At 42.9% G+C, this 144,179-nt stretch overlaps 1 long non-coding RNA gene across 1 annotated transcript; it reads right to left on the bottom strand.

Moving 5' to 3' along the window:
• Positions 1-29,461: 29,461 nt before the first annotated feature.
• LOC132251154 (uncharacterized) lies at positions 29,462-134,629 on the bottom strand. Its single transcript, XR_009463021.1, has 3 exons — positions 134,333-134,629; positions 67,382-67,437; positions 29,462-29,832 (listed from the first exon to the last, which is right to left on the bottom strand). It is a non-coding gene; the product is annotated as an uncharacterized LOC132251154 (long non-coding RNA).
• Between the last annotated feature and the right edge of the window lie 9,550 nt (positions 134,630-144,179).

Genomic DNA, 144,179 nt, shown 5'->3' with positions numbered 1-144,179 from the left:
GGCAAATGGGTGGCTGGGCAAGAGATCAGGAGGAAGAAAAGGGGGGCTGAGCTGGAGACCGTTGCAGAGCAGGGAGAAAGTTGACCTATTCTGCGGGAAGTGTGTGTGTGCATGTGTCTGTGTGTGTGTGTGTGTGTATCTGCATATGTCTGTATGCATGTATATATGTGTTTTTGCCTCTGTGCGTGCAGCAGCTCCAGATCCAGGCTGCTGTATTGGCATGTATGTGTGCTGTGCCTTTGTGCATCTGCTTGACTATCATGTCTGCAAGAGGCTGTACCTGGGCAGCCTCCATCAGACCTCAATTATAGACCCGCTCCCACTCCCCACCAGCTTTCTTCCCCTTTGGCCCCCTTCCCCACACCTCTCTCCTCATGCCCCCCACTCCATCCTTCTCACTCTCCTCCCTCTTCCCTCCATCATGGCCTCTCTCCTCCTATTGCTTCACCCTACCATTTCCCTGCTCCCCCATCCTCTTCCCCCCTCACTGCCTCCATTCACTGTCACTCCTTTCTCTCTTGCCCTTCCCTCCTTCCCCCTCTCCAGCTTGTCCTGCTCCTCCTCAGTGCACACCCACCCACACACATTTGGTGGCAATGGGGAGAGTGCTGAGCTGAGCTCTGGTCTCCAGTTCCCAGCAGCTGGGCCTGGGCAGAGCCCAGAACCACCCACCCAAATACAGGTCCCCAACAGCCAGGTGGATGGAAAGGGGGGGAGGACCCCCACTCCCCTCAGAGCAAGGGTCCAAACCACCCCACCCCCACCTGCCATAGTGGCCACTCCCTGATCCTGACTCCTCTGTGCTGCAAATGGGTGAAGACAAGTGAGCAGCACATGCACACAGTAGTGCTCTCCCCCTGCCCCATCTTGGCCAATCCCTGCCCCAGGCAGGAGGAGCTGTGCCCAGCCCAGCCTGCCCCCTGCATCCAGCCATCACTCAGGAGGATCCAGGGTGGACAGTGTGCATCAATCCAGGACATTTGTTTGAATTTTTACTAACTAGCCAGGATGCTGGGACAGCCTACAAAATCCAGGACTGTCCCAGCCAAACTATGACATATAGTCACACTATATGTAACAGAAAACCAAATTCAATTAAGTTGGTACAGGAAAGTCTATATTACAGGATTCCACCTAAATGAGCAGGGTTTATTCATACAATTTCCTTGATGAAGGAAGCCTTAGATTTGTGTCGGTAACCCCAATAGTTGACATAAGCTAGGGCAGGGGTGGACAAAGTCTGTCCCATGGGCCGTGCTGTAGCAAGCAGGGGGTGAGCAGGGTGACTGCCCCAAGGACCAAAGCAAAGGGGCGCCAACACGCTGCCCAACCAGGGTGGGGCATGGGATGGAGCCACAAGCAACTTGTTTGGTGGGGGGGGTACGGGGATGGAGGTAGGGTGGTTACCACCACTGTGTGCACTCGGGTAAGCATGGGGCAGGCATGTGCCCCTCGGATCTGTGCATGGTGCAAGGTGGAGCTGCTGCTGTGGGCTGTGCCCTGGGCACCAAACTTCGTTGCTACAGCATTGCCCATGGGCCAGATTGGGCCTATGATGGACTCCATTTATCAGCAACCTCTGCCCATGTCACTGCGGCCAGTTTCCATGGGGACCCCAGCAGCAGTGGCGCCATGACAACGCAGGCCCAAGGTTTCCATGGAGACTGGCTCTAGTAGTGCGGGGCTCCAAGCTCCAAGGCTGGGGCTGGGATCTTGCAGCAGTGACAGCATGGTCCAGAGGTAGGGTAGAGCTACAATCCACTGCCTGGACACCCTGGGCAGGGGCATGAAGGTAGCAGATTGCAGTGCTGCCTCAGCTCCAGACCACACTGTCACCATTGCAAGATCCCAGCCTCAGCTGTGGAGCAGCTCCCCACTCAGTCATGTGCCCTGCCAATGCTGCTGGGGCTGATTTCCATGGAAACACTGGCCCCGTGCTGTCGTGGCACCTCCACTGCTGGGGTCTCCATGGAAGCCAACCCCAATGATGCAGGCAGGGCCTGCTGGGAAATTGAGACTGGCCAGTAGCCAGATCTGCCATTTTGCCCAACCCTGCGCTAGAGAATATACCATACCAGCACTTCTGGTGGCCAATATGGTGTTAACCCTTGATAGGTGTCAACAATTTTTGATGTGTTTGCTCTGGTGGCCAGCTGCCCACCTAGCCCATAGAGATGAAGAAAAAATTGTTCTTACTTTTGGCTACTTCTGGATGTTATTGCAATCTGCAGCATAGGGGTGCAGCCAGGGACCTGGTGCACAGGAGCAGTGGCAACAACCACTTTTTATTGCCCCCCACTCATGTCAGCACCTGGGGGGTGGGGGGTGTGCAAAGAGCACCCATGGCCACTACCATCAGCACAGTACTGATGGCAATTAAAGTGACAAATTCCATAGAAGTAACTGTGACCTCAAGTTTGCCTCTAACTCAACCATTCCACCTTCCATACAGGATATCATGGTCACTGCTGTATAATTCATTGCCTATATTTTTATTTCTCCTTTTATTTTCACAAACCTAATGCTGGGGTTTGAACTTTCTGAGACATTCTGGCTGGCAGCCAAGTCCTCTAAATATGAAGTGGTCAGAAGTGAACATTTCAGGCTCAGTGACCTAAAAATATCTATAAAAATATCTTCAGAAATATTAATAACTAGACAGGAACAGTTGATCCTCATTGTCCCAGACTGTCATATCTGACACATCTTACAATACACTTCCTGCCTTGTAGCCCTTTCTCAGGAATTTCTGTCATGATAAAAACAACACCCATCTATTTCAGTGGTCTACACAAAACATGATTTACTACCAACGTTACTTCACATTGTAATATCTGTAGGGGAACCAGTTAACCTGATAACTGTTCATAATTGTCTATTTTAAACTTCTGAATGTTGTATTTTATCCCTTTTTTTTACAGTCAGGAAATAGTACCTAATGTGATATAACTCTTTCCATGCCTGTTCTATACATTTCATGCTGTTTGCCAGGCTTAGCTCAGGGTTAGGGGGAGGGGGTAGGTAAGGGACTTGGCTGTAAGCATTCAATGTAGAGAAGAAGCACTTTACAAATGAACCCACATGTAAAAGTAGAGGACCATGTGTTGGCTAGGTAATTAATTTGGAGATTTAACAGATCAAAGGTCAAGATCACAACAAAATTAACTGGTTTCTTTATATCAGGGCTTAATAGGCAGAAGGTGGGGGATATGTATTGTGAGCACTCTCTAGTTAAACTGTTGTGCTAGCACAAAACATTACTGCATTAGGCTGTAGCCTGTAATCAATCCCAGCTGGAAGCTCATATCAACATTACTGTTCTTCTTGCCAGTTCCCTGTTAATCCTTTAAAAGGGTAGGTAAAAACAGGACTGGTGTCTTATATTACATAGGTTGATTTATGCAACCCAGCTATTCAAACATTTTATTCTACATAGTTTACAGGCCAAATAATTTTATTTCTGAAATGTTTAATTGGTTAATTTAGACCATGCAAAATAAATGACAAATGGCTCCAGAGGAAATTTCATCCCATAGTCTCATTTTGGAGTATTTTTGCAGATTTGTAAAGTCAGGCCTCCGTCTGTTCACTGTGGCAATGCCTTTTTTGGACTGAAGAAGGAATTTATATAAGGATATAGAACAGAATTTTCAGAAATACAATTGTTGAGCCAATTATTATGTACAGTTTCCAAGAACCCTAATGTATTGGGTTCTGCAAGGATCTGTGCTGGATGTAGTATCAGACTTAACTGATTCAGCTCAAACCAGTTTATGCAATGTCTTTCCTAGACTCCTTCCTGGTTTAAGATAAACCAGAGTCCCCCAGCATCCAAGCATGCTCTCTGGGCTGGGCTGCCTGCTCTAGCAGAGCAGGGCTGGCCCTGTCCCTCTGCTCCCCAGCCAAGCATGGACAAGCAGGGACAGGCAGGGGCAGGGGTCTTGCCAAAGAGGAGTTTAATTCCCCCTCCCTGTCCCACCAGTAAGGACCTGAGCCAGGTCTGTGAGGCACTCCCCCCTCACTGCTGCAGCAGTAGGCCCGCATGGCCTTTGAGGCAGAAGGGGCAGGGAGGGAGGTTATTCCTCCCTCCACCCCCACTCCCCATGGGGGACTGCAGCCAGGTCTGCCTACCCCGATTGCCACTGACATTGCTCCCTGCTTGGAGCAAGCAGCGGAATAAGACCCCTCTGCTGGATGCTGAAGAGAGAGAGAATAACCCCTGTCCCTGCCCACCACCTAAGGAGTCCTGCTGGCTGGCATCTGGACATGCCCCCACCCTGCCACTGGAGCAGTGAAGGGGCAGGGACCTTGATGGGGGAAGCAACACCTTCCTGTGAACTCCTTCCTGGTGGTGGCGGAGGCCCACTGTGGGGTGGGCAGAGCTGTGGCAGACTGCGCTGCAGCACTGGGGCTCAGAGGGAGCCAGAGCCCTCCAAGCCACCACCGCCACCACAGTCCACAGCACCTTTCCCTGCCCCACAACTCAGTTCCCTACCAGAAAGAAGCTCACGCTGGGGGAAACCATGACAGGAACTGCTGCCCCCATCACAGTTGCTACCCTCTCACCACTGCAGTGGCTGGGTGGGGGCGGGGGCAGGGCCAGATGCTGAGCAACAGGGCCCCTTAGGCAGGGAGCAGGGAGGGGGGTTATTCCGCCCCCTGCCCCCCGGGGCACTGCAGTAGGGTCTGCCTTCCTTGGCCACCACTCACTCTGTGCCCTGGGCATGTGGCAGAATAAGTCCCCTCCTGCAGATGCTGGGGGGGGGAGGGGGCATTTGCCCCAGGCACACAGTGAGTGGTGGTGGTAGTGGTTGGGGTGGGCAGACCCTGCTGCAGTGCCCCAGGGGTACAAAGGGGAATAAGCCTCATCTCTGGCCCCCACCTAAGGGGCCCTGCCAGCTGGTGTCTGGCCCCATCCCCACCTGGTCACTGGAGCAGTGAGGGCAGGGTGACCATGATGGGACAGCATCCCCTCTCATGGTTTCCCTGAGTGTGAGGTCCTTCCCAGTGGGGGGGCCATACTGCGGAGTGAGGAAAACTGCTGTGGACCACAGTGGCAGCAGTAGTGGGTGGGGCTTCAAGGACTCTGGTCCCCTTCAAGCCCTGGTGCTGCTGCGCATAGTACACCACAGCTCTGCCTGCCCCACAGTGCACCCCCTGAGCTGGGAAGGGTCTCACACTCCTCAACACTATGACAGGGGCTGCTGCCCCCATCAAGGTCTCTGCTCCCTTGCTGCTGCAGCAGTTGGGCATGGGCACAGCCAGATGCTGGCTGGCAGGGCCCCTTAGGTGAGGGGCAGGGATAAGGCTTATTCCCCCTCCCTCCAGCATCTGGTGGAGCAGGCAGGAAGGGCAAGTGGCAGCAGTTGGGACAAACAGACCCAGCTGCAGTCCCCCAGGGGCATTGGGTGTAAAGGTGAGAATAACTCCCCTCCCCACCCCCTCTGCCTCAGGGACCATAGCAGCCCACCACTGCAGCAGCAAGGGGAGAGTGCCCAACGGACAAAGTTCAGTTCCCTGCCAGTGAGACAGGGAGGGGGGAATTAAACCTCTCTCTGCCCAGTTCAGCCCAGGCTGGCCATGCCCCGCCAGCACAGCTTCCTTGCAGCTGAGGGCACACTTTAGCGCCCCTTGGCTTCTGGATTGAGCAATGCAGGCATGTGCCTCCATTTCCTCAGTCCACAAGGAATGTCTGTACTCTTACAGATAGGTTCAACCTAGGCAGGTTAGACTAACCTACAAAGATTGAATCAATTCAAAGCTCTGGCTTTTTAAATGTCTGTCTCTAGCCACAGAGGTATATTTCATTTTCCACAAAGCAGGAAACACTATTGTAATGTTGTTAATAAAAGATTTAATGAGATCCTTGTCAGAAGGGAAAATCAGTTGAAAAACTAGCAGGCACCCTGTCTTTGTCTTCCTACAAAAGCATCTTCATATCTGCCACCCCCAAGTAGCATCCATCAAAATGGTGTGAAGCCTTGAAGTCTTCTTTATCTCCTCATTAAGTAGATAATCAAGTAGTAAAACTGATGAAAATCTCTTCTTCCATCTAGGGCCTACTAAGAAACTGTCCTTTTTTTTTTCCTAGATGAAGAGATTATCAAAGTGACCCGCACATTTGTTACTCTCAGGCTGAGTATCTGGAATTAAGCACACAGGTATACATTGTGGTTCCAGCTCATGCTGAATGCAGTTGCCCACCTCCTTAATGGGATGATGTGAGCACATTATCCTGTACTCCAGTTCCACTACTGCTTCCACATCTATGATTACTGACCATGGACCTCAAAGTTACCAGTGGCCAGAACCATCTATGAGAGTGTCTCTGTTCATGAGCCACTTGGACAGTTACGCTCTTTTGAAACAATGCAACTTTTGAAGTCTTGCACAAAGTATGTCATGTGAGAACTAGAAATAAAACATACTTAGTTGAGGGAATCAGCTTAAAAACTAAATTCAGCAGACATCAAAATGGTTCAGGAATAATATGGTTATTTAAACACACACACACACACACACACACGCACACACGTACACACACACACACACACACACACACACACACACACACACACACACACACACCTTTCCAGCACAGAGCTTCCTTAACTGGAGAGAAAAGCAAAGCAGAAAACTCTATGGGAACCTCATACATATTGAATTAATTAACGTGGGATGAAATGGGTGATGCAGAGAAAATAATTTGATAGAAAATACACAGATAGAAACATACTTTGTAGGAAAGCAGTTCTGGAGACATTAGTCAACTGTACCTAAACAGAACTCATTTAATGCATCAGTTGTTACTCAGTTTAATGCAAAATTTCTTTTATGCCTGCTACTTATTTCCAGTCAACAGGGACCTGTGCATGAAATAGTGATTTTTCTGAAAATTATTCCTGGCTGAGATATAAGATAAAAGCAGGTCAAAGTTTAATGTAAAGTTTTCAATCAATAAAGTTTATTTCTATCACATAGCCATGGGAGAAAATGAGTCCTTGATTCACAATAGATAGCCAGAGGTTTTTGAAAACCAGAGTACATGGGAAGATGCTTTGAATTTTGTTTATGATTAGAGTCTCTAGTGGATTCCCTAGCAGACAGTAATATAATGCCATTAGAGTTGAGTGTGATATATTATCTATCCTATTGATTTCTTAAAGCACTGAATTATATTAGATTATAATTCTACTTTTCTAAACTACATTTCTTAATAGATTAATGGAACGAAATATTTATTTCCCTTTTTTTTTTTGCTACAAGTGCTATTCTGATTTTTCATCTCCTGAACTTTTACATATCACTTTGAAATCCGAATCCCAAATTTACCTTTGATCTTAAGCTTGCAACTGGTATTTTCTTCTACCCTCAAAACAATACAGCTGAAAAAAAAAATTCTCTTTCACTTTTAGCACATCTCACTATGTGGTCTCTTTAACAGGATTTGAGTCATATTGTTTTTAGTCCCTTTTCCTTTTCTCTTCTTTCTACATTTATCTTAACAGAATCTTTAGTGAATATCAGTAACCTCCCACATGGCTATCAACCACCTCAAATGTGTCTATGTTCAGATTCAGAACATTTTTTGCATGCTAGCACTTACTTTTAAAAGTTCCCAACTGTAAACCAATCAACGTGAAGCTACAAGAAATAGAATACTGTTCCTAATAAGAAATAGGATACTATTTTTGAAACAAGAAAATGAAATGGAAACTATATCTACAATGATCGAAGCCCAAAGTATACTTCATAAATGGTAATCCATAGCGACTGTGATTTGTCTTTTATTTAGTGTTCATATGAGTACATGCTCATTAATATTAAAAAACGTTCTGCAATCTGCTCCTAACTATTCAGGAATGGTTTAAATCACTAGATTTCTTGGTAACTAATAGAATAAAAGACCTTTGCCAGGCCTCTAGACAGAACCCTAATGCCGTGCTTAAATGTTTAATATCTTCCATTTTTGTGTTTCTCTTTTGTAATCTACTTGTTATTAAAAGCTTATTTTGTTTAAGAAACTGATGAGATTAATTTATTTTGGGACAAGGTACTGTCTGAGGTTTTCTAAGATAATGTTACCATGGCCTCTGGCCTGAGGCAAGGAAAACTTAGGTGGGTCAGTCTGATTAGTGGTCATATATTTGAGGGGAGAGATGCAATTTTAGTTCAAAAGTTGTGTCGTTGAGATACCCAGAAGTACACTGAGGGCACAAAAAGTTGTAAATGACTGCTAAGGCCAAAGGTGATCATTCACCACTATAAATGTTGTTAATTTGTTATTAGAGATGTAGAAAAAGGAGAAAAACAGTCAGCTAAAGCATTTGAATTATTAAGCATGAATTTCATTTTCCTTTGTTACCTTACACTTTAGCTTTACCTTAATTTTTTTGTATAATGTACTCCCATCTAATAAGAGTATTTTAGATGGTACTAAAGATGTCAATGCCTGTTCTTTCTGAGAAAGAGAAACCGTTAGTTGAGAAAGGTTGGAGTTGTTGCTGTGATTTCCATCCAGTCCTTAAATACAAACCAACGTACACAAGAAAAAGGAAAACGGGAAAAGAAGAATTTGCAGCTTCTGATTGTACGGATGACTCCTACTTGTAGCCTCACTGCTACACTGTTACGAGGCCTTCCAAGACCTAGCAAACTTGTATCAGCACTGGGATATTTAGGGAATTGCTTTTACATGCCTTTCAAGTCACAGGTTCCTGGCTGCACTGCAAAAGAAACACTCTTGACTGGCTGAGCCAGATGTTTTATAAGCAGAAGCCAAAAGGAACAAAGAAAAAAAAAGAGAAAAAATAAGGTTGAAAAGGAAAAGGCAATAGAAGGACACTGTAAGAGCAGGAACAAATTCTCATCTTGGTGGTGTTCAGGAAATTACAGAAACTAACTGAGATGGCAGTGTAATTGGGAATCCTTTCTTTGGCCTGGTCTGGTCAAGTCATCTCTCAGGGTCAAGATAATGAAGGCCCAGTGATGTCACAGTAGGTCCCAGGAGATGGTGAGGATTGCAATCATTAAGTTGATCTGTCCTCCTAGCTTCAGTGTCAACTTCTAGACCCCTAAAAGGTTGGGACAGCCTATCTGCTCATTACTGTGCTCACAAATCAGGCGTAATTTCTGACAAACCAATTCTAGTCCCTCCATTTCTGGTCTACACTCCTCTTGTTCACTGGACATGATTCCAATACAGTCCTTGGGCTGGACCAGTAAGAATTGTATTTGGGCTAACCCAGGTTGTCTTTAACTTTTGCTGACTTTTATAAACAATTTGAGTTGCTGTGGCTGTGGTCACAATACTGAGGCTGTGGGGTTTCTTTGTTTGCTTTGCTCCGTTGTGAACAGCATAGAGTATACTTGACCCACACAAAAGGGCCTTAGAAGCACCAATCCCCACCCCCTGAAAATTAATCAGTACTGAAGTGTTTCCCTTCTCTTCATGAAACTAAGAGACACCTACAAATATGAACATAAACCACACCTGTATGAACAGATTCTGTTACTGGGAGGTTATATTAATAGAGTTTGGCAATAATGTAAGCACAGTGATCGATACTTCGATAACAATAAATTACGTTCAGAGAAAATGGCTATGAGCCTTGTGACACATCAGACAGGATAAAAATATTTTGTTCAGAGAATACAGATTGGATTAAAATGAGCAAGAAAGGGCACTGTTTTATCCTTAATCATGATTCACTGTCTAGGGCTAAATATTTAGAGTAGCATTCACACTTCACCACAGTAAACTTCTCATTGATGTCAATGAAAGGTTTGCCAAGAGACAAGCTGTAGATTTTGGCCAATACTTAGTAGCTAAAGAATTCATTATTAGCATTACTTATTATTTCAATGAAGAAATCTACCTTTTTAGAACACTTTGTTTCTCCTCTTCCTCATTCTTCTCTGATTGTTTCTCTCCCTCTTCCATACCTTTAGTTTTTTTCCTTAATTCTTCTTTAACTTATTTACTTCCCTGCATCAATTCCCCAAAACCCATTTTGCATATTTATTCCCAAACATTGTCTCATTCTTCCATGAAAATTAAAATAGTTAATATTTGTATTTAAAGTGGCTTTATGTTTCAGAATATGTTCTCATTCTACATGCCAGTGGCTATCTTCAAGTCATTCACCATTCCTGCAAATACATGTCATTATTGCCACTTTACCAATGTAGGAATGAGTAAGATAGTTTAAGGTCAATGTGATCTTAGCTCAGTGCCTAATACTAGGTATCTACAGTCATACTGTGATTTTTTGTAAATTCTTGGTTTCAATATGACTCATGCCTGCTTAGCATTTCTTATTCCACACCACTTACGTAGGTGTCTAAATGTGCATTAAAGAGAGTAACTCTAATTGCCCAAGTAAGAAAACTAGCTAGGCTACATTTGAGTTCTAGCCATTTCATTTCCTTACCTGCTTGTATTGAAACAGAATTTGAATTTTGGCAGGTGTGGGAGTGATTGGCTTTTGACCGTAGTGGTGGCCAGGATTGAGGTTCCATTGCTACTATTGTGTATATGCAACGCTGCTTTTAACTGAATAGAAAGCAGTGCATAGCTGTTGAGTCATAGGAGTTATAGCACTGATAGAATTTACTGTTTGGTAGGGGCCTGAGCATTTGAGACTGAGGAAACTGAAGATGACTAACTCCAAATTAGAGTTTCCCATTTGAAAATATTCCTTTCCCCTTTACTGCTTTCCAAACAACAAGGCGCCTGTTTTAAACAAACCTGCTATTTCCATAAATGTGGGACAGACTTAAGATTCAGGCTGCTACATCCATAGATTCTATTAATTTTATTGCCACCCATGTTGCTATAAAACTGTCATTGCTTATGGAATCCTGAACTGTTCAATCCAAGCTGGGCTGTATGAGGTTCTTACTATTGTCAGACCATGAGAACAATTAAGCTTTGTGGAGGCACAAAGGAAAAAAGAATGCCACTGCTGCTGCCACTTACAGGGAAGCAGGCTTGTCATTTACTGTAGAAAACCAATGATTAGACCACAATAGCAGCAGTAGCTTAGTGATTTGCTTTATTTTTTTAGCAAGCAGAACCCAGCACCTGGACAATGAATTTTCTACCTAATCATCATCACAGAAAGGATGTTCAGTTTGACAGGTCAAAGATACCTCTACAAGGAATTATGGGTTTTCATCTTAAGAATGTATAATGGGTGCTAATTTGCTAGTTAGGACATTAAGTAGCTGAGTTTCAAAGCGCAAAGCAAAGTCTTAAGAATTCATTTATTGCTTAGTAAATTAATCAGAAAACAGTTTTGCACAAAAAAAGACAATTCATGATCACTTTTAAGTCACACGTGATGTAATTGTATATTGTAGGTTTTTAAAGGCAACATTTTTGTTTCTTCCTTGTACTAACCAAAATGCTACATGCATTTTGTATAGTTTTGAATTTCTTAGCTAAATGTTTTCACTATGCAAAAGATATCCTGTCTCTTAGTGACTGAAAGAACAATTGCTTCTGCAGTATCTTTTCTAAAAATTATTTAAGTGAAAAATAATCATCTCCACATTTGACATTACGTGCATGCTCCTCTACCCCAGGATGATTACCATTTAATGATATAATTCCAAAATATCTCCTTCTAATCAGTTCTTTTGTTGCAATTAGACAAAAGGCTGCTTTTTCTAGATTTTTATATACTGATGACCTGATGGGAAAGTACTGTGGTTTTATGTAGAATATTTGCCACCAGTTGCAATATGATCTCTCCGATATACGAGTGCAGATAGTCAAGTACCTGCTGTTACAAATTATAGTTCCTGAGTTAAACTGGAAAAATCTGCTCTCATTGAGCTGGCAATTGGTAAAAGTGTGTGTTGTGCTGAATGCTATGCATCATATTTACAGCTAGTCAATTTATGATGAGGAAATAGCATTGCATTACAGACTTTGTGCCACAAGCAATATCACATCATCATGGCTTCACATTTTACAAAACATGCTAGGCCCTGTACATCATTTATGAAATACACCGAGATGTTTATTTTGTTTTGAATGTATAAGCATTTTATAATGTTTACCATCATAACCATCATGAGAACGTTAGACCTCACATCATCCCTGTGAGATAGGGAAATAGGTAATGACAGGGATTTATTCAATGCTGTATAGGTAGACTGCTGAAGAAACAGTGTGACTAGGGTGTGACCATACATCCTGGTTTAGTCAGGAGAGTCCCAGATTTTGGAGGCCGGTCCTGGCTGAGTGGTGAGAATTAAAAAAACGAGCATCTCGAAAACACAGCAGTCTAGAGCACGGCCGGGGTGGAGGCAGAACAGCAGGGCACACCGGGCAGGTGGGTGAGCAGGCACCACTGCTTTCTGCCTGCCCTGTGCACCATGCCACCCCACCCCCACTGACTTGGGAAAGGGGGAGGAGTGGGGAGCGTCTCAGATTTCTCATGCTCCCATATGGTCACTCAAGGTATGACTCCTAGCTGTATCCATTGTCAGCATTGGACTGCTGAGAATTGCAAAGGTGATGGTTGTGTCTTCTTAATATTAAGCGTAGTTATCTGCCAATTTAACTTCAGCATAGCAACATACCCTTCTGTCTCCAACATGCCCCATACATAGGTTGCTGCTGGACGGTAGATTAGGAGCCATTTAGGTTATCTGGGAAACTTTCCAAAGTGGAACCATTCCTAAACAAGAATCAGTGGTTGGGAGATTTGTTCTTTTCCTGCTTCTTTAGACCAGAGCCCTTGAAGAACATGGGCAGTAGAGCAGCTCTCAGGACTGAACTGTCACAGAATGGTCCCACCCCTCCCTGATCTGAACGTGTGTGTGTGCACATGTGTGTGTGTGAATGTGTGTATGTGTGTGTATCTTTGATACTGCATAAGCTTGGTTATCCACCTTCCAGATTCACTAGCAAAAACTCAATGTTAGAACCTCAACTCATACACAAGCAAGAATACACTTAAAATTAAACTTCTCCATCAACAGTCTTCTTTCCCACTCATCTGCATCCCTTTATATATTGAATTTAAAATTGTTCTTTATAGAGTGCTCCAGCATTTTACCTCTTTTAAAAAGCTTCATCATTTTATAGAGTCATCCTGAGAGTGAAAATGTTGTTTGTGTACAATCCTTGTAATGTACTTTCCTAAATACTATACCAGTTCCCTCAGGGCGCTATTCCCCAGCTCACTAGAACGCACTGCTCAGAAGTGTCTATGGGTACTCTACCCATACTTTCCTTTATTTGATTTTATTCAATTATTGCTTCTTTTTACATCCTAAAATATGTTTTTCCCTCCTTGGTATTCTTATCTTTTAGATAGATTAAACTGTTTGTCATGTCCTTCTATGTCATTGATTGGCCAGGTTATAAGTAAATTATTTTAGCTTTTCCTCTTTCCTTCAATTTCCCTCGTTTTAATATTGTTTTCTGAATTTGATCCACACTGATCTTTCTCTGTGGTAGAACAAAATATTCTGGCTTCTTTTCCACCAGAATATGGTATTTTTGCTCTATTTTCACCAAAGCCCATAGAAAGAGAGCCATTAATTCCACCTTGGCCAATGAATAAGGTGCCTTTGTATGATGCCTAAAAGATCATTAGTTAATAGTTAGAATAGGTTATAGGCAGACAGATCTCTATGAAAATGTTGTTGTATAGTCCCTTGCATACATCTCTGCTAGCATTATTGATTTCTCATTCTCCTCTTCCCTTGGAATATCTATGCATTACATTATTTTTTCACAAGTTGTATTTTCTTATATTTTTTCAATATCATCTCATTTTGTTGTTTCCCATCCATGTTCTATTTTATCTCCCTTTGTATCATTTCATTGTGTTCATTGATTCTGCATTACCTTTAAAATTGAATCATCTTCATCTTTAAAATTGACCTTCTTCTGTCTTCCTGATCCCAGAGTGGCATTTCCATCGTCCAATGAGAGGGTGATGCCATCACTGCGATTTCCGACCATCTCACTGCCAGCTTTGATATTAGTATGGGTAAGCAAGTAACTCTCACTTTTATGCAGCCAGGGAGCCCAGTTAGCCTTTACACAATAAGGCAAAATTCCTTTATATAACTGCTGTGTGTTGGAATATTTCTAAGTATTTCTAATGCTTTCCTGAAGTGAGATGAACTTGGAAAGGGCAAGGCCATTTTACCTGTTGATTCCTGCTTTCAACTTATGCCCAGTCTAACTGGGCATGTCTACATGAGACATTTACTTCAGTTGCCTAATTAGCTCTATAGTAAATGTCTCAGCATCTACAGGAAACTAACTCTGCCACAGGTAGTACATGTAAATACAAGTACTATGCTGCAGCAGAGTTCTTTGGTTGGCTGGCTGACCCCCCCAGACCCTTTACCTGCTAGGTAGCCCTGCACTGAAGTACTTCATGCCCCTGCCAGCCCCTCCTTGGCACATTGAGCCAGGTTGGAGCAGCCCTGGGCTGGCAGGCTGACCCCCCAGACCCTTTGCCAGCCAGGGATGCTCTGTCCTGGCTCAACATGCTCTGGTCCCAGGAGCGTGTTCAAGCATGGCATTCAAGAGTGATAAACTCTGGCACAAGATGCACTGGAGTTTATTGCTGCACATTAATAGCATGTGTAGATGTGCCCACGGAGACACAGGAGGAAAAGCCTGTCGGGGTTTCTCCAGCAACCATTATTTCATGGGTCTGTGAGTATATGGAAGAGATAGAAGGTGGAAGGCCATGTCCTCTCAAATGATTTAATATAAGTTCTATAAAAGTAAGAAGGTAATTATTGTAATTATCACTCATCTGATTTTACACTATATATTGTTTTTCTTGTGAGCTGCACTGAGCCATTTTTAGGGAAGGCAACATATGCATTCTTAAATAATAAAAGGCTTAGTCTGTTCATCTGTCTGTCCATAAAGCTCTTAGAGCACTCCGATTAGTTAGTGAAACAACCGATCAGCGTACGGAGTGCCATGGAGGGACAAGGGTGGGGATGGATGGTGTGAATGGAGGGGACAGAGTGGCAGGGCAAGGCCAGTGGCACTGGCCTCACTCCCTTTTCTCCCCCCCCTCCCCCCCAGCTCTGTCCTTGCTGTTATGGTGGTGCTCCGCTGCCTCCGAGGAGCAGGGCCGGGGGCGGGGGGGGGAGGGGGCAGTGGCACTGGAGGCAGAGGCAGTGCAGGGTGCTGGTGGAAGGGGATGGAGGGGATGCGAAGCTAGCTCCCCCCCACAGCTCCTGGGAGACAGTGGCAGCACAGGGTGGTTGGCGGCAGCACTTCATCCTGCCTCCCCCCGCCCGCTCTGTCATTCTTGACGTGCAATTCGTTAGTCATATAAATAAATAAATAAGGTAGTTAAGGATTATTGGGATACAAGGTAGGCTGCAAAGAGACGGGAGAGAAACCACAAAGAAAAGGGCTGAAAGCGAATATGGATGAAAATCAGTGAAGCCATAATATTTCTATTATAACTCCTGAAAAGATAGTCCTGCCACATGACTGAGGGACCAAACTTTCCCTTTCCATCTAATTTCCTATGAGATTCACCTTGTAGTGTCAATACTGGGAAAGTTGCTGTTGAATTCAAATGGTTCTTTGCTTCTGGCGGTACTGTACACTCAAGCTGGGATATACCCTGAAGTAAACTGCTTCTGCCCTGCACAGTTGCTTAGGTGGGCAAATGCCTCCTGCTACTATTAGTGGATTGGGAATCTCCTCACTGCTTAATGAGGCTCTGCCTTTACAGGTACAAAAGACCCATTTGTCTATTTTCTTACTAGGAATAAATGGGGGTTAGGCGGAACCTTCTAGGTTGCTCTTTTCATTATTACTGGGCTTTATGGATTCATAGTCTCACATTCAACACTGAAATGGTTTAGATCAATCTTTCATTATTTGTTAAGGATGCTTGTTTTAGGCTGTATGGACAGTACCTAGAAAATGTGGTCCCAATCCAAGACTGGGGCTTATCAGCACTTTTGCAATACAAGTAAACAATCATAAGGTATGATTGCCTATTTATACATATGATCTTCCCATCAAAACAACATAGAGCTGCTTTTTTGTATATTTATTTCAGTTCACTTTTACATAAGCAACTGTGAAATAAATAGATAACTGGAAAGCTGCATTTTCTCATTTATATTTTGGAAACATTTCTTTAAGCTTAGGACTTAGTGCTGGCTGGAATATTTTTTAATGCATGTTTTCAGAGAGAAAAAATTTACTCTGAATTTATAACTACTGAGATGAACATGTAGTCAATATTCTTTGGAAACTCCTCCTAAATATTGCCACAAGTCTTGTAGAATTACTGATGATCTGTTATTTGATGCACCACATACCACATTACCTATCTGCTGGGTGTAACACACTCAGGTTATGAGACCTTTTCCTTAATGGCTGAAGATCTAACTAACAATCTGTGACAGACTGAAATTGCATAATAAAATTGGATGGTATAACTAAATAATCATTACAAGCAGAATAAAAATGTTAAGGGAAGATCATGATATGATAGGGTATAACTAGCTTGGTTTCTGTGAAGTAAAACAGCATCTCAGTAACCTCTTAAATTTATTTTAATCTAATAGTCATGAGATAACAGAATTTACAAATGAAATAAGGACCTTGCAAGCTATAACGGTAGTATTTTACAGAGAGCGGGTCTACACGTCACCCTACGGTGACATAGCAATGTGCTGTGTCACTGTACGGTGCAGTACAGCATTAGAGCACAAAAATGTAATTCTGCCATGTCTAGGACACAGAGAGGTCCATCACAGAATGGTGTCAAGTTGTTAATGCAGGGCTTTTATCTCTTTTGGATAAGCATATTTCATTGTTCCCAGACCTTTCCAGAAGCCTTATTTTACAAGTTACAATTTATCCAGAATTCTACAGCTAGAATATTTACCAGCTCAGTTAAATGTAATAAATTTGAGACCAGAAGAGTTTTTCCATTTCTGTGACTCTAAGGTTCTTCTCACTGATAAGGCCTTTTGCCAAGCTACATTAATTCCTGGTTGTCTTCATTTATTTCTGCAAACACAAAGCAAAGTCTAAACTAGTGTGAGTGATTAGAAAAGCTGTATCTGGTGGCACCCAGGTCTGGAAAACTGTGGAGATTACATGTGATGGGTACCATCACAGTATTCCAAACTGGGCATTTGGATTTCAAGGAGAAGTGCCCAGGCAGGAGCGGTTCCATTCTGCAGATCAGTGAGTGGTTGTACAGATTATATCATCATCAGGGCTTTGGCTTTTTCAAGCACAGGTTGTTGTTCCAAGAAGAAGGATTGCTAGGAAGAGATGGGATCCATCTAACGAAGAAAGGGAAGAACAGGCAGGCTCGCTAACCTGGTGAGTAGGGGCTTAAACTAAGTTTGGCAGGGTAGGTAAGTTGGTAACCTGAAGGAAGCACAAGCAGGAAGGGGCAACAGGGAGGCCTTATCATTCTTTCTGAGAAAGTAGGACGATTGGCGTGTTACCTCGGGTGTCTGTACACAAATGCATGTTCCATGACTGTGCAAGGATTTCTAATTCTTCCTGTTCCATCTCCGCCTCCCTCTCATCCCAGCCTCTTGACAACTGCATCCAGGAGCTGCAACATGGAGCTACGCAGGTCAGCTTTTCACCAACTGGAAATGGAGGGGAGAGGGATGGGGAACAGAGGTCCCCTGCCACATGGACTCCCTTAGCTTGCTGGATTAAGCCAGCCGGGGGGGGGGGGGGAAAGGGGGTAGAAGGCCAGGGCCTATACACCAGAGGGGCTCCTTTCCCTCAAACCCTCTGCTCCCAGTTCCTGGCACAGTGAAAAGCCTCATGTGGCTCTGAGCTGCAGGCTTGGCTCAGCCCCCCAAGACTTCAGTCAGCAACCTGGGGGGTACCTGCACAGTAGGCAGGCCCCATTCCCCCACCCACTCCCCCAGCCATGAAGGGAGGAGACAGAGTCTTTTCTGTCTCATCTCTGCAACAGCCTGGGGGTGGAGCTGGGCCAGTGCTCACCCAGAGCAGATGAGCACAGGCCAAGGTTAGCAAGCCACCCTGAGAACAGCCCCTGGGATGCCAAGGGACTGTGACCTAACTTAAGTCATGATGGGATCTGGTACACACATTCGATAAAGTGCTTTAGCATATAGTCTGATACCTGACACCACATCCATCCAGGGTTATGTTATAACAGGATCCACCATTTTTAAAGCACTCTATGTGCAGTGATCTTCTGTTCAGTTACAGCTGTAGAGTGCTTTCTGTGTGCTTATCACTTCTCCTTTTTTTCCACTACACCTTCCCTCCATTCCATCTCACGAAACATAAGGTACCTTGTTACTAGTGGTTACTCAGCTGACAGTATTGTCTCTTTGTTTCCTTATTTCTCCATCTGCCTCTCTACATTTACTTGCCTCTTGTCTTTTAATCTCTTGTGAGCACTTTGAGGCATGGCAGTCTTTTTATTCATTGTTTATATATCACTTAACACAATAATATCCTGATCAAGGTGTAGGCCCCGAGGTGCCATTGGAATAAAAATAATAAATAATGCATAATAAATATACAATAGCAACATCTATGGCACGGGTTAAATCCTACCTCACTTAAATCAATGGGAGGTTTAACACTGACTTCAGCAGAGCCAGCATTTAACTTCAAATATTCCAAAAGCTATTTCAGGGAAGATCTGAGGAGTCAACTTGCCAAGCTCAACAAAATGAACCAAAACCTTAGCCTAAGTCCTGCAATCCAGCAGAAGGTCCAACATCAATATGACTTGTCCAACATATTAAATTCTAATGTAGGAAATATATATTTTTTTCATGTAACATAACATGAAATAAAAATTACATGCTGAATAAGTAGCTAGCTGTGATCTAGTTATATGTTTTAATCTGAAACAGAATTTTGGATCAGTTGTGTGGAAAGGGTGCATACCTTCAGTGACTAAGTCACCGCCTCAGTCATGGAAATTAGTGATCAAAACCAGCCCTTACAATGACTAGGGGTCATTATCGAAAAATACATCTGAGAACAAGGCCAGCTGACATAGAAGTATGATAAAACATTTGAGGCCAAGTTGTACTATGTTGTACTAATTTTTTATTACTCTTGAATCTAAGTTTTAGGCCAGTACTGTACTTTGCAAAAATGGATATACAACAATAAAAATGATGAAAGTAAATCATTAAATCATTAGCTAAGTGAACCAACATATACAGGTAATAAGTATAACTTAAACCACAAATAAATAAAAAAATAACTTGACCCAAATTTATAAAAAATTGAATATTTATTCAGCATAGCCCCAGAATCATATCTCAAAATGGCTATGTCAGGGAAAAAGAGTTCTCAATAAAATCCCAAAGGCATCAGGTTCGTCTGATGTTTATTAATTCACTCCAAATGCTCCCTCAAATATTAAAGGAGAAATATTACAAAAAATATGGCATGGGATTTTTTTAAAGCAGCAGTCTATGAAAACCAACCAAAGCATGAAAATACAGTGCTAACATCTCAAGAATAAAGAACCAGATGTGGAGAACTGAACTCTGAGGTTCCACACAGCACCATCTTGAATCACCCTCTAGAGCTAGTTCAGTGTAACATAAAAGATGGTGAAGTATGTGCAAAAGGTGGGAAATAACAACCATCTTGGCAGTTCTGTCCTTAAGCTCTTCTCCAATTCCAAATTCGCTGTACAGGGTATCAGGAAGTGCTGCCTGTAAAAGCACTATGACCACAGTATTGAAAAGCTGATGAATACTGGTAATAAAGGCAGTTATTAAAAAGCCTTAAAACTCATCAAATCCTATTGAAAAAAGGAAACACGGAAATGCATTCAACAACTGGCAATAGTAAAAGAACAACTTCAAATGAAAAGAAACAAGTCCACAAAAGCTGGTGGGAAGAAACTGGGACCACAACTCAGTAACATGCTGATCCAACTCAGAGACTATCAATTGGCACAGTTATATGGAATTTTAAATGTTGCCAATATCCAAACCAACCTGGTATTTAAACTATAAAGAGGCCCTGCTGACCTATTCCACAGTTTTCCTTATTTTTTAAATTATAGGTTGGTCTCCTATATGTGCTTTGGCCAAGCATGCAAGAAATGGATTTAATCCTTTTTATTTGGAATGATTATTTGCTTAAATTTAGACATGTCTTTCCAAAGCCAAAGAAAGGAAAAATAGTCAATACATATATACAGATGATAAGCCATATTTGCTAGTGTGTTCCAGCTGCTTTGAGCCATTCTGTCTAGGCAAAGTTTCTATAAACCTGGCTTGACCTACCGTCTGAGCCAGGTTTACAGCTGCTTTGCATTGCTGAAGTTTCCCAACATGCCAGATTTGACCAGTGAACCTGGTCCAACAACTGGAGATGAGGACAGCAATTTGGATCAAACAAAATCCTGATTAAAACTCTTTCCAAAGATCAGACTAAACTTGAGCTGAATTTATCTGCAGTGTGGGAAGTTGTAAAACTTGAGTTAAGCTCCTGGCAGGTTTAAATTAGGGCTGTGCAAAATGGCATCATTCCATTTCAACTTGCGTTTCGACGCTTCGACAGAACAGCATTTTGTTTCAAAGTTTGTTTTGATTTGAAACCACTGTTTCATTTTGTTTTGTCAAAAGTTTCGCTGTTTTGATGCTGTTTTGACGTTTTGCCCATAGGCTATAAAGGGGAAGCTCAAAACAGCCTATAACTTTGCCATTTCTGGCCTGATTTGGGTGAAACCTGCAGGAATGGAAGCCCCTTCTGAGGGCATGAAGACCTGCCAAGTTTCAAGGAGATCAGTGCAGGGGTTACAGGAAAACTACACCTCAAAGTCTTGAAAGCAAAACTCATGACATGGGTGACACTTTGGGGTGTAATTTTCCTGTAACCCCTGCACCTATCTCCTTGAAACCTTGAAAGGCACAGCAGGGTGAAAGCTGCAGGCCTGCTAGCCCCTGCTGGGGCCATGAAGCCTGCTAACTGTCAAGGAGATGGGTTCAAGGGGAGTCTGGGTTCTGGGGCCCTGCTTCCCTAGCTGCTGACAGGTAAAACCAGGACACAGCTCAGTAACTGACACCAAGGCAGAAAGCAGGGCAGTTCAAACAATGCTGCCTTTTATGCAGTTTTTCCATCCCTCTCCCAGAGAAACTGCAGGTGAAGTTTTGCACAGCCCTAGTTTAAATATTTTTCTGTCAATGGTTCCTCTTAGGCAATAATTAATCTACAATGCTAAAAGAATGAAGCATTAAAAGATTATTGTTGTCATACCCATTCACTTTACAATCAGAATGAAAAGTAGAAGTGCTTACACTCTGGAAATGATGACTATTTCACAATATAGCTTGATCTCTTAAGATTTACAGCCCAATTTCCAAACCAGATTTCACTAATTAGGACATCTCCAAAACTTAGATCCAGATTAAGTTCCATAATCTGTAATTTTGTCCCTGCATTTAGAAAAAGTTTTCTGAATCAAACCTCCAAAGTACCAACAACTGCTTAGCACCCCCCACCTCTCCAGAGGAAGAAGAATGGCTCCACTCTAGCTTGCAATGAAGATTGGGAATACTTGTGCAAATAGTATCAACAAGGACAAGTCCTGAACTCTCTCTCCCTCTTTAGCTGCATACCAGCTAATTTAGGCAGGGATTATTTTTTGAGAAAGACAAATGCATTCCTTCTTTGTGTTCCTCTTGTCTGCTACAGTTCTGCCCCATCCCTTATTAAGGAATATGACTATATGCTACAGTCTCATCATACAAACTTTACCTAAAGGATCAGGAGCAGGGGTTGTTAAAATTCAGAATTTCAGTTCATTGGAAAATTCTGAAAAAATCATTCTATTTCAGAACAAAGAGTTTCAAATTTAGAAATTCCCCATGAAAAGAAAAATCCCCCAAATACTTGTTTAGAAATAAACACTAAGTATTTGATTTTTGAAGTGAAATTGCATGGGAGGCCCAGCTCCCAACTATCAAGGCTTCTGGGTCAGTTGTGGTTCACAAGGTTTCACTCAGGTTGCCAGAGACCTTGAAGTCCTGAGAGCCACAACACAGTGCTGGGAGTCTCCATACTTGGGCTTCTTGTTCTGTAGCGGAGAACCTGGAAGTCCCAAATAGTTCTGGTTCCAAAAGAGGTTCCCTGAGCTTCAAGAAACCCAGGGAATCTAGACCTGAAAGCCTAGGATGAGGTTTCCAAAAGGTGTTATGCTTCCAGCTCTATGGCAGGGAGTTTACAAGCCCTGGGATCCCCAGTCCTCAGGCAGTCCACATCGTAGGTGTGTTTTGCAGCCAGAGCACCTCAAGTCCTTGAATCTGAAACAGTCCTCATGTCAGGGATGGCCCAACACTGTGAATCTAGAAGTCTATTAGGTGAGTAGGCAGGTTTCTAACAGACACCTGATCGTGTTTCACTGGAAGTGTCTGAAATGACTATGTGTCCATAAAATATCTGTTTCCACAAATCAGTGTCTTTTGATGGAAATCTGTTGCAGTGGAAAATTCCAGACCACTCAAATCCACCATGCAGGATTTGACCCATAGTTACTAAAATGCTTTAGGCTTTTGCTGAGTAAATCATTGTAGTATTTTTAATAAGAGCTTGTAAAGAAGGCTAAGAAAAATAACCATTTGGTTTCATTTCTTCCCCCATAGTTGAACATTCCTTTTAATATAACATGGCTCATCCATTCAAAGGCTTAATACAAGCACAAGAATTTATATGCAGTTGGAAATAGTGTTGAGTGCTTCTTAGAAATAACAAGACAGTTGGGGAATGGCAAAAATGTTTGCAAGGCAGATATTTTCTTTTAAGCTATCACATCATAAAATCCTCTCAGACTGTTATGGAAGATATAGGAACCAGTGTGCAAAATCCTTTGATAATTTTCACAGATCTTCTAAAAGGGAATGGGAAACCATTCAAAACTGTCTAGATTTGTTGTACAAGATTTTGGCAAGATTCTCTTTAATCTGTCTGTATTGCCAGGCCACATTATGCTTCAAATTTAGTCATTTTCTTTCCCCTTTCTTTTTAAGCAATTTTAGAAACCAGAATTGACCCTATGTTGGGTACATGCCAATTTGAAAGCATGGCTGTAAATCAGTTTCATGTATGAAGGAACTTGTAGAAATGAGAGAGAGGATACAATTCCTATCTTGTATAACTCCTTTGGATTTCTCAATTCCTCTTTGAATCTTTTCTCACTTTGTGTCCTTTAAGTTATTCATAAATATATTTATAGTTATATAGAAATGATATACACAATTCATTTGGTCCAATGTATTTCAGACTTTTTGGAGGCAGTATGTTGCTATACATGTAGTGGGCACAAAACTGTTAGTGGGTAGATAAGAAGCAATTATTAAATCAGCTTCAAAAGGACTGAATAAGAGACAGGATAGGCTTGGAGTTAAAGTATAAGACTGGGACAGAATAACTGGGTTGAATTCCATTTTGTGCTATACTCTATTTGTATTGGCTCTGGATATATTACTTACAGTTTCTGTTCCTCAATTAGACAAACACTTGTCTAGGGTGTTTTAAATGTAGTTAGATGTGTTAGTCTGAAGTCAGACAGAAGGCAGGACAAGGTTGGAGTTAAAGACAAACTAATTCAGAGAGGCATGTGCTTTCATGGTCTACAGCTTACTTTATCAGATGTTATGAATAGACTTGCAAAGAGCAGCAGTGCTAAACAAAAAAGAATAAAGTAATTTAAACACAAAGGATATGGAAAAGGGGATGGGGTAGGGGGGACTGCTAAGAGAGACAAAGGTGTGTTGCCACTCTACACTGCTTTCTAGGACATTTTAGAAAGGGATGATTCTGCTTCGAGCAGGGATTGAACTAGATGACCTTCTGAGGTCCCTTTCAGTCCTACTTTTCTATGATTCTAATCTCTCCCATCTAGTTTTCTTGCTTGGTAGTTAGGGGTACTTAGCTCCTGGGTGGGAAACCTAGATTCAAGTAATTCTAATTCAGTACAGGGATTGGAACGCATGGCCCTCATTTCTAAGTAAGCAGCCTAACCAAAGAGCTTTAATCCCCATTTTCCCTTGCCCTCCCCACCTTCTAATTTTCTCAACAACCAAAAAAAAAGAAAAGAAAAAGGAAAGGTTTTCACTTCTATGCAGAAGACTATCAAATGCTTAGTACAGCATATCAAATGCTGAAACCTCAAAATTGTCCATAAAATGAAGTCCTTGTTTTCTGACCACCTTTTCTGGTTTTCTCTTAAATTTAGACTGAATAGTTTATTATACTTGAAAAAAGTTTGACAGATGTAAATAAAATATAGCTTCCACTGTACTTCCTGCATTGCTTTCAAATGCCTGATCCAATAACATCTACTAGTGGTTCTTAGTTCTTTGCCTAAGAACTAATTTAGCGGTAGAGCTGTGTTAGGGTATCTTCTATAAGCCATAGCCACTAGAGAGTGGTGTAGTCATATACAATTTATTCTGTAGTATAGCTCATGTACAAATATTTAGCCACATTTACTTGATTAGGTTTGATATTCTACTAGGTAGAAGGCAGAGATCCACTACATATACACAGAAATATAAGAGAAAATACAAACCAAAATTCAGTTAATGCATACACACTGATGGAATCATTCATTTAACAGTAATCTAAGCCACAAAACAAACAAACAAACAAACAAAAAATCTAATAAAACTCCTCCTTATAAGCTTGTGTTGCTACAAAAACTACAGAAAAAATTAAAGGCATGCTTGATAATCCACCCATTCACATTTATGGGGCTGTATATATGCCAAAAAATCACACTCAAAACACACAGTTGGACAATGGTGTCTGTGTGTTCAGTTTGTCATTGCTAATGATCCTTCTTTCATGCACTCCTAAATCACATATTATTGACGTGTTGGCTCAGTATTTCTAAATTAGAATATCAGAAGGTACAATGTCAGTCCTCTTCTGCTCACGTATCTATTTTCCCTTCGATATATTCAAGTCTAAGAAAAGCCTAAGAAAAAGAATCCAATCCATTCACTTATCCCTTTCACCTTTGGACAAGATACATCAAGGAGTGACAGGTGTCGGGCACATAAGGAACAGAAATCAACTTTCAGAAGCAAGATTCAAATATGAACAGGAGGAATTCAATATTAAGACTGATTCTGGTCTAACTTTCTACAGTGATATAAGAGTCACTCCACTCAGGTCCATGGAGTTATAAGTGTATAACTGAGAAGCATATGAAGTCTTAAGTGAATTAATATAGTTTATGTTAATTGAAATTTCCCATTTGTTACTGTGTTGATATATACATTAGAAAGCTATAAATATAAGATGAAATAGAAACAATCAATTAGTGGAAGATGATTCTAAGTGAACATCCAGACAACCACGCATGTATGGTTTGTGGCAACACAAATGGTATGTAGTGAACGTGCAACTGTGTGCCACGCTGCAGATTTGCAGTACAGTACCAAAATTTGATACTGGGATGTTCCAATATAAAAAAAAAAAAATGCTGCAAAAAGTGGTGCGGTACATGCAGCAGCAGCATGCACCACCAGAAACGGAGCCTGGCCATTGAAAGCCACGCTCTGGCTGCTACCCAGGCTCCATGCAGCTGGATCAGTGCCACTTCTGCTCCTGGAGGCCAGGACCCTAGGTAAGGCTACTGGGGCCAGCGCAGATGCTGTCCCCAGTCTCCCCTACTCCACCCAGGACAATTTGACGCATGCCAGAGCACACATGCAGGGGCATGCCCTGGGGCACAAAGTAGCAGCACAAATGTGTGCCACTGCTTTTTGTGCCCCTGGAAAAAAACACCTCTGCAAGTAGGGACATGCCCTAAGACCACATATAAGTTTCCAAGTCAGTGTACAAATATAATATTAGATAAAACAATGCTATAATCAAAAGTCAGGCATTAAATAAGGGGACAAGGCCACTGTGGACTATGAAATTCAGATTTCAGACTTTAGTGCGCTAGCTGTCTCTTTTTTTCAGACTAACTTGTATTGCATTCAAAACCTTGTCTAACTTTATCCCAAATACACAGTTGCTACAATAAAATATATCACCCTAAGAAGTACTTGCCTTTTGCACATACAAAGCATAGTAGTAGTGGTGAAGGCATCTAACTGGACCTCCAGAGACATAACTTTGAGACCTGCTTCAGGCTTATGGCAAAAGCCACCTTTTACTCAATCTTCTGTAGAAGAACACCTGGTCATTTGCAGTGTGGAATCAAAGCCAGCCACGTGGGATGTTAGTCACATTTCTCCCTTGTGAAGCACCTTGACATTTCACAGATCTGTATCAATGCTCATTGTAATGTTGTAAGTCCCTTTCAATGTTGCTTTTTACTCTTCAGTCTTTTCTCATATATGTTTTTCTTTTTGACCAGTTTTAACAAAAAGTTGGAATGCAACACACACGAAGAAAGCTTGAAGGAACCAGGACATATTTCACTTGAGGAAAAGGATGTTTAGGTGGGCATGTCAGCATTTTTTCAAATATTAAAAAGATTGCCATAAAAATTAATAAAAATAATTTTCCCTTGTCACAGAGGGCAGATCACAAGGTAGCAGTTTTACACTACAGGTTTCCCTCACTTTATGCTGTACATGTGTTCCTGGAAAATGGCGAATAACTTGAATTTGCATAAAGAGAACCCACTTTACAATGTACCAAATAGGGATACCTTCCAAGACTTTGACTGTACTGACCCCCAGACCCATTTCTACCACTTTTACAAGACAATTTTGGTATTCGCCAACAGCAAACAGTACACTCAAGCACAGGGCACTATCATAACGGGGATGGCAACTACAGAAATACGTGTCACAGACAACGAACAAGGAGCACAGATCCACACAAGAGACTATATTTTGGTGTGTGTCACTCTGACAATGCACTGCACAAACCAGCTAACTGTGGGCTTCCACCACAATGTTGGCATAAGTGAATTTACCTTGCATATAATTAATTTTTGGTATAAAAAAGGTCATCTCATAAGAGCAAATTTGCATATACAGAACCCACATAAAATGAGGGAAACCTGTATAGAAAAGTGAATTTGAATCAAACCTCAAAAAAAAAAGTCTTCCTAACTGTAAGAGCAGTAGGACACTGGATTAAGCTGCACAGGAAAACTGTGGAATCTCTTTAATTGGTGGCTTTCGAGTAAAGGCTGGACAGACATCTATCTGGGATGGATTACTAACATTATAACCTATATCCATTCAGGGTGTTGTAGATGGCCTTTGAGCTTCCTTTCAATTCTGTCAGTCTCATAATTATATTTAAGTTTATCTTGATAATTTTAAAAAGTCTTCAGACAGTTTTCCCTCTAGGCACATTCTTTTTCATAGTCCAGCGGTTTCCAAATTCATTATTTTCTATAATCAATTGAGAGATGATGTGGGTTTTTTTTTTCAATTTTGTATTATTTATCTTGTTTGTTAAGTGACATTGAGCTTGACTAAATTTAATGTACTTTAAGCTAATGCACATTAAGCAATTTTTGGCAGGTATCTATATGTGCAGGGACTTGGCACTAAAATTAGTGCCAAGTCCCTGAAGCCTTGCCATGTGCCCCTACTGGCTGAGCAGATCCAGCACTAAAGTTAGTGCCAGGTTGCATCTACATGTGTGTTAATGCGCTTTAACTAATCGCACCTAAATTTGATACCTGAATTTGCAGGTATCAAATTTAGGCATGATTAGCCTAATTTTACAATTTTAATGCAAATTAAGGGCGTGCATATGTAGACGCACACCCATAATACTCATTAAATTAGGCTAATGTGTATTAATGCACTTTATGCAAATGCACCCTATATTAAATACTAGTTGATGAGGTCTTAAGTGGGATTTAATTGGTACATTGGACTTATGCTGATCCCCTAACTCAGAGTAAATTTTATCCATCTAGTAGTGTTAATGCATTCTCACAAACCTTCTATAGATATTACACCTGTCTTCTATAGGAAGTAGTGAATCTTCTCCAGATAGCAATAACACAGACTTTTAAAGAAAGGATTAATGTAAAACAAGTAGACAAGTTCAATAGACATTGAACAAGCACAGGGACACTGATATTTTGTAGGAAAGTTAAAGTTGTATCAACTGCTATTATGACACCCTGGTCATATTTATTTCTGTAGCATCTTAATTCCTGCGCCTCTTCAAGGCAACTTTTTGCCTGATATCTGATTCCTAGCAAGTGATTTCTTTAGTGTGGCACACGACATTTGATACCTGGCATCTGACATCTAATGTCTGTGGCTTTGATGTATGTTGTCTAATGGTGAAAGATAAAAGATGGTTGTCAGATTCTTTGTCTTAAAATGGAATATAACTAATGGCAAGCATAACAGATGAGAGGGATACCTGATGATGTAATCTTATGGAAAGTGTGTACTTTTCCAAAGCCTATGATACACAACGCTGTGAGCCACAAGACTTACTTTCAGAACAGTATAAAGAGCAATTACTCTCACGCTTACAATTATGTCTTGTATTTATCTAGCATAAATACTTTAAAACACTTGTAATAATTAAGTGCTATCTCACATCCCAGGAAAGACCCCAAATTGTTCAGCACGGTACCCATTGCTCACTCAGCTGTAAAATGATCAGCTTGCTTTGGAATTCATCTGTGCTGCTTCGTGCCATCTTATCCAATGCTTCAGTCTTTTCCAGCTGGAACTGCCTAACATCACCATGGAAAACCAAGTGTCTGTTCCCTCAACGCCAGATGTCAGTCATCCACTAAAATCCATCCAGCCTAGAGGGGAGGCTCATTTAATTCCCTAGTGGTGCACGCAAAAATATGTAGAATGCCAAATGGCATGGCCTTCGAAAAATCTATCAACTCAAGCTTTAACGCTAGTCCCACTGGCCTCCTCAGGGAAGAGTTAGGGCTAGAAGCTCTACACAGTCACATTTACCTACTCCCTGCTAAAAAACACCATTTTAGATTAAAAGCTTCAATTAAACTCTGCAATGTAATCATGGACTTCAGTTCTCCCCATGAGATAGAAATTGGGGGTATATTTTTACCCACAGGCAACATGTTAAGTGCTGCCAGTGGGGGAGTACAACTCTGCACTACTGCTGCCATCCCAGGCCCCACTGTTGGCACAGAAATTGTGCTGCCACTGCCACCCCTACTGCTGGTGGGCCCTGGCTCTGGCCAGGCTGCAGCCCTGTTCCCTGCGCCCCACTGTCAGGGCAGAAATCTTGGGGGAGGGGCATGTGTTCCTCCAGTTCCCCCCCCCCCCCCGATGCATTGCCTATTCTTTTAACTGACATGTGGCCACAAGCTGTTGAATATTTGTACATTGAATATTGAATAGTTGAATATTTGTTGAATATTTGACCTTATATATATGGTCACAGATTTCTTATTTTATGTTAGGCAGAATAACAGACCTATGACATGAAGTATGTTACTAAGAATACCCTGGGCTTTCCAACTCTTGATTTCCCATACTTACAATATTAATTTCACAAAGATTAAACCAATACTTTGATTAAACTTTATTTATGTTTTTCTGTACAAAGAAGTATTCTTGAATTCATCTAGAAAATTCCATTTGTGTATTTCAATGCATGAATTAATATGATTATTGTACTTGTTGCTTATGCTCCCCTTTTCAAATGCTCTTCCCATTCAGAATCCTGTTGTGAAGACAGCTGGATTGTGATTACATTCCAATTCAGCTTGTTACTACAAGTCCCCACTTTTGTTTTAGATGTTTTTGTTTCTGCTGGCTACATCTCTCAGAAAATACACAAGAGGAGACATTTGACTCATAAATCCTCGAGGCCACTGACTCAATGCTTCCAATCTGTTATGATCAGAGAAATAAATATTAGTTACTGAATGTCCCTGTTAACCAATAATTACATGTATTATAGGAGACAGTCACCATGAACAATGTTAAAAAAGTCAGATGCTTAATATTTTAAGAAGAATGTATAAAGACTGAAGTAGCTCCTATTGTCTTTCCATTGACTTCAGTGACTCCAAGAAGACTATGCCCTTATTCAACAGAGTATATTAGGGTGCGAATGCCACTAGTTATGAGCTTTTATTTATCCATATGAAGTTTTCTAAATGATATCGATTTCCCCTGTTCTTCATTATGTTAGCAAGAAGAGATTCACCTGGATAAAAATAATTTCTCAGTTCAAATTGGTTCCCTCAAGAATTAAACTATTTTAATTCACCTCCCACAACAGTACATCAATATATGAAAGCCTGATCTAAAATTTTACTTCATTCCATTAACTTCAACAGAATCACTCCCAAAGTTTGCACTTTATAAGAGAACTTGGATTAATTTTTTTGTAGTTATGTTTTTCATATTACACCTGTATGGTTACTGCTTATTTCACCATGCACTGAAGACCCCATGAGTGCAGTCTTCCTGTCTAGTCACTCACTCACCTGTTTCTTTTATTTACAGGGGCTACCAAGCTGTCTTGATAGAGGAAAACATTTAAAGCAAAAACAGAGATAGTTTTAGGTAATGAACTTATCACCATGGAGGCAATATGTCCATCTCTCTAAATGTTATCCTATTAGCAACCTAAAGATGCTGTGAGAAATTAATATATCTGCTAAGTCTGCCTAATCTGCCATGTACTACTACTAGAGTGCATCGACACAAGCATTTGATCTGAAATCAGTTTACTGCAAGTAAACTACCTGTGAGTAAATGCTCCTGGGCAGGCATCTACACATGCAGGGACAGCAGCAGATTTGCTGCTCTTAGCACCAAACTGCTGCCATGTCCTGCAGCCCTGCAATGGGCCCACTGGAGGAAGCTTCAGGCTCCAACTGCAGTTTCTAGAAGTTGGCAACCCTCTTGAAGCGGCAGCCCTGCTATCTGCTCCCTGGCCAGGGGCAGAGTGCACAGCATAGATGCAGCATGTGGCAGCTCTTGCCTCACCTCCTCTTCATCCCTGCACTATGGCTGCTCCAGTCCCTGCCCATGGCATTGACGACCAGCACCTGCCAGGGGCTCCATCTGGTCACCACGCTGGCCCTGATGGCCCACCATGCTGACCACCCCCTGGCCCAAGGCCATCTCAGCCTGCTTAGCTCTCCCATGCACAGCAACCACCTGCCCAGCCCCACCATGCCATCCCAGGGCCGTTGCCACCATGCAGCTGATGGCTGTGCCCCATCCACCTGGCTGGACCCTCACACGGACACCAATGACATGCTTCTAGACATCACCGCTGGGGCTAACTTTGCCATCCTGGACCATTGCCAACTAGAGTATCCCAGCCAAAGCTTTGTCTACGCGGATCTTGAAAACCTCCAAGGATGGAGATTCCACAACCCCTCTGGGTAACTTGTTCCAGTATTTTACTACCCCCCTCGTCAGAACATTGTTCCTAATATCTAATTGAAACTTCCCTTGCCGCAACTTGAGACCGTTGCTCCTTGTTCTGTCATCTGCCACCATTGAGAACAGTCTAGCTCCATCATCATGCAAAGCTCCCTTCAGGTAGTTATAGGCTGCTATTAAATCCCCTCTAAGTCTTCTCTTCTCCAAAATAAATAAGTCCAGTTCCCTCAGCCTCTTCTCAGAAGTCATGTGCACCACCCCTCTCACTATTTTCATAGCTCTCTGCTGGACTCTCTCCAATTTTTCCACATCCTTTCTGTAGTGGGGGGCCCAAAACTGAACACAGTACTCCAGATGTGGCCTCACCAGTGCTAAAGAGAGGAAAATCACTACACTTGACCTGCTGGCAACACACCTACCAATGCAGCCCAGTATGCTGTTAGCCTTTTTTAATTCAAGAGCGCACCGTTGGCTTATATTCAGTTTATTATCCACTGTAACCCCCAGGTTCTTTTCTGCAGAGCAGCTGCCCAGCCAGCCAGCCCCCAGCCTGTAGCAGTGCATGGGATTCTTCCATCCTAAGTGTGGGAATTTGCACTTGTCTTTGTTGAACCTCATGAGATTTCTTTTCACCCAGTCTTTCAATTTGCCTAGGTCACTCTGAATCCTAACCCTACCTTCCAGCATATCTACTACACCTCCCAGCTTGGTATCATCTGCAAACTTGTTGAGGGTGCACTTTATGCCAACTTCCAGGTCACTGATGAAGACATTGAACAAAACCAGCCCCAGGACCGACCTCTGGGGCACTCCACTTGATACCAGCTGCCAACTAGACATTGAGCCATTGATTACTACCCTCTGAGCCGGATGCTCCAGCCAGTTTTCTATCCACCTTACAGTCCATTCATCCAGCCCATACTTCCTTAGCTTGCCTGCAATAATGTTGTGGGAGACAATATGACAAGCTTTGCTAAAATCAAAGTATACCACATCCACTGGTCTCCTGATGGCCACATAGTCAGTCATTTCATCATAGAAGGCAATCAGGTTTGTCAGGCACGGCTTGCCCGTGGTGAATCCATGCTGACTGTTCCTAATCACCTTCTCCTCCAAGTGCTTCGAAATGGATTCCTTGAAGATCTGCTCCATGATTTTTCCAGGGACTGAGGTGAGGCTGACTGGTCCATAGTTCCCTGGATCCTCCTTTTTCCATTTCTTAAATATGGGCACTATGTTTGCCCTTTTCCAGTCATCAGGGACCTCTACTGATAGCCATTAATTTTGAAAGATGAGGGCCAGTGGCTCTGCAATCTCATCAGCCAACTTCCTCAGCACTCTCAGGTGCATCCCATCCAGCCCCATGGACTTGTATATGTCCAGCTTTTCTAAATAGTCCCTAACTTGTTTTTTGCCACTGTTGGCTACTTAGCTTTTCCCCAAACTCTGCTGCCCAATGGGGTAGTTTGGGAGCTGATCTTGATTGTGAAGACTGAAGTGAAAAAGGCATTAAGCACTTCAGAAGTTTCTGCATCCTCTGTCACAAGGTTGCTTCCCTCATTCAGAAAGGGACCCACACTTTTCCTGATCTTCCTCTTGCTACCAACATACTTGTAGAAACCCTTCCTGTTACTTTTCAAACCCCTTGTTAACTGCAACTCCACTTGTACTTTGGCCTTCTTGACTTCATCCCTGCATACCTGAGCAATGCTCTTACACTCCTCCCTAGTTATTTGTTAAGTTTCCACTGCTCATAAGCTTCCTTTTTGTGATTTAGTTTACTGAAGAGTTCCCTGCTAAGCTAAGCTGTTTGTGGGCATTTACAACATTCCATATACATAAAGGGCTTAGTCCATCTGTCTATATGTTTGTCTGTGTGTCCATAATGCTCTTGTGGGGCTTGGCTCCATCTGGTGCTGCATCAAGAATGCCCATCATGAACGAGGGGCTGGGCAGGACATGGCTCCAGCAGAGTGGGCCAGGCAGAGAGGGCTAGGCAGACGCAGAGCAGGGGGTGAGAGAGGGTGGGTGGTGAAGGGCCGGACACAGGGTGGGGGAGTGGAGCAGGGCTGCATGTGGAGTGAGGGGGTGTTTGGGGCGTGGCATATGGCCAGATGCAGAGTGGCAGCAGCATGAGCTGGTGGGTGGTGTCAGTGGCTGCCATGTGCTCCATCCCCACCCCCACATCATTCTTGACAGGCAATTAGTTAGTTTCTGAGATAAGATGCTCTGTACCAAAGGCCAGGCACTGGGCAGCCTCACATTGGGGGTTGAGCATGCATGGGTGCCCAGGAACCATGGTAAGTCAGGCAGGCAGGGTTGGGCCCAGGCAGCAGCCAGCCAAGCTTCCCATCCCCGCTCACTCCCAGGGGCAGGTGGACTGCTGGGTGCTAGTTACAGGCAGCGTGCCTCTCCCACCCCACTCCCAGGGTGGGACAAGTCATTCTTCTAGCAGAACCTGCTCCCACAGCTCCAGACCCTTCTGTTTCCCCCTCCTCCTGCAGGCCAGCCTGTCTCTTGTGCTGCTGCCAAGCCCACGGTGCCTGGGATCAGGGGGAGCAGGGCTTAAAGATGACTGGGATGTGGAGCTGCCTGCACCCCCACCATCCCCACAGGAGGCCTCTCCAGGGAGATGCCCCAGAGACAGCCCTGCCCCACACTGGTCTTGTGCCCCAAGCATGCCCCTGCTCCGCATGTCCTGGGAACTGCATGAGGAGCTGTTCGGAGACCTTGGGGTTCCTGACCCACTATGCTCCTGATAGCCATGGTGCTCCAAGTGCACCTGCACAACTGGCACAGGACCCTGAGCTTTGATGTCATGGGAGACAAGCCCGGGCTGCCCCACAATGTCCATCACTGCCTGGAGGGCTATCTGTGGCTATGCCCTGCCCCCTACAGCCAAGGACAATATTGCCACTGGCATGGATGCATTCCTTGGCATGTCAGAGCACTATGACCACCTAGCTGTGGGCATTTGGGATGCTCAATAAAGGTTTGCACTGTCTCCTGCCTCCCTGCATGCTGTGGGATGGGGGGGGGGGGGAACCCAGGGCCCAGGGAGTGTGGGAGGGCTGAGCAAGGAGAAGGGGCAGGAGCTGGGGCAGGGAGGGCCCTTCCTGCAGTGTAGAGCTTACCATGTTGCCAGGGCTGGCTTGGCTGGTGTTTCTGGTCAGTCCCTATTGTTGGCGACAGTGCAACTCTGGGTCATGTCCTCAGATGGTGGGACACGGTGTGTGGGTGCCTGGAGAGGGCTACCCACTATGGGGAGGAGCTGGTGCTGCTGCCAGCTGGCAGTGACATGGCCAGCCACTCCTCATGGCTGGGCTGAGCAGCTGTCAGGGCAAGTGCTGGCCTGGGCTCTCCAAGCTGCTGGTGGAGCCTGTAGCCAGGGAGCTTGGTGGGAGAGAGTGCTACAGATCTTAGAGACCCTCCCCCAGTGATGTGTCATTGTCGGTACCAGGCTGCGATGGGGGCTCAGGCAGGTCACCCACGCTGCTGTACACAGCACAGCTGCAGCCTGTTTCCTGGAGTGCCAGGATGGCTGTCAATTGCTGCATAAAAGCCATGGACTTGTGGGCACTCCTCAACTGATGATTGTGTTCAGTCACAGCCACCCATTGTGCCTGCAAGACCTTGACCTTTATGTGGCACTGCCACACCAACCAGTCATGCCCATGCTCCCACATCCGGCCTGACAGCCCCTCATAAAAATGGGTATTGGAGCTCCTACCCCACATGAACTGGCACTGCACCTTCACTTTACCCCAGAGCACCACAAGGTTGCCAGTCTCTTCCTGTATTCTATTTGATTACTTGTCCTAGAAATCTCTATAGAGTGGGCTGCTGAGTACTCTACACAGTGCTCTCATTGCTTTTTAATAATAATCAAACATTGTAGCAGCTTTTTAAGGCTTATAATTAGTCTCAATTCTGATCTTCCAAACCATCAACTACCAATTTGTTGCAAAATACTCAAATCACAGCCTTTATTGCACATAGTTGCAATAAACAAATGCCCCACCCTTATCTACATTTGAAAAGGGAGGCAACATGGTCCAATGGAGGAGTCACTGAACTTTAGCAAGATAAATTGACTGTTGGTGCCTCAGTTTATCCTTATGTATAAAGGGATAATAATGCTTGCACTCCTTTAAAAGTGTTTTGAGATACATGGATTTAAACATTATATAAGAGGTAGGCATCATTATGTTCTCTCTTCTACCAACCTGTGCATTCTTTAACTACAAATCTTTTTATCAGACTGATCACTCCACTCTTTGTAATAAACTTTATCCCAATAACCTTAATAAGCAAATCTTATCAAATGGTTTTCATCATATCTTATTAAATGAATCCAGAGAGTAATTTTCCAGGGATAAAAATCTGTAACTTTACTTCTGCTCTGGTTGGAAGGATATCATTCAGAAGCAAGGCTGAGTGGGACAGGAAGATGGAAGCAAGTTGCCATGCTTATTAGAAGCACTTGACAGGGGCAGGATGCTTATGAGTGCCATATGCCTGAGTCTACTCAGCAAATGGGGAAAAGCTGAAGACCGAAGCATTCTTTTTCATTCCCCTTTTCCCCTCAGTTCAAGTACTGCTTCAGACCCTCAAGTCAAGAGTACACTCATCATTAGTACTCTGAAGGTTCTGAGAAGTATAGACTCTCTTATAGAGATAAAATTATGGTGCAAGTTTAGCCTTGGATAAATATCCACTGTGAACAACAGAATTATGACTTTTTTTATGAGGCCTGGATTTTGTTCTGTGGCACTTATGAGTTGTAGCAAATGCACCTAGTTTCTGTTCTGTCTTTGAGATAAAGTTTCTAATCTTTTTAGAGTTCAGGTACCTCTTATTAGACTCAAGGAACCCCTCAGAAAATGCTAGTTCTTAGTTGTCACCCATTTTTTTAACTATGGAAAAATAATGGAGCAATTCTTCTGCTGCAAAGAACTCAGAAAGACCACAACAGGTCAAGGTGTTTCCACCGCTTTGGGTTCATATTGAAATCTGTGAGTTTGGCTTGTGAATCATGTGTAGGTATTTAAACACCTAACAGTGCTAATGTTACACAGTACCTCTAAAAATATCTCAAGGCACCCCAGGATGTCGTAGCACCCTGGTTGAGAATCACTGATCGAACTACAACTAACTTCTTCATTTTCTTTTGTAATGCACAGGGTTACTGGCTGACTGGGCTTTCTTTCACCACAACCTTTTTTAACTTAATCCAAGTAATCTTTTGATCTTTGCATTATCTAAAAGTGTTCTTTCTAATTATTATACCCAGAAATTCCCACGCCTTGGCCAGTTCTTGATTGTCTTGCAGACACTATGGTTGAAGCTTTATTTGATTATTCTTTATCTTATTAAGAACACCTGTTCTAATATATAGAGATTCTGGATTATTGGGAAATTTTCAGAAAATTAGGCAAAGTTTAAACCCAAAAGCTGGTAAAAATGATTAGTTAATTTGAATAATCTCATTAGAAGGCAAGGCCAAAAACAGACAAGGAGAAAGAGGAAGTAACTATTGTCCTGGGATGTGAGTCATATTACAAGTGTCTACTCCAATGAATATTTAGGCATTTATACAGTGTGGAACAGCTGTAATAGGAGAGAGACGGTGCATCTACATGTGTGCACAATAGCCTATTTTACTGTGCATTAAAGCACAACATAAAAAACTGTGTGATTACACTGATGTTCAGTAAAATAGGCTACTGTACATAAAATGTCACTTGAAAACCAAGTGCATTCATTACTGCACATTAAGGCAGCCTTTGAGGTTAAGATGGGAATTAAGCAAGGCTGTATCATTGCTCCAACACTCTTTTCAATATTCCTTACCATGATGCTACATCTGACTACCAACAAGCTTTCAGTCAGAATGCAGCTAATCTACCAAATGGATGGTAAACTGTTTAATCTCAGCCAAATCTAAGCCAAAACTAAGACCACCCTCACCTCAATCACTGAGGTCCTGTACACTGATGATGCTGTAGTCTGTGCTCACTCAGAAGCAGACCTTCAGGCAATTGTTGATGTCTTTACCAAGGCATACAAGAAAATGGGAATGATGCTTAACATTCAAAAGACTAAGGTTCTCCATCAATAAGCTCGTAATGGGTATTCCTCAGCTCCAATAATTCAGATTCACAGTGAGATTCTGGAGAATGCTAAGTATTTCCCATACCTCAGAAACCATCTCTTGCAGAAGGCTGACATTAATGAAGAAATCTAACATTGCCTCAAATATGCAGGTGCAGCCTTCAGACACCTGAGGGAATGGGTGTTTGAAGATTTCAACATCAGATCCAAAACAAAGCTGATAGCTTATCAAGAAGTTGTGATCCCCACTTCACTGTACAGAGCTGAGGCATAGACAATGTACAAGAGATGTCTCAGGTCATTGGAGAGGTACCTTCCTGAGGAAGATCCTATGAATTCAATGGGAAGACAGATGCACCAACATTAGCATGCCCTCACAAGCAAACACTGTGAGCATCAAGGTGATGACCATCCAACATCAACTTTGCTGGGCCAGCCAAATGATCCGGATATCTGTTTCCAGATGTCCAGTGTAGTCAAAGTGTACACTCAGGAGGAGGGCAGAGAAAGGACATCAAGGACACCCTCAATGCCAACTTGAAAAAAATGCAACATCAACATCAAATCATAGGAGGGTATCACCCAAGACCACCCCAAATGGAGGAAGAGTCTGCTGCAAGGATGTCAGTACTTTGAAACCCTGTGATGACAACATGAGATGAAAAAGCAGGAGCTGCAGAAACAGCATGTCACAGACTGAATCAAGAATCTGGAGGCACCATGCATGGAAACATGTACCCAACTTGCAGCAGAATCTGTTAGTCCTGGATCAGGCTCATCAGCCATTTTGGACCCACAGATAAGATAATTATAGAAGACAACCACCCTCAACTGTGAGGGATTCTCAAAGAAGAAGTTCTAATCATTGAGTCATAGGGTGTAACAGGGGATATCCACCAAGCTGTTGTGTCTGTGGCTGACTGTTTTGCATGTTTAAACATGCTCCAAGAAAGTCTATGAGAAAGAGAAAGGTGTTGAGAATCCTTCCAGAGTTTGGGCATCAGCTGAACTCAAGTAGTTTTGTGCATGCCCATGGGTGGAAACTTAGTGCCTTGTTACACAGTAATTTTGGCTGGCTCCTGGAGCTTTTTACATCTGGATTGTCTGCACATTGACCCCTGAAGCTGTTTTTAAGTTCTCCTTATGTGGCTCAAAATTATGCCACTCTAAGGGCAGAATTATCCCTGATTTGTGCTACCCAGATTATGTTGCACTACATGTAGCCGCTCTTTAGGTCCTCATCAATAGCTAGTAGCTAAGGATCTCACTGATGCCTGCATGTTGGTCTTAAAGGGTTGAAATGGCAGTTAGGTGCCTAAAGGCTTTTCTACCTGGGGAAGTTACTGCAAAGCATGTGTTAATAGACAGGGTTCTAGCTACTATGCACTAGCTCCTGCTATAGGCACTTTTAGTGCATTGTAATTGTGAGGTAGCTTCTTTCAATTTCATAGTGAAATAAACTGTTTAGCACTTCCTGCAGTCTAAGAATGTGTACATTCTTAGTGCTATAGTTCAAAGTAGAAAATGTACTGTACATTTACACCCTAACTTACTTCCTGGTGACCTACAGGTCAAGCCCTAGGCCAAAGTCCTAAAGACCTTCATTGACCCTAATGGCATGTCTGCACTGCTTCTTTGGCCGCCCCAGGAACACTGCCAACAACCACACAGTGCCTCACTTACTCCTGCCTGGCACACACCAAAACCCAGAAATGAGGGAGGATAGCAGGTTTAGTGATGTCCAGAAAGTGCAACAAGAAGCATGACTGAGAAAAAGAGCCTGAGAGCATCTCTGAGCATGTTTAGGTTTCCCTACACCCGCTCTGCTGCCTCACTTCTGGGTTGTAGCACACAGGGCGCAGGAGCAAGGCAGATTGTGTTACTCAGCAGTACCTTCACTCTTCAGGGAGCCACTGTCAGCAGGACTGTTAGACATCTTAGTGATTCTGTCATGATTGAAAATGGGTTTGAAGTTCCTAAATCCTTTAGGCACTTGTGCAAATGTTACCCATGTTCTACCTGAAAGGAGATTTTCTAATCATGAGTTTTGCCTGTTCCATTGAACCACTAGAAGTGAATTGCATTTTAGCATCTGTCTGGTTCACTAACTCCAGATAAACAATTGCAAGTAATTGAGGCTGCACATTTTAAAAACATTTCAAGTTAAATATTTTATTATACACAAGTCTTACTCACCCCCTAATAAACCCAGTAGGAATGTTTCCATTGATATCAATGAAAAATAGATTTGTTCCATAGTGAGCTTTCTTCTAGTAGTACCTCTGTGTTTATTTCCAAATATTTTGAAAAAACAGTGCATTTGTTTATATATTAGTCCTATATATGAAAACAGATGTGCTGTCCCATACTCTGCAGTCTGGTGCACTGTCGAGAATGGACAACTTTGATCTTGTTCCACGCTAAAACAAAATGTGAATCTTTTGGAAACAAGAAACATAAGGAAATTCAGAGTCAAAGACCCTGATTCACTGCCCTGTTACATGGATTTTATGTCAGAGTAACTCTATTGCTTTTGTTTAGGAACACAGGGTTGGAAAGGACCTCTTGAATCATCAAGTCTCTGCTATTGAAGGCAAACATGTCATATTTTCCCATTTTCTCCTTCCCTCATTTGTCTAGAATTCGAGCTACCAAACCTAAAAATAATGGTATTGAACTAAACTCCCTTTAATGTTAAGATATAGTTAGATAGATGAAGGACAAAAAAGAAGTCTTAGCTGAGTTGCCTTGACTTTTCTGGCTAATCAAAATGTATTGCCCCTTTAATGCCATGATTGTAATTTAACATTTTTATTTAAAGTTATTATATTTGATTGTCTCCTGCAGATGGTAGAATCATCCACACTTGTGGAAAGTGGGTATTCTATGTCAACAGATCAAGATGGTTACATTTTGCACCCATTTTTTGCAGGTGCAAATAATTACACAATGTGCATGGCAGTGCAGAATCAGACTGTGCTGTAAGTTCATTTTATCTTGTTTCTATAACACCCTTTCAGTTGGGAAAGTCCTGTTGGTTTGCAAAGGTCATGTTTACAACTCAGTTACAAAGAAAATTACTTAGCGAATCATATTTGAATCAGATATTTGGGGGGGGGGTTCATTGTGAGTTCTCAGCCACTTTAATATAAACCTTTTCTGATTCTGAGTGAGAGGATGTGGTTTCCATCAAAGACCTTCTTGATAAGATAATCAACAAGAGTAGAAAAACACACCTACGCAGTTGCAGGTGCTTGCAGATGCTACAACTTACTGTGAGCGGGCAGCCGAAATGTATTAATAATCTTCCTTGTCTATCACATGAGCTAACTTTAACCAGCAGCTTTGGTTTTATGCTCCAAGTACATAAAATGGTAAAGAACATGTGACCATAAAGAACCAATTGCAATGGAAACACATGCTCTTCAGCTGGACCAGAGGAAGTCCACTTTCTTGCTTCCCCAAATGGTTGAACATCAGATACCCGCACATCTTAAATTAATGCTCTGGACAGACACTCTTTAGTCTTTAACCTCTTTATTCAAGAATTTTAAAATACAGTGACCATGACTTGATTACGTTCACACATTTAATTTTCTTCCCTCAAAGAGGAGTGACTGACAGGTGTAGGAGTTTATGTGTGTTTGTCCTCTTGCTGGGTTTTTAGTTTGTACCCAAAGCTTACAAATAACATTTTTTCCAACTACTCAGTTGGTCTAATAAAAGATATCACATCTACCCAAAGAACCTGGCCTGCCTTTGTCCTCTAGAAAATTAATTAGAAATCCTCCAGATGTATTCCCTTTGCCTAAAAATTTCAAACTATGTTAGTTATTTTAGAATCCTTAAATTTTTTGGTGTCCAACTTGAGAGGCTTTAAAGGAGCCTGATTTTCAAACGATGGAAGATTAATGCCCTGTGAAAAATCAGATGGGATGTTAATGACCTATTAGCCATCTTCAGATAAACACCCACTTTTGGCTTTGCCTCTCACATGCTACTCCCTTTATAGTTACCTTACTTTGTAATGCTGCCCTCGTAGACAAAAGACAAGATTAACTGATGCATTCCAGCTGCTTCATTCAGCCATATAAAGCAGCCATAAACTGAATGTAACCAGCTAGCTAAGTTAAATTTGGGGCTGCTTTACATCAGTAGAGTTGCTCAGGGCAACTGAATCATGATAATCTAGTCCAAGACTAAAACTAGATGAAGGGAGGAGTAGAATAGCATGTACACACAGGGTATGATTATTCATGGTAGGCTGCAGTGCCACACAGGGGCAGGTGAATTTCTGGATGAAATCTTCACTGAAGTCAAAGGCTATTTTGCCAAGGACCTCACTGGGGACAGGACTTCAGCTCTCATATTTTGGAAAGCAGCAATGTGTGTCCTGTTTGCTCATTAAATAAATCATAGGATCATGGGAAAGTAAGGCTGGAAGGGACCTCAATAAATATAGCTCCCTGCTCAAAGCAGGATCTTCCCTCACTAAACTATCCTAGCCAAGTGTCTATCTAATCTGGCCTTGAAAAATTCCAGAGGTGGAGATTCAACAACATCTCTAGGTAGCCTTTTCCAATGCTTGACCACCTTCAAAATCAGAAAGTTCTTCCTAATCTCCAACTTAAATTTCCTTTGCTGCATCTTAAGGCTATTGCTCCTAGTCCTGTCCCCAGGTTACTTCTGTCTTCTTTAAAATTGCCCTTCAGGTAGCATAAATGAAACAAGCAGAAAATATATATACCAGCACCAGAGCCCTTGAATGAGACTGTAGTGTGCTGGCTGGATAAATGCTGTGAGAAACTTTTCTTTTGAGCTAAAGTACATGCTATAGGCAATGAAACGTATCATAATTATCTTTTACATAGTAAGTAGGAGTGCACCGATAAGGAGACGATATCATAGCTGATATTTACGGATGCATATCGGCTGATAGTGATCTGATATCTGATAAGCTGCCATCAGCTGGTAAGTCCAGTGTGGTGGAAGGGGAGGGGTGAAGGAACAGGTCTGGGGGGGCAGATCAACACCCCCCATGGTAAGGGAGGGGGCAGGGGCAGGCACTGCCCAGGCAGGGCAGGGGGGGAGGACGTGGGATAGAGGCATGGCTCATGGGGTGGAGGCAGCTCCCACCACTGCTTGCAACCTGGGAGTGTGGGGGGACGTGTGCCCCTTGATCTGCGCAGTGTGTGGTGGGCTACAGCTGTGGGCTGGAGCTGGTGTTGCACGGGGCTTTTCTTGCTGGGAGCTGGGCTTAGAGTGGGCTCCAGTGGCACTGGAGGGAAGCTGTAGCCACCCCAAATTTTGCCATAGCTCCACTCCTCTGTCCCATGTACCCCCCACCCTGGCTGGGCAGTGCCTGCCCCTGCCCCCTCCCTCACCGTGTGGTTGTTGAGCTCCTCCCCACCATGCCCCTTCCCTTCCCCCTCCCCTTCCAACTTACCAGCTGGAGGCAGCTCTCCATGCTGCCAGCTCTGTTCTGTGCTGCATTGTGGCTGTGTGCAGCACGGGCATGTATTGGCCAAATTATCGGCCCCATAGGGCCGATATCCGGTATAGACAATTTCTGTCATATCGGTACCGATCCAATATCAGACCAATAGTAAGCTTCTCCGGGCAAGCATTTTCTCATAGCATGGGTTTATACAGCACTTAATACAATTAGGATCTCATCTCTGTGGAGAGTTTTGGCTGGTATTTTAATACAAATAAAACAAAAACAAAATAGAATGAGCTTGAATTCAAGACAGGTATGTTGTTACCTGCTTTCCTAAATAGCATAGCTTCAGCTTCCATTGAATGCATATCAAGTCATCAACCACCTTTGCTATCCCAACATCATCAATATAAATAACTGACTTTGCAATTTCTGTTCAGCTGTCTATGAGAAAAGGATTTGGTTGCTCAGTATAGTTCACAGCACATGCAAGCAGCATATTTTGATTTGCTTTAATAATTTCTTAAGTATCTCCCAGGCTAAAATAAACTACAAACCTTTCATATGCTAAAAAAAGCCATTGCATGGGGCTGCAAAAATCTGTCAGTGCATTTGCAAGAAGAACAAACAGAACCTAATGTAAGTATAATGGAATTTAGAATGACACATGAGGCTGTGAACAGCCTTATGTTGTCTTGCCTGGTGTGCAAAATATCAAAAATTCTTTTAAGTTCTTGAGCATGCTTATCACCAGGATGTCTCTCTCTGTGTTCTTCTGTGAACAATGAATGAACCACAGATGCTAAAAAATATTCTACAAGTGAAAAGGTGGCAAAGCTTCTGCTATTATACACTTAAATGTGTCTGCTAAAAGTCATATCCAGACCCTAGCATAGCAGTACATCATTGAAGGACTCCTTTATTTTTTTTATATTACAGAGGTTCCTGGAAGTCCCACCTGAGTTTGAAGGCCCTTTATAGAACCTATTGTATAGAAACAGAGTGAGAAGAGGTCTTTATCCTGAAAAGCTTATAAATATAAATAGGGTTGGTAGACAAAGGACATTTTCATATATTCATATATTCACGGGACCTGATCTATGATAACACAGCTTGCTTTAAACTGCATTATCATAGATCAGGTCCCTATCTAAGTAAAGGGCGGGGGGGGGAGGGCAGGCAGGATGAGGAGGGAATTGTTGGGTCTGAGGGGTTTGGTGGGATGGGGGAGATAGCTATTCCACAGAGGGGTTGGAGGGCTAAAAATAGCCCAGGTGGGGAGGGAAGGGGGGTAGGAAAAGTCCAGCTTTGGAGCTGGGACAAGAGGCTTAGCTTTCCAAGCACTGGGGCTGCACTTCAAATGTTCAGTTAAATCGGGCATGGGCTAGCTTGATCTACATAGTGCACCTCCTTTGGTGAATTAATTTAAATTGGGCCATCCATGTTTTGCCCAATCTAAACTCCCTGAACATTTGTACAGTTCAGAACTTACATCAACCTAAACCTAGTTAAGTCTATCTAAGTATAATGTCTGTACATATCCAAGGGCAATAGGGAAATAACAGAGAAAGGTAAAGTGGCTTATTGAGAACAGCAGAGGAAGCCAGGGGTAGGGCTGAAGACAAAACCCAGGTCACCTGATTCGTAGCCTAGTCCCCTATGCAATGGACCATGTGGCTTCTCCATTTTTAAAGAATATTTTATAGTGAAAATAGCTGCCAAAATCAAGAATCTAATACTTTCCTGCCCATAATAGTAAAGTCTGTTTTTCGTAAGGTTGTAATGAACAAACATATTTTATATATAAAAACTTCAAACTTCAAGTACAGATGTTGTTTACCATCCAAGGATTCTTTTGGGGTCCTCACATATCCATGCCAAACAGCTTTACATCACACTGAAAGAATTTGCAGATCCAATATCTAAAAACAGGTAAAACCAGACTATTTGGGGCTAAAATTTCCTTGTATGCTTTGTGGTTTGTTTGAACTCCTTACTGATATGGTTGAAACTGTGACTGCTTATAAGCAATATATTTTCAGGAATTATCTCTTCTGGAAGGATCTCTCTTTTGGTTGGTTCTTGTTCTTGTGCCTATCTGAGTTGTTGGAAATACCTGAGGACTTTGTAATTTCTTGGAGCTTAGAAAAACTTTTTGAAAGTGACTTCAAACCCTGCCTTTTAAAAGAAACTATTACTAATTTTCCCTTGATTTCTTTTTTTTTAATTTTTGCCATATTCAAAATAAGCTAATTTAGGTGTCCTTCTACTGAATGCTGGGAAACCAGGCATGGTTGCTCCAAATTCACCCAAATAAAATTAGTAGAGTGAAATTCATCTTTTTGCAAAGGTGCAAAGAGCCAGCATAAGATTACAGTCTCATCTTGAAGATGTAAATTAGAGTTAAGCAATGTCTTGTGCTGGGTTTCTCTACACAAGGGTGAATTTGATCTTAAAAGCAACAACAACAACAAAAAAGCAAAAAAAAAAAAAGTTGAAAAGCTTGAAAACTGCAAATAGATCACCTAGATAATTGCTCTGCCAAATCAGGATATCTAATCCAAAATGAAGTTACCACATTTTTTTTAATTTAAAAAGAATTGTTGATGTGATAACAGGTATTATATATATATATATATATATATATATATATATATATATATATATATAATTGCCTGTCTTTTGGCAGCACAGAGTATAAATGCCATCAAAATGATTGGAGAAGGAGATGTCTGCCAGTCTTGCTATTCATCATTGGGATTCATCCTTTTACAGTTCTGCTTTTCATTGAAACATACCACATGAACATGGCAAAGTCAATCTTTAATTAGATGAGCCATGGAAAACCACCCAACTTGCCAGCAAAGAAAAGGTTTAGCCAAATATTTCTAAGGAAAGCTTGAGTTCACCCAAGCTGCCAAAGAACAACATTTGCAAAGGCAGCAGGAAGGTAGACTGGAACCATTCTGTGCTGATCAAATCAATCGATCTTAAACCTTTGCTGTCTGGCAACTTCTGCAATTAATTCTTTGTAGGAAAGACTGTGCTGGAATGTGTTATATGCAAAAGCCTAATTCTGTAATGGTACATGGAATAAAAAACAAATACAAGAAGGCCTTTAGGCAGGTTTTCCATTCATAGTCAAAGTAGATAAAGATAGAGGCACAAATATTATTAATAGGTCTAAGTATAGGTGCTTTTTCTGAGAGGAATGATTGTTTTTTCATCCTTTCCTGTGACTGTGCATCACCATTTGCTACTTTTTTTACAACAATCCACATTAGGTAAATGCAATTTGACATGCAACTTTTTTTCCTGATCAACTACAAAGAAGTTTTCTAGTGTCTATTGAGCTCAGTTAGTAAGCACAATTTATAAAACAATGAATGACTAACCCCTGTAACCATTTTAATGACCCTAAAATAAAGTGCTTAGAGCAACATCTGTCCCAGCAGCTGGGTTCTCTGCATGAGTGGGCAGAGCGACACATTGGGACAAATTCTGTTCTCCCTTTTGACAGAAACAATTGCAGCAGATCATTTTTATCGTAATCAATTTAGGTACAGTTTCTTGGAAACCATCTGTGTAGTGTTCATAGATTGTGCTTAAGAATTTAAATGTGTATATTTTTGGTTGCTTGATGTAGCATCTGCTAATGACCACATAAGTTCCACTTTTTATGCAGAAAGCTGTTTCCTTGTAAAGGGATTAGTAGAATGACTACTTGATTTTATCCTTTTAACTACCCAATAAGCTGCTGCAGCTTGAATGACATCCGCCACAGAGTGTACGTTACAGAATTAATTGCATTTTTTGAGCTGTAGTTGAAGTCATAAGGATAACAAAGCATTAGCAACACGTTTTATTATATTTCTCTCTCAAGTTAATAATTTAAAATTAATACAGGTTTTATATGGGTAGTTTTAACTAAAGAGGCAGAAATGCCTTTTTAGATAACAGCTACTTTTTCAATTCGTTCCTGGTTTTCATGTTGTCCTTTAAAGCTTTTATTTTAATAACTTTCCAAACAAATCAAACAGCTAAAAAAAAAAAAAAAAGAAAATGTGTTTTAGTTCCCAAGGTTATTTAAGTATTTTATTAAAAGATAGTGGTTCTGAAAAATAGTAGAAAATGGAGGGGAGGAATATGTCTTCTTCACGGGAAAATGTTTGCACTTGAAGAAATATTGTTTATACTGTTTTATGTAAGAAACTGGTTCCATTAAAAAATAATAATTCCTGCCAGAGGTCTACTTCTTTTTTGTTCATTTGCAGTGTAAAACCTTGCTATGCTATTACTATTATTACTACAATTATTATTATTTAATATAATTGTAACATCTAGGGGCCCCAGCCAAACTCTTATTGTGCTAATCTCTGTATGAATAAACAGACTTTGCCCAGAATGGCCTTTAGTCTAACTAATCTTTTAACTATCAACTATGTCATTTCCTAGGGTTTATAGGTAGAAATTGTAGTGTTAAATTTAAACTGCTGTATAAGAGAAACTCATGGAAAGAATGGAATGCACTTTAATTTATGTAAATTTGCATTTTATTTTTATGGAATAAGCTTGCAGAATGGATTGGGGAATCCTTATTTCCAAACCTGCTGAGACATTTGAGATTCTCTCTAATTCCTAGAAAGCATTTTACATTTAAAACACTACAAAGTACTTTTAAAATTTAAAATACTTGTTTACTTTTATTCCCAAAATATTTCCCAAAATGTGTTTAAAAATAAACATGGGGCTTGAGGTGCAATGCCCATGCAGTGGTGCATAAGTGAACATGAACCTGTATGTTTCTGCCTGTGTCAGTCCTGTTCATGTGAGGGACCAAACAGCTGGTATGGGATCCAGAGCTAGGAAGATTAACCATTTCTCCAGCCCAATGTATTGATATAAATGGGCTAGATCACTGGAGAGAATCTGGCCCAGGAACTTTAAGTGAATCATTTCCCCTTCAGTATATGGCAACTGATTTGATGGGGTTCAGAAGCCATAGCAATAGTTAAGTAGGCATGAGATGGAGGCAAAGTATTGCCATGAATTAAAGAATAAGAGGCAGAAAAAGAATAGAAATGGCAAAGGGTTAGGAGCGGGATGCTTAAATGTTCTATATAAGGTCTGGTGTTTAATGTATTTATTAACTATCTGTAATGCAAATGAAGGAAGAAATGAATAACTGTGTAACTTACAAGGGTCAATTCATGAAAGGGATCTGAACATCAAAGATTGGCCTCTATGAGTGGTTGTTGTTAAAAAAAAAAGCCAACAAGATGTTAGGATTCCTAAGGATTAAGATAGAGAAGAATATGGTGAAAATACAGTCACCATGTGAAGCAATTCTGTCTTTTCCTATAAAACTATGTGCTATAATGGCCATCTCAGATCGAAAAAGGATACAGTTTACAACAATTTTGAGTCAATTTACATTTCGAGTTACAATGGTTCACACTTATGTTTCTAACTTGACACTCTGTTTCAACTTTCTGACATCAGTTTTTACTTTACAATGCTTGATCTAATGTGATGCCATGCCAGCGAATAAGTCACTGGGTCACCCATCTCCCTGGAGAACATCCGTCCAAACTTCCTTGGACACTTTCTTTAAGAAAGCAGACTAGACTCTAGAAAAACCTGCAGCCAAGGCTCCTTCTAATAATCCAGCCAAAAACCCTTCAAAAAGTCCAACCAAGAGCCCTTCAAAAAGTCCAGTAAAGTCACCTCAAAAAAGTCCTTCTAAATCAATATGATTGCTATTTACAATATAAATACATCGATGTAGCTATATTACTCATCTCTAATTGATTGAGTACAAAATTCTGGGTTATTTTTGGTGAAAATAGGGTATTGGGCCTTGGTTCAGGAACCAATCCCCCATTTATAACATTGTTTCCTATGGGAAAATCAGTTCTGAGTTACGTTTTGACTTAAGACACCGTTTTCAGGAACCAATTGCGTTGTGAGTCTGAGGACTCCCTGTACTACAGAAATAGAGTAAATTCAAAGAAGAGTGACAGGAATTATTAAATGAATGGAAAATTTAAAATGTACATAGCAAAAAGGCAAGGTTTTTTTACCATAAAAAAAGAGGAGGGCTTTCTAAAAGTATATGAAATAATGAATGTTCCAGAGAAGTTTAGGAGTCAGTACTCATCTTATTTTCATAATACTAATAAAAAAATTTTAACTGAGAACTAACAATGGAAACATTTTTCCAGACAATGCATAATTAAAAAGTGCAATTAAACAGTGGAACTCATTGACATGGGATATCATTGATGCCAAGAGATTTATAATGTTCAATGAGCTACTGGGTATTTATATGACTATCAAGAATTATACGGGCATTATAATAATAAAATACCTAAAAATAGCAGTGGAAGGCATATAAAGCTAAATGTTTCAGGGGTTAAACCAATTTCTGATTGAGATTAAGATAAGAGAACTAATTTTATACAACCTACGATGGGATTGTTTGTCCTTTCTTCAGAAAAAACTGGTGCTGACCATTGGTGAAGAATATGTACTGCATGTTTGAGCCAGTGTGGATATTCCTATGCTTCTGGAATTAAATGGAAGCTCCCATGAAGACTCATTGAATGGCATTGGTTCATTTTTCAACAGGAGTCAGAAGCCAGATGGGAAATTAAGAGAATATTGATTTCAGTGAATATTAACCATAATTGTAGATACTGAACCAGTGATTGTGGCCATATGACAAGATTAAAACTTTTATTAGCATTGAGTCATGAGATGGAAGTGATGCAACTAGTATGGGTACATTTCTTATCAGCAGTGAATACCTCTTATCATTCTTACTGCATGATGTCAGAAAAAAAACCCTAAACCTTGGCCATACCTCAGGCTCAGTCCAATAGATAGAATAAAATATATCTAACCCCCTCCTCAGACAGAATTACACTGTCCTCTTATATATCTTTAGTACGTCCAAAATGCCACCGATGTTGTTCCTTTGTCAATAGTTTAATACCCATTCACCTAAAACACTCAGAATGAAAAACGCAAGGATTAGGCTATACGTTATAGCTTAGCCTCAGCAGCTGAGTGGGCCATTCTGGAAAGAACGATTTTAAGAACAAGAAGTGGCTACAAAATAATGGTCACTGTTGTTCAGAGATGTTAGTTACTAAAAGCTGCCTGGTACATCTAAAAGTAGATCCTATTTCACATTCCACTCCCAAATAGCACGTACCCAGCCATGTATGTTCCATTTTAGATGCTTATGCACAGTTTGCAACTGTATTTTGTTCTCAGGAAAAACAGAATTACTTTAAATGTCTGGTGGATTTTTTACATGTGTGTAGTGAGGCCATTTGTTTAGCTGGGTAAGCACAATTTTGGCATTTACACTGAAATAGAACCCAGCCCCTAACCTCCTTTTCCAGTGTTAATACCTGTGTGTCTTTAACTGGAACATCCCACTCTCTTGATCTCTATATGTCTCAAATCCAAAATATTAGGCAATGTAACCACCTCAAACCAACCTCAGCAGCTTGCTAATACCCTTACTTGAGACAGAGAACCTAAAAGCATCACTGGGCATCTACTCAGGGTTGCTGTTAGATGGCAACATTGCCTCATTTCTGAGATGTGGTATGTAGTGTATCCTTCAGGGCAGCATTCATGGACATTGCACAGAAGTGGTTGACGTGCTGTCAATTTACTTTGAAATCAAATAAAATAATAATAGGAAACTGTCAATCTAACAAGCCACAGCAGAGGGCTAAAGGAGGACCCACAACATGAAGAACAAATGGTGGGAAGACAAGGCAATGGAGATTCAACACCTTCCTGACATCCATGATATGTGTGGTTTCTTCAGAGCCACCAAACCCATCTATGGTCTGAGCTCTCAGGGGTCAACCTATTTTAGACCTAAAGATGGAGGAGACCTGATCAAGGAAAGGGGAGCCATCAATACCCTTTGGAAGGCACATTTTGAAGCCCTTCTCAATCAAGACTTTTGTTGATGAGAGTGTTCTCAACATCATCCCACAACCCGCAGTCAGAGATGATCTCGGAATCCCTCCAAACCTTGATGAGGTGAGGAAAGCTATCAAGAACATGAATAGTGACAAGGCACCTGAAGCAGATAGAATCCCTATGGAAATCTTCAAGCAGGAGGAGAGGAGTTCACATCACCACTTTAACAACCTCAGGGCAATTATGATTGTGACTGTCCTCAAGAAAGGATACAAATCTGACTGTGAAAACTACAGAAGGATCTCCTTGCTGTTCACCACAAAGAAGATAATTGTGAGAACCATCCTGAACCATTTCCTTCCACTTGCTGAAGAGCTCTCCTTGGAATCTGATTGTGGGCTGAGGGCATCAAGAGCACAACTGACATGATCTTTACAGCTTGCTGGCTGAAGGAAAAATGCCAGGAACAACATAAACCTGCATGGCCTCCTTTGACACCATGAACGGCTTTGACTCTGTCAACCAAGAAGCACTGTGGATATGCCTTCTGAAGTATGGATGCCCACCAAAATTTGTCACTATTCTTTTCCTGCTCCATGATGGTATGTGAGCAGTGGTTCTCAGCAGTGGATCTTTCACAGATCCCTTTGAGGTTAAGATGGGAGTTAAGTAAGGCTGTGTCATCACTCCAACACTCTTCTCAATATTCCTTGCCACGATGCTATGTCTGACCACCAACAAGCTTTCAGCCAGAGTGAAGCTAAACTACCAAATGGATGGTAAGCTATTTAACTTCAGTTGATTCTGAGACAAAAGCAGGACCACATTCATTTTGGTCCTGGACGCTAATGAAGCTGTAATCTGTGCTTACTCAGAAGCAGACCTTCAGGCAATCATCGACATCTTTACCGAGGCATTCAAGAAAATGGGACTGACACTTAACGTTCAGAAGACTAAGGTCCTCCACCAACAAGCTCCTAATGAACAGTTCCCAAGTCTGGTAATCCAGATCAATGGTGACACTCTGGAAAACACTGAGTATTTTCTGTACCTCAGAAGTCAACTCTCACAGAAGACTGACATTAATGAAAAAACCCAACATCACCTCAAATGTGCAGGTGTTGACTTTGGATGCCTGAAAAAATTGATGTTTGAAGATCATGACATTAGATCTAAAACCAAGCTCATGGTTTATCAAGCAGTCATGATCCCTACCTTCCTGTACAGAGCTGAGACATGAACAACATAGAGGAGACATCTAAAGTTTTTGCTGAAGTACCATCAGCAGTGACTGTGGAAGATCCTCTGAATCCAGTGGGAAGACACCAACATTAGTGTCCTCCTGCAAGCAAACACCATGAGTAGTTTCATAGTAGTCATTAGGGCTAGAAGTGACCTCGGAAGTTCATTGAGTTCAGCCCCCAGCCCGAAGGCAGGAAGTCAGCTGGGGTCATAGGATCCCAGAAAGATAAGCATCCAATTTTTTCTTTAAGGTGTTCAATGTATGTGCTTGAACCAACTCCGGTGGCAGGCTGTTCCAGACCATGGGGGCTCGGACAGTAAAGAAATTCTTCCTTATGTCCAGCCTGAAATGGTCTTGCAGTAGTTTATAACCATTCAACTTCATCATCCCTTGGGACGCTGTGGTGAGCAAACCTTCTCCCAGGTACTGGTGGTCACCCCTGATAAACTTGTAGGTGGCCATCAGATCACCCCGAGCCTGAGCTTTTCCAGGCTAAAGAGCCCCATAGCTCTTAGCCTGTCATCATAAGGTCTATTTTCCTGACCTCTGATCATGTGGGTGGCTCTTCTCTGGACTCTCTCAAGCTTCTCCACATCCTTTTTGAATTGTGGAGCCCAAAACTAGATGCTGTACTCCAGCTGTGGTCTCACCAAGGCCGAGTACAAGAGGAGAATGACATCCCAGGATTTGCTTGAGAAGCATCTATGGATGCAAGCCAGCATTTTGGTCGCTTTACTAGCTGCAGCATCACATTGCAGGCTCATGTTCATCTTGTGATCAATGATGACCCCCAAGTCTCTTTCTTCCATAGTGCTAGCCAGCATAGCACTTCCGAGCCTATGAGGATGCTGCAGGTTTTTCCTCCCAAGGTGTATTTTTCAGTGTTAAACACCATCAGGTTCTCATCAGCCCATTTGCTGAACCTGTCCAGGTCAGCTTGGATTGCCCTCCTGTCTTCAGGTATGGATGCTTTGCCCCAAAGTTTAGTGTCATCGGTGAACTTGGCCAGTCCGCTTCTGACTCCAATGTCCACATCATTAATGCAGTTGTTGAACAATATGGGTCCAAGGACAGAGCCTCGGGGGACCCCACTGGTCACAGGGCACCATGATGATTGACTTCCGTCAATTACCACCCCCTGGGTCTGACCACGGAGCCAATTCCCCAGCCAGCAGATTGTGGTGGACCCAAGGTCACAATTGGCCAGTTTCGCCATGGGATACCAGATTGAAGACTTTTTTGAAGTCAGGATGTATGACATCAATCTCTTCTTCCTTGTCCGGGTGATAGGTCACCTGGTCATAGAAGGAAATGAGATTGGTCAAGCAAGACCTACCCGCAACAAACCCATGCTGGCTATCCCTCAGGAAGTTGGTGTCAGCCAGTCCACTAAGGATGGCCTCTTTAATAAACATTTCTAAGACCTTCCCCAGGACAGAGGTCAGGCTGATGGGTCTATAGTTTGCCGGATCCACTTTCCTCCCTTTCTTGAAGATAGGCACCACATTGGCCTTCTTCCAGTCTTCAGGCACTACACCAGAGCACCAGGAGTTCTCAAAGATCCATGCCAGAGGCTGGGCTATGATGCTTGCCAGCTCCTTGAGTACGCTGGGGTGTAGATTGTCAGGGCCGGCTGACTTGTAGGTATCCAGCCTCTTAAGGTGTTCCTTCACAAGATCAGCATTGATGGAGGGCAGGGGATCTCCCTCACCCAGACCTCCCTGTCCCGCAGTGGGCATGGACTTCCCATGGGACTGATGAAAGACTGACGCAGAGTACCCATTTAATAGGTTGGCTTTTTCCTGGGTGTCAGTTGTCAGTTGTCCCATCTGGTTTAGCAGGGGTCCAATGTTACCCTTACTTTTCCTCTGGCTCCCCACATATCTGCAAAAGGACTTTTTATTGTCCTTGATACTCAAAGCTAGTTGGAGTTCAGTTGCAGCCTTGGCTTTCCTGGTTTTCTCCCTGAAGGACCGGACCAGTGCAGAATACTCCTCCTTGGAGGTGAATCCCATCCTCCATAATTTGTAGGCCTTTCTTTTTAGCCTCAGGAGGTCTGCTAGATCCCTGGAGAACCAGGGGGGCTGCTGTGCCCTCTTGCTGCCTTTCCTCCGAGATGGAATAGAATTAGCTTGTGCATTGAGGATCACTCCCTTGAGGAGCAACCACTCATCCTGAACTCCCCTCCCCCTGTGGTCATGGTCCCTTAGGGCCTCACTGACAAGCCTCCTGAGCTTTTCAAAGTTGGCTTTCCTGAAGTCAAGGACTTCAGTGTTGCTGACTGACTTGCCAGCTTTACAGCGGATGGTGAAGGTGATCAGCTCGTGGTCGCTGTCACCCAGCTTCCCATCAATCACTAGGACATTGATTAGGTCATCCCCAGTAGCTAGTATCAGGTCGAGCAGAGCTTTACCTCTCATTGGCCCGTAGACTTCTTGAGTCAGGTATTGGTCATCCATGCATGATAGGAAGCTTTGCAACTGATTGGATTTTGCTAAGTGATCCTTCCATGAGATGTCTGGGTAGTTGAAGTCAGCCATGACAACCATGGTCCTGGAGCATGCGGCCTCAGCCAGTTCCTGGGCAAACTCCTGGTCAAGCTCTTGACTTTGGGTGGGAGGTCTGTAGTAGACTCCCACCATTGTGTCCCCTGTGCTGTGTTTCTCATGGATTTTAACCCAGAGGATTTCCACTTGTCCACCCTGGTTGCCAACATCAGCTTGCTGGGATGCATAGCTTTCCTTAACATAGAGAGCTACACTCCAGTCCTTGTTTTAATACACTACAATTGCCTTCATATTTTGATGTAATGAGTGAATGATTTTCAACAACTTGTGGGGGAGGGGGAGGATAACCCAGTTTCTTCAGAACAGTAAAAAGTCCGTCTGTTGACTGTTTTGAAGGCTTTTGTCAGATCAATGAAGGCTATGTACAGTGTTATTTGTCTTTCTCTATATTTCTCTTGCAGCTGCTTGACCAAAAATACAATATCAATGGTAGAGTCTCCTGAGCAAAAACCACATGGACTTCAGGATAGATTCTTTCACCTAGATTCTTAGAGCCTATGGAGCTTTTGATGCCTTTGTACATTCCATGGCTATCCAGGGGTCAGTTTCCATGGCTATACCTATGTCAGTTTCTGAATATCATCAGTGTGTCAGCCAAAAATCTTGGGTGCACCTCCTAGTTTCCTTTTTGCATTTCTCTTAGAACTTTTCTCCAATTTGTCAGGGTCATGGTGTTCAGAGCTTTCTTGTAGATAGTTAATGCTGTTCTGTTATTCTTAACCAGTGGTAGAAGGGTTTCAGAGTGCTCTTCCAACAGCCTACATGTTTCTTGTATTTTTACCAAACGCTATTATAGCAGCATTGTGCATCTTAATTTTTAAGCTTTCCCAAGATAGGTGCAGGGGGAGTCTGGCTTCTGGTGCCCTGCACCTCTGACTGCTAACAGGCAAAACTCGTGAATGATGTGGGTGCTTGTGCAACTGTGTCTGCTTGGGGCGCAGGGGGGTGAAATCTACTGCACGCCTGGGTGCTAGGCCCTACCAGCCCACGAAGCCTGCCAGCTGTGTGTGTGCATCTCTTAGGGTACAAGGGCAGGTGAAAAGAACTACTGCAGGCCTGGGTGATGGACCCGGCCAGGCCTCAAAGCCTGCCAGCTGTCAAAGAGATAGGTGTAGGGGGAGTCTGGCTTCTGGGGCCCTGCACCTCTAGCTGCTAACCTGGAAAGGGTTCAGAGGAAGGCCACTTGTCTGGTTAAAGGCCTACAGAAAAAACCCTATGTGGACCAATTGGGAGACCTGAAACTCTTTAGCCTCCACAAGAGGAGACCGAGAGGTGATCTTGTGGCTGCCTACAAACTCATCGGGGGGGGGGGGTCAGCAGGAAGTGGGGGATACAATATTTATCAGGGTGACAGTCAGGGTAACTAGAAATAATGGACACAAGCTAAAAGAGAGCAAATTCAGGCTGGACATCAGGAAAAAGTTCTTTACAGTGAAGGTCGCCAAAATATGGAATAGGCTTCCAAGGGAAGTGGTGTTGTCCCCTTCCTTGGAAATATTCAAAAGGAGATTGCATAGACACCTGGCTGGGATCATCTGACCTCAGCACTCTTTCCTGCCCAGGGCAGGGGGTTGGACTTGATGATCTAATAGGTCCCTTCTGACCATAATCATAATAACTATGAAACTATGAAGCCTCGTGGCTGAGTTGTTAGGTAAACTTTCTTTCACAACTTCTTTATTAAATAGTCTGCATCTTTCTATGTCTTTAGTCTGGCTGATAGCAATCTGAAGACAGCTAGTGGTTTTGTTTATGATGGACCTTTTTGGCATTGATTCTGACTTTGCAGCAGACTAAGTGTCACAGTCAGCACAGTAATAGACCTCATGTTCAGGTTTTCTTTCAGGTGGTTACACCTGGTCAGTACTAGATCTAATTGGTGCCAGTGCCCTAATCTTACATGTTTCTACAATGTCTTTTTTGTACCATATTTACTGAAATAGAAGATTACCTGATTGTAAGAACCTCCCCCCCACCAATAATTAGATTCTATATATGGAAAATGTATAAATGTATTATAATTTTCTAGATACAGAACCTAACTAATGGAGGTTTGCCTTGAATTTGTCCCCCTTCCACTGCTACTGCAGGGAAAAAAATCTGGGGGGGGGGGGGGGTGGGATCATATAGTCCTTTGCTTTCTGCTTACCTCCAACTTATTCCCCTGGCAGCCTCTTCCCTCTCTCCTTGCTGTCAGACCCTTCTCTCCCTGAGCACATGAAAGTGCAGAGCAAATCTGAAAGCAGTAACCTTGAAATTAAACATGGCTGTAACAATTTGCATATACTACCCATGCACTTAGTTTCTCCAGAGATGATTCATGTTACCTTTTTTTGAAACTGCTGCAACTTTTAGCACAGATATTCTATAAACACACTTTTGAGCAGCATTTTGGCACCTACTTATATATAGTACAAACTATGCATGATACTAGTTCAAGGCCAAAGGCTTGTGGTTTACACCATATTTTGTTGGACTGGGCTCCACCAGAGCCAAGAGCATTTCAAGCCATGGTGATCCAATAGCTCAGCACCACTCAGTATGTGTGTGTACTCCTCTCCACCCAAAAGATTCAAGTGGTAATTAACCCCAACTCATGAGTGGAATCTGGTGTTCTTGTCAAAAGTTTTCTGGAAAGCTCAAAAAATGTATGCAGATGAGGCACAGGGCAACATGGTCTAGCTTCATCTCAGGGAGGGCAAGGCCACACTGATCATATAAGCCAGGCTAAGAGACGGGCTAACAGAGGAATTCTGAGAGAACTGCATGCAATCTTGTGACTCATCATGACTTGAAAAAGAGTCAGCATTAAGAGGGAATGCACTTAATGTGCACTACTGTACGTCTTAGTCAGATAGGCTACACTAACCAATTTTTGTGGTAGATTCCCATTAGCATTTTTCCCAATGTAGGCAATGTTCTATAGTCATGCTCAGTGTTGGCTCCATTTAATCAGCTTCATAGTTGTTTTCCATTGCTGAAGTTTAATGATAGGCAGAAGTTTAATGATAGGCAATGTATTTAGTGAGATTTCACTATTTGTGATGATAAGATAAGGAGCTTTTTTCCCCATGCTATGCCAAGTGGGAAAAATAATCTTTTCCTGTATTCAAGTTAATATGGTAATTTCCCCAGCAAAGTAGGTGTTAGTAACACATAGGTTTTGACTTGCACAGAGTTTTAACACTCACTGGCTATTTTCATTCATATTACTAATTCCATGTTTGCCCAGAATACTAGGCCAATTCTCAAAACTACATCCAACTCTTGCACTGAATTTGCCGAGTATTATAATGTTCTAATTTCTGTGAGTTTTCTCAATATCTTTTCCAAGTTGTTGATAAAAAATGTTCTTATCTTTGTTGGTGGCTTGAAGGGTAGGCTCATAGCTACTAAATAAAGCCATTCCGTATGTGAACTCTGAGCATCATGAATCAACTAGACACAGCAATGGGGCTTTCACAGGAAGACAGTAAGTTTTTTCTAAACTGAGCAAAGCCTACTCACTGTTCTCTCCATTCTCCTACTGGCTTCCCATGCCAGAATATAGCGTAATCATTCTCTTGGATAGAAGCTGTATCTGAAAGCCGAGTTTCTGATAATGCAGCTACGTCAATTTGAGGTCTAACCAATGCATAGTTTAGTAGTGCCATTTTCCATAAATCAGAGTCCAAATCAAATCCAGGGTTCAGAGTCCAAACATTCCAGCATGCAAGTCACTTTATTTCATTTTGGCCAGGATAGACTGGGTTGGGGCATGATTTTTTGGCCCACATTTCCTACAGCCTTCCTCAGGAGAGGTAAGCAGGCCAACCATGAATGGGATTGCTTGGACATCTTGGTATCTGCCTCAGGTTCCTTATGTCCCTTAGGGAGTCCTGTGACCAACACACCAAGGCCTTCAATTTGTATGCCTAAGCAAGAGTAGGAAGAAGTGGAGGCTGCCCTAAACCTGCCCTCCCCACTTTAGACCATTGAGAAAGAGTCCAAAGTCTAGACTGTGTCTAAATGGTCAGTGCCTCAATGATTGTAACTTCTACTGCAAAGCAACAGATTAAGGCTGCAGCTGACTGCCTAATGCCTCAGGAAGGGTGCATTTCTGTCAGGGTGATTCCCCTTAGCCTTTCTCCAACCAAGAAGAACCCACAAGGCAGTGGGGGTTAAGGTTTTGAGTAATTTCCCTTATTCTGCAGGTTGCAACATTGTGGTATTTTATAGGAGCTACCCTGCCACAAATAGTTCCACCATGTTACTGCCAGGTCCTCCAGTCAGACGCAGTTTACTGTCAAACCTAGGACCACAAATGAAATAAATTGTATGTTAAAGGTAAAGAACAGTGACTACCTGAAGAATTTGCTCTGTGGTATCTTCAGGTGGTAATAACAATGCTATAAATATTGAACTCATTCAGGCATTAGCAGGGAAGCTTCTTGGAGTCTTATGAAATGGTTCAGTTTCAGGCCCCTTTCCTAGACAACTATCCTATAAATTAAACTGGAGGCACAGGATGAAAAAACTATACTGTACATGTTTTTGGCAACTTGGAAAGCAACTTTTCATGCTTCATCATAAAATGTTTCCCTTTTGAGGAGCAGAGATATTGTTCACAGTTAGTAAGAGTAAAAACAAAAAGCATGTTCATATAACAAGCAAATGAAAGAAACATTTAATTTGTTCAAATGGATGACCACTGTCCTATCCAAGTTTCTGGTTTCAGAATAGGATAAATTTTATCCAAGTTTCCTTGGATAGGAAATCTGGATAAAATTTCATTGTAAATTTTAAATAGGAAGGTATATTTACATCAGTTATGAAAAAGAGAGAAGATTAAACCAAGGCATAATGCCACTAGTTGTTTCTTGAAATTCTCTAATGACTTATAATTAAGGGAACAATTCCATCTTGTTTTTCAAGCAGCGCTACCAAGAAAAACACCTCTTACAGAAAACTTCTCCCCACTGAAGTAATCAGACTTTAAATAGAAGAATGGTTAAGAAATGGTCAAGATAAATCAATAAATAAGCACTAAGAACCATAACAAGCAGAGCATGAAGTCATTTACCACAATATAATAAACCCTGAAACATATCCATAATTCAAGGGGATTCTGATCTACTCAGGACTCAGGGCATAGCTTGAATTGCCCTAATACCAGCTAGGGCTGTGCGAAGCTTCAGGTGTTGATTCGATGTGGAGGAGATTTGACCCAATTCGGTGGCAGAAACTCCAAATCCAAATTGAATCAGGTGACCAGTAAAAAGGTCTGAATCAATTCAATACTCTCCAAATCGATTTGGAAAAGATTTGGAGAGCTTCCATGATTCGAGCAGTCCCTACCCACTGCAGCAGGGAGCTGAAGCCGGACTCGGAGCTTGTAAGTAGGGGGTGCGGGGGGACTGGAAGAGGGGAGAGGGGATCCCCCTGCCAGGCCCCATCCCCTGCCTGCTCCACCAGCCCCACCAACCCCTGCCCATTCCCCCAGCCCCTGCATGGCTGCCCCACCCAGCCCCAGCTCCTGGTGCTTTAAAAAAAAGCCCCCACTCACTAGGTGCTGCTGGGCCAGAAGCAATCCCCACTGCCCCATGCTGCATGGGGGGCTCTGCTATGAGCTCCCAGACCCCCCACTCCCAGCCTCCCCATGGCTGCCCCGCCAGCTCCAGCTCTGGCCCTTTAAGAGAAAAAAAATGAAAAACCTCAGACTCACCAGGTCCTGCAGTGGGCTCAGGGCTTTGTGGGGCTCATGGAAGAGCCCCACACATGGGGTAGCTGGGGGCAGTGGGGATTGCCCCCCACTGGGCAGGAACTGGTGAGCCTGGGATTTGGGTTTTTTTTTTCCTTAAAGGGCCAGAGCTTGGGTGGGTGGGGCAGCTATGGGGGGGGGGCTGGGATAGTTGGGGGGGGTTGTGAAGAGCCCCCCATGCAGTGTGGGGCACTGGGGGGCAGTGGGCAGGTGAGGCAGCCATTGCTGGAGCTGGAACAGTGGGCCAGGAATAGGCCTGTGTGATTCAGAGATTTGGCAGCAGCCAAATTCAGTTGAATTGTTTCGGGACAGTGATTCAAATCACTGACTCAAATCACTATCACCTGAATCGATCGAATCCAAATTGAATGCTAGCTGTTTTGCAAAGGCTTAATACCATCCATAAATGCAAGTCAATTTAGTCATACAGAGTGCTTATACCTGTGCTCGGGGGTGGGGAAGTTTTAATTAGAGCAGTTCCCTGACAGCCACCCCCATTTTAAAATGTTCACAGGGGTGCTTTAACAAAAGCTTGTGTGATAAGCTTTAGTTAAAGCACCCCCATGACCATTTTAAAATGTGGTTGGCGGGCTTAATACACATGGTGTATTACTACCACATCTATAGGCAGTCAATGAGTTGTGTCATGCTCTAAACATATATATTTTCTTCTGCTTTTAAGGAAACTTATTTTTTTCACTTAGCTCTTGGGTCTTGAATACTTTCCATTGCAATGCCACCTGACACTACTACATGGCCCTTTCACCGTATTCAAAGAACCATACAGTAGATCACAGTATTGTACACTACATGTTTTCTTTCACTTTAACTCAAGTATATCAATCCACTACTCAGAAAATAGGAGACTATGCCAAAAAAAGACTGTTAAAAGATGAATGCACAACTTTGGTCATTTGTTGGTACAGGACATTATTTGACATTAGACAAAGCAGTATTGTACTCACGTGGCTACATGTTTCACTTTAATAATAATAGTTATATATATGGATTAGAAATCTAAATTGGTATGAATCAATATGAATGCTGAAACCATTCCCATGGTTGTTTCATCTGTGTTTCCATATGAACAAACAGCGCCTGGAAACAATGAATAATGACCTGTGCTTTATACTTTATTACGTTTTACTTGAGCATTTACCCAAACAATAATAACTGGCTAGATCACCTGCAAACACAGCTGAATCAAGCTTTTGGTGAAACTTGAAACTCGTCACAACAGTGGCTGTTTCCCCCATGTTTTCAAGTGACATGATTCCATAATATATGTAAGGTGTTTTATTTTATTGTTTCCATTCTACATGCATTACCCAAAGCTGTGCATAATGGATCTTGGAAGACAAAAATATTTCTCTCATCTCACAGGATCTAAATGATTTTTCCCAAAGCAAAACTGACACATATGACATGACCTTCTTCTTCCTCAGATCTTTCCATCTTTCTCTCAATACAAGTCTTTCCTCATTCTATACAGTCACAAACACAAAAGGTTTTTTCTACTGTCTTTTTCTTATTCCTTCTCTTGTAAAGCAACCACATCTGCTTCCATTCTTCTTACAGCTACTGTCATCACCTCCCTTATTCTTATCCTTAACTTCTGTCTCTCCAGGGGCTCTTTCACCTCACAAACATTCTCGTCTTTCTTGTCCCAACTTTCTTGTCTGTCTTTGACAGACTCTCAATCCTCTTCTTGAAATCTTGTATTCTGTTATCGTCTATTACTCTGCTTTGTCCTAGTTTTCTTCCTATTTTTTAATTGCTTTTTCAGTATGTTCTTCAGAGGATGCTTCTCAACCTCGCTTCAACTTGCTGTGGGAGTACCCCTCCTTATCTATAGATAATTTCATCTGCAAGTATAAATTCAACTGGCATCTGCCTGTTGATGACTCACAGAACTAGCTTTCTACTTCAGAACTTTCTCCTTCTGTTCAAGAAAAATACTGTTCTACCTTTTGAGATCTTCTCCTTGAAATCTAGCTATTACCTAAAACTCAACAGAGGCAAAAACTTTTAATATTCTTTCTTAACCCTTCCAACCCTTTTTATACTTAACAATGAGGAAAATCACCAGTGGCTGCATCCAGACATGCACAGCCATGCGGTATGTGGTGCCACAGACACTGCTGCGGCACCATATACCACACGTTCAGCTGTTCTTCATGCTACAATGGAGCAGTGTGGAGGTTTTTATCACCACAGAGAAAAAAAGCAGAGCAGCACACACACACAGTGTGCGCTGCTCAAAAGAAGATCCAGGCTGCCAGGGGCTGCACTGCAGCTGCCACCAGGCTTTGTGTGAGTGGCCACCAGGCTTTGTGTGGGTGAATCACTGCTGCTTCAGCCTCAGGAGGCCCCCAGGACCTCAGGTAAAGCTGCTGGGGTCATCCAGTGCTGGCCCCAGCCTCCCCTACCACCCCATGGTAACTTGCCACTCACCAAAGCATGCATGGCATGGGCATTCCCTGGGGACAACTAGTGGTGGCGCAAGGTGGGCCACTGCTAGTTGTCTCTGAGGAAGCAAACATCCATGGGCATTTTGTTCTGTCACTCAAGCCTCTAACTGTGGCAACATCCCCAACTGCCTCAGTTATTCAGTGATTCCTGTCTCTACAAATCAATGATACCAGCCTCCATTGAACCTTCATGCTCTTTTGTTTGGAAGAAATTACCCTGAAGCATCTGTAAGCCTGTGTCATGGTTCTCCTTAAATCACTCCTTTTTGTGATGCTTAATAGAAATTAGACAATTGTTCAGCTACAAATGTGCTGAGACCATGGTCACTTGCAAATCAAGGGGAGTGATTCTTCTTCTTTATTCATTACTGGTGAAGCCTCACCTGCAGTAGTCTGTCCAGTTTTGGGCCCCCCACTTCAAGAAGGATGTGGACATATTGGAAAGAGGTCAACAGAGAGTAGCAAAAATTATTAGACTCCTAGAAAACATGACTTAGAAGAAAAACTGAAAGAATGAGATTATTTATTCTGGAGAAGAGAATATGGAGAGGGGATTTGATAACAGTATTCAAATACATGAAGGGTGGTTATAAAGGGGATGGGGATAGACATTTCTCCATGGCTGTAGGGAACAGAACTAGGAGCAATGGTCTCAAGCTGAAGCAGAGGAAATTTACTTTGGAGTTGAGCAGGGATTGCCTTTTCTGGGTTTCCTCCATAATTAACTCAGCGACAGGGCCTGGTATATGCCTAGGGCTCCTGTGCTCACCTTTAAAACTCTAGTTTAATTATAAGTGCTGATCTTTATCAAAGAGGGCTAGAAATATAGGAAGTGCTCAACCCTTTGGTTAATGAAAGTCTTATGTTAATCAATAGCAATCATCATGGTCATTTGTGTCTTGGCATAATCTAGCCTGTACTAGGAGCTACCTTTGAAGACCATCTGAAATCTTCAGTTGATCAGGAATGTGGTTGCTTACTAAGATTGCTGGTGAGGTGAAAGTATTCTTAAATTCTTCAAAATGCTTCTCCCCCACTTATGTCATCTGGTGTGTTTTTTGGGGTAAGTGTAAACCAGCCAGCCTTCATTAAGCTGCTGATCTCTTCTTTGCACTGAGTTAGCTTGCTCAACCTTGAGCATATTAATAGAAGAGGATATCTATTTTTGTGGTACCTCATATGCTCTCTTTGTAGATTTATGTTTTTTTATATTGATTAGGGAAAACAACATATTTTGCGGGAAGGAGAGGTGGGGGCCTCATATAATAGAGATTATAAGGATCTGGTGCCTGTCATGCACATCACTATCTGATAAAAAATGGTTTGCATGATTGTTTTATTCTCCAATAAAAAGCCAAACTAAAAGAGCCCAGATATTTGCTACTTTTCTTGCCTTTGTAGACAGATAAGGCTAGCAATAAAACAGGAGACAATAAAGCAGTGCGTATATCCCTCCGGAAATGTCTACCATAATACTGAAGGCAGACTTTGAGGGCTAAAATTCTGTATTTATGTGCCTATTCCCATGAAGAGAAAATATTATGTTTGGCATCTACAGGAATCTGGATGACTTAAAATTATAAATATGGTGGCATATATAAATATAAATAAAGGTAGTAAACCCTAAGACCATGAAGGACAAAAAGAAAACAGATGGGTATTCAATAAAATATGTTAAAGCTCCTTGAACAGTTAAACCATCCCTCTAAGAACTGTCTACTGTAACTCCAGTATATAGAACCTATTAAGTCACTGTTAGGAGATGGAGTGACCAGTAATTTGGACAAAAGGCAATAAACAAATTATGGAGATCAAATTGTATCTGTTCAGAGCCACTGCCATATTTTCCCCAAAGAAGTAGGTTTCTGCTTCTTCTAGGAAACTTAATTTGCTAATATACTTTCCAAGAATACAGACTTGCATACAAATTCCTAATGGTCTTCACAGGCAATTCATAAAGAGTTTGGAGTAGGCCAACCAAAATCCTATACCAGGAAATCAAAGGATGGACTGTGATAATACCTTTAATAATAATTTTAAAAAAAATCAGTCAAATCAGTCAAAGGTTGATCACAGTAAGTATTGCTAAATGGAAGTAATAATAGTCTTTCATTAAATTATTCACACACATTCTGTAGTTAGCAAACACAGAAGATTGTTGTGCATAGAATCTCAGCAGAAAACTGGAACAATGTCTATGCTTGCATTCATCTGTAGACTGTATAGACAAGGGTCATTAGTTTAACCTGATAGTGATGGGTTTCTCTCTCTCTAAACAGTCTGCTGAAATATCAGGTCATCAGCCAAATTGAGGAAATAACCAGTTACTGGTAATCTTGTTCACTCAGGGCCAGAGATCCATTTAGCTCCAGAATGCATCATTTTTTGAGACTCTTTAGTGAGGGACTAACAATTCTGCAGATGATACTATATAAAGCATGAGGTGAGAGCATATTCCCTAAAGAAAGGGTCCAAAGGAGAGAAGACTATTCAGAGGACCACTGCTAAAAAGCAGTAAAGGGAAGGGCAATTTATAAGTGGGGTATACTGTGGGGAGAAGTGGACACTCTGGAGGGCAGGGAACAACTACAAGCAGACCTGGACAGGTTGGACATGTGGGCGGAAAACAACAGAATGCAGTTCAACAAGGAGAAATGCAAAGTGCTGCACCTAGGGAGGAAAAATGTCCAGCATACCTACTGCCTAGGGAATGACCTGCTTGGTGGAACGGAAGCGGAAAGGGATCTTGGAGTCCTAGTGGACTCCAAGATGAACATGAGTCGGCAGTGTGACAAAGCCATCAGAAAAGCTAATGGCACTTTATCGTGCATCAGCAGATACATGACGAACAGATCCAAGGAGGTGATACTTCCCCTCTATCGGGTGCTGGTCAGACCGCAGTTGGAGTACTGCATGCAATTTTGGGCGCCACACTTCAAGAGGGATTTGGATAACCTGGAGAGGGTCCAGAGAAGGGCCACTCATATGGTTACGGGCTTGCAGGCCAAGCCCTATGAGGAGAGACTGGGGCACCTGGATATCTTCAGCCTCCGCAAGAGAAGGTTGAGAGGCGACCTTGTGGCTGCCTATAAGTTCATCACGGGGGCACAGAAGGGAATTGGTGAGGTTTTATTCACCAAGGCGCCCCTGGGGGTTACAAGAAATAATGGCCACAAGCTAGCAGACAGCAGATTTAGACTAGACATTAGGAAGAACTTCTTCACAGTTAGAGTGGCCAAGGTCTGGAACGGGTTCCCAAGGGAGGTGGTGCTCTCCCCTACCCTGGGGGTCTTCAAGAGGAAGTTAGATAGGCATCTAGCTGGGGTCATCTGAACCCAGCACTCTCTCCTGCCTATGCAGGGGGTCGGACTCGATGATCTATTGAGGTCCCTTCCGACCCTAACGTCTATGAATCTATAAGTCATATAGGAAAAGAAATAACACTCCAGGGAACTAAAGCTAGAGATGGGGAGATAACTCCTTAGATAAGAAGTTCTGGAATCCCCCAACTTGGTGTTCACCCTCATCCTATGATTTATATAATAAAATAAGAAACTGGGTTAGACACAAGTATTTAAGGATATTTTTCAGGGTAGTCTTTTCTACAAATATAAGCTTGCTAGCCAAACTGGTGTGCCTGCTATCTCACTCAGGGTACTGGGGAAGTGGGTTAGTTATAATGGGATAACAAAGGAATGGATTCCAAAATTTTTCTCCGACCTCTGTGAAGAAACCCTTCCCTGGTACATGTGGCAATATCAGAAGCAAAATTTACTTTTTTTTTATGGAAAAACTCTGCGCTTTGCAGTGTTATCCCTTCAATAATGAAGCTTTTTCTGCCTGAAGGATAACTTTAGCACTTGAATCCTGTTATGTTTTTTTAGGGACCTTTCTTAGACTGAGTCTACCCAACTCTGCCACTGCAGGAAGATCTGTTAGTCACAACAGACTACTAAATGAGTCCTTCTATTGAGAAATTGATCAGGGATCCTACCCTAGTTTTAAAGATACCTTTCCTGGTATTTACATCATTAACAAATATACTAGAAAAAATATAAAATATATAAATATAATTAATAATTTCCCAAATAATTTAAATACATAATTTTACAATATAAAACTATTTTTACAAAAATATTTTGGGGTCCTCACATATTCATGGGACTAGGCAGTTCTTATGGAAGATGACATTTAGTTTTGTGGGACTAGAAATAATAAGAAAACTCCAAATCCTTAAGGTGAGTTTTTTAGCAATGACATGGAACCAGGATTATATGGAAGCATCCTTTTTTCTCTTTTATTGTCTCTTAAAATTGCTAATTTGTCATGGATTTGTATAGACTCTGTTGTGCTGGCTGGCATTTTTGGCCTTATTGTTTCTGTTTGTTTTTTGTTTGTCTTTCTTTTTCTTTTTAACCTGAGCTAGCCACTCCATGTTCCTCACCTTATTCAGGTAATGTAAAAAAAGCACATCTATAACCCTGAGAAATAAGCAATATAATAAGAACTCACCTGGAAAACTGCAAGCCACCAATCACTGCATGACTTTCATTATTCAGTTGATGTTTCTATAAGAGAAATAAAAAATACTTCTTGTTCAACCACATTTAAGCATGATATGTTAATTTCTCATGAAACTAACCACCCCATATAAGGACAATTCAGGGACACATTTGGTTGCCTACAATATGGAACATATGTTTTTATACACTTTTGCGTAGAATGTAGAGCAATTTTCCATCAGGTCTGTCCACATAATGTTGTACTTACCATGATGCTGTCAGCAAGGAAACAGTCCCAGATTGTTGACATAGGGCAGATTGCCTGAGTGTATATGCATTATGAAATAATCCTGGAAACTTAAAGCTGACACTTGTCAATCCACACACCTGCATATTCAGGGAATAGAAAGCCTTCCTGTCCTTGACGATGCCCACATCCTGTGCAGGTGTATGGAGAAGAATGTGCAGACAACTGATAATTCTCTATGCAGCTAGAAAATTAGCTATGTTTCAGAAGTCAGGCACTGTTCAAAGTTGGTACTGCTAAGCTGTCATGCAGAAGAACCATTGTTCAGACTCTCTCTATCAGTTTTGGGGAGCCATTAACTGTGGTAAGGCTTTTCCCACCTTTCATTCCAAAGTAAGTGTTTAATGTGATTCATTGCACAGAGAGCTATTGATATGCAAACAGAGCACAGGCTTAAATATGGTCTCTGTAATAATGTTTAGACATTAGTTTAACAAGATCCCCAAGAGTTGTTGTAAATCTCTTTAGCCCATGACTGTGCAGTCACTTGAGGTTGATGAAGGATCTCTGACTGCCTTGAGATGTGGAAGAATTGTCTTGGCCGTTGCTTACACTACTAATGCTCCTACAGCTGTCCTCCTCCCCTACCCGTCAAGGGCTACATCGGAGTTGGATCCTCTTCTGAGCTGCCAATGCAACCTCTGGCACCGTAGAAGATGAAAAAGTCTAGAGTTGAGATGGCAATGCCCTATTGAGGAATTTTTACATTGCCATACTTTTGATACTGCTATGGAACACTGCTGGCACCCTAAACTGTTCAAAATAAAGCCCCTAACAAACAAGTAACTATTTGTCCCTGCCTTCACTTGGCTGTGCTGCACAACTGACCTGTTCACATCTTCCTCTGCATAGAAATCCTCAGAATGTGTGCTTTTATATTGCCTACTTATCAACAGGCAAAAAAGCCTAAGGAGCCTAAGCTATAGGAAGAAAGTATCTGCCTATAATAAACTCAGATGAATCAACACGTAAAATGGTCACAGCTCTACTGTGGTAATTGTGTCATTACCTATTGGAAAACATTGGGTGTGAACAAACATACTCTTGGAGGAGGTTTAAGAGGGGAGGGAGAACTGCTATTCTGGACCATGCAGCAGCTGTAACACAGTAACAGTTACTGTGCAGGGGCCTGTAGCTATACAAATGTAGGAAGACTACTTCAACTTTAACCCTACTTCATCTAGCACTGAAGTCAGGGAGATTAGCTCACTTGTATAGCTAAAGGCTCATATGCATGTACCAGTTGCAATGTAACAGCTACAGCTTTCCATCTACTTTTGAAGGCACTGTAAGTGTGTGCTTGAGAGGTTCTACTGATGGTAAAAACTAATTGCCTGAGAGTGGCAGCATCATTTCTTTTCAAGCAGCAGGGAGGGAGTCACTTGGCTTCATGGCTCATAATCTACCGGATTCCTTCTAAACTCTTCATTCCAAAGGTGTTAACAACCTGGTCTCCTTTTTCAATATTCTTCATAGCACTAATTGGCTTTTCATTTTCTTCTGCAATTCTGCTGCTCCTGTTAATATAGCTACTATTTCACAGACATGCAGATTGTTTTTAATTCTACCTAGAAACATAAACTCAGGTTTGGAAAAATTAATTCAGTTAAACATCAACTCAGGTGTGAGAATAATTGTCAGTGATGCAGTGTCAAGGCACTCAAGAAGGCTAGTTTTGTTTTCTGCATCTTAAATAGATGTATATTTAATTCTAATGACAACGGGGGAAAAAGAAACAACATCTTTTGATTATTGTTGCTCAGTTTGTTGTGCGTTTTATACTGAATACATGATATAGCAAATTAATGCATATTCCAATAAAATTCTATTTGTTTTTGCTTCAATCTTGAACTGCATAATATAACCCTAGGCCTTTAGCATATTAGTAAAGCTTCCAGTTTCTTTTTACCTGAAGAAAAATGTGTGTTGTGTTATATGTGATGATGCACCATATGTATACATATATACAGTCTCTAAAGACCTGCATGTATGGTGGTTACGGGAAGAAAAGAGAAAGGACTGAATCCCATCTTTCTCATCCACAAATCTGGGGAGGAAAAAAGAAGCAAACCTGGGGTTCTGCAAAAAACAGAGTGGAGCAGGGGAAGGAGAGTTTAGGATAGAAGCATATATTGGCATTATTGAAGATTCAAGCCCTGGTTCAGGAAAATACTTAGGCAAATACTTAACTTTTAGCATGTATTTGAGTCTTACTGAATTTGATGGTGCCTCACTGCATGCTTAACTACTCTTCCTGTAAAGGGAGAGACCCATTCCTTAGGCAGACCTCATGGGGGTGCAGGGGGAGGGCATATAGCTTTTGGGATGGGAAGACCCTCTTTTAGGCACCACAGAACTTTCCTGCAATGCATCAGTGGAGCCTGCTGTCCTTCATTCCTGACAGTTACATGTCCAAATCCAGCAGTCCTTATTCTGCTCTACAATACAGATACTGAAGTTTGGTGTTACTCGCATGTGAAATAACATTGCCAGGCACCTAATAAAAACAAATCAGTTTCTGTCCTACTAGGAATCTATTTATTTTTGGCTTCTGACTCTGGATGAAATGCTCTCTTTTCTGACTCATTGTGGGTGTCATAGGAAGAAGGAAACACTGTCTGGCACAGTTCTTGATACAGAATTTCATTTATTTTATAATTCAAATTAACACACCACGGTATAATGTGCATTGTAACATTTCTTCTCCTTTTCCTTTTTCAAAGTGCTGTGGGAAAAGCATAGGGAATAAACTGAAGCTCATCATTAATGGAGATAGCAAATGCCCTATCTGAAACCCAGGTGGGTTTGGCAGATGGATGTGGAAGTTGTAAACTGAATGTATCAATAGAGCATGCAAGCTGGTGAATGCTAACTGCCTGAGTTATTTTTGGGTAGATAAGCTGATTACTATTTTCTATAATGGTAAGTGAATTTGGTCTCCCAGATTTTAAATTTACATTTGACTTTTTTCTGAGCAAAATGTCACTTAGAAATGAATGTTACAACAGAAGAGTGGAGAAGAGAGAAGAAAAAGAACCCAAATAATAAAAGATTTGTATTGAGTTTATAAAAGCGTACATTTAAAATATTTACAGACTGCAGTTTGCTATACATCTTTTTATTATCTGATGTATAGATAATATTACTTTCTGTATGCATAACAAGCTACCCTGTACAGAATGCCAGCTAAAGACACATGCCCATCTACATTTCGTTAAAAAGGCCTCACTGGCCACGTCTATACATGCCCCTGACTGCACAGTTCCCTCTGGAACTGCACAGTCCTAGCGACGCATGGGCCATTTTCAACCCTACTGCACAGTAGCAACAAGCTACTTGTTGCTACTGCTCAGTAGCAGTGGCATCATCCTTAGTACCCACCAACACGATATCACCATAGCGATGAGCTATGTCACAGTACCTTGTCACTACAGTGATGTAGCATCTTGTGTAGACATGCCCACTAGCACTTCATTGGTACACAGGCCTTGTTTCTGTCCTATTCATGAGTGTAGTTTTTCTTTATGGCAAAAGGAAGAATACACTGGTTTCCTAGCATATTCACAGGAAGCTGTCTGAACATACCTGAAGCAACTTTGTTTTAAACTACCAAGTGGGGGGAGGAGGAATCTGCATATGTCTTCATAATATTTCTTCAGCTCTTATCCCAACTCTAATGCATTGCTCCATACCAATAGTTGAAGTTTTGTTTACCTATGTTTGTTTTTCCTTCATCTTGGTGCAAAAAGTTGCTCTGAAGAAGAAAAGATTAAATGACAGCTACATAGCTTGGGTAGCACTACTGTCATGCCACTTTAGCTGTGCAAGTTTTATGCCTAAATATACTTTTCGAAGGCCGGGAGATAGCATGTAACCAAATCTTTAAACTCCACGCCTGGAGAACTGAGATTTCATTTAGAACATCTCATTTAGAAACTCAGACCCACCCATGAATAAACTTTGCACCGTGATATTAGCAGAGCGACAACATAAACTTAAGTTCCTGATACAGGTTTCCCTTCTATTCCTTCAGGATCAAGAGAGGAAGTTATATGGAAGTCCGAGTGGACTCAGACCAAACAGTGTGCTTATTCATATTAACAAAAGGCACTGCTGCCTTCCAACTAGTTTTCTGCTGAGTTCTTATTTATCATCTCAAAACTAACATGAAAATTTTTCTGTACCTAAGCCCATGGAAATATCTTTTCCGTGGCCGAAGGCTGCTAGCAACTACTGGCTTTAGTTGTTTATTTTTCACAGTTTCTGAACTTTGCAGCCAGACTTTGCAGCGATTACACCTTCTAATCTTACAGCAGTAGTATCCTACTCACCTTTCTATCCTATGAGACAATACCTGGTTTTAAGATGCTTAATGCAGATTCCCAGAGCTACCTTTGAAAAGTGGCAGAAGAGAACAATTCACTCTTAAATTCCAAAATCCATGACTTTAGGTAAGTGCTTTGCCCATCTTGTGCTCCCTTATAAATTCATGAACAGCTTTTGCCTGTTCCAGAAGTCACTGAAGCATATACTTAGCAGAGTTCCAATCAGTTCATCTTGTGGCAAGTTATCTCCCACTGCAGCCTTAACCAAGAGATTTCTAGCCTTGCTTGAATGACTAAATTGGCCATAGATTTTTCACACCACCCCTAATATTATTTCAGAATTCTATTATCAGACAGGCGATCACCATTGCACAAGTTTCAGCAATTTACACAGCATGACAAGTCTATGTATAGTCATAATTTTCTGTACTTTTTAGCTATCTTTTTTTCTTCTTTTTTCACATACTGGCACTATTGTCAGAGAGAAGTATGGCTACGTTGCTGAATGATGAATTATGCATTATCATACTGTTGCCGCATCTCCTGCAATATGTTGTCTACAGCAGGGATCTTTCGCAACTTTTGTAATGCTCAATTCTGCATCCTATTCTGGCTTTCCTGATGTCTACACAGTCTGAAAGGGGAGAGAAAGAGATGGCAATAATTCTATTGTGGGTGGGTGATGTTGAATAAGTAACTGACATAGCAAAAAAAAAAAGAATTGTGCAGGTGGTGCCCTACTACTGCTTCATATGAAGAGCTCTTGAAAGCTTTTCTTGATACTCCTTCCTTTCTTTGTCTCATAATTTTATAACCAGAGGGGCCACTCATACTTTGTATTCTTTCCATTGTGCATTCTCTTGTGCTTGATCATATTGCTTATGTCAGTCACTACCACACCATACTCCTATGACCTCTGGGTACTTCCTGTATCGGCTGCATGTTGCTCTGCTGCACTAAGAGATGTGAGGTTTAATTCATCCTTAGTTAACTCTGTTTCCTTCAGTAAATTACATCAAATTAATCTGGTGCATATTGTACTTATCAACTGGTACAATAGAAGTGTTACATAGAAAACATATGCCCCTTGAGAAAGGGAACAGCATCAAAACATAATGTATTCTAGAAGAATTAAACCATCTGAAGGTGAAGAGAGAGAAGTGCAACAAACTGGGAAAAACTGACGAATCTACATTGGCCAGCAGTTATTCCAGCCATACAATATTCAAAGCTTAGGGGAAATCTGTGGTATTTTCAGATTGATAAATGCTGACATTTTAATTATTGCCACTGTAGATATGTTTCCTAATTAATTATAATTAGTGGATCCAAATAAAGAGAATAGAGAACTATTTAATTTCATGGACTATATTTCAACCAACTAGAAATGGATATTCATATAAGTTTAGCTGTTCCTCATGAAAAATTGCAAGGAGAGAGACCATTATAACAATGGGTAGAACATATAGATGGGATGTGGGAAGAGTCAAGCCAAAGTCCCTGCCCTGATACATATTAATTGTACTAGTGGAACATCTCTAACAGGAAATATCCAAGCTAGCTCAGACAGACCTGCAGCACTGTGAAGCAAGGTAAATGAGCCTAGGCAGAATACTATAACAATGCAGCCATCCCTCTTCCAGTACCTGGCACCTGAGATGGTATTGCATATTGTACGGTGTATACATACCCATAAAGTGATCCATCCAGTCTGGTGGTTAAGGCACACTCCTGAGATGGTTCAAATCACTCCTCCAAATCCAGTAGAGTGAAAATAGGACTCTTTTCTGAGGTGAGTACCTTACCAACTGGGATACTGGGTATAATGGGGGATTGTGGCAGGGCACTGTTTGTGCCTGCCACTTTAAAGGCCCAGCCAAGTAGCCAGCAGGTGCCTGATTGCAGCAGCCATTTTAGATTCAGGGCTTGTTATATAAGCAGGGCATTTTGCTGCTGACAGGCTAGGCAGCAACACTATCTGGCTGTAAGGCTGCTGATATTATCCTAGAGGTAAGGGAGGAGCTGTAGGGGATGGCTAGGAGGCTCCTGGTTCTGGGCATGACTTAAAACTGCAACATGCTGGGAGTGGGTGGCCTGGTGGGGCTCCCAGGGGCACAGGAGCCCCCAGGAAATGCCAGGCCAGTTATCACCCCAGTGCAAGGCCTTAACTCCAGCTCCCACAACTGGGTGGGTCACCCACTAGTAGGGCCCAGAGGGCAGACCCCAGGAGATAAAGTGGGGCTAGAGACTCAGAGACCTGATAGAGAGAGTAGCCTTGACTGGTCAATGCTGAAGCCAGGACCAGGATGGTAAAAAGGGCCACGAGCCCACTGTAAGAGATGCCCAGAGCTAAGAGGGCCTATGGTTTCGGACTGGCCTTGGAGATAAGGCCAGGGCCTGTATGGCCAAAGGTCCCGGGGGGGACCACACCCGAGAGGGAAAAATAGTTTCAAGGAGCTAGATAGCCTGAATGAAGATGGGGTAGGCCACTGGAATGGTGGGATCTTGGAGGGGTCCTGATTGGAAGAGTCTGAGGTCCAGTGTGGGGCTGGTGAGATTAACATCAGCGGATGCCATCTGTGAGGCATGGGCTGTGGTATAGGGGAGATATAGAGCTACAGATAGTGTCCCCTGGCATTGGGGCAATAAATGGGCAGCCTCCTGCCTTATTAAGATCATTAATTAATAAATAACAAGGCATGGCAGGAGAGAAGGCAGGCAGTTGACCCAGAAACAGGTGGGTGGGCCAAAAGTAAATCGGCCCTGAGAAGGTCCTCCTGTTACAGCTATAAATAGCTAAATGCTTTATTCCCAGCTATCTTGTATATGCAACCTAATCTGGTAGGTGTACTTTGAAAAAGCCTACCAGTCTGAGCCCGCTCCAGATGAGCAAACACACATTTTGGGCACGGACAGACATACAGTGCTCCCCATTCTGACTTGTTGTGAGTTACAGCGATCACCCGGGCTCAACAGACTTTTGTTGATGAGGGTTCAGATTCTCATGGAATTGGGCCCTGTTAAAGCTATCTGCAGTCATGCTCTTCTGTTCGGACATGGTTGTAGACCACTTCAGGGGGCTGATTACACAACAAAATGTCACTTGTGTCAGCGCTCTTTAAGGATCTTGTCAGAACTTCCATGCTAAACTGTTCAGCACCAACTGGAGTTGTATGACTGTACACATCATCACTGGAAGAAACCTAGATATCTGGGGATTTTAGGTGCCTACAGGATTAGGCAACAGCTGCCCAGAGATGTTGAGCACATTTAGTAGTGTTGGATATAGTCCCTTTGTGGACTTCACTGTAAGTGACCAGCTCAAAGTCATACAGGGAGGTTGTGGTACAGCAGGGAACTGAACCCACATTTACTCAAGTCCTCACCTAGTGCCCTATCCATTAGACATCCAGCCTCTCTAATCTTGGCAAATCAGATAAGTAAATACTGGAAGTAAATTCTATGGATAGAATCACCACTAGGTTAAGATAACCTACTCCCACCTGAAATTTAGTGGGCAGTACAATTCTTCCTTCCAATTCATTTCAGGTATTTTCAGCTCTGCTCTAGGCTTTTATCTAATAGATAGTTAAAAATCAACTCTAAATATAGTGTAGTGTAACTGTGTAATGATATGTTTATGTTCAGCTAGGGGGAAAAAAGTAAGTGAAAAGAGTAACAGTTAACAGTGTCACCTCCTGTTGTGCCCAAACTGTGAGATGCAGAAACTAGAGACAGCCTGCATAAAATTAACAAATAGCTGATCCATGGAACCATATATTCAAACCTGCCTGCAAAAGATTTCATCCTCCCCCACCTCTAGTGAGCTGTGTTTGAATTTCATATTATAAAAATATTTCCACAACACACAATAAATATCTGAAATGATTAAAAACAGGTAATTGTTTAGGAATCATTCCCATTATAAATCATGTGCATTTTAACTACAATCATGGCATTAAAGAATAGAATGAATAAACAAGGATGAATAAAGCAGCTTGGGTGCAGCTGTGTTGGAAAAATCAGATACTCCATAGGGGTTAGCAATTGATTTTCTTCCAGTCACACAGAAGGATTTTTATTTTCATGGGTTTATTATCATACATGTGCAGGTTTAATAACATGTTTTTTCCTCATTAGAAATTTCCCAGAACTGTGCATGGAACCAATTGCAAATCCAAAATAGGTTCAAACCATAACATTTTGGCCCTGGTTTTCAAGCACCCAAAGTTCAGAGCTGAGATTCTGGATTAACTTAAGGTACATAACAAGAAATTTCTAAATGGTTTCTATGATCTTGGTTTAAACATGAAGCCCCACAATTCAGGAGTATTCAGATGAGACTTCATTGCAATGTTTAATGAGTCAAGTCTGGTTAGTAGTTGGATATTAGAACTCTCTGTCACCATGACGGGTAATTTGACTCCGCAAGTGCCACTCTTGGAACTTCACAGGTGTCTCTGCAGGGTACTGTGTGATGTCACAAAAGATGCCAGGGAAGGTGCTATCACAAAAGATAAATAAAAATATCCCTCTGAATTCTTGTGGTTCTTTTCACAAAAGCCAAAGTATCTCCCAAGCCAGAGGTGTCATCCTTTTTGACAAGCATGCCACAAAGTAAGCTCTGCACCCTCCCTGAGTGCCACTGTGATCCTTTTCCCCTGCCCAATGCTCCCTGCCTAATCTGTTGCTCTGCTTTTTGCTCCCTATCTGCCACTGAGTTTCCTGTTCCCTCACCAATCTGCAGCAAGTCACACAGTGGCTCCCCATGCCACTTGTGGCATACATGCCACAGGTTGATCATCCCCATCCCAAGCTATCCTCAAGATATCATTATCCAGGTTACATTTTCCCTGCCTGCATCCTGTGGCATTAACTGGATAGAGAATCCTCTACTTCTCTTGTTGTGCAGTTTGCTATTGCTGTTGTGTGGCAGCCATATTTCACATCTGAGATAGACAGGTGGCTTCACTGTGTGAGAAAAAGAAAATTAAATGAGCATACTATACTCATATAAACATACTGGATTTGCCTCTAAAGGATTATGAGTCAAAAGAAGAACATCAAGAGAAAGCAATACTCTTAAAATCATACCTGCCTAAATATGAGTTCCTGCACCAAGATTAATAATTAAGATTTAACTTTTTAACTAAATTAAAAAGCCTCGATGTGATGGGTTTGATGCAAGAGACTGCCTAGAATTAAAACCACCCAAATTCAATCAAAAACATCTTAAATTCACAGAAAAAGATCTGGGGAAAAAGAAAACCTTTGAAGCAAAACCAGATGGTCAAAACACACTGACTCTAGCAGAACAATAGGAGAAGCAAACATAAATCTCTGTTCAGTGAGTTTTGTATCAAACCAGAGAGCTTTTATATTCAGATTCACTACAGATCTCAGTTTCACAGGTGTCAAAATTTAGGATAGGTAAACTTAGAATTAGCCCAAATCAAAACTATTTGGAAAGTTATAAATACCTAAATCTTGAATTGCTAAATCAGGTACCTTGATATCTGTTTGATAGCATTTCCATGCACAGTTAAGTGACTCTTTCTTCCTAGAAGCAGCAGCTGGTCAGCACAGTAAAATAGAGAGCCTCCTTGTGGTGCTTCTTTCATGGTTAGGGAACACATTGAAAGGAGTTGAATAGCTGGCTGAACCAGGTCAGAAAATAAGACTAGCCAAGCCTGTCAATCTGTTCTCAAAGTAAGGATAAGGTAAGGATTTTTAAATATTCATGTTTTTCATTTTTACTCAGCTCTGACCAGAATCCAGGGCAAAATACCATGTGAAATAAGCTGTTCTTGGTGATACATTGTTTCTGGCTCAGACTGTAAGTGGAAATGAGAAATCCTATTCTCATGAGATTCCCAGTTAAGTTTTGCAGACATAAGGGCTTCAAGCGCTGTGGTTGATTTCCTAATAGCGTCTGTACTCTCGGATGCCTAACCGGACAAAATTCCAGCACCACATTTTCAAATAGTCTGAGCCTTTAAAACACCAGATTCCTTGAACTTGGGAAGTCTGGATAAAGCACTTGCAGCTCTGGCCCCTCAGTGCTAGTGATCAACAAGAGGCATAGTACTATCCTTACACAATACACACTCCTGTATCATGTAGGTTAAATAAAACACCTCCTCTGGATAAAGATCAAATTCAGAGTGGTTACAGGAATAGGACTCATTGAAGGTAGAACTGGAGAATGAACTCCATGTGCCTTATGAATCATGACATGAAGTTCCATGGTGGGTCACCAGAGGGGGGTCTGTGTGGGTGAGGAAGGCAGTGTGGCTATTTGGCCAACTCAGAATGTGGATAAACAAAAAGAGTTTTAACTGGGGTGAGCAGTTAGCTGCCTCTGCAATTACCCCTATATCCTGCAGTAGCAGCTGCAACCTGACTGCATGTTAGCTACTGAATGCTGCAGCTGAGGATTCCAGCAATCAATTCCTCTGCCTTTTCTGTGCATTTTCCTGTCACACAGTCCAATCCTAATTTTTAGGATTCAGCCACCCATTTTGAAGGGCAATAATAATATTTCAAAGCTGCTGTTTAAAAAAGGCACAACAAGTCTACAGATAGAACAGACTGATAAATAGCCTGGGATAATTGTGGCAAAAGCCTTGCCTGTTGTAGTATAGTTAGTTCAGTCACTTTTCTAGCTATGTTTTTACACTATATTTTAGCTAATAGAGTTCTTGACCTTGCAGCTATGATTTTTAATTAAGTAAAGTTAGTGAATGAGCTCCTCTATTTCTAATGTTGAATTTCCTGTGTGTGGTGGCTGCTCAACTTGCTGCCCAGCCAACTTTGATATTTTAACTAAAAACTTGCTTTTAATATACTGTGGCACCTATAACAAGAAGGATATACACTGTATATTCATCATTTCCATCTAGATGAGAGAAAACAAAGGGATAATTATAAACTGCTTCCCATATTGTTACTCTTACATTCGACATGTGCATCTATTTTTTTTTCCACAGTAAAGTGATTCTGCTGTGGAGATAGCACCAGGTGCATGAGGGTGACCTCACACACACACCAAATCGGGAGCTGACATCCATCACACTTTGAAATTTTGGATTTCATCATTTCCTGATCTTTCTAAAGGGATCACAGCACCTGGCCCTCACAGCTGTAGTTCATTTAGAAAGCAATTTAAAAACCGAGAAAAAAGCAAATGACATCTTGCTGCCTCAGCCTTGTCATTAAGTATAGCAGAATGGCCTTCATTTATGAGACACATGGCTAAGAATTAATATCTTTCAGTGCTTTTTCGAGTACAGATTACAAAAGGTTTGAAAGACCACTAAATAATTAGTAGTATGACTGAGGCAAGCAAAAAAAAAAAAATCCCTTTTCTTCATTATGAAGAATATTGAGAAGCACACTGACTTCAACATGTTCCAAATGCTGTGGGCTTTAAGTATTGTGTCTCCACTGCTGAGTAAACCTTCAGCTTTGATTTTCCCCTTATTTTATCCTCTTTAGGATTTGAAAAATTGTACATATATATTACGTGATACGGCTTTGAATAATGTAAAGCAGCTATATACACAGACATTGTTTCTTTGCTTCTGTACAGCCTGGACCCAAACAATGAAGATGAAGCATTTTGAAGTATAACAAATATAGCCTCTTTCCCCTTGCTGTTTGAGTCTAAAGTGATATGTAGTTCTACTATATCATTTCTTTTTATTCTAATTTATAATGTTATGGGTCATCTTAGTGCTTATGAAAATGAGTGGCTAATGGCACTGGCTGCAGACAGATATAGTGTGGGCAGGTGTTTCACATGCTTTGCTCACGCAGGTCTGCCATTGTATCTCAGTATCCCTGCCACTTCAGTCCTATACCCCCCAACCTTAGAGCTCATATTGTCAATCAAATCAATTTCTGCCAAACCATTTGATGGCTTTTGAAGGGCAGTTCAAAAGTGCAAAGAAGAACCTGGACTTTCTGTTATAAAACCAAAGCAAATAGATGCTTCAGACTCTGGAAGTGTGCTCATCCCTGCTGTGTGCACCACTCTAACCCATACATATTTAAGTAATTCTGCTGCAAATCCTAACATTTCAAATGAATCCTAATTGAAGGTTTCTCTCCCTCCTCTCGTTGTGGTAACCCCTTATTTTCTGTAAATGGTTATAAACATGGAACCATAGATCCCCTGCAACTGGGTGCCCATTAGCTGAATCTTTTAACCCTTTAAGGCAGAGAATTTGAACCCATTCATTTTTTTGTCCACAGGTCACATCTTTCCTATGTGTCTGTCTATCATAGATGAGGATGGAAAAGCTTCAGAGTCTTCAATCTTTGCTCTGGATTATGAATTCTTTCTTGTAGGCTCACTCTACTTATCTATTTCAAAAACTCCTGACACATCATTAGTACAACTGCAATCCAAATTATATATAATCTTTCCTCCTTTCTCATATTAACTCAGTGTCCCAGTAGCTGCTATGAATAGTCTTGTTAGGCCTCAGTCATGTGCAGGTGGCATCTTGATTTTCTAAACCACCCTGAAAATCCTTTGCATTGTCTGAAATGATGGACATCATCTTGTTGGTCCTTGTGTGAAAGACTGGGCCATGTTGTACAGACCTAAAGGATTCATGTGGCTAAAGAGAAAGAGAGACCTTGTTCATACTTGGGTAATGTATGCTGAAACAGATCTTTCTGGGGCTTGTGGCTTGGGGAGTTGTAGTATTTCAGTGCTGAACTGCAGCCCCTTTAGTTATGATGTCTTAAATAGACTCATAGTCTACTGTCATAGTCACAGAGAGTCTATTGATAATATCACCAGAGACCAAGGTTCAGCCTTTTAACTTACTCTACACTAATAACAGATTAACCAATTCCAGCTATACACTTAAAATTACTCCCACCATGGAGTATTTCAGCCTCTATCCAAAGCCCACTGAAATTAGAAGTTTTATATTGATTTCAGTGTGATTTGGATCATTTTCTTTGTTGCCTTTTCCCCCATTCCTGTATTGTCAAGGAAAATCCTATGTACAGAAAGGTTGTTTTGTAATTCAATTATCTATTATCTTGAGACTCTTTCAAACAGAAATCCTATTTCTTCAGAGCCTGCCTGAGCTGCCCTTCCTCACCACCTAACCTTCTGACTCGGTCAGGACATGAAAATCCCTCTCTTCAATGGTCACACGTGTCATTTCAAAATGTATTTTCTCCTCACCTACCTTGGTTCCAAAAATGCCTTATCTATACCCTTTCAATCTATGCCCTTTCTTATGGTAGCCATATCAAGTCAAGTCTGCTCATGTAAAGTTTTCACGAGTGAATGAGCTCAGGGAGTCTACTGATGTGTTCAGTTGGGGGTAGGGCTCTCTGAGGCTATTGGCAGCAATTCAGTTGACAACCAGCTGCAGAAAGCTTTAAAGGACAGTGCTGCACAGAAAAATGAAAATTGTTGATTGAGGACATATTGCCCTTGATTGAATAGTGAGGAACCTGCTGGCAGGAAAATAGATATTTGAGAAATAAAAAAGGTTTTCCCATTTTCCCAGCTGTAGATCAGCCCCTAAATTGTCAGTCCTCAGTCACTGAAGACAGTTAGTGGTGTATGTGCTTGATTAGTCATGGGCTCACAAAAAACTGCTGGCTTCTAGAGCCAATTTTTTACCATAAGGAAATGTTTGCCTTTGGCTCAATGAGTACAAAATTCCATGAGAAGGAGAGTAACCTGGAAGCTCCCTCTGAAAGCCAATTGCAGGACTCTCCATGAAAGGCTCTGTGGACTGACATATTTAGTACCCAGACTATGCAAGCCACATCCATGAGCTTGCTCAGTCCATCACCCCTTACATTCAAAAATGGGAGCCTTGACTTGAATTTTTGTAGGACAAAATAGTCATGTGTGATTGTGCCACAGTGTGCGCTATTAGGAAGGCAGCTTCTACAAGACTATCATTTCCTCTTTCATTCAGTTCACTGACAGAAGTAGTATGGGGAATTCAAACATGCAAACCCTGAAAATGGCTGAAAATTTATGAGACAGAATGGACCCTTGACTCTCTCCCCAATGCACGGGTCTGTACAACTAAGCCAATGCAGAAAGCATATGAACTCCAATTGCCATGGGCTAATCGTAGATTATTACCATCTCTGGGGAAAACTCTCAGAGCTAGAAAATTGTTTTATAAGGTGAGCTTTAGAGAAGAAATAGAAATAAGAAATCATAAATAATGTAGAGAATGAAGTTGAATGTTATTTCCTGCTGTATGTTATTTACAATACAAGGGACTAGAGGCTGGATGGTTTCTGATTTTGCTACTGGACATATGAAATCTGTCATTGCTATGTTCTGAACTCCCATCCATGCTATTCAGGTAGTGAGAGAAAATTGTTCCTGTCAGGGCACACAATTGATGTTTGTTTGTTCAGCACCTAGCTGAATATGGCCTGATCTCAGCTGGGCTATACAGACATCGCTATATTATAAATAACAACCCCACCGTAACACATCACTACAGTTGTTGTGTGGATCCCCTTCCCCCCCATTTCTGGCAGTGTGATGGGCCAAGGAAAAGGTCTTGAAGCCTGAGTCCCACCCAAAGACGAGATACGTTGACAAAGGAATTAAGATATCTTGTATAGAGGAAATTCTGAACTTCAGCGCAGGCCCCAACTGTCAATCTGTCAGCTTCCCTGAGCACTACAATTTATTATTTTTAAATAGCTGTTAGTAACATGTTGACATTTTGAATACTTCAGCCACACCGTGAAGTATGTGCATTGTTTTTATGCCTAATGCTGAACGGTTTTGAATTCTGAAGTACAAACCTTTCCCCTAAAAATCTTGCTCTGCAAGCTAGCTAAGTGCCTGTCAAAAAAGGAGCGTTTACAGTTGAGTAGGAATATAACGCAGATATACACATACTCGTGAAATATCACATGCATTGTTTCTGCCTACCTATTAGAGGGAGCAGGGGTTTACATGTTTCAATCCCAATACTTTTTCTTTCACTGAACTGCAGATTACTGTGTTCCTAGAGTTCAATTCAACAATAGTTAAAAGATAAATTCTCTTTCCTGCCTCAAAAAAAAAAAAAAAAGAAGAAAAAAACCCCCAACCAACAGAAGAAGGAATTTAACCTCACATCCTCACTCTGAAATTAGCTCTATTGTCAAAAGATGACAGCTGTATCCTGATTTCAAGAATTTCATGTTGGAATAAAACAGCATTTTTTAAACCATTGTGTTACTTCAAACAGATCCATAATGGTCCCTCAGCAAACCATTTTCAGAAGACTTGTGTAAGTAAGATAAAAAGACACCATTTCTGAAGAGATGCATTCATGTGCTAGGTCAGAGTGCTCTTTCCATGTTGTTCATTCCCAGTCGAATTTCCTAATAGCCTATCTCCTCAGCTAACAGATGCCCAGCCTCATGTCGGAACCAGATCGAGCCACCACTGAGATGATATCCAGCTCCTTTCTTATTGAGCCGTTTCCCTAGCAGATGGTGCAATGCTGCAGGCACACTCCTTCCTGTTAATTACCAGCCTTAGCTACAGATGGAAATGTCAGTCAGCCTCACAGGTCCTGGTTCCTGCCATTGCCTCAGTCCATAGCCCTCTACCTAGGCAAGATGCTGCCAACACACACCATGTGTTTTGTGACTGCTGACTAGGCAGGCAACAAAAAACAACTCACTTCATGAATATTCATGGAGGAATGTTTAGAGTTCTGTTCATCTGCAAAGCTTATAGATCTGCTTAAAGGAGATTGCACCTTCCTAAGAGCCCCATGCCCCTTGTTTTACTATAGTGCGGATATGTGAGTTATCAACGTATGTTGCTATGGTAACATATAAAGGACCATTAAACGCCTGCCATTTGGAGACTTCTATAGGCGCATCAATTTCTGACTGACATTCTTCCTCTACCTTAAGTGCTGTTTAATTATTCTTGTCCTGCAATAACAGACCAATAGTCACCAAGCTGAACTGATTAGCTAATAACTGTTGATTTTCATTAAACCCTGATTATCTCATTAGCCTATAAGTAACAAATATGAATTCCTCAATCTTTCCTGGTATTTCAACATACTACATCCAGATGAATACATTTCAGCGTAAACATTTTATATTCATTAAGCCACTTTAGTTCCATGACTGTGGAAATACTGTTAATAATCTAAACTGCAGGTTTTTTATTAGTATTTATGGGTGCAAGTTTGAGCTGGAAGATTAGGGGGGAAACCCCACCATGCATTTACACTGAAGGTAATTCGTTCCCTATGTAAGCATACATATGCAATTATTAAAAATAGCAGTATGGTTCAGTGCATGACACTAATATTAATCATATCTTTTGACTCAAGGCCAATCATGGGGCTCCCGAGTTTAATGTGCTCACAACAGAAAAATACAAATACAGTTCAAGCTAGGACCGTTTTCCTTAAAAAAAACTTCTGAGGAGTTTATTATATTTACAGAAGGCAAAACAAGCATGTGTACAATGTGCATAAAGTGGAGGATTTTTTTACAAAAAATATTTTTAATCCATGCTCAGCTGAGTGTTGACAATGTTGCTGTCAGCACTGTGGTACTGTACCGTGACAAGCACCTTAAAAATACCTGAGAAAATGAGTTCTAACTAGTGCTTGAAAACAATTGTGTGTGAAAAAGAAAAAAAGGTCATTTTCTTTTCCTTTTAAATAAAGCCTATTTTAAGGGCATTGATTCGTTTCTGAAAAATCACTAGTTTTCTGTCTCTGTGGAGGACAGATTGTGGGCTAAATCTCATTTCACTTTTACATGTTTAAGTGACACTTCCATAGCGGCTTAACTACTATTTGTGGCACTTCTACACCTTTTGGGCCATGTCCAGACAAACACAGCTATGAGGTATGTGGTGCCGCAAACACGTCTGCATCACTACACACTGCACATTTAGATGTTCTCTGCATTGGGAGGGCACGCTGCCCATTCATGCACTGCTCTGCTTTTTTCCCCATGGGTTTTTTTGACCCCTGGATACCCAGGACACCCCTAGGATCCCAGGTAGGTGCTGGGGCCAGCCCAGTACTGGCCCCAGCCTCCCCTACCCCACCCAGGGTAACATGCCACCCACCAAAGCGCGTGTGGCACAAGCACTCCCTGGGGACAACTAACGGCAGCTCAAGGTGTGCCGCCACTACTTGTCCCCAGGGAATCAAACATCCACTCTCATCTTGACACGGCTTTAGATTCTGTTTTCACCTGTGGTAGAATAGGTTAGCCGGGGTGCATGCATACCAGCTGGAAACAGAACAGAAGTGAATGAGAAGAAGCGTGCCCCCCACCCCCCTTTAGACCAATACTTTGTGCTTTAGACCACCCTTACTCAGAGGAGGCTTGGACCTGTGTCTCCTGCCTGAAAAGTGCTCTAAACACCAGGCCCTGAGTAAATCATTATCCAAAGCAGGGCTATACAACTTCTAAGTGGCCAGGGGCTGAACTCCCCTCAGGGCTGTGCTAGCTGGGTCTCTGCACTTCTGGGCTACACATCATGCAGACTTCTGCCCCACTGCACTATAGGCCCACAACAGTTTCCCCCTCCTCTTCCCTGCCCCCACCCCTTTTCTCGCACTGAGTGCCTACCCAGTCCCAGGCTCACACACAACTCCTCACGCCATGCCACTGGAGTGGGCACAGACAGGTGAAGTCAAAAAAGAGAGGTAGAGCAATAGCAGGCAGAGAAATGTGGGGAGCAGCACATGGCTGGAAGCTTGGGTGCTGCAACTTAATATCTTGCAGGCTGCATGCAGTCCATGGGAAGATAATTGGACAGCCCTGAACCAGCTTATGCTTTAGCTCTACTCTTCCAGCTGGCCAAGTGCAGAGGGGACATATGTGGAACACAGAGTAGAACTAAGGATGTTTCAGCTCCTGTGCTGCAGGGAGGGAGGGTCCTTGGGTTTGGTCCCTGCTCACAGTTTGCAGTCAGGCAGAAAGCTATCCCGTTCCCAGTTATCCAATGAGTATTAAATGCAAAGTGCAGAAAATCCATTGGGCTCAGGACCATGCTGTTTGTTTTCAACCATTTATTTTCATCCTAGAATCCTAGAAAATCTAAACAACAAAATCACTCATAATATATCATCCAATAAACTGTAACTTTGCATCTTATTTATTTTAATAAGGCACATACCTATATCAATACAAAGTTATCTAACATATATGTTTCCCAAAAACCTCAATCAGCAAAACTGGAACATTAGACCTGGACAACACTAAATGATTCCATTTTTTGAGGTTCCTAAATTTACATCCTCTTGGCTGAACAACAGTCACAGAATAATGCACTGGTGTACTGAAATATTGTCTGACTTAATGGATGCTGCCACACTGGTATCGTTTGAAATTGTTTATGTTGCACACAAGTGAGACTGTGCCTTTGAGAACATCACAACCTGCTGCAGTCATATACCCTTTCAAAGCTTACACATTTATGAGACACTGTGTGGTGTGATCTTACAAAAATGTTGTAAAATTCTACTTGTACTGTTTAGTATCTCTCTGGGCAGAACACTACAAAGACTTTGCAATGAGAGTTATGGAACTTTAATATAGAATATGGCTATAATATTTATAAATCATAATGAGCTGCTCTCCATATGACTATATTTAATAGTAAGAGTGAGAGCTTATACTGTTATTGTATCTTATAGAGACTTCACTTGAACATCAACAGCTGAAAAATCATGAAAGGAAGAGAAGTTAACAAGACATTTACTAGTCAAATAAGGTATAGATTTTCCATCCATCCCATATTTCTCAGGAGTGTCCTATATTCAGTAGCAAGTTATACCTTAAAAAGTATTTACAGGAATGATGAACCTAGGGGTGTCAAAGATATGCTCCATGGATTGGATATTACCCATGGAGCCTGCCCATCTGACCTGTGGTGCTGCCTGTTGGTCTTGGACTGGCTGTGCACCCTGAATACAGCATGAACTAGCTCAGCTCTGTGTGGTACATGAGGCTGGACCCATTACATGTGCTACATGTCACATGGGGCCAGTCCTGGATGTATTTTGCACACGGTGCTCATGCCAGACTGGCCCTGTATACCGGATAATCCAGTCCACAGACCATGAACCAGTGTGTGGGGCTAATCCAGTGTGGGTGCCACATGCAATATGTGCCCTGAACCAGTCCTGCAGCCCTCATACAATACATATCCTGGGCTGGCCCCACAAGACTGGGGCTGGAACATGCTGCATGCAGTATGTGTAGTGCAGCCAGTACATGTGCTGCACACAACATACAAGACCTGTTCCCCTCATGTCTCCATTTAATACCCTTGCTTTATCAAAGTGCCATGCTTCTTTTGTGATATAACAAAATATCATATTCCAATATTGTCACATGGCATGAGGACAGTTATCCTAAATCACGATGCTTTGTAATTGTAAAATGCTTTTTTAAAAATAACTCTTTTCTAGTGCATAAGAAACATATCCTCTTGATGGAATCAAAATACAACTTGTTATAATATGCCACTGTAGCATTTGACATAAGTAGCATGATATGCTAGTAGGATCTGCTGTATGAATCAGTTATTTGTACTATTGATGGATTGATAGGGATAGACAGTGAAATATGCCAAATCACTGTCACAGTATCAATATAGCACACATACCGCAACACTTTTCCATTTTAACTCAAATTGACCAATTAACAGTGTTAAAAAGTGACCCAAATAAAAATGCTGAGTATAATGAATGCACAAGAACAAGCACCCCCCCAAAATGTCTCCAAGCCTCACTCACATTTCATTTACTTACCTAACAAGTCCTTTGGAGTAAATGGACTACTTGCATGAATGAGTAATCACCACCACAGTCAGACTTCCTCCATGTTATGCCTTCTATTGCAACAATATAATAGAAATGATGAAGTGCCTGAAGATTGGAAGAAGGCCAATGTGGTGACTATCTTCAAGAAAGGGAGGAAAGTGGATCCGGGAAACTACAGGCCCATCATCCTGACCTCTATCCTGGGGAAGGTTTTAGAAAAAAATCATCAAAGAGGCCATCCTCAATGGACTGGCCGATAACAACATGCTGAGGGATAGCCAGCGGGTAGGTCTTGCTTGACCAATCTCATTTCCTTTTATGACCAGGTGACCTATCACCTGGACAAGGGAGAGGAGATTCATGTTGGATATCATGACTTCAAAAAAGCCTTTGATCTAGTATCCCATGATCACCTCTTAACTAAACTGGCCAACTGTGGCCTTGGGTCCACCACGATCCATTGGCTAGGGAATTGGCTCCGTGGTTGGACCCAGAGGATGGTGGTTGATGGAAATCAATAGTCGTGGTGCCCTGTGACCAGTGGGGTCCCCCAAGGCTCTGTCCTTGGACCCATATTGTTCAACATCTTCATTAATGATGTGGACATTGGAGTCAGAAGCGAACTGGCCAAGTTCGCCGATGACACTAAACTTTGGGGTAAAGCATCCACACCTGAGGACAAGAGGGTGATCTAGGCTGACCTTGGCAGGCTCATGAAATGGGTGGATGAGAACCCGATGGTGTTTAACACTGAAAAATGCAAGGTACTCCACCTTGGGAGGAAAAACCTGCAGCATGCTTATAGGCTCGGCAGTGCTACGCTGGCTAGCACTACGGAAGAAAGAGACTTGGGTGTCATGATTGACCACAAGATGAACATGAGCCTGCAGTGCGATGCTGCGGCTAGTAAAGCGAGCAAACACTGGCTTGCATCCATAGATGTTTCTCAAGCAAATCCCAGGACGTCATTCTCCCCTTGTACTCGGCCTTGGTGAGGCCGCAGCTGGAGTACTGCATCCAGTTTTGGGCTCCACAATTCAAAAAGGATGTGGAGAAGCTTGAGAGAGTGCAGAGGAGAGCCATGCGCATGATCAGAGGTCAGGGAAACAGACCTTATGATGAGAGGCTGAGAACCATGGGACTCTTCAGCCTAGAAAAGCGCAGGCTCAGTGGTGATCTGGTGGTCACCTATAAGTTTATCAGGGGTGCTCATCAGGATCTGGGGGAACGTTTGTTCACCAGAGTGCCCCAAGGGATGACAAGATTGAATGGTCACAAACTCCACTGTGACCGTTTCAGGCTGGACATAAGGAAGAATTTCTGTACTGTCCGAGCCCCCAGGGTCTGGAATAGCCTGCCATCGGAGGTGGTTCAAGCACCTACTCTGAATGCCTTCAAGAAAAAATTGGATGTTTATCATGCTGGGATCCTATAACCCCAGCTGACTTCCTGCCCCTGGGGCAGGGGGCTGGATTCGATGATCTTCTGAGGCATCCTGATGAGAATGAAGCAGTTGACCTGGGATAAAACTGCAAGTTCAGACAAAATTAGACAAAGATACATGCATGCTTAAGGATATGTGGGTGATGATAACATCCGTAGGATTGCTGTATTTATTCAAATCTGAGATAATCACCCCAATTACCATGGTGGGGATGGGGGAAGCCTTGTCCTAGATTTGATTACCAGCCAGGGCAGGGAGTATCTCATTTCTGGTTTCAGCTCTAAACTTGGGGCTGAAGTCAGAATGGAGTCTCCTTCTGCCCCAGGAACAAGTGACTGGTGCAGTGGGGGATGGGGCATATAGTAGGTTGAGCATGGAGGAAACCACACAGCCTCCTCCTGTGATGCCTGCTTCCCCCTCTCCCTGGTCATTTGCCCCTCCTCCCCTCCCCCTGCCCTTCTGCTTGTCTTCAGCTCCAACTCCAGCTCCAGCTCCAGTCTTGACCCAGGCAGGCCCAGAGCCACCACTACTGCATCTTCCTCGCTGGGCCAGGGCATAGGCTGCTGCCCCTGCTAACTGTCCTGGATCCAGAGCCAGGGCTACCCAGAAGGTAAGTGGTGGGGAGGAGCAATGGGTGAGGAAGCAGGTGTAGGCAGTGGGAGAAGGGAGGGGTGGGGAAGTGTGGCAGTTGAGGGGTAGGGGCAGATACCAGTCAGAGGTACAGGGAGCAAGGGGCAGGCAGGGGAAGCAAGAGGCAGGGGAGCAAGGAGTTCTGGTCAACGAACAAATGAAGAATTTTCCATATATATAGAATCTAAGTATTGGGGGTTATCTTAAATTCAAAGTCATTTTGGGGTTCAGATAAATATGGTAGATTTCTTGAAACTGATGGTGAAACCTTCAAATGCCAGATCACTCACTCAGCTGCTCAGGAAAAGATCTCTGTTTAGCTATTAAGATATGCATGTGTTAACTTTTATTTTGTAATAATGAACTTGTCTCAGGCATTGTTTTGAGCCTTAATCTCTTCATATCTTCTACTGTTTCTTTGACTATGCTCCATGACAAAGGGCATGCTTGGTGGTTAGTGTTGGTTAGATAGGGTTTTTGCTTGAATTAGAAATCAAGCTTCAGCTTACCACCATAGAGACCTCTGCGGGAAAACAAGAAAAGATAATCATAACTGAAGAAGCCTGTTTGTTTGGTAGTTTATATATGTGTATATTACAAATAAGAAGCAGAGAATGGAATCTACAATGGAAACTATGAATAACATTTTTCTCCTGGGTTTTTGCCAACAATGGTTCAACCGACTCCTTTGTACAAAAGCACCTTATTTCTATGTTCAATGTGATTCAACGTGCATACAGGAGTATTCAGGTCAGACAGACTCTTCTGAAACCATGAATGATTGTTAACCTGCAGTGGTCACTTTCTGCACCAATGATTTATGTAAGGCTGTACTGATCTGGTATTATTCAAGGAGTAACACAAAAGTCACTGCTAGTATCTTGTAGCATTGAATAATGCCCAGGATAGAAGAAAGCATACTAAAGAAGGAAGATATTCAGTAGATCATGTAAGTGAGTTGTGTTAAATTTATTATAAATAATCTCATGGTTAAAAACCTATTACCACTGATGCTGCACTGACAATTTTGGTTTTAATAGTTTCTTAACCAAGGTTCCTAGGTGTCAAAATGGTGACTTAACCTCACTTACCCAACTGCAATTAAAAGGAGGCCTAGCTCTCTACAACTTGATATTTTTGTCTGTCTTTTACCACCTTTTCCACTAATGCCTTTTTCATTATAACTGCTGCCATGGTAACATACAACCTTCCTTGCTCCCAGCTGGAATGGCTAATGCTAGATTTTTCTAAAGTCAATTAAGAGTTATTCTATGGGTCAACAGGCAGGAAAGCTGTACTGTCCTAAGAAGTGATCAGTTTTTAGAATTGGTCCAAGACTGCTGTTTTGGGGGTAGTTTTTTGTTGGCTTGTACATTATGGATGATACCCCAAACAGAGCATTGGAATGTCCCATGTAATGTTCTATGTAGTATGCAGGCTTGCCATGTCTTTCTCCTTTCACTGTACTTATGTGGTGCCCTAGTATTAGAGAGAAGCAAGAGACCAACACAATTGATTGGGGCAGGACATATTTGACCGAAAAGTAAACAGAATCCCAAGACTATTTTTACAGATGGAAAGTCAAGTATTTGAAAGTTAGGAAAGGCCAAAAGTATGGTTGCCTGTGCAACTGTAATTCTGTCCTTTATGTGTCCATTCTATGCATTTAATGAGACCAGGATCATGTTGAAAATACCTATTATAGGACTATGAAAGTAAAGAGTGTGTATAATAATGTGTACAGAACAGGGCCATATTAAGGTGGAACAAACAACAGTAAATTTGGCAGTCCCTAAATTGTTCAATCTAATTGATGCACTTTTAAAAGTATGCAAGAAGTGAAATTGCTTAGCGATCGAAATAACTGAACCTGAAGTCTTCAACACTGCAGCACAGACTGCAATCACTTGAGCTACAGAACCGACTGCATTCACTCATAGCAGGGAAAGGCTATTATGTCAGGGTGTAGGAAGGAAATAAGCTTTGGTACATAGTGCTGTCCATTTACTTCCACTAAGAGAGAAGTCAGCTCCTGCCCTGACAAAATGTGGTGGGTCCAAGGGATGGATGAAGCTCGCCATGGCTCTTTCTGTCCTCCACTGCCTAATTAGGGGGTCTTCTCCACAAGGAATGCCCTAGGGGCAGGATAAATTGTTAGATTCATGTGCAGGATCTAGGCTGTGGGAAGAAGAAAGTCTCAGTTTCCTTCTCCAAACCTACTGCCCTGGCAGCTCCTAGGCATTCTCAGTTCAATGCATGTAATTGATGCCTTGGAAGCAGCATGGGATTATAGTAAACTGCTAAAGTATTCCTGTGAAACCCACAGCAAAGTAACATGGCTGAGTTTAATATTGCACAGCTCAGCTGGATCTGAATAGAATTTTACAGGACAAAGAAGGTTAGCTATTAGGAATAATTTTCTCACTCAAAGGGTGGTAAAACACTGGAACAGGTTACCCAGAGAGGTTATGGATTCTCCATCCCTGAAGGTTTTTAAGACCTGGCTAAACAAAATCTTGGCTGTGATGATCTAGTTGGGGATGGTCCTGCTTTGAGCAGGGGGCTGTACTAGATGACCTCCTGAGGTCCCTTCCTATCCTCATTTTCTGTGATTCTAAGGGGCATTTCTTTAGCCTACAGGGACTCCTCCTTCCAAATATCAAAATGTGAAATGAAGGCTTCACAAAGAAAAAGTCTCAAGAATTCTTTACAATGGAACGTGTTAGACACTACATTTTGGAGTTCCTTGGCAGTTTCCCTTATAATATCACTATTAGAAACATAGGACTGGAAGGAACTTCCTGGGTCATTGAGTCCCATCCCCTCCTATCACAGGCACTGCATCCTATAATCCCTTTTATACACTGATTGAGCATAATAATTATGTTACGGAAATACATTTAGCTGCTGTGAGAAAATTAAAACCATTTTAAAAAGCCATATCTGGTGGTTGCCCAAAGTCAATTACAAATGACTGACCATGTAAACAGCATCCATATAATGGTAATGGATTACAGCCCAAAAGTCAGACATGGCTGCTGCTCCTTGCTTTTGTACAATACCACAGAGGAGGCTTCAGCAATTTTCCTTTACTCTCCAAGTCCTTTCCAGGAAATGTCTTTCATGCTTTCAATTTCTTAAACAATACACCTTTCTTTTCTCTCTGATTTACTTCCTTTTCTCAATGTCCCCCTTCTGCTTCACCCTTTTACCAGAAAACTGAGACTGTTCTCTCATTTTTTCATGTTTCTCCACTCAGCCTGCCTGCCCTTAATGACTGTGAACCCACTTTTTAAATCTGTTCCACCTTTAGCACTTGGTTATTTCATTCCACAGTGCTTCAAACACCAATACCTTGCAGACTCACTTAGTTGCTACCTTAATAAAAAGAGTCCAGTCCCTGGACTCTCTTTCCCTTTCTCTCTTTCTGCAGCTTCCTTAGAAACACAAAATTTGTTAGCTTAGTTACATTTCCTCTTCCTTCAGAGTATCAACAAGATGAGATTCAACATAATGTTCAACAGAACATTTTAAATAGCTCTACAAGCTTGATATCTATTTTACTCAAATTATAAGTGAATTGCAGAAAGGACTTCACAAAGAAAAAGTCAGGAGACGTCAGTCTAATTCCAGCTCTGCTATTGACTTTGTTGACTTGGGCAACAAGTATGTCCCTGTGTGCTTTTCTTGCCCCTCTGTAGAATGGGGCAAATACTGCCTTTTATCCAGCCTTTATCTGTTTTGCTTCCTTATAACATGAGCTCTTTGGGGGAAAGGATTCAACTTTTACCTGTTTGTACAGCACCAAGCCCATTGGGAGGCTATAGACAGCTTAGGACTGATTCCTTTTCTACATGGGCAGATAAGCAGCCTTTAAACTGAGTTGAGATTGAATAATAAAGTTTCCTCAACAGAATGATTCATGAAAACATCTTGACACAAAAGAAAAAGGTAAAAAAGAAAGAAAACCAAAGGAGAGAAAATGACTTACTGTGGCTGTTAAAGTGCTTTTTCTGCTTGTGGTTAATTAGCAGGTGTCATTTCCCTGAAGTAGTGTAAATTATTCCACTGTGAGGGCAAAACCTGAAAATAATCAAGTTATTCTACTTGTTTACATTCAGTGACAGACAAACTGACTTTGCTTAATCTGATTCTTGTCTACCAGAATAGGGTTCTGTTCAGCCTTAAAATTTTCAGTCTTTCTGTCCTATTTCAGAGAGAACTGTGGAGCAGCAAAAAGGTTGAATGGAGGGGGATATCTAAAGAGTAAAAAAAGAGAGAAGAGAAGAACCACAGAAATTGCAACAGAAAGAGGGAAGACAAGAAAATATATGGAAAAAACCCACAGAATGACCTCAGGCCTGACTTCCTTCTGAGTGCTGTTCTAAAGAAATCAATGTCCATTATTTTTTATTATATTTGATTAAGTTAATCTTTGTGCTAGTAGGTTCAGAGGACCATTGGAAAGTCACACTGGAAAGGACCTCACCAAGGTCATTTAATTTGTCTCCCTGCTCAAAACAGGATCATCCCTGATGAAATCATCCAAGCCAAGTGTCTATGCAGCCTGCTCTTGAAAAATTCCAAGGATGGAGATTCCACAACTTCTTTCGGCAGCTTTTTCCAGCGCTTGATCACCCGCATAGCCAGAAAGTTCCTCTTAATTTCCAGCTTAAATTTCCCCTGATTAAGCTTGATGCCATCGCTCCTAGTCCTATCTTTCCTGACCCTAGAGAAAAGCCCCTCTCCATCCAGAATTCCTTCTAGCAAGAATATCCTCCATGTAGAGGATGAGAGGATAATTTAGAAACCTACTAAGATCTTTTCCGTATTCAAGAGGTTTGGGAACACTCAAGTTCCACGCGGTTTACCCATTTTTCCCACTGGTTTCTCCTTACCTGCCACATCATGACTGTGTCTTCCTCTTGTCCTCACTGCCTTGCCTCCACCCTTGCCTACATCTCAGATTTTATCCTATGGATTACTATCCTAGTTGCCCTTTTTGCATGGTATGGCCTCCTTCAACATTACATTAGAAGAAAAAATACTCTGTGTTCTAGGTCTGAGTTCAACTTATTATGAGGCTTAATTTATTAATATTTTAAAGTCTTTGTTTTCCTTAGAAGTCACACAGACTGATCCCATTCCAAGTCTGTGATGATGAATAAATGCTAACGTTGTTCTTTATTTCCTTAGAAGCTTTCTACAAACATTGGTTTGGCATGGTATGACCCTGAAGCCAGAGCTGAGACTGGGATTGCATTGTTCACAATCATTTACAGTGCAAGAGGACCCTGCCCTTAAGAGATCACTCTAAAGAGACAACAAAGAGGAAGTGATTTGTCTGATGCAGTGGTTTTCAACCTTTTTAGACTTGAGGCACTCCTTGGAAAAAGCCAGCTCTTGCTCATTCTTTAACTACAGAGAGACAATAGAGCAACTCTTCTGTTGCAAAGAGCTTAGAACCAGAGGGAGGGAATAGTCTTACAGTTAGAAAACTGGGCTATGACACCAGAGACCACAACTGGTCAGAACGTTTTTGACACAATGGATCCCTATTTGATATCTCTCGTTTTATCTTGTGAATCATTTTTCCTCGAGTGGAAGAATGTCTTGCATTCAAAAGTTTGACTGACTTTATCCCAACAGCATGGTTGGTCCAATAAAAGATATCACCCTGAGAAGCCTCTCACACAATTTCTGAGCCATCATAGCTACAACATTACTCTTACACTACCATAGTTTTAAAGTATGCATCTATTTACTTCTAAACTATATGTCAAAGTAGTCACTCTATGAATTTAAATAGCATCCATTCCTGCAGTCATATCTCAAGGCATGCACCACTTCCATGGAGGGGTAAACCACTTTGTATTTACCATAGTATGGCACTCAATAACCATGGTATAGCTGATGCACAGTAAATCCCCACTGCAGCTTACCTTGCTATAACTTGCTTGTGTGCCCACACGTTCACTCAGGCAAATCTCATACTGAACTCACTGAAGCCAAACAGATCAAGTCAAAATCCCATGGAATCCACAACGATCATTACTTCTCCCATTGCCTGCTCTTCCTTTAACAGGCAGGAATGAAAAGCATGTTGGTCATATAAATAAAAAAATCCCCTCTTCATAGGACATTTAGCTCCTTTTTGTACTTTTAAAAAAAATGATAAGACCTTTGCATTAAAAAATTAGAGGAAAATTAGGAAGAGAATCCTCTTTATAGGGAAAAAATCATTTGGAAACTACTCCTTAATAAAATAAACACCAAATTAATTTTGCAAGAGGCCCTTTCTGTGTAAAGCTGCCTCTTTCACTGTGGTGCTGGTGATAAGTATTCTTTTAACATGGAAATTACCACTGTGGAACTGCCAGTATGCGATCTCAGATCACTCTTTTGGCTTTGAAATTCAAACCTAATAGAAATCCTGCCAAGTTATTCAATGCTAGACTCCAAGAAAACTTAGCCCCATGTTAAGCTATTGCTAATCAGGAGTTGTCCCTCAATACCTGAATGGGTGGATTCTACAAAGGAAAGAAAGGAGAGGTGCCTTTGCTACTTTGCTCATTTTGCTGTCCAGCTGCAGCAATTTTGTGCTATAAGCAGTCCAAAAGAATAAAGTAGAGAAAGCAGCTGTATGGGAATATAGACACATTTGCAAGATGCTCCATGTGAGGGTTTTTTTATTCCTAAATGCAGTGTGAGTGCAGTGTGACTAATTATACCAGAGAGGAAAGAAGAAGCTCTCTAGTTAAAGTATTTGGGTAATCATGTTTACTGCAGGGAAAGTACGTCTGCATTAAATAAGTCAAAACACAGTGCGTAAAATTTGGAATGACTTCGTAAGCACTGCAAGAGAGAATAAGATGTAGAAATGATATAAGTCTCATTTGTCCAACTAGAAGCACTACCAGAAAAGATAAACCATCTGCTTCAACTAACTCAGCTCCACTTGAAAATGCTAATTGTACGGGAAGAGGATGATTAAACTTTTTTTTTTACTTTGTCAGCTAGACTGTTGCTAAGTGGCTCCACATTGATGACACTACCTCCCAACTTGAAGAAAGGTGATAAGGAATAGATTTAGCCTCTCCATTTTTCTGTCCTCATTTGTTTAAATGGGCTTCAGGTAGAAGCCCTGGGAGCTGAAATCCTGGCCAGAAACTGCTCAACCAGAATAGAAAATTAATTCAGCTTCTTCATTGTCCTCCTGCAAATCCCCTCTTAAAATTATCCTTTGCCATGATGCCTACAAAAAAACCTTACAATGGTTAGGCAGCTGGTAAGCTGAGATCACAGTGTAGTGTAGTAACCCGCATTGTCTCATTGTTTTTGTGTATTCTCTCTCTCTATTTGTCTGTACCCACCTGTTGTTTCTTGCCTTATTCTTAGACTGTAACTTGTCTGGGACAGTGACCATCAATTTTGTACCATTTGTATAGCACCTGCCACATGGTGTCACCTCTGGGACTGGGACTGGGACTCCTATGCACAAATGAAGTTCAGCTAAAATGGAGTGGAACATAGAGGTGGAGGGGACCTACTATGCTAGTGAGTTCAGTCCTGCATTCACATACAAGCATGCTATTTCCATTTATTATGTCACTGATCTAACAGATGCAGTTTAAAGTTGGCCAGTAGTTGTCTGAGCCTACCCTTTGCTGCCTACTAGTTGGATTACTACATGTTAGGCAGATGCCATGGCACTATTGGGCATCAAGGGATTTTTATTGGGAAGAACTCCAGAGATGCTACCCTACACACCCAGACTGATACAGAACACACTAGTTCTGAGAAGTAGCACAGCACATCCCGATGGCCTTCATACAAATAGTTATGATTGCAGAAGCACCTCCAGGTGGTTTCCAAACTTTTAATGGGATGGTGGGACCAAAACTCAAACTGTACATTAATCATAGAACCAGCGCATCTTCTAACAATGGATAACTGGATACTTCATGGGCCGAAACCAAAACAATTTTTCCCTTTTTGTGAAATAGTCTGACAGAATTTAATAGAAATATGTATCTTACTATAGCTTGCCATGAAATAGAACAGCAAATTACATCTCTGCAATAGGATAATACGGGTGCAGGATGCCCTGCTTAAGTACAGTTTATGAATTCTGTTTGGCACTGGGAACTGTCCACACATTTTAGGGCTGTTGTAAGATGCCACCAAACACTGTCCATACAGAGTCACCTTTCCTCTCATCTTAGGGCAGGTTCCCCATATAGTCTCTTTCTGGGGCACAGTTTCCTCTGGGAGTTCTTTCCCTTCTTCCAAGATGACAGCAGAAAGCTTTCTTGCAGCATGTTGCCTAACTACTCTTCCTATGTGCTACACTTCTCTTCTATTCTCTCCCCTCCAGATGTAGCATTGATTGGAGGAATTACAGGGTGGACCCAGCCTGAGACAAAGATTTTCATCAATCCCTCCTTTACTAAGAAACATCCATTCTGCCACATTAGGCTGAAATGAAGTAGACTAATGTATTGGTGTCTGTTTCTGAATAGCCTAATTCTAGCAGAAAAATGGGGTAGTGCAAGGGATACAAGGACATCAGAACTGTTTTTCTAAACTTCAGATATAGGGCAGAGTTTCATGACTCAATGAGATGCAGAGGCTGGCTGATAAAAATCCACTGGAATCAACACAGCATCACATGGGATTACAGAGATTCTTGAATAGTAAAGGGATCTTGGGAGAGAGCTGAAGAAGAAGGTTCAGTAAATATTCTTGGATATCCTTCCAGTACTGAACTTAAGAGAAGGAAGTAAATACTGGGAATAATCACCAATTATAAAACTGGTGTGAACTGGTGTGAAGATTATTTTTTTTAAGGTTAGACCACAGTCTAATGGAAAATGTGACTGCATGAGCAGGATAGTTTGTTTCTCTCAAAATCTAAGGAGTCAGCATCAATTGGCAACTAACTGGAGCACCTGGATGAGAGACAAATGAACAAGGCAAGGACCTGCTGCTATGAGGGCAGATGTGGTACAAGTTCAAGCTCAATATATCATGACCAAAATTGGACTGAGGTAACAATGAATGCAGAGAGGAAACACATTTCAACTGCTTCTGCATGAATGTCAAGAGTCTACATAATAAGCAAGAAGAAATGGAAATTTTAATTGATGAGAATAAATTTTGCATAACTAGTATTATGAAACGCTGGTAGTATGATTTGTATGATTATAATGTTAAACTCACTATTTATAATATACTTTGGAATAACAGAATGGGTAAAAGAAGCACGAGGGAGGGGCAGAGTAAAACTATACATTAAAGCTACTGTAATCTATTATCAAGTAACAGAAGTAGTATCATAGGCCTGCTGGATATTGAATACATGCACAGCAATGTGCTAGCTGAGAAAGCCAAGGAGGAGGTACTGGTCAGGGTCTGTTACAGACCACCAAATCAAAGTGGACAATAGAATGAGTCTTTCCTTAAACCTTTACCTGAAAGTGTGCAAGGAAAAAATGTACTCTTATGGCAGACCACAGTTTGGAAGCTATGCCCTGGAGGTATCTTGCAGACAATGTCATTAGAAGCCCTAGCATGCATAAACAATACTTTTATAACACAAAAGATATAGCATCCAACATGAAGTAAATCTATTTTGGACTCCATGATGATGAAAAATAGATGAACTAGTCACTGAACTGAAAGTAGATGGTTGTATAGGGAACAGTGACTATGACCTGATAACATTTAGTATGGGTGAGCAGAGGAAAATCCAAACCAATAATTTACATCCTTTAAAAACTTATATTGCCAAAGATGAGGAAAGTTATGAGTGAAACTGACCAGGAGAAAAATTTTAAACAGAAAATAATGCAAATGAATACTGGGCATCTTTAAGAAGTATTTCTTAGATAGCCAAAAGCCATGACATCAAGTTCAAAAGATCATTCTGTTCAATGGAAAGGTGAAGGCAGCAATAGCAAATAAACTTGCCCCCAAGAGTTCTGAAAGTATTGGCCAAGGAGATCTCTAGGCCAGTGCTGCTAATGTCTTTTAAATCTTGGAATACTAAGGACATTCCTGAAGACTGAAAAAGTGCTAATGTTTTATTAATATTCCAAAAAGGCAAATGAGATGCTCCAGGTAATTTTAAGCTGATGAGCCTACTATGAGTTCTGGGCAGTTAATGGAAAGCTGGTATGTGAGTCCCCTGATAAAGAATTAAAGGGTGGGGATGAAACTGGTGGCAGTAAACATGACTTCATGGAAACCATATCCTTTTAAATGATCTGAAATATATTATTTGATGAGTTAACAATAGGGTTGGGCAATTATTTGGGCTAGCGGGCACTTAGGGAGTTTGGGTGAGTAGTCGCAAGCTGTGTCAGCACCACCCCCTGCCACAAAACTCCCTAAGTGGCCATCTGGCACAAATAATTCCCCATGCCTAATCTAAAGGCAGAAAGAGCAAAGGTTAGGACAAGGACTCCCCCACCTTGTCGCTGCATCCCCTCTCCCACCATGAGTCCCCAGCATGCAGCCAGGCCAGTGCCACACTGTATTGCCACACACTGCCTCAGTACACATGCACACAGCTGGTGTGGCTTTTGCCTGACCTGGCTGCATGCCAGGGACTCAGGGTGGGACACAGGGTACAAGGAGAAGGGGGGAAACAGAGTGCAGCACCAGCCTGGCCAGGCCTGGATGACCCACAGCACCCTCCCTCACTCTGAGTCCCCAGCACGCTGGGCAAAGCTGGAGTGACTCCTGTCATACCCAGGTCCAGCTGTGCCCATTTGATGCAGCTTGAAGTGGCATGCAGGAATACAGTGTGGTACCACGTTAGTGGTGCCCACACCCATACCAGGCTCCAGCTCAGCAAAGCCCGAATAACCCATCACCCCTGACCCTTTTTCCCCTGCACCCCCTCCCCTGCCAGCAGGGAGAGCCTTATCTGAGCTGTGACTTGCCAGGGGCCAGGCTGTCTGGTCTGCAAACGGCTACAGTGTCAAAGTGGTGCACAGACAGCCTTGCTGGGTAGGAACCTCGCCAGGAACTCAGTGCCTCCTGCCTTGGAGGTACACTGGGGGTTGGGGGTGGGACAGGGAAGACTGGCTTGGGAGGGGAGTGGCTGCTGCTGCTGCTGCTCCTAGCTAGCATAGGGAAGGGAGAAGGGTGAGAGGCACTGAAATCCAGGGTAGCCATGGGCCAGATACAATTCTCTTTTAGGAGAGCAGCCGCAGGCTAGATAAAATCATTTGGCAGGCCAGATCTGGCGCACACAACATATTTTGCCCACCCCTGGTTTACAAGATAACTGTATAAATGTAACAGACCTCTATTACCCATTTTACATGTGTTAAATTTATTAAGAACTGACTAACTGATCTCAAACAGATGAACTAATCTCAATGATAAAATCACAAAATGGTTTTATTTTTGTGAAGTTTATCAGAGATCGGTGTTAGATACCTTACTATTCGATATTTTCTTTTTATCAATTTTCTGTTCATTAATTTTTCAGTTGCCACGGGGATTAGCAAAGCAGTGAATCTTAACAAAGATAGGGAAGTCAGACAGATCAATCCAGATAACTTGGTAAGCTCAAACAAAATATGTTCTAATATTGCAAAATGAAAGCTCTTCCATCTAGGTTGAAAGAATTAAGTAGTACCTACACAGGGGGAAACAGAATTTTGGAAAACTGTGTTACTGAAAAGGAAAAAATGCAACATGCACTCCCACTGTGACATTGTGGCAAAATAAGGCCAGTCCTTAAAAGTGTGCAAGGGGTCGAGTGAGTAAAATGAGGGAGCTTATTTTATTTCTGGATACAGCACTGTTGAGACCAATGGGTACTCTAGTTCTGGTATCATTGGGTGCTTGTAGATGTGTCAGGAGGCTGTTCTGACACATCTACATGTTCTGTAATTCTACATCTACATGTTCTGTAATTACAGCGAATGGAAACAGACTCAATTAATCGAATCTGGTGGAGTGTGCTAGTTAGCACACGCCAGCCAGCATCTGTGTCTCGTGTATCAGCATTCCTGCACTTCAAAATGGCGGCAGAGGTACTTTAACTAAAGCTCATTTGATGCACCCCTCAAGCACCCCTGCTGCCATTTTTGAAGTGTGGGGATGCTGATACATGAGATTCTGTGTCACTTTAATTAGAGCAGCTCCTGGAGCTGCTCTAATCAAAGTCCCCCGTCCCCCCCCCCCCCCCCGGAGCATGTGTAAAAATGCCTTATGTTTTTAAAAGTAGGTGAAAAATCTAGTGAAGGCGCATAGATGAATCACAAAACTTAATGAGGTCTAGAGAAATGCACTGAAGATTACGAACTATTACCTGCACAAAAAGAAAACTAAGGTCACCTCTACATGTACAGGTAATTTTGCGATGGGATCTAATGTGCGATTCACACACCACACCTCCTGCCATGCTACATGTACATGACAGGAGGTACAGTTGTGGGATTGGGTATTAGATCCTATCATGCCTTCCTGCTGGTGCAGGGGGAGCCTGATCCTGGGCTCCCTCTGCACCGGCAAGAAGCAAGCTTCTGTGGCTGGGAGCCTCATGCACCCCAGTTGAGGGGCTCCCAGCCACAGGGGCACCTCATGCAGCCCAGGGCTGAAGGATCCCTGCTACAGTGATCTCCACACTCTGGGGGTGCAGGAAACGTCCAGGGCCAAAAGATTGCTGCAAGGTTTCCTACACCCCTGGGGTGGGGGATCACCCTGCAGTGATCCTCCAGCCCTAGGGGTTTCCCCGCACCCAAGGTGGAGGAATTGCCCCTGCAGTGCTCTTCTGGACCCAAGGGCTTCCCCACAACCTGGAGCCCTGGCACAGCTGTGATCCCAAGGGTCCAGGGACTTTTCTGCAACCTGGAGCTCTAGGGATTGTGGCAGCTGCAGTCCCCACAGTCTGAAGGTTTCACATGCCACTGGACCCTGGGGATTGCAGCTGCCATGATCCCTAGGGTTTGGGGGTTTCTCAATGAGCCTGGTGAATCCCTGCAGCTGGGAGCCCCATGCTGACAGGACTCCCAGCAGCAGGGGAGACCCTACCACACCTGAAAATGAAAGCTCAATAACAACCAGCTATAAAGTTAGTACACATTTTTTAGGTTTATTTTTATAGCTGGTTGGAGCTTTTTATTGTGTAATAGCTAGTTTGTATGTGTAGTTGGTCTCCAGGTAATTGTGCAATTAACCAGCTAATTGTGCAATACCTGTAACATTTGTTACAGTGCCTGAGTATGCATGTGGGGAAAATACTGGATACTTACGGATACTTCAACCTAGCAAAGGAATAATGAGAATCAATAGTTGGAAATTAAAACCAGGGAAAATCAATTAGAAATAAAGTACAACTTTTTAACATTGAAGATGACTAATCATTGGAATAAGTTTCCAATTTAAATGTTTTCCATTTTTTATGTCATTAAATGAAAATTAGATGGAAGGTATTTTTTAGCCAAACACAATTTAATAGGCTTAAAAGGTCCAAGCTCTACCCAAATTAGGCACAGCAGTTCCTGTAATCAATGATACAAAATGAAGTGGTGTGATTAGTATCACATCTCTGACTCCCCAGCCAAACCAACCAAGCATTCTCTTATATCTGGACTCACTAGCATTCACTAGTGGCCAGTAGTTCAGTGCAGAGGTAACTAGATGAAATTCCATGGTCTGTTTATGTAGGAGGACAGACTGAGTTAACTAAATGGTGCCCAGTGGCATTAAAATCTACCAATCACTTCATATGATTTGTCCTTCACCGGAAAGAAAGATTTCATTTAGAAGCACCAAAACTACAAGGTGCAGGTACCCATCCATTTAATTAATTTTATAGCAGGATTTCAAACGATTTCTATCAAACAGCCATTAATTTGGCAGCAGAGAGGGGAGTGGGGGGAAGGAGGGAGGAGCGAATCCTCTTTGGAAAAATAATATGCATGAAACTATTTTCTATAATGATATCCTGCAATAGTGAGTTCCAGAAAAAGGAAAGAGAAGGAGTTCAGAGTAATAGGACAACGCTTTCAATTAGTAAAATAAAGCCAATATTATTAAAGCTGATAGTTTCCCAACCTGGACAGACTTCATCTATTTTATTAACCAAGGCTTTGCCCAGGTTTTCACAGATATTTTGCTATATCAACCTAGTGGCAAATCAGTAGAACTTTGTTTTAAACAGCCTACATTTGAATAGCCTTGCAAGTACACAACCCTGTACATTTTACTTGAGATCAAGCTATTTCAGGCTTGAACTCTGTTACAATTCCCTTACAAAAAAAGAAAAAAACTCCATTATGGTTTTCACAGATTCCAAAAGAATCTGACCAAAATCCACAATCCTGACCAGCTGGACAAGGGACAATAAATAACCTATGTGTGATCTTTAGAGGGTGGGGAAAGCACTGACAACCTGTCAGTCAAACACAATTTAGTCAACCCTAGTCACTGGTTTGAAGCAAGTTGTATTTTTGAAGCTGTCTTTATCAGAAAAAGAAACTTTTTACAAGTAACTTAGAAAAAGTTAACTAATTGAAAACCTAGTTTCTAGGAATATATGGCTCATTAATATGCTGCATCACTGTGTCACTTGCATGCTGAAACTCAGCAGAATGCACACTCTTGTCTCTGGTGACTTATTTGCTTAAATGTGTCTTACAAAAACTTTCAAAAACCCAAGAAAACACTACCAATGCTGGCTCTATTCTCAACTAAAGCAGTTGGGCTTCACTTCTGCAGCAGGTTCACTGGAAGAATTGTGAAGATCCACCCACTGAGTCCCTTTATAGTCTGGAATATTTTCCGAAAGAACCATTGATTAAATGGTTCACTAACCCTATTCATTGTAGTATGATTATAGTGTAAAGAGGTCATTTAAGTTTTGAATGGAGCAGCACAAACTTATTTCACAGGGAAAAATGCTACAGTAGGCTTTGTGGATAAGTCACACAACACCATAATCATACGTTACTGTTGCACTGTCATAATGGCATAACAGTAGAACTGGGGCATACTGCACAGCTGGAAAAGACACTATCATACTACATCTGGCACATGGATTTTCATGAAAAGACATGGCCAAAAGGCATGCCAAGATTCTTAACAATACTGTCTACCTCCAAATGAGAAAGCAAGAATATATTCATTCTTGGATTGGCTTCCTTATAATCTCAAACACCACCAACCGTCTCCAATTCAATTCTCTAGGGGTTGGGGATGAAGTAACCCTCAGCTGGGAACACAAATCATAGAAAATTCCTCCTGAGTACAAATAGAACTTGCAAGGTCTGTGGGGTAAAAATTATATGTTGAAAACTGGAACTACATTCTGCAGCAAAGGCCTGGCTTCCTGCAGTGCATGTTGTTGAATTCTGGGGCACAACAGAAATTCTGCACTCATTTCATTTCGGGTAAATGAAATTGTTGACTTTTTTACTGAATTGTATATAATCATAAACAACACTGTCACAACCCAAGGGTGTGATTTTTGTTTTGTGTGTGCTTTGGCACCACTGAATTATTTTCCCGCCAATTCATAGCTTTCTTTGCAGTGTGCATTTCTTCTTTGCAGCTAGGAAATGCACGTTGCAAGGAGTTCCCTCCATTTGTATTCTAATTTGAGCCCCATTATTGGCTTGCGTTAAATTATTCACGCGTGGTGGCTAGCGACTGGCTTGCTAGCCATATAAAAGGCTTGAATGGTTTCCGCCCAAGTTGGAGGACTCCATGAACACCAGGAGGAGGAGACTTCACGTCTTGTGAAGATCTCTAAGCGCTGCGGAGCCTATTGGACCCAGCGTATTTAAAGCAGGCAACAGGGGTCTGATCAGCCTCTAGCCTGAGTGCAATCCTCGACGTATCTCTCTTCCCTGCGTGCAAAAAGGATCCACGGAGCCTCGACAACTCCGTGGGAGTGATCTGAATACTGTCTGAGTCCTCAAACGAGGATTTAAGCGGAGCTTTGCCTGGGAAACTGTCCAGCCTACACCGCGACCATCTTCGGTGTAAGTAAACAATCTTGAATCAACCATTATGCGTCCGTGGCTAATTCTAGCGTGTCGCCTGTTTTCTCCGACCCAGCATGCCCGGGCTGCTGGCCACAGCCCGCGCGGTGCGAAAAAGGGCCCGGATCGCTCCTGGCCCGCACAAACACAAGAAGCAGTCTACTCATATGCTCTCTCTTCTGAAACTAAATTATATTTATTTTATGCCATCTCTATTTAAAAAAAAATCACTCTAATCTAGATTATTGCACTGGCAAAATTTAGTTTCATAGTAGAAACTGTTGGCCAAAAACATGGTATGCCTGTAGGTGTGCTGAGAGGCTGCTCCATGGAACGTACTTTGATTAATCAAGTCCTCTGGAGTGTGGTAATTACCATGCTCCAGCCGGCCTCTGAGTGTCATGTATCAGCTTCCCCATACTTCAAAATGGTGGTGGGGGTGTTAGACAAGCTTTGGTTATGTAGCAGGCTCACCTTTCAGAGCTTGGGATGAGTCCCAGGCTTGAGATCCTGTTGTTTTGATTGGTGGAGCCAATCAAATGAGTGTGTGTGTGTGTGTGTGTGTGTGTGTGTGTCTATTAGAGGGTTTATTGTTTTGTAAATTTGTACATATATATATATGTCCTTGCCCAATGGTTTTGTTGTAACAATAAATCTGTATATAGTTAAGTAATTGAATGACTGGACCTGACTATAGGGGGCAGAGGCAGCCGATGGGCTGTTGTGTCCCTCTGCAGCACACTGCCCTGCCAATAATTCTCTCAATTGGAGAGGGAAGTACAAACCCGTGTACACCCAGGCTATAGCTAAAACACCCCACTACCATTTTTAAATTGGGGATGCAGATACATGAGCTGCTGAGGTGCTTTAATTGGAGCAGCTCTTGGAGACACTCTAATTAAAGTCCACCTCTCCCCTTCCCCGCCCCCCTGACCCACACACTCCCAGAGCATGTGTAAAATTGCCCATGGAAATTAGTAGGGGAAACATGAGGGTGCTTGGTGCCCAGGAAGACTGAATAATATTTGCTAAGGGTAGGGTTTTGATCAAGAAATTCTTTCTTCTGGTGCAGCAGACCACAGAGCTGTATGTATGATGTTGGTCAAAAGCATAAGTTCATGAAAAAACATTTATAGCACCTGTAAGACTAGTGACAAACCTGAATTCCTATGCATAAAAATACTCTTAGGTTTTTAAATGTGTTTTTACTCATTTTCTGGACAAAAGTAAGAGATTTTGAAATTATTTGTGAAAGAGCATAAACAGGAAAAACATAATAGCCATAGTTTGGATAGATTTTTAGCTAGTATCCGGGAGTCCCAAATTTGAGTCTTTGTTTCATTAAAAGCAGGGACTTGAACCCATATTTCCTGGGCTACAGAACCAGTACCACTCTCTTGAGGCACACGTTTGTACAGAAATGCATTTGTATGTGTGCAAACATACATCTATGTATGCATATACACAAATGCACAAACACACATGACAGCACTCCTGAGCAACGAGGTGGTGCAGACATGTCTAATTGCCTGTCTCATTCATTACATACCATTTAATTTTACTAATAAAAGAAGCAGGGACATATAGATACCTGCTAAGGCCCAGGGTTTGGGTCTTGCCACAGATGAGCATGTGGAGCTATGAGGCTTCGGTGATGTTTTGACCCTGTGACAGCCGGGCAGCAAAATCAAGTGGTGAAGGTGGCACTGTGGGGGAGATGTCAAAGACAGCTGTGGCTGTGGTGGCTGCAGCAGTGTGGGCTAGTTTGGAAGAAGTCTGTGCTCAGAGCTAAGCTCCATTAAATTTGCTCCCCATTCCTAAATGTTGCCAGCATCTGTAACAAACTACACAACAACGTTTAGACTACACTGATTAATTTCCAGAGCAGGCTTATCCTCCGCACTGAAGGAAGTGAGGTTCTAGGGAAAAAATAAATTACTATCATGAAATTAATGGCCATCCCAATAGGTATGCACAAGGGAGAGGAGGGCAGGTACAATAGGGGCAACCTCAATTCCGATTTTTCCAAAATTTGGAGTGTTTGACTTTGCAACTGTAATAGCCTTATTTTAACATCATTTATACATGTAATAACTTAGGTTTTTAAAAAAGGAAGCAAATGAAAAAGAAACTTTATCATGTGATATATGATCACATAAATTTCATAGACACTAGGGCTGGAACGGACCCTGGAGGATCATCGAATCCAGCCCATTGCCCGAAGGGCAGGAAGGCAGCTGGGGGTCATAGGATCCCAGCAAGATAAACATCCAAATGTCTCTTGAAGGTGTTCAAAGTAGGTTCTTGAACCACCTCCGGCAGCAGTCTATTCCGAACCTTGGGTGCTCTGACAATAAAGAAGTTCTTCCTTATGTCCAGCCTGAAACGGTCATGAAGGAGTTTGTGGGCATTTGACCTTGTCATCCCTCGGGGCGCTCAGGTGAACAGACATTATCCCAGATCCTGGTGAGCACCTTTGATAAACTTGTAGGTGGCCACCAGATCACCCCTGAGCCTGCGCTTTTCCACGCTGAAGAGTCCGATGGCTCTCAGCCTCTCATCATAAGGTCTGTTTTCCTGACCTCTGATCATTCATGCGGCTGTCCTCTGCACTCTCTCAAGCTTCTCCACATCTTTTTTGAATTGTGGAGCCCAAAACTGGACTCAGTACTCCAGCTGTGGCCTCACCAGGGCTGAGTACAAGGGGAGAATGACATTCTGGGATTTGCTTGAGAAGCATCTGTGGATGCAAGCCAGCATTTTGCTTGCTTTACTAGCCGTAGCATCACATTGAAGGCTCATGTTCATGTTGTGGTCAGTCATGACCCCCAAGTCCCTTTCATCTGTAGTGCTAACTAGTGTAGCACTGCCGAGCCTATAACCATGCTGTAGGTTTTTCCTCCCAAGGTGAAGAACCTTGCATTTTTCAGCATTAAACATCATCAGGTTCTCATCCGCCCATTTCCTGATCCTGTCAAGATCTGTCTGGATCACCCTTCTGTCGTCAGGTGTGGATGCTTTGCCCCAGAGTTTGGTGTCATCGGCGAACTTGGCCAGTCCGCTTTTGACATCAATGTCTACATCATTAATGAAGATGTTTAATAGTATAGGCCCTAGGACAGAGCCTTGAGGGACCCCACTGGTCACAGGGCACCACGACGATTGACTTCCATCAACTACCAACCTCTGGGTCCAACCATGGAGCCAATTCCCCAGCCAACGGATCGTGGTGGACCTGAGGCCACAGTTGGCCAGTTTAGTTAAGAGGTGATCATGGGATACTAGATCAAAGGCTTTTTTGAAGTGAAGATATCCAACATGAATCTCCTCTCCCTTGTCCAGGTGATAGGTTACCTGGTCATAGAAGGAAATGAGATTGGTCAAGCAAGACCTACCCATAACAAACCCATGCTGGCTATCCCTCAGGATGTTGCCATCAGCCAGTCTGTTAAGGATGGTGTGAGAGCCAGAACCAGAGGGATTAATAAGCAATAATATGTGCTTCTTGGAGGCATTTGGTATTTTGCCTAAACAGGTAATATTATTTAATATAAGCTTGTAAGTTTGTAAACCATAAATGTAACTTGTCTGTCATAAGCTTAACCAAAATGATAAATTAACTGTTCATGGAACTGACTGGGCCCCATAGGCAAAGTTGTAGCTGTGAGATTAGCTGAACTAACGTTTTTTTGCTCAGGGTTCAGCCTTAGCGATAAAAACTGGGTCTAACTGCTTGGCACACCCAAGGCATTCCAGGAAAGCATATCCCAAAAAAGCATATTCAAATTAAGCCTAAAAGGGGTTGGGATTTAGGCGGAGCAATGTCAATTTCTAACCTAAAGGTGCTGCATCATAATTTGCTAATTGGATAAACCTGAGTCTGGGTAGTAACCTTTTATGATAATTTTAACACCTTTCAATCCCATAGGGTAACAGCTATAGGGCAATATTGTAAGTGGCCCTGAGGCCAACAGATTAACATAAGACTAGGTATAAAAAACACATGCATCAGGTAACCAGCAGGAAGGAGGGAACAGAACGGTAATTTCTGTTCCACCGGACCCCAGTCTCCTGGTGTGAGTGAGGATCAGATCCTGATCAAGGGACCTTCCCTGGTAATCCCTCTGACAGCATTGATCATCAGGGATGCCCGACTTCGCTGGAATCACTTGGCGCACACCTGGCATTGAGGGACTACTGATAAGTTGCCAACCCATGTGTGTCTATTTGTTGTTCTTAACAGCCCAGTGTGGCTAATACCCTCGCAGTGCCCAGTTGGCCTGTGACAGATTGATCTATGCATCTGTTATTATTATCTGTTGTTATTTACTATTAGCTCTTTTATACTGCCTTATCTGCTTATCGCATTTATCTTTCTGTTAACTGTTGTGTGTGTGTAAGCTATAATAAATTTGCCTTTATTCCACTCCCAACTTTGCCTCCTTGATCCAAAACTGAATCAAACAGCCCAGTTGGCCTGTGATAAAATTGATACACTCACAGTGCCCAGCTGGCCTGTGACAGGATGGCCTCTTTGATAATCTTTTCCAAGACCTTCTCCGGGATAGAGATCAGGCTGATGGGCCTGTAGTTTGCCGGATCCACTATCCTCCCTTTCTTGAAGATACGCAACACATTGGCCTTCTTCCAATCTTTGGGCACTTCACCAGAGCACCAGGAGTTCTTGATGATCCGTGCCAGGAGCTGAGCGATGATGCTAGCCAGCTCCTTGTGTACTCTGGGGTGTAGACTATCAGGGCCAGCTGACTTAAAGGTGTCCAGCCTCTCAAGGTGTTCCTTCATGAGGTCAGCATTCATGGAGGGCAAGGAATCTCCCTCACCCGGGCCTCCGTGTCCCATAATGAACAGGGGTGTCCCATGGGACTGGTGAAAAACTGACGCAAAGTACCCATTTAGCAAGTTTGCTTTTTCCTGGGCGTCGGTTGTCAGTTGCCCCATCTGGTTTAGCCCCACATGGTTTAGTGTCCCACATGGTTGGAAGCTTTAGATCTGTTGAGCAGACCCCTGCCTTTTGAACCCGTGGAGTACCTGATAGCTCTTGTGGATTGTTATTCACTTGGTGAATCAAAACTAGATGGGCTCAGACACAAATTTTCCCAGTTTGTTCAATACATCTTTGGTGGCTGGAGAGAAATAGTGAGTTCACCAAATATTGGGATCCATTCTAGGTTTTGCAGGGAAAAGTTACACTAGTCATCACAGTGTGTTCCCTACAATGTGTCACTGTCTCAAACCTACATCTTCTGCCCTCTCATTTCCTCCCCCTAGTCCTATCCTCATCCCCTAGCTATGCCCAGTCTCCAGTCCACAGGCTTTTAAATTCCAGCCACAGTTTAATTATCCAGTCATCATTTTACTCATGAATACACAGTCTTTTTCACAACACAATGCAAAAAACTTTGCCCAAATATTTCCACTCTCTCCCCCCTTACCCAGGCTCTCAGCCTCAGAATTCCAGTCTTCTCTCCACCTAGGCTCTTTCTCCCAGTCTACAGCTTCTCCTCTCCTTCAGTCTCCTTCACATCCCAGTGCCAAAAGTTCTGCTCAACCATTCCCACACTCCCACACCCCAAACCTAAGCCCCCCTTCCCCATCCCAGAATTCCCGTCTTCTGCCACATAAGCTCTTTCTCCCAGTCTACTCCTCCTCTTTCAGTTCCTGTATGCTTTGCTTTCCAGTAAGGCACTTTATTCTACTGTATTTCTTAGGTGCCAGAAATTACAGGGAAAATTCTTCTGAGCTCTGGCAGCCCTGGGGCATACTCAGTCACTGGCCATGTCTACATGAGACACTGACTGCACAGTTGTTACTGTACAGTTTAGTACTTGCATACCCAAATATTAAATGACTGATCAGTAACCACTGTTACTGCGTGGTAGCACCCCCACAGGGCTTCCTAGTAATGCTGACTGCACAGTAGCTCATTACTACTGCGTATGCCCCATGGCCATACTGCACAGTAGTAACACGTGTCCTGCAGGTTTTGTGTCCTGTGAAGCTGCTGTGCAGTAGTAACAAGCTACTGCTCACTAAGTGTCTTGTGTAGATGCAGCCTCTGTGAAGATGATGCATTGCATACACTATTTGGTGAGCACACAAGTAAGGGGAGGTTAGAGCACATTAACTGCATATAGCAGGGGTTGGCAGCACTTTTCTGGCTAGAATAACAGCCAGAATAACCTAGCTCATGTCTGAGGTGGGCCAGAGCTCAGACCTTGCTGTTGTCACTACCATTGCTGCTTGTCCCCACCATCAAGGCCCACCACATCCATGAGCCATAGGATATGAAATCTACAGGATCTTTACCTTTGGTGTAACAAACCTAACACTGAGAGTATATAACCTGATAGTTTTCAAAGACTTATAGCTTGGCAATATAGAGATCTGCGTGACTTCAGAAAAAGGCACATCCCTGACAAAAAGTCAGCTTCCCCTGCTAAATTTCAATCCTCTGCTCTAAAACATGGCAACACCAGAGCTTCTCAATGAAACAGTTAAGTATCTTTCTCCTTTTAAATTAGGAGAAGCAATTTACTTTTCCCCTTAACCTGCCCTCATAAGTAGGTAATTATTTTGTCTGAAACTCCCCATAATGCATACCTAGCCTGGGGTGGAGACACCCAGCATGGGAGATTTTAGCCCAAAGGTCTGGAAAACATCAGGCAGTTTTAACAGACTACATTGCCAGCTTTGCTCATAACAATATAACTTTGGCTCTTCCATTTGAGGCTTCCCCAGAAAACAACATCATGCTGAATAATGAAGGCTGAGAGGTAAAAAAAAAAAAAAATGTTTTCTTTTTAAAACAGAATTATTTTTTATAATTTATACTGTCTCTAGCACTGCATCCAGGGACATCAACTTTCTATTTGCCTTACCCACCACAGCTTGAGAAAATGCTGTGTCAAGTGAATCTAATTCAAATCCAAATGGCAAGACCAGGTGTTCAACTTAAGAGCAATGGGTTTAGAATTCTAGATTTTTTTTTGTGCGTCTGTGATGGCCTCTCATAGCCATCTAATTATTAGTAGTATGGTTATTATTATTCAACAACATCTTCAGAGAAAAAACTTTAAATAAAGAGTGAAGCAAGGGGGAGGGAGGGGGGAATTGCTAAGCCTCCCACCCCTTTACATAACCCAAATCCCAGATGGCCTTGTGCTAAGTGGAGGAAGATACCATAATAGCATTCACTATTATCAATTGTGTTCAGTGACAGATGTTAAAATTATGAAAGTGCTGGTGCTCAGTCACAAAACTTCAGTAAATCTTTTAGTCTTATTCTGCACAAAATAAAAGCATAAGTGAAAAAAGGTCATGTGCAATCAAACACTAATCTTTCTAGCATGTGTATAGTTCATATATGCTAGTGCCTAGGGAAGAAGCATAATAGTCATTTTATTTGCAATACAGCCCCCTAGTCAAAGTAAATTACAGGAACAGTGGTACTGTCCCACAGATCTCTGTTCAATCTCCCACTGCAACTCTACATAATATAAATAAAAATGCAATGTTTATTATCAGCTGTTGCTGGAACTGAGTCCATCACTTGCTGAATCTCAGATTTCTGGGACTACATTCATTTTTATGCATTTATTTTTACTCATTTTTATTCTGTCATCATGTCAACAGCTCTCTCCCTCCTGCAAATACAAGCTTCCTGCAAGGTGCAGCAGGCATTGGTAAGAATCTTGTTTGGGTGACAAAACTAAATTCCTTTAGTCATCCTCCAGAGATTTTTTTTCCATTTAAATAAAGTGGTTCAAACATCTATTGATTAGCACTCACTGAAAAATTCCCCCCAGAATAATAAAACCAGTAAAAAGAGCCTGGATTTCTGAACTGATTCATCCTAGTTCAGGATGTACATTGAATCAGGCTGGGTCTGGAAGAAGATCAGGAAGCATCACCTATTACATTTAATTCACTTAAAATCAAGGAAAACTAGGGAATAAATAATATAAGCAATTTCTGATCAGTAGGTGGTATTATTCATGCACAAATGTGAGGGCATATTCTGGTTGAGCCAGGAACCCTTCTATTTCCCTATATATCTAGGGATCTCAGATCACCTTCAACACCCAGCTGTCAGAGAGTCTCTGGCTCTTTCCTGTCCAAAGGTTCACAGAGACAGCTATAATTTCAGTCCTTGCCATTATCAAGGCATAAGGGCTGCTAAAAATGGTTCCTTTTAGCTCTCCTAATCTCTCCATGAGAGTCAAAGAGGAGGTATGTACATACCTTGTCAGATGGTACTGTACACTGCACCTCAAAGGGAATATTGAAGATGTGCTTATTCGGGGAAGACCTGGGGTGAATTCAGTGCTCCTGAAATCTTCCCTTGAGGAGTATCCCTTACATAGTAGGCTGTTCCTGTGCCTTATCTCTCTGTCCCTCCAGGCACGTCAAAATTAGGGCTGTAAGACCCTTGACCACACAAATACAAATGAGATCATCTGTCCCATTCTAGAGACCAAATTCCACATAGTAGCCATAGAATTGTAGCAATGCAAGTCTCCTGGTCACTTGCAGAGGCAGGACCATTGTTATTTATCCTCAGAACAAAGCAGTCCTTTCATGGCCCAGTTTTACCCTGGTTGGGTTTCCTCAACCAGTCTTTTACTAGGGGTGTGCGAAATGGGCCGTATACAATTAGGATTCAGTCTGAATTGGGGACAGTGATTCGATTCCTTGATTTAGATCACTGTCCCTGATTCGATTCAGCCAAATCTGAAGATTTGATGCTTATTCGGAGAATCAGTGATTCGGCCATAAACACAGTTTTAAATGTTTTTTCTATATACCTTGAAGTACAGGTGAGGCTCATGAACGCTGCAATGGTAGGGCAGATGGAGCATCCCACGGGAGGGGGGTGGGGGAGGTGTGCTCAGCAGTGAACCTGGAAATGGACCAGAAGTACTTCTAATCCACTTCCAGGTCCGCAGCTGAGCACACGGGTGAGCCCCCCCCCCTATGCCACTCCCCCCCCGCTCAGCAATCAGCCACAGGGGGATCCTGGATGCCCCCCCAGATTCAGGTAGCACCAGTGGCTAAGCTGGGGGAACCCTGGGTCTCCCTCTACATGCTCCCCAGCGGACCCAAAAGTGGACCCAGAAGTGCTTCTGGTCCACTTCTGGGTCTGCTGCCGAGGGTGCTGGGGAACCCCCCACACTCCTGTGGGATGCTCCATCTACCCCACCATCGCAGCATTCACGAGCTGCCTGGTACCTTGAGGTATGTAGAAAAAACATTTAAAGCTGTATCTATGTCCGAATCATCAAATCTCTCTGAATTCATTCAGAGGGTTCCAATTCGATTCAGAGAGATTAAAGGGTTTCCTGATTCAATTTGGATCTGGAGATTTGGCCACTGAATCGGGTGAATCACTGCCAAATCGAATCAGGTACCGAAGCTTCAAACAGCCCTATCTTTTACTTGTGAGGAGCTCCCTGTAAGAGCTCTTCTCCAGCTCCTTTCATAGGACTGTCTGGCTGCCAAACCCCATATTGTCTGCTAGTCTGTTCTTTATTCTCCTCCTTCCATATCTGGCATTGGTTTCAGGTATCGTGTAGCAGAGCTAGCCTGGCCCAAAGTGTCTCTTCACTCTCTTCTTCACCGGGGGAAAGCCTCTGTTGCATCATAGGGAGAAACAGTAAGCAAGTGCCAGGTCCAATTTTCCTCAGTTAATTTTAAACTGTGGCACATATAACTAGATCAATTGAGTCCTTAGAAAGAAAAATAATTTGGTAACCAACCAGCATACAGCCACCCATGGCCAGTAGTGACTACACTGGAGCAGTGAGGACAGAACTTATGTCCTGCTGGTGCCAAAGGCACAGGCACCAACGAAGTGAGTGGGAGAACTGCTTCAGTTTTGTCACTGCCAGAACAGAGAAGTCTGGGCTTAGCAATGAGGAGTCCATCCAATTCCAAGTGTATAAGCAGGCACATGTAAAACACCTGGAACATTATCTAGTATTATTTACTTTGTAACCAGTGAGTACCTGAAACAATGCATGAAACAAAGGTACCAATGCCAGAGGATCTGTGCAGCAAAATCCTTACATCCAGAATTAATGGTGTTTTCTTGAAAGAGCTTTCTTTCTTGCACAACTCATTTCAAATGAGTTTAGTTCATAGGAATAAGAGCAGTAAGTTGCAATAACCTCAATGCTAGAAACAGCAGCTCAAAATACTTGGTAACTTGATTTTGGTGACTCCAAAAGTCTTGATTTTTTTCAAGAATATATTTTCAGTGTAAGAAGAACAAGCCAGCTGCCCATGTGCTATAGCCAAAATACATATTTCACATGTCACAGATAAAAGTGGTAATTATCATGGAGTTATCTATTGGTTAAGCACTTATATTGTCACCACCATTGTCTTGTCCAAGCTCCTCCCAATCTTTAATGCATTTATCCACACAACAGCCCTCTGAGGTAAGGATTTATCCCATTTGACAGATGGTAAACTGAGGCACAGAAAGACTTGCTCACAGTCGAACAGGAAATCTGTGAGGTAACTGTATCTGGCTCTCTCAGTTCCTGGGGGAGGACTCTAGACATCAACATAAAAGAAGGTGAAAAATAAATCTGGGGAATAATTTTCATTTTAATCTCATTTTCTTGGATCCCATATATATAAAGACAAGAAGAGATCACACAGACTGTTTCTTTCAGTATAAGGTAAGATTCAGCAAAGACAAAATTGCCATCCCAGCTGCAGCCAATGTACTTATATCTATGAGATTATCTTTGAGAAGCAGGGTGATAGTTGGTATAAAATTGCTCAGCCACTCTCTTTTTGTTACAATCCCATAAAACTGTTTTCTGCTTAGCCACACTGCAAATTCTATTTGAGAGCAGGGATGATTGAACATTCAAACCGAATTTTAACTCTCTCCTCAAAGAGTTAACATATTATGAAAGATCATAAAAGAAAATGCCCATTTGTACTCAAATTATAGAGAAGTCTCTTGTCTTTATCAAGTCTCAAGTGTATTTGCACTTAAAAGCTTTTGCCCCCACTAGAAACAATAGTGCAGGTGCATTGCCCTTCAGTGTACAATGTATTTATCCTGGGAGGCAGGAAGTTGGTTTCACACCTGTTTCTTCTTTTTATTTGCTCTTGGCCTGGCTAATTCGCTGAATGTCATGATTGGTACAGCTGAGGCTGTCAGAAAGAATTACCACTTTGTAACGTGACGGACTAATTCTGGCAGTTCAGATCTTACAACGATTTGCCTTTTGTTCTTGCTTTCAGTAACGGTCTGTTTTCTATATTGTGTACAAAGTGAATCTGATCAGTAATAACAAAAAATGTAAATATGGGATAAGCTCAAACAGAAGGAAAATCTATTTTTCAGACAACTGAGAAACACTTTAATATTATGCTGTAAAGGATGTAGAGAAGATGAGATTAAGCCTTTGAAATGACAAATAACAGAATCGCTAAAGGCTAAACTAAGTATATTTCATGAAAACATGATCCAGTCTTACTTAATTTTTGTCATAACTTAATAATATATAAAACAGAGATGGAAAGCATGGCTCATGAATTTAAAGATAAGAGAACATATAACGTGTATTTGGATTTCCTGTTATAAGCATATCATCCCCTCAGAGTTTCAACCTTATCCCTTCCAAAATAAATATTCAGGAATGCTATTGACCAACGCTGACTATAGCTGGCCATTCCAAAAAGGATGGCAAACTCAGTCACAGAGTGCTAATATATTTGATTACATTTTATAATTGATTTTGGAAGGGAAAAAAAATATTTTTTTGACAGCATTTTCAGGAAAAGATAAAAACGACAAAACTTTTTGGTCAGTACTGGAAGGTGGTAAAATATATACATATTATTTGACAAAATTCCAATATTTGCAAAAAGAGAAACACAGTATTAAACATGTCCTCAGTTTTAAACCTCCTCTACTGAAGTCACACAGGCATTACATTTCTCCTGGGAGACTTGCAGCTCTCCCAGAAGAAAATGTAAGTGTACAGGCACTCATACACTTCCTTCAAGAACAAAACTGGTGGGTCTAGGAGAAAAATAACCTATCTTCATCCTGGCAAAGGTCTTTACCAGGAGCTTTTCCCAGGAGAATGGTCACCTGTAACTTTCTCTACCACATGACTCCTCCCAGGGACCAGAAGGATTTGAGCAGTCCTGGAAAAAATCAACTGGAGGCAAAGGCTCCTGTGCCTTCCTGAGACTGTGGCCACCACTGACCAGGAGAGAAGAGAAGGAACACCCAGTGTGAGGACTTCCCAGTGTGAGGAGCGCTCAGGAAGTTTTGCCCCACTGCTCCTCGTGCTTTCCCCAGCCTGGGATCACCCTGGTCTGAGGAAAGCATGAGGACCAGGAGCAGTTGCCTATACTGGTCCCTCTCCCAGTAACATTTCTAGTGTTGGAAATTTTTTGTCTGTTCATGGCTTAAGTCATGCCCACTCCAGTGCAGATAAAAAGGGTTATAATATAGTCAACAGAATGGACCAGTGATTTTATAGTTTTCTCACTTTTAATGAAGATAAGTCTCAGAAGAAATAACAGGAATTGTTGCAATTTTCAGAGCTGTACTTTGTAAATATTTTGGGTTATATCACTTGTTAAGAGCTTTTTTAAATGGTTAATGTAGTGATGTTTGAAATTGTTAACATACATTATTCTCTTAACCATTATTTATAAACACTCACCCACAATAATATTTATTTGAATGTTAAATACCTAATTCTTTTGATAGAAACTTCCATCCCCAAACTACAAATATTTGCATACTGTATACCCTGTGTATAAAATAAACTGTAGTCTTCAAGTATGTAAACCACATACTACTACTACTACCTAATCCAAATGAACTGTGTATGGATGTAAACAAATGCAATTTAGTATGTCAATTTTAATGATAGCACTCAGTATTCTTGAAAACTTTGTGTGTCAAGCAAAATACAAGTATGGTACTTGTATTTATTAGGTTCTCCTCGGATTGTCTGGTGTGCTATGTTGCTCATATAGTTAATACATTTACAAAGGACATTAGTATGTTCCCCTTTCCTTGAGATTCTTGCTTTGTGTTGACAGTGAAACATAACAGATGAAAATTAAGGTTCAATAGCTATGCCTACCTAGAATGTACCCCTTTGTGAGACAAGGACTGTCTTTTTTATGTCTTGTACTGCACCTAGTGCAATGGGAGTCTTTGTCCAGGATTGGGGCTGTCAAGTACCCCTGCAATACCTCAACAACAAGCATTTATATAGACTATGTAAGAAATATAACATTCGATTTTGGAGTAACTTCATTGAAAATCCAGACAATTCTGCAGTTCAAAGACAAAACTCATTATTTTGGGGGTGTGCAATCATCCATGTAGTGAATGTGCAGAATGGTTGGAATATGCAATTTATGACTTGTAGTTACCAAGATGAGATGAGACTTATAAAAAGTTGTGGTAATATATTATGGTGACCACTGCACAGATATATCAGATTGTAAATTCTGTAAGATAGAAACTGTATTTACATGTCAAGTGTAATGGGATCCCAAACCTGACTAAAGCTTTTAAACGTTACCACCATTCAAACAAGAGGGCAAATCATGTCCCTAACTGCAGCCATACACTGGGAAAAAACCGAGTCTGCAAGGCCTGGACCAGATGAAATAGAGAGATAAAGTATACTGATGACACATCATATCTCTGCGTGATTTTGCCCAGTGGCCTCACATACATGTTGAACAGGGTGGGTGACAAAACCCCACGGGAAAGGTTTCAGGAAGAAAAAAATATCACTCATCACCATCTTGTAGGAGCTGCCTCTCTCTTAGGAAAGAGTGAAACGAATGAAGAGTGGTCCTGTGAAAATGTAAACAATTTATTAGCACCTGTTGGTCCAGCTGCAGCTGTCCCCCCTGATGCTTTATGGTGCTGAGTAGCCCTGATATGCCAGTGCCCTTCTCCTGCTCATACTGTTGCCCCTAACTCGCAAGCCACAAACTCCCTAGCCCTGCCAGTGCCCCTCACTTTGGACCCACAGTCCCTTGCCCCCCTCAGCCATACTAGTGCCCCTCACTCCCAACCCACAGCCCTCCATCCCCATTACTTTCCCCTACTCCCAACCTACAACCCCCTGTCCCTGCCAGTGGCCCTCACTGCTGACCCATAGTCCCCTGCCCCCTATGTTCCTCACCCCCAAACCACAGGCCCCACAGTTCCTGCCAGTGGTCTGTGGGGACATGACAGGGACAGCCTCCAGCATGAGCTGCAGGAAGCACACCTCATGGGGAAGCACAGGCAGTGGCTGGGGAATCACACGCTGTCTCACACCACCAGGTAAGGCTTGGGCTGGGGCTGCGGTGTGATAAAGCACAGTGGGGAGGACCAGTGCTGCAGTTCCCAGCATCATCATGAAGTTGAGCGTGGCTCTGCCCTGGGCCATGCTGTGGACAGTAAAAGGAGGGCAAGGGATGCAGGCGGTATCCATCCCTCCCAGCATGGCAGCTGTAGCTATGGTGGCTATGGCTTGTGTGGTCAGCAGCAGAGCTAGTCAAGCCTTGGTATGGGCTGCAGAGAGGAGGAGGGGATGCCTGTGGCACTCCACACCCTGGTCTTGGTCTCCCATACTGCATCAGGAGGCCTGGCCATGGCCTCCCCCACAGCAGCACCTCCTGGCCTCTTTACCTCTGTAACTGAGAGCACGGGCACCAGTCCCTAGCACTGCTGGCCTGGCCATGCAGCTCCCTGACACCCCTGAAGGACCCCCCCAACTCTTTTCCCCCACAGGAGGGGCAGTCAGCTCCATGTAGACCCCACTGGTAACAGCACAGAGTTGGGCTCGCTGGTGGCACCAAGCATTTCTCTGACCCCCACTGCCATGCCACAGCCTGGGTGCCCAGACACCTTCCCCCAGCACTGAACAAGCACCCGCCCCATCCTCACTTCCTCCACAAACACATCCTCCCTCTACACATCCCTGCCGCACACACACACATACACACACACACACACACTCCACACAGCCCCCTGCACAGTCCCCAAGCCCTGACCCTCCAACCCAACCCCAAAGACTTAGAGACCTACCTGTATCCAGCAACCAGGGTTGGTCCCACCACCCTGCCTGACTGTATGCTAGCCGTGTGTGTGTGTGTGTGTGTGTGTGTGTGTGCGCGTGTGTGTGTGTGTGCATGTGCATGCACATGCACACACATGCAGGTGGTACCACCTGCCTCTAATTGTCTGCCCCCTGCCCAACCATCCCTGAGCAGCTCCTTGCCAACTGAACAGCCACCAGTCTGCAAGGCGAAATCTGCAGTTTCCCACATTTTTCTCCTTTAAAGGGGAAAATCTGTGTTTTTCCATGGGAAATAGAAAACCCTGATCCCTGGTGATCACCCATTCAGTGACCTTCCCTGAAACAGATTGAGTGAAGTTAGAAAAGGGGCAAAAACTGGCTGAGGAGTCAACATCAAACAATGGTTTCTTGAGTAGGAGTCAATCACAGACTTAAAAATGTCTGGCACCCTGATCTCGCAGAGGGAGGAATCAACAAAGCCCACCAACAATTGCTCGCATCTTCTGAACAAGCCAGGATGGACACTGGTCACAACTAGTTGCTCACATCTCCCCCAAGCACTGGTTTCAACAGTCAATATAGTTGAAACAAATCCATGTAAACTGGGATGAGACAAGCCCAAATCTGACTCAAAAATGGAAGGATGTAGGATAATGATAGGAGTGCTGAATAATGTAGGAGTGCTGAAGAATGTACAGCAGGAAGTAGAAAAGAGGCCAGGCAATCGGCAGATAATTTCATAGGATTTTTTGAGCTCCTTGGTGGACAATCTCCAACTGAAGGCGCAAAGAAACGCTGAGAGAAATACAAAAGGGAAGCTCTGAGCACTCAAAGCTACTATCTTTTCAAGGAAGCATTCCAAGCCATTCCCAGATTGCCAGGAGCTGTCAAGAAAAACTGTCATCTAGAATAGCCCTAAGCAAGCCAGATGTTAGCTGATTGTGGAAAAAGCACTGGCATTTTGGGAATGGAGTTCCTGGGAAAAGTACAAGAAGGCCGAGTCCACGATTAGATGTGACCAGTGAAGAAACTCCAGGAGTATGTAGTGCTGAAATCCTGGCAACCATCTCTGGAATCCATTGACCTTTGCTGTTGGGGTGATCATTTCGAAACAAAATAGATTGATATTGAGGTTCAGATTGGAATGCCAGGGAAGAATCAGGAGGTAAAAAGTTGGAATCGTTTAGTCTATCAATTTTATATAAAATCTAATGCTATTTTTCAGATGATCCTTGATTGAATCAACTCTAGCAGTGGACTGCACAGCAAAATAACTGTTTAAATTAATGATTGACACTTTTCTTACATTGTTTTCAAATTACCTTACACTTAAGTCATTGCACAAGACTAAGGCAAAGACAAATGATGGATATCAAGGTCTTTATTTTCAGGAGAAGAGTTCTGCTTCGGATTAGATTTTCAGATTAGTAGAAACACCTGATAAGGTCAGTGTACATAATTATAAAAAGACAGTGATTCAAGATCTGATTATTTTGAGATAACAAAGGAGGTTTCGTATTAATTTGGAAGATTGAGCACTGTTCCAAATTGCAGTCATCTTTCTGGAAATAACTGGAGTTTGTTAAATAAAATCTTCTGATAGTGAAACAATTTAACTAATTATAAATTATTAAAATATAAGGATTAGTTTAGGCTATTTCTCTTGTATTATATGTAGTAGTGTTGAGGACAGCACAGGAGGTAAATACTTAATATATGTTTAATATAAAGGCAATTTGCAAATGATTGCAAAAAAAAATAATAGAAATTAGGCCAGAAGAGAACCATGGTGATCATCTAGTGTAACTTGCATAACACAAGTCAGGGACTTTCACATTCAAGCTCCTTATAGTACCTGGTGGCTCAAAAGTGTTAATATTGAAAGAGATTTCCTCCTTTCTGAAGAAGCTTCAACTCACATAGAGTGTCCATGAATTTTAGTGCTTAGATCCATGTGGTAAGTAATAATTTAAACTTCACATATTTTCCATTAACTCAGCTCTAGCAAGTTTAGTAAGGACCCAGCCCTGAAAGGTACTGAGCAACCTCTAACTTAAACCAAATTAGAAGGCACTCAATAATATAATGCAGGATTAGATCCTAAAATTTGGACATCTCTGTGCATCATTACTTTCTGCTCAAAATAGGAAAAGATTTCAAAATTTCTGGGGTCATGACCAGACATTTAGCTCCCCAGGGACAACTAGCAGCAGGACACTTTGTACCACTGCTAGTTGTCCCAAAGCATCACCTGTGCCACATGCCCTGTGGCATGTAGCAGGTTAGCCCGGGTGGGATAAGAGAGGCTAGGGCCAGCACAGCCTTACTTGGGGTCCTGGGTAAGCTGCCCATTACTCCTGCAAGTGTGGAGCCTGGCTGGCAGATGAAGTGTGGCTCCGGCTGGCTAAGCTCTGTTTTTGAGTGGCTCATGCTGTCCCTGTGTATGCCGCCCTGCTTTTTTTCTGAGCAGATTTTCTCCAGGGATCAAAAAAACCCCACTGCATGGCAAGGTAGTAGTGCAGGAAACACCTGAATGTGCAGTATGTGGCGCTGCAGAGAGTTCTGGTCTGTCTGCAGAGCCACATACCACATGGCTGTACTTGTCTGGACATGGTCTGGGGGGCAAATCACAAGCACTATTAGGTTGAGCTGCTTCCTTCCCTGCATGGCAGCTAGCAAGGAAGGGTGACAATTTTTATTGTGTCAGATGTATTTTTCCACCTTCATTCACTATGAAATGTCAGGCATGCTGGAAAGCAACAGTACTCAGGATGGGTTTTCTCCCATGGCTATCAGTCAGGCATGTTTCCTTTCCATTCCAAATCTGGCAAACCTATTGGGCAATGACTGCCTCAGCCTCAGCTAATGTGAAGGATGCAAAAAGTAAAAGTCAGGGAAATCAGTTGTGGTTTGCTGCCTGCTGCCTGTTACAGTTGTTTCACTGCCTTTTCTATCACCTACATAAGCACTCCTGTAGAGTGATACAGGGGTTGCCAATGACTCATTTTTGGTTTGGTATCTCAGAGCAGTGCATAACCTGTAAGGAAGCTCTGTTCCTAGCTAGCCATGCCTTACCTTCCTGTTCTTCTGATCAATTTCCTTTCTGAAAACTGGTTACAATGCTTAGGTTTAAGTCTGCATCTGGTGTTATACTCTGGCAAGTGACTGTTAATACGACATTTTAGGGGTTCATATTTATTACCTAACACTGATTTTCTTATCAAATGTGCCCAGGTTACATATCTGCCTTAGTATGATGCCCTGCCTGTGTTTTGTTGTCTAAACTGGATTTTATCAGTCTTTAACCTTATCACTACAGAGAAAGGTTCTACAGGTTACATTAGGCCCTTTGGGCTCCTATACATGTGCAGGGAGCCCGCTCCAGTGTGCTGGAAATCCAGCTGGAAATTAACTCACTCCAGCAGACTCTAGTGCCACGTGTATCAGTGTCCCCACGCTGAAACATAGTGGTGGGGAACTTTGAACTAAAGCTTGTTTGATGAGCCACCATTTTTCAGCGCAGGGATGCTGATACACATGACACTCAGGCACTTTTTATTAGCATGGCTCACTAATTAAAGTGCCCCTACACACCTCCCAGAGCACATGTAAAAATGCCCTTTGTTACACTTGTACAATATATTCTCTTAGGTGAAACCATGAAGGACTCCATTACTTTCCAGGTTTACCTAGAAATAACATGGAACTTTGTAAACAGCTCTGTTGGTACTACTGTATGGGAATCCAACTCAATTCTGCTTAGCTTGATTGGATTTCCAGGGTTAATAGAGGTAAATACCTCTATTAAAATGTACTTATAACTAAAAACTGTGGGCCTGCTGCTGTAAATGGTGTGCCTTCATTGAAAGCCATGAGAGGATATTAATTTATGCTATCTGAAGATAGTATGTCCATCTGCACCAATACACAGGTAAAATACACACACATATGCACCCCTCTCCGCCCCGCCCCCCCCCCCCATATATGATTGCTTGGAGTTTAAAAGTGATCTAAACAATTTTCACATGATGCTAATGTAACAGAGTTACATCAGGCTCTCTGACAGTCTGGTCTCTGTCTGGTTGCACATATGTTTCACCCTGTTGCAACAAAGGAAGTTCGGTGTGATTGACCCATTCAATCTGGATTTCTGATTGGACTAGCCACGATCCATGGATGTGGCTCAAGGTGATTGGAAAATTCACTCTGAAATCCTGGTTGGATGAGCTGTTATCCAGGGGCATGGCTCCCTGAGGGGATAAAAGAAGGCACGTGCTGCAGCCAGGGGGAGGAGAAACATTTGGGTATCAAAAAGCTGGGGTAAGCTGACTCAGTCGGGTGGTCAAATGAGCCCCAGAAGAGCCTGAAATCAGTGAGATGAGGATAGAGTAAGAGTAGGATGGGAGACAGAGCAAGACAACACCTGTCAAGTCTGGACGGGTCTGTCAGCGTATCCTTTGTTTGTTACAGGGGAAGGAATTGTAGTCCCAGAGGAGCCTTCCCCAGGTGCTTGCAGCCTGCCCATGAAGGGGAGGTGGGGAGAGTCACCTGTCCCATGCATGGGAGAGTGCCCCATTGGATTCTGAGCGCTGGAGAAAGATATTGTAGGTGGGGATTGCAAAACCGTGGGTTTTCACTGAGCCATGGAATGGGACATAAACCTCTCCCCAGGGTGCAGGAGCCTGGTAGTAAGCTGCACGGTACTTGCCAGAGCCCCAGCTGAGGGGTAGGAGCTGAGTTCTGGCTGAAGGAAGTTGACTCCACCCACCCTGCAGGAGGAGTGACTGGTATGAGACTGATCCAGGGAGGATCTCACTGCTACACTATAGAGTATAAGACCCTGAAGGGGCTGATACATGTGAGTGAGTCAGAACTTTGCTGCCTCTCCCGTGGTGTTGGAGGGTGTGTGTAAAAGACTGGGTTGTCACCTGCATCCACAACCAGTGGGACAGTCATCACTGGGAGTTGTGCAATGTCACTACAAGCAACATAGGATGAAACTCATCTAGGAACCGACCTGAGGATTAAGTGTAAGGGGTTCTCACTAACCCCCTCCTTCCCCCAGAGACTGCTCCAGAAGATGAAGCTGTTTGGGGTTTCATAGTGCTGTAGCATATGTATAATAGTAATTAGTATATAATAGCTATTAGTAGGACTATGTGACACTTCAGGCCCTGATTCAATTTGGCAGAGATTCAGCCCGATTCAGTAGCTGAATCTCTGAATCTGAATCAAATCAGAGGACCCTTTAATCTCTCCAAATCAAATCAGAACCCTCCAAATTGATTCAGAGAGATTTGGAAAGATTTGGCGATTTGGACATAGACATAGATTTAAATATTTTTTCTACATTCCTCTAGGTAACAGGGGCTCATGAGTGTTGTAATGCTGGGGTGCATGGAGTCTCCCACAGAAGCATGGGGGGATCCCCAGCAGGCTTGGCAGCAGACCTGGAAGTGGATCAGAAGCACTTCTGGTCCACTTCTGGGTCTGCCAAGGAGCATGCTGGGGGCCCCCCATACTCCTCCCCACTTGGTGACAGGTGCCTCCTGAGTCTGGGAGGGGGGCACCTGGGGTCCGCCGCGGCCAAGCACCAAGCCAGGGAGGTGCAGAGGGGACCCCCAGCGCACTGCCTGGAAGACCCAGAAGTGGACCAGAAGTACTTCCAGTCCACTTCTGTGTTCCCTGCCAAGCACGTGGAGGGCCCCCGCTCTCCTGTGTGATGCTCCATGCACCCCAGCATCGCAGCAATCACGGGCTGCACCTGCTACTTCAAGGTATGTAGAAAAAACTTTTAAAGCTTTGTCTATGTCCAAATCGCCGATTGTCCAAATCAGCATCGAATCTTCGGATTCAGCCAAATCAGATCAGGGACAGTGATCCTAATCAATTAACCAAAACACTGTCCCTGATTCAGGGCAAATCTGAATCAAATAGTGCTTGCTTCACACACCCCTAGTTATTAGTATCTTTGTTGGTGTATATATTGATCTTTATGGTCTTTTCTACCTCTCCTGATCTCCCTATGTAAATATATTGTATATAGTTACTGACTGTTGTCTGATCAAAGGTTTTGATGCTTCAGGTGTCCTTCTGTAGGGAGACCCCCCACACTCTAGGAACTGGGACTCCAAGGCAGAGACCCCAAGGATCCATAATTAGCCACACCTGGCAGGTAGCTCCGCCACCTGGGTCACACTAAATTGATGGAATTAAGCCTTATTTCAGTAACATTTTAAGAAAGCTATATATCTTGCCTCAATGCAATTTTGGTCAGTATGATGATAAGTGAAAAGTGGACTTTTTGTTGTAGTATAGAAGGTACTTGCATTTCACAGTGGAAACAACAATTAAAGATGCAAATGTAAACTATATTCCACATATTGTTTAGTCTTTTGTGCGCTAAATGTTACCCACAAGATCATAATTTTCCAATTTTTTGAAAAACAGACTTAGTTTATAATGAAATAACCAATTATTTTCGCTGACTCTAAAAGCCTGATCCAATTTATATCCTTCTATAAAAGAATATTAAAGAAAATGAGCCATTAACCAGGGTTTAAAAGACACTTCTTATAGAATTCTGGGTTTGGGGATATGAAGCCAGAGAAGTAACACAATGTTTCATACTGAGATAACCATCTAAATAGTACAGCGCAGTACTGAGAGAGGTAAACAATCTGAAAGCAGACAGGTGGTAAAAAACCATAGCAACAGAAGGACTGGGCAATGTGGTACAGACGCAAACTGAGCTCTCCATATGAATTGTTTTGCCCTCAGTCTAATGTAAAATTCTGACTTACTTCTAACATATTTTAGATTTAAAAGTCCATTTCCTCACTCTCCCTTAGTCAGCTTATCTCTTTTTTGTAACCTCTTTCTTTGTTTTCTTCCATTTTCAGTCAACGTTAGGTACCCAAACCCTAGCAGGAAGTGCTCAACCTCTCATGGCCTGACCAAAGCTGATTGTGTTTCTCTTTTGCTACCACATTATAAGTACACTAACCCATCTCTATCTTATTTGTTTTCGTCACACTTCTCCTCCACTCCCTCCAGTATTTTGTGGGCGCGTCTACATATGACATTCATGCAAATGAATAAACTCCAGCACATATTGCACCAGAATTTCTTGCTCCTGGGTGCTGTGTTTTTATGTGCACCTGGAACCATAGCACATTGAGCTGGGTAGCAGCAGTCCCGGCTGACAAGAATGCTGCTGCAGGATAATACTTGTATTTACAAGTACTAACCTACAGTGGAGTTAATTAGTTTCCTGAAACCTAACAGAGCTGCACATATAGATGCTTAGACATTACTATGGGGCTAATTGCCACACCAAGAAGTTCCTGCTGCCTCACCCAGACTTTTTCCTGGGATGTCACACTTGCTGGACACAATGTTTTTCAGGAGAACTTGCTCTGTTTCACATAGTCAGGACTGACTCTGGAAATATCCGTCTTTCTACATTCTGCCCTCCAAAAATAAAGAACATGCCTTTATTTTATTTTATTGGGGGGGGGGGGCAGGGAGAGGAGGGGCATGTGGTATGCAAGGAAAATACAATACTTTTCTCCTTCCTATTCCAACTTATTTTTTAGTTATTGTATCTCTGATCTCCATTTTTCCCTGATATATTTCCATCTTGCTAACCAAATCCATTAATAATTAACCCACACATTTTTGATCATTTTACTTAAGAGTAAAAAGAGAAGTAAGGCTGGAAAGTAAGTCATAGAGAAGTAAGGCTGGAAAGGACCTCCAGAGATCATCTAGTCCAACCCCCTGCCTGAGGCAGGATCATCACTTTCCAAGCCATCCCATACAACCATAATCTAAACTCTGCATAAGACTACCCTCGACCCTAATACAACAGAGTCCTAATGACCTAACCTGTCAAAGGCAAAGCAAGGGATGCATGGTAGCCAATGTCCTACTTCTATAAAATGTTTTCAGTATAGACTCAAGAGGCCCTGGGTAGAGTGCCACACCCCCTGCTACAGAAGAAGGCAAAAACCCTCACAGTCTGTACCAATCTGACCATCGAGTAAAATTCCTTTCTGAACCCAAATATGGTGATCAGGCTGACCCTGATTAGAGAGGAAGGACCCTTACCCTCTAACCAGGAACCTCCAGCTTTGATCCTAGCAGGAGCATTGGCAAACCTCAGTAAAAGTCCCCAGCCTTTGCTGTAGCCAGCCCCCAATGCATCTGGGAAGGCTTAAAAACACACTGACACATATAACAGATAAAAGAGGGTGGACAGTGGCAGCAACCAGTAAAGCTCAGAAGCATGGAAAATACCCATGGTAGAAAATAGGCATAGCTACCCCTTGATCATCTCTGACCAGTGGCTGTCATACCTCTTCTTGAGGACCTCCAGTAATGGTGGACACTGTGGAGACAACTCCAGTAATGGTAGAGTTGACTGTGGAGACAACTCTAGTCTTTGTTGCAAGTTTAAGCCATTCATCCTCATTGCAGCAAGAGAAAAAAGGTGATTTCCCTCTTCTTTATGGCAGTCCTTCAAGTATTTGAAGACTGCTATTATGTCCCCTCTTAAGCACTTTTTTCACAAGCTGAACATGCCTAGCTCCTTCAGCCTCTCCTTGTATGACTTGCTTTCAAAGCCCTTGATCATCTTTGTGTTAGACCCTCTCTGATTTCTTCATGTCTTTTTCAAAATGTGGAGCCCAGAACCATATACTGTGAACTACATCACAGTTAGGGCGGCTAGGATCTGGAACCAACTTCCAAGGGAAGTAGTGCTGGCTCCTACCCTGGGTGTCTTTAAGAAGTGGCTTGATGCCTACCTGACTGGGGTCAATTGAGCCCAGTTTTCCTCCTGCCCAGGCAGGGGGTCGGACTTGAAGATCTACAAGGTCCCTTCCGACCCTACTTCTATGATTCTATGATATACAGTACTCCACATGAGGCCTAACCAGTGCCAAGTAGAAAGACACTATCACCTCCCATGTTCTACGATTAATGATTCTATTGATGCAGTCTAAAACTGCATTCGCCTTTTGTGTGGCTGCACCATATTGCAGACTCTCACTGAGTTTGTGGTCTAGCAAGACTTCCACGTCCTTTTCTATAAAGATGCCATCCAGGCAGGTGTTTTCCATTTTGTATTTGTGTTTTTAACTATTCTTCCTGAGGTGTAGCCCCTTGCATTTGTCCACATTGAACTGCATCCCTCTAGCCCAACGTTTCAATCTGTTGAGGTCCTTCTGTATTGTGCTCACGTTCTCCAACATGTTCATAATCCTTCCCACTTTTCTGCTGTCCACAAAGCTCAAGAAACTTTCTGTGCCAGCATCCAAATTGTTAATAAGCATATTGAACAGAATCGGGCCCAGGAAAGACCCCTGTGTGACTCCACTCAAAACTTCCTGCCATTCTGACATGGACCCATTAATAATTACCCTTTGCTTGTGGCTACTGAACAAGTTGTCTATCCACCTTGTAGTAATTTTATCTAGCTTACATTTTGCCAATTTGTTTATGAGAAGGTCATGTGGGACCTTGTCAAAAGCCTTGCTGAAGCCCAGATACACTATATCCACTTCTTCTCCTCTCACCTGTCTTCTATAATGTATATCTTTTTTTAAATTAACAATTGAGTAACACTGGGGATTTTTAGATTCAGAAAGAAAATAAATAAATCATTAGCCTCCACAGAGCATCTTCCTGTATAGCCCCACTAATATGCTTAAATAGTGTTCTTTTAGATGCAAAACAGAGTTCAGGACTCAATAACAATTCAGTCTTTAGTCTATCTTCTGAGGCTCTCTATAAGGCTGATGACAGACATTCAATTAAAAGTGTGATGGGATCTTATCCACAATCCCAACAATCATGCCTCCTGCCATGCTGCATGTGCATGGCAGGGCACATGAGCATGGGATCAAGGATCAGATCCCAATTGTGCCACATCACAAACATGGGCTCCTCTTGTACCAGCAAGTGGAGGTCTCATGGCTAGGAGCACCTGTCAGCTGACAGGTGTTTCCAGCCTCAGGAAGCACTGAAGTCTTTCAAGTCTCCAGTGTCAGCCACACACTCAATTTATGGTTCAATGGAAACTAGCCACAAAATTATTATACATTTTTGTGTAATAACTTTGTGGATTATACCCTGCTTTATCATGCCATTAATTGAATGACTGTGTGACCAGGATACTACTTATGGCATTATTAACTAGTTAATCACATCTTAAGCTGAACATGTGCCAGGGCCTCAATGCCACAGTTTGATTGTGGGTCATGCTGTATCCCAAAATATGAGCTGCCAACTAATATTTATGTAGAGCCTTGACTGGATATCAAATAAGAATGTCTTTGAACCATGAACAAGAGAACACATAATCTGATTTAATTTAACCATTTCCATGCTGTGGTATTTGATTTCCCAATGGCCTGAGCCAACACAGACTTGTTGCAATGTTCATTCATTAAGAGACAAATTCTGTATATGCTGACTCTGATGAAAATGGAATGAGTCCAGATTCACCCTGAGGTAACTGCATGAAGATGTTGATTATAACTACTATAATTCATAGATTCATAGATGTTAGGGTCGAAAGGGACCTCAATAGATCATCGAGTCCGACCCCCTGCATAAGCAGGAAAGAGTGCTGGGTCTAGATGACCCCAGCTAGATACTCATCTAACCTCCTCTTGAAGACCCCCAGGGTAGGGGAGAGCACCACCTCCCTTGGGAGCCCGTTCCAGACCTTGGCCACTCGAACTGTGAAGAAGTTCTTCCTAATGTCCAGTCTAAATCTGCTCTCTGCTAGCTTGTGGCCATTGTTTCTTGTAACCCCCGGGGGCGCCTTGGTGAATAAATCCTCACCAATTCCCTTCTGTGCCCCCGTGATGAACTTATAGGCAGCCACAAGGTCGCCTCTCAACCTTCTCTTGCGGAGGCTGAAAAGGTCCAGTTTCTCTAGTCTCTCCTCGTAGGGCTTGGTCTGCAGGCCCTTGACCATACGAGTTGCCTTTCTCTGGACCCTCTCCAGGTTATCCGCATCCTTCTTGAAGTGTGGCGCCCAGAATTGCACGCAGTACTCCAACTGCGGTCTGACCAGCGCCCTATAGAGGGGAAGTATCACCTCCTTGGACCTATTCGTCATGCATCTGCTGATGCACGATAAAGTGCCATTGGCTTTTCTGATGGCTTCGTCACACTGCCGGCTCATGTTCATCTTGGAGTCCACTAGGACTCCAAGATCCCTTTCCACCTCTGTGCCACCCAGCAGGTCATTCCCTAGGCTGTAGGTGTGCTGGACATTTTTCCTCCCTAGGTGCAGCACTTTGCATTTCTCCTTGTTGAACTGCATCCTGTTGTTTTCTGCCCACTTGTCCAACCTATCCAGGTCTGCCTGCAGCTGTTCCCTGCCCTCTGGCGTGTCCACTTCTCCCCATAGCTTTGTGTCATCTGCAAACTTGGACAGAGTACATTTGACTCCCTCGTCCAAGTCGCTGATGAAGACATTAAAGAGTATCGGTCCAAGGACCGAGCCCTGCGGGACCCCACTGCCCACACCCTTCCAGGTTGAGACCGACCCATCTACCACGACTCTTTGGGTGCGACCCTCTAGCCAATAAGTCCCTGTTCTATATTAAATCTGTTACCATGGGGTAGAGGGGGAAAGAAAGGGCCTACTATTATATTTACTATGTATTCACAAGACTTGTCAAGTGCATAATGGCAGATTCATTAAATAGTTAATGCCCAGTAAAATGAGATTCCATTGCAAATATCAACCCCTTTGACATTAAAAGCAAATAATGTGATTATAAACAGTGTAACCATAATGATTAACTGATTAAATCCATGCTCCTCTCTGTATCATACCTGCTTTAGAAGATGCCTTCTACAATTTGAAAAAACTGGCTTGTACACAATGCTGCTTAGATAAGCCTGCTGAGCTTAAGTAAAATTTTTAATTAAAAATGTATGTTTCAAGATAAAACAGCTTCCTCTAATGTAGGATAATGAAGGGATAATATTCCAGATAGAGATGCACAGCTCACTATAAATGGCTTTTTGGGGTGAGTAAAAGCCAAAGCAAAGCTGAAGCATTCAAAAATCACAAAAGCCATTGACTGTAAGTCTGTTCCAGTTCTGTAGACATCATTTCTGTCACATTACGAAACAAAGGAAATTCCACTAACTAGATTTTTAAATAAAATAAATAAATAAATAGGGCAGAAGTGCTAGACTTCAGAAAGGCTAACTTCACTGTGCTCAGGAGGTTAGTTAGTGAGGCACTGAAGAACAGAAGCATTGGTGAGATGGGAGTCCAAGAAAAGTGGACCTAAAGGAAGCAATCCTTTGGGCGCAGGAGACAAATCCATTGCACAGGAGAGGGGGCAAAGGGGTCAAGAAACCCTCTTGGCTGAACAGGGAAATCCAGGAAAGCTTAAGGCCCAAAACAGAGGCATATAGGCTGTGGAAGCAGCGGGTAGCTACCAAGGCAGAGTGTACCTACTTGGCCCACATTTACAGGGAAGCTGTTAGAAAGGCCAAAGCAGAAATGGAACTTAGGCTGACAACAAAAATTAAAGACAACAAAAAGTCATTTTTCAGTGTGCCCGCCTCTGCTCAACCAGGCGCTCCCGGGCTGCTCTAGCCCGAGTGGCCGTTCTCACTGGCCACGAGCTCACGAGAGGGCCCCGGGAGGTGCCTCGGGTGGTGACGGGAGGCCCCCTAACCTCGCCTGCCACAACTTTGAATGTAACCTCAGTGGTGGGGGGTCTCCGTTAATGCTGCCTCCCGGGGTCGTTGCACCTTCGGCGGGCACTCACGGGGCTCCAACCTCCCCTACACCCCAGCCAATTGCCACCTGCTGCTGCTGGTCTTCTAGTGGCCTTCCTCAGGCGGCCCCGCCACGTTTCCGGTCCTGAATCTCCCGGTGGTCCTTATTTCGGGGATCCAAACTACCCAGGCTGGAATCTGCCTAGGGGTCTCACCCCTCCTGGTTTCTTGGCCGCCCCTAGCCCGTATGGTCCCGGGGCCTCCGCAACACTACAGCCACGAGCTAGCCCCAAAAAGGAAGCGAATACTAAAACTAAAACTCCAGCTCCTATATCATGCCTAGCCCAGGCCATGACCCGGGTGCCTAAGCCCCGACCGATGAGCTCCCCCTGGCTACCGGCCCGTCAGGAGGCTTAAGGCCACCGACTTCTCCGGGTGCCTACTCCCTGGGCTTGTGGCTCCCTCTCTCTGGGAGTCTTGTTCCTGGCGTTCACTCCCTCGCCGAGTCCACTGCCGGCTCCCCGCCGGCCTGTCTGTCACTTTTCTCGCAGGGTCCGCGCTCAGTTACCTCACCGGTTCCGCCACCCGCACTCCTGCTATGACAGTAACCAGTTCCTCCTCCTGTCGTGCTGCCGACGTTCTCTTCCTTTTTATCCGCGGCTCCTTTAAGAGCGCACTCTTCACTGCTATAGCCGCAGCTCTCTCCCCCGGCTCCTTTAACGTGGCAGCTCTCTCTGCTGCTGCCGGTGCTGCTATCAGCGCCGCTCTCCCGGCAGCTGCAGTTAACGCCGCTGCCTCGGCTGGCCCCGTCGGGCCGGATGCATGTGTTCTGCTGGCATGGGTCCCACTCTCGGGGTTCCCTGTGGGCTACCCCTGCCTCTCTTCCGGCCCCGCTTCCGGGGCTGCCTTTTATCTCTGCCGGGTGGTGTCTTCCGCCGGCATTGCCCGGCCCCAGCTGTATATAAGCGCAGCTTACAAACCGCGCTGGCGGTCTCGTCGCACGCGTGTCCCTGCTTGTCCCGGCCTCTGCGTGGGGTAAGTAAGTGGTTACTTCCCCCCTGGTCCGGCCCTGGGGTACCCTTCTAACCCCGGCGTCCCTGGGACATTCAGGTATACAGGGAGTAAAAAGAAGGTGCAGGGTAGCATTGGACCCCTACAGGGCAAAGTAGGGCAATTAGTGACAGGTAGTAGGGACAAGACTGAGCTCTTCAGTGAGTTTTTTGCTTCTCATTATTTCTGAAGACGGATCAAGACAAATCTCCAAATTGGATCATAGACAGGCACAAAAGGGACACCAGCCCAAAAACTGTTAACACCAACTTGGTGAAGAGGCACTTGAAAGGACTGGAAAAATTTAAGTCAGCAGGTCTGGATGATCTTCATCCAAGTTTGCTCAAGGAATTGGCCAGTGTCATAGCAGTCATTGGCATGGATGTTTCAGCACTCATGGTGCTTGGGTCAGGTCCCAGAGGACTGAAAAAGGGCCAATGTGGTCCCTATTTTCAAGAATGGGAGGAAGGAAGATCCAGGTAACTTTAGACTGGTTAGTCTCACCTCTATCCTTGGAAAAACCTTTGAAAAAATGATGTGATCCCATAAGGATCATATTTGTGGGAGTCCAGAAGGAAAAATAATGTGAAGGGCAACCAGCACAGGTTCATAGCAGGTAGATCCTGCCTGACTAACCTTGTTTCTTTTTATGACCAGGTCACAAAATGCTTAGATGCAGGAGTCAAGGTAGATGTCATTTACTTGGATTTTAAAAAGGTCTTCAATATGGTATCTCATCCTATTCTCATAAATAAACTGAGTGACTGTGATGTAGATGAGTACCTGGTCAGGTGAGTGTCAAATTAGCTTAGGGATCACACCCTGAGAGTGGTGGTGGATGGGTTGGTATTGACCTGGAAAGATGTAGGCAGTGGAGTCCCACAAGGCTTGGCCCTTGGGCTTGTGCTGTTCAATGTCATCAGTGACTTGGATAAGAGTGTGAAAAGCACTCTGTCCAAATTCGCAGATGATACCAAATTCTGGGGTAAAGGTAACACACTAGAGGGAAGGGAATGAATCCAGGTGGATCTGGACAGGTTGGGAAAGTGGGCAGAACAGAATAGGATCCAGTTCAACAAAGACAAGTGCGAAGTGCTGCACCTAGCGAGAAGGAATCACCAACACATTTACAGTCTAGGGAGGGACCTTCTCAGTAGCACAGCAGTGGAACGGGATCTTGGAGTCATTGTTGACACCAAGATGAACATGAGTTGTCTATATGACAAAGTGATCGGTAAAGTTAACCGCACTTTATCATGCATTAGCAGGTGCATCACAAACAGGTCCAGGGAAGTGATATTTCCCCTCTATGCAGCATTCGTCAGGCCACTGTTGGAGTACTGTGTCCAGTTTTGAGCGCTGTACTTCAAGAAGGATGTGGACAACCTCAAGAGGGTTCAGAGGAGGGCCACTCATATGGTTAGGGGCCTGTAAGCAAAGCCCTATGAGGAGAGATTGAGAGACCTGGATCTCTTCAACCTCCACATGAGAAGGCTGAGAGGTGATATTGTGGCTGCCTACAAATTCATCTAGGGGCAGAGAGGGGGAGGGAAGCAAGGAATAGGAGATGCACTGTTTACCAGGGCACCCCTTGGAGTAACTAGCAACAACAGCCACAAACTGACAGAGAGCAGATTTAGGTTAGAAATCAGAAAGAACTTCTTTATGGTAAGGGTTGCCAGAATCTGGAATGGGCTTTCAAGGGAGGTGGTGCTCTCCCGTACCTTGGGGGTCTTTAAGAGGAGGCTAGACATGCATCTGGCTGGGGTCACCTAATCCCAGAGCTCTTTACTGCCCAGGGCAGGGGGCCGGACTCGATGATCTACTGAGGTCCCTTCTGACCCAGACATCTATGAATCTAAATAAATATGATAAAAAGAAACTATATGTTCTTGTTCCCTGGGAATTTGGAAGTTCTGTGTTGGTCTTTCCTTTTCAGGTTTTTGACTCATGCCCTATTTGATACATTTGAAAGCCATCTGTTGGGAGGACCATTCAGCCATCTCCAGCAGGTCAGCCAACTTCTTGGCAACTATACATGACCTGTTCTTGACTCAGGCAGTGGAAGGACCAATTAGGGGGAAAGCCACTCTGGACTTGGTGTTGACCAAAGGGGAAGGTATAGTAGACGACCTAAAGATTGGAGGTACTCTGGGTGACAGTGATCATGATCTGATCAGATTCACCATCCAACAAAGGCTGGGAATTGCGCCAGCAGAACAGAAGTCCAGGACTTCAGACGGGCAGACTTTGGTAAACTCAGGAGTCTAGTTAGAACGGCCCTTCGCAACCAACAACTGGATGATCTGGGAGCTCAGGAATGGTGGTGTTTTCTTAAGGAGGCAATTCTCACTGCTCAGAAAAAGGCCATCCCCATGTGGTCAGAAAGAGGGAAAGGGGCCAAGACACCCGCTTGGCTCATCAGGGACATTAAGGAACTTCTCAAAAAGATCCAGGGAACTACTGGCCTATCAGCCTGACCTCTATCCAGGGGAAGATCATGGAAAAAATTATCAAAGAAACAATTCTTGACAAACTGGCTGATGGCAACATCCTGAAGGATAGTCAGAACTGGTGTGTTGCGGGTAGGTCTTGCCTAACCAATCTCATTTCCTTCTATGCCCAGGTGACATATCATCTGGAAAGGGAGAAGGGATTGCAGTCATATATCTTGACTTTAAAAAAGCCTTCAATCTGGTGTCCCATGATCTCCTCATGAAAACATTGGCCAACTGTGGTGTCGGCTACTTCACAGTCCAATGGCTGAGGAATTGGCTCTGAGGTCAGACCCAGAGAATAATAAACGGTAATAAATGGAAGTAAATCATTGTGGTGCACTGTGACCAGTGGGGTCCCCCAAAGCTCTGTCCTTGGGCCTATACTCTTTAACATCTTTATTAATGATGTAGACATTGGTATCAGAAGTGGATTGGCCAACTTTGCAGATGACACCAAACTTTGGGGTAAAACATCCCTACCTGAGAATAGGCTGGTGATCCAGGCCGACCTCAATAGGCTCAGAAAATGGGCAGATGAAAACCTGATGGTGTTCAACACTAAAAAATGCGAGATACTCCACCTTGGGGAAAAAAAAACCCTACAGCACGCTTATAGGCTCCGCAGTGCTACACTTGCTAGCACCACAGCCGAAAGGGGCTTGGGGGTCATGATTGACCACAAGATGAATTTGAGCCACCAATGTGATGTTGCAGCTGGTAAAGCGAGGAAAACTCTGGCTTGCATCCATAGATGCTTCTCAAGCAAATCCCAGGATACCATCCTCCTGCTGTACTTGGCCTTGGTGAGACCACAGCTAGAATACTGCATCCAATTCTGGGCTCCACAATTTAAAAAGGATGTGGAAAAGCTTGAAACAATCCAGAGGAGAGCCACACATAGGATCAGAGGGCAGGAGAACAGGCCCTATGATGAGAGACTGAGAGCCACAGGACTCTTCAGCCTGGAAGAGCGCAGGCTCAGGGGGGGCCTGGTGTCTGCCTATAAGTATAGAAGGGGTATACATCATGATCTGAGGGAATGCCTGTTCATCCGAGTCCTGAAGGGATGACAAGGTCAAATGGTCACAAATTCCACCAAGTCCGTTTCAGGCTGGACATAAGGAAAAACTTCTTTACTGTCCGAGCCCCCAAGGCCTGGAATAGACTGCCTCCAGAGGTGGTGCAAGCACCTTCTCTGGACGCTTTTAAGAAACATTTGAATGTTTATCTTGCTGGTATTCTTTGACACTAGCTGACTTCCTGCCCCTGGGACAGAGGGCTGGACTCGATGATCTTCCAAGGTCCCTTCCAGCCCTAATGTCTGTGAAAAAGAAAAAAGTGTACATGCAATGGAAAAATTGCTGAACATCCAGAGAGGAGTACACTCATATAGCCAGGGTCTACAGGCATGATACAAGGAAACCAAGGCATGCATGGAGATCAAAATGGCATCTGAAATAAAAGACAGCAAAAAGTCCTTCTATAGGTACATTGGGAGCAAAAAAAAAAATCAAGCTCCACTGTAGGACCCCTACTGAATACAGAGGGGAACCCCACAGTTGATCCCTGCGAAAAGGCTGAGCTCCTAAATACTTACTTCACATCAGTATTCTTGAAACCAGATGGGAACTCATCACCTGTCCAGAGGCCCAGAGAACACAGCGATGGCAGCAGTCCACATAAAATCAGTCCCAAACAGGTGAAGGTACTGTCAGATCATCTGGACAATTTCAAGTTGGCTGGACCAAATCACCTGCATCTAAGAGTCCTGAAAGAACTGGCTGAACTCATAGTGGTGGCTCTGGCAAGGATGTTTGAAGAGTCATGGAACTCAGGAGTGGTCCTGAATGACTGGAAGAAGGCTAGCGTGGTGCCCATCTTTAAGAAAGGGAAGAGGGACAACCCTCCTAACTATAGACAGGTCAGTCTGACTTCAATCCTGGAAAAAATGTTTGGAAAAATTGTCAAGGAAGCTATCAACCACAAGCTCATAACAGGTGGGGTACTGAGAAACAACCAACATAGCTTTGTCAAGGGGAGGTCATGCCTAATAAACCTGGTGTCTTTTTATGACCAAGTAACTAACCGGCTGGACATGGGACATGAGGTTGACATCATCTACCTGGACTTCAGCAAGGCTTTTGATACTCTATCCCATGAGATCCTCTCAATTAAATTGGAGGGTACTGGCCTGGACCAGTTAACAGTGAGATGTGTTAGCAACTGGCTCGGAGGCCTATCCCAGCATGTTGTAATCGATGGGGTTGTGCGGGCCGGGAGCGATCTGGGGCCCTTTTGTGCGCACGGGCTGTGGCCAGCAGCCCGGGCACACGGGGTCGGAGAAAACAGGTGACGAGCTAGAATTAGTGGTTGATTCAAGATTGTTTACTTACACTGAAGATGGTCGCAGTGTAGGCTGGACAGTTTTCCAGGCACAGCTCCAATTAAATCCTCGTTTGAGGACTACGACAAGCTCGGGTCTCTCCCACGGAGTGGTTGAAGCTCCGTGGATCCTTTTGCGCGCAGGGAAAGGGATAAGTCGAGGATTGCGAATGGCGATGGGGAGAGGCTAGATGCTGATCAGACCTCTGTTGCCTGCTTGAAATGCACTGGGTCCGATAGGCTCCGCAGCGCTTAGAGATCTTCACACAGCGTGAAGATCCCTCCTCCTGGTGTTCGTGGAGTCCTCCAACTTGGGCGGAAACCACTCAAGCTTTTTATATGGCTAGCAAGCCAATCACTAGCCGCCACGTGTGCATAATTTAGAACTAGCCAATAATGTGGCTCAAATTCTAATACAAATGGCGGGAACTCTTTGCAACGAGCATTTCTCAGATGCAAAAAGAAATGCACACTGCAAAGAAAGCTACAAATTTGGCGGGAAAATAATTTAGCAGTGCCAAAGCACACACAAAACAAAAATCACAACTTTGGGTTGTGACAGGGGTTACCTCATCCTGGAGGGCTGTCTCCACTGGTGTCCCCCAGGGGTCAGTGCTTGGGCCCGTACTCTTTAACATATTTATCAGTGACCTGGATGAGGGAGTGGAAAGCACAGTGATTAAGTTTGAGGATGACAACAAGTTGTGGGGAAATGTGGGCACAGCTGAGGACAGGGCAAGGATCCAGGATGACCTTGACAGGCTGATCCTATGGGCTGAACACAATCAGATGAGTTTCAATAGGGATAAATGCGAGGTCCTTCATCTGGGTAGAAAGAACCTTCATGCCACCTACACGATCGGTGGTGGTCCACTGGCTGATACCACATCTGAAAGGGTTCTGGGAGTGACAATCAACCAGAGGATGAATATAGGCCAACAGTGTGATGAAGTCACCAACAGGGCAAACAGAACTCTGTTGTGCATCAGCTGATATGCTGCCAATAAATCCAGAGAGGTGCTCCTCCCCCTTTATTCAGAGTTGGTAAGACCACAGCTGGAGTACTGTGTCCAGTTCTGGGCACTGCACTTCAAGAAGGACATGGATAAGCTCGAAGGGTACAAAGAAGGGCCACCCACATGTTCAAGGGCCTGGGGGACAGTTTAAGGCCTATGAGCCTTTAAACTAGGCTCATTGGGGGGAGGGGATGATGAGGGCGGGGGAAGCCGTGGACCACCAAACCATGTGGCACCCACAAGGACAGCCCAGCCTGAAGAAGGAGAACATCGGGAACCTGCAATCCATGGGGCGGCCAGCAGTACACGACAGGTAAGCAATAAGCAGGTAAGCAATAAGGGGCCCTTTGGGCATCAGAGCCGGGGGGGCAACAAAGGCACCAGTCACAGGGCTCAAGTGCCTATATACTAATGCTAGGAGCATGGGGAGCAAGCAGGATGAACTAGCACTCCTGCTTGCAGAAAACAAATACGACTTAGTAGGGCTAATAGAAACCTGGTGGGATTCTTCCCATGACTGGGCGGTACATATTGAGGATTATAAGCTGTACAGAAAAGATAGAGTGGGGAAGAGAGGGGGAGGGGTTGTGCTCTATGTCAATGAGCGATATACATCGACCCTTATCAAAATGGAATTGGAGGAGGAGAAAGTAGAAAGATTGTGGGTTAGGTTACATGGAGGTCAAGGAGAAAGGGATTTGGTGGTAGGGGTCTGCTACAGACCCCCACACCAAGGGGAAGAACTAGATTTGGGGCTCCTGAGGCAGCTCTCAGAGACCATAAAAACTAGCGAGGCGGTAGTCATGGGGGACCTAAACCACCCAGACATCTGCTGGGAAACGAAGACAGCAAAGTCCCTCAGTTCACGCAGGTTCCTATCCTGTGTAGAGGACCTCCACCTGACGCAGGAGGTACATGGTCCCCCTAGGGCAAATGCCATACTGAATCTGGTATTGGCAACAGGGAATGACATGATAGGTAACCTACAGATAGGTGGTGACCTGGGGGACAGCGATCACCAAATAATAGAATTCATCATAAGATGTCGAGTGGGTAAGGTAACCAGTAGGGTGAAAGTGCTAGACTTTAGGAAAGCTGATTTCAAGGAACTCAGGCGTTTAGTCAAGGACACACTGCAGAGTAAGAGTTTTGAAGAGATGAGAGCCCAGGAAGGGTGGCTGTGCCTTAAGGAAATGATCCTTCGGGGAGAAGGAAGACAATCCCGATGCAGGTAAAAGGGGGGAAAGGGGCCAAGAGGCTTCCCTGGCTGACCAGAGAAATCCAGAGCAGCCTATGGGCAAAAAGGGGGGCATATAAAAAGTGGAAACGGGGAGAGATTACTAAAGAGGCGTATACCTCCTCTGCTCGTGCTTGTAGGGAGGCAGTTAGACGGGCCAAAGCTACCATGGAGCTGAGGATGGCATCCCAAGTTAAGGATAACAAAAAATTGTTTTTTAGATATATAGGGAGTAAAAGGAAGGCCCAGGGTCGAATAGGACCTCTACTAAATGGGCATAAGCAATTGGTGATGGACAGGGGGGACAAGGCTGAATTCCTCAATGAGTTCTTTGCCTCAGTGTTCCTAAGCGAGAGACAAGACAAGTCTCTCACTGGGATTGTAGAGAGGCAGCAGCAAGATGCCAGACTACCAAGCGTAGACCCTGAGATGGTGCAGAGGCACTTGGAGGAACTGGATGCGTTTAAGTCGGCAGGCCCAGATAAGCTGCATCTGAACGTACTGAAGGCACTGGCGGATATCATTACAGAGCCACTGGCGGGAATATTTGAACGCTTATGGCACACGGGCCAGGTCCTGGAGGACTGGAAAAGGGCCAGTGTGGTCCCCATTTTCAAGAAGGGGATGAAGAAGGACCCAGGCAACTATAGTCCAGTCAGTCTCACCTCCATCCTTGGCAAAGTCTTTGAAAAAATTATCAAGGCTCACATTTGCGAGAGCCCGGCAGGACAAATTATGCTGAGGAGAAAGCAGCACGGGTTCGTAGCAGGCAGATCATGCCTGACTAATCTAGTCTCTTTCTATGACCAGGTTACAAAACACCTGGACACAGGAGTAGGGGTTGATGTCGCATACTTAGACTTCAGGAAGGCTTTCGATAAGGTATCCCACACCATACTGGTGAACAAGTTAAGAGGCTGTGACTTGGAAGACTACACAGTCTGGTGGGTGGCGAATTGGTTAGAGGGTTGTACCCAGAGAGTCATAGTGGATGGGTTGGTATCGACCTGGAAGGGTGTGGACAGTGGGGTCCCACAGGGCTCAGTCCTTGGACCGATACTCTTCAATATCTTCATCAGCGACTTGGACGAGGGAGTGAAATGTACTCTGTCCAAGTTTGCAGATGACGCAAAACTGTGGGGAGAAGTGGACACGCCAGAGGGCAGGGAACAGCTGCAGGCAGACCTGGATAGGTTGCATAAGTGGGCAGAAAACAACAGGATGCAGTTCAACAAGGAGAAATGCAAAGTGCTGCACCTAGGGAGGAAAAATGTCCCGCATACCTACTGCCTAGGAAATGACCTGCTGGGTGGCACGGAAGTGGAAAGGGATCTTGGAGTCCTAGTGGACTCCAAGATGAACATGAGTCGGCAGTGTGGCGAAGCCATCAGAAAAGCTAATGGCACTTTATCGTGCATCAGCAGATTCATAATGAACAGAACCAAGGAGGTGATAATTCCCCTCAATCGGGCGCTGGTCAGACCGCAGTTGGAATACTGCGTGCAGTCTTGGGCGCCGCACTTCAAGAAGGTTGTGGATAACCAGGAGAGGGTCCACTTGTATGGTTAAAGGCTTGCAGGCCAAGCCCTATGAGGAGAGACTATTGCACCTCTTCAGCCTCCGCAAGAGAAGGTTGAGAGGCGACCTTGTGGCTGCCTATACGTTCATCATGGGGGCACAGAAGAGCATTGGTGAGGTTTTATTCACCAAGGCACCCCTGGGGGTTACAAGAAATAACGGCCACAAGCTAGCAGACAGCAGATTTAGACTAGATATTAGGAAGAACTTCTTCACAGTTAGAGTGGCCAAGGTCTGGAACGGGCTCCCAAGGGAGGTGGTGCTCTCCCCTAACCTGGGGGTCTTCAAGAGGATAGACGTTAGGGTCGGAAGGGACCTCAATAGATCATCGAGTCTGACCCCCTGCTTAAGCAGAAAAGAGTGCTGGGTCTAGGTGACCCCAGCTAGATGCTCATCTAACCTCCTCTTGAAGACCCCCAGGGTAGGGGAGAGCATCACCTCCCTTGGGAGCCCGTTCCAGACCCTGGCCACTCGAACTGGGAAGAAGTTCTTCCTAATGTCCAATCTAAATCTGCTCTCTGCTAGCTTGTGGCCATTATTTCTTGTAACCCCCGGGGGCGCCTTGGTGAATAAATACTCACCAATTCCCTTCTGTGCCCCCGTGATGAACTTATAGGCGGCCACAAGGTCGCCTCTCAACCTTCTCTTGCGGAGGCTGA

The sequence above is a fragment of the Alligator mississippiensis genome, chromosome 1 (genome assembly GCF_030867095.1).
Source record: "Alligator mississippiensis isolate rAllMis1 chromosome 1, rAllMis1, whole genome shotgun sequence".
NCBI classification, from domain to species: Eukaryota; Metazoa; Chordata; order Crocodylia; family Alligatoridae; genus Alligator; species Alligator mississippiensis.
This window is presented reverse-complemented; position numbering and strand designations above follow the sequence as displayed.